The sequence below is a fragment of the Trifolium pratense genome, linkage group LG4 (assembly GCF_020283565.1).
Source record: "Trifolium pratense cultivar HEN17-A07 linkage group LG4, ARS_RC_1.1, whole genome shotgun sequence".
Lineage (NCBI taxonomy): Eukaryota > Viridiplantae > Streptophyta > Magnoliopsida > Fabales > Fabaceae > Trifolium > Trifolium pratense.
In genome coordinates this window covers 8,442,443-8,564,338 of record NC_060062.1, presented here as the reverse complement: position 1 = coordinate 8,564,338, position 121,896 = coordinate 8,442,443, and the positions used below count along the sequence as shown (strand labels likewise).

The following is a 121,896-nucleotide window of genomic DNA, read 5'->3' as shown; positions in this document are numbered from 1 at the left end:
TTGTCTAACCGTTGCTGATTTGTGTGTCGCAAGAGTACTTTGCAACGGTTTTGAAAACCGTCGTTACAACCGTCGCAGTTGTTCTTGCAACGGTTCCAAACCGTCCCTATATCTAACACTGGATTTAATATCAGAGGTTGCGACAGTTACAAAACCGTCGCAAACATTTTTTTTTTAAATATGAATTTAATATTTTTTTATTCCTTTAGATGGCTTATTAAATAAGATTCATATAATTAATTCAATGGTGACAAGTATATAAATAATTTAATCTCATTCATATAATTAATTTGATAGTGACAACATCCATACATAAAAAATTTAATTAAATAACTTGAAACTCTAAAAGGAGAAAAACTAATCCAGAGTATGTCATGTTGCTTCATGATCCTTATTCATCTCTTGATTCTTCTCATTCAATTACCTGAAAAAACATAAGTATATATATTAGGATACATAAAAAAAACGAACGGGATTGAACAAATTGACTTAGTCCATGGCATAATTCCACAAGATAATGGTTCCTAGCTTCAAACATAACATAATGGCGTCTCTTTTCTAAACACATCAAATAAATGAACTGATAAAAAGAATACCATAGTAATATGATATCTTATGCAAACAAAGGATAAACTCTCTAACTCACAAAAATAGAACTCGGTAAATTACAATGTTATAAATATCTTAATTTCAAACCAAATCATGGTCAACCCCAGGGATTTTCAAAGAGCAAATATGTTTTGTAAGAACAAGTAGTGTCTCATAACAGGGAGAACAAAAAAGTCAGCAATACCAAGCCTAAAAACTAGACAACAATACAATAGCAGTGCACTCATACATTATCTTCATTTAGCATATAAAACAACCAAAGCCATACCAAATTCATTAATGCATTTATTACTTGATTAAAATTTATCTACTAATCCCCAAACTAAAAGCAACAGAAAACAAAGAAAAGAGACAAAAGGAGGAAAAGACTTACAAAAACGTCAGCAGAGTTACAAAATCAGCAGCAGAGTTAAAAATTGGCAACAGACTTAAGAAATTGGCTGCGCAAAATGAGAAATGCTTCTATCTTCAGTTAATCCAATCACTATATGTGTGAGTAAAGTAAAGAATTGCATTAATGACCAAACCCCTCGAACAAGAGACAACAAAAAAAACTATTAAGAAACTTGGGGAAACTCAGTATTTCAGACTAACAAAAGGGAGGCACACTAAATCAGATTCTGCTCTAAGAAAGGGAAACTCGATGTTTTAGTCAAGTTTCTCATATTTTTGTTTTGCCTGCTTTTTGTTTAAGTGTATTAAAGTATTTTTTGTTTGGAATTCAATTTTTTTTTGTTTTGGCTTCTCACTAACAAAAGAAACTAAATCCACCACAAGCCAACAAACATTTAGTTACTAGTCGTCTTCACCTCATTCTACAAGGACTACAATTAACATAACATGATTAAGCTTGCACTACCCCTTCCACCCCAATGAAAACCTGGTTCAAAATGCAAGAAATTATAGACAAATATTGACAATGTTTACCATAACCTGATGAAGTGATGCAGGATGGATATTCCATATATACACACAATTATTACAATTGCATTCCTAAATCCAAGAAAAACCATTAACCAAATGATGAAACACTTCCTAACAAAGAAACCAAACAAAAAAAGTGAAAAGAACTATAATTTAATATAGCAAACAAACAACACAAGAATAGAAGCATTGAATGTTCATTTGTTTCAAATTGCATACCTGGAAAGATTCAACATTGAAATTTTACCACTAAGGCACTTTGTGAGTTCCAAGGTGAGTTGGATATTGCGAGAATTTTTCGGTCTCCTTCCTTTCTGAAGTGGTGACAAGAAACTTCCACAAGACATTGTTACAAGATCTGCCTCATTTTTCCTCCAAATTCTGAAGTTGTTAGCAACAATATTACTTGAGAAACAGATAACAATAGCATAAAGCATCTTAACTTGACCAACAAAGTGAAAGCCCCTGCAACCAATGAGCAAACTGCAATGTTAACAGACCAATCCAAAATACATTCCAAAGTTTGAATTCAATTCAAATATGTGCCTTAGCAAAACAACAATGACTATTCATGTTATTACAAGCCTGAACCATATCATAACAGCATAACAGCATAACATAGCACAATGGCAAAAACTCTTTCTCTGTAATCTATCTATGTATGTTATCATTATCACACACATAACAACAAAGACTCTATTACTCTAATAAAAACAATTTAACTAAGTGATGGCTATTCTAGAAAGATAATACCAATATCGTTTTTGTTTTACAAAGAAAGCCTCAACCACAAAGAAACCCATAATTTAGATCATGCAAAACATTAATGTATCAACTTCCCAATTTCAGATTCAATAAAGTATCCCTACTACCAAGTAAATATAAAAACTGTCACTTTGGAACCCTATTCATTAAAATCAGATTCAGAACCATATAACTACCAACCCTAATTTCTAATTTTTAATCAAACCCCAAATTTTCGAAACAAGCATAATAAAGAGAAAGAGCCTACCACGAATCTGACCTATGAAAGATATCCAGAGTTGAAACGGAGAAAGAGGGGAACAAAGTAACAGAACCAAAGACCTGTGAACCTAGTGCTACCACATATTCGGCCTCCGTCACATCACTTCATGACATCTCTTTTTCTCTTCACGATGAACGAGTTAGGGATTTGGATTTGGAGCGACTATAACGGATTTAGAACATGTTAGGGATTTGAAGCGACTAAAAGGATGAAGATTTGGAACGAGTCAGGAATTTGGAGGCGTTTGTGGTTGAAGGACTTGGAACTCCATAGCTTCGTCGTTTTTGATTCTCTGGTTGCGATTATGCGTTTGTGGTTGAAGGACTCGGTAAGATGAGGGTTTCTTCGTTTTTGCGTTTTGAAGGAACTGATTATGCGTTTTGAGTGGTTTAGTCATGAAAGGGGTATTTTTTATTTTTTATTTTTTAATACTTTTTGACCCCAATAATTTTTTTTTTTTGTAACAAAGGGAATCCAATTTCAATGTCCGCCAATACTGAATTTCATTCCCTCTTTTAGGAATCATACAGCGACGGTTTTCAAAACCGTTGTATACATTGTCACAAATATCTTAAAAATTATACTTTGCGACGGTTTTGTCCAAATGGTTGCAAGAGAAGTGTCGCAAAGTGACAATTTTCTTGTAGTGTCTCTTGTTAGTTGTTTTAGTTTAGTATAATTTGTTAGTAGTTTTATGCACATGTAAGCAAAATAAGGGAAGGTAAACCCTACAAAGTCCGCTAACAATAGAGATATAAAATTGAAAAAGAGAAAATATATAGGATTCCAATAATATTACATTGGCCCCGTTTGGAATAACTTACTTTTGAAGTTATGAAAAACAGCTTATGCAAATAAATAAGTTTTTATATTAATTTATAATTTTTTTAATCAATATTAATTTATAAGTTCCCACTAATGAAAACTGTATTTTTATATGAATGATCTATATTATATAAAGTTTCAATCCAACGGTGTATTTTATAAAATTTATTTTTGTTATCGAGATATTGACAAGTGGTGCACCATGCACCACTTGTCTCACTCTTTCATGTTAGAAGTGGCTTCTGAATGAATAATAGTGAAGAAGAAAGACTCTATTTATAGTTTTTTAGCTGAGTTTGAGTTTTTTCTGCGCGTCCATCGCACCCATCGTGGCCACGATGACATGTAATTTTGCCTCATCGTGAACACGATGGATCATATCGTGGTACGACGAAAGATCTTCTCCAGATTTTTTGCTTTCTTCAATCGTCTTTCATCGTGCCACGATGACAAGTCGTCGTGGTACGATGGTAAATATCTGTTGCAGATTTTCTTCAATTTAAACCGTCTTCTCATCGCGCCACGCTGGATCTCATCGTGGGTACAATGGTTTGCGCTGTTTATTACGTTTTTGTTTTTTTTTTTGTTTTTTCCACTTTTCTTGCTTTTGGGCCAAGTAACTTCACTTTCGCAGGTATTTACTTGTTTTTGGACTTCAATTACTATTAAAACTACCTTTAAATTACTACTAAAACATCGTATAATTGAGTGTCATCGACTATTCTATTTTATTCTAATCTATTTTAAAAATAATAAGGATAATAGATTAAAACCTATCATGTCACATCACCATCACCATCACCATCACCATCAACATTATGATGTGCTTCTCCATCTTCTTCTTCTTCTAAATCATTCAATCCTTTTTCATCTGTTATTGTTCCATTCTCTTTCTGCTGTTGAATTTTGCAGAGAATGGAAAATAACGAAGTCAAAGATGAACAACAGGAAATCTACGAATCCTTTATATGCTGCGTTTGCCTGTAAGTCTGTTTTGCTTCTTCGTGTTTAGATTATCTTATTACTTCATTTTGTTTTTATTTAGTTTAATTTGAGTTTATGTTAACAATTTCAAACTTATATAACTGAAATTTCAATTGAATATCAATTTGATCGATTGATTGTGACGATAGGATCCAATTTAGGTTGAGAATGAATGTAGGGCTTGATTTCTGTAAAGTAAAGTTTTTTTTTTTTATTTAAAAACGAAGATTTCGCTTGTATATTTTGTTGGGAATTGGGATTGACTCTTGTAAAATGAGTTTTATGAACCATAGATTAACAAATCAAAGGTGAATATTGCATGTGCATTGTTGAAATAACAACTATTGATTTTGTTAGTTTACACTTCACTTGCTTTCGAGGGGCCACATTCAGGGCTATGATAATTTGTAGTTAGTCCTGGAGGTAAGTAAAGTTCGTCCAAAGATTGTTCGAGCCAGTCATTTTAACGTGTATCTAGTATTGCTTGACAGTGCAATTGGATATTTAGCTGAGTTATTATACACATTTAAGACGGAATTATCTGGTCTTCATGACTTGGTTTTCCTTCCACGACAAAGATTGCACATTCATGAACTTCGTACGTCGGGTTTAAACATGCTTTTAGCTCTTATAAGATACTCACTAATCAAGTTTAGTATTTACAAAAATCTCCATCACTGTTTACTCCCCAATTTGGTGATTTCAGGGACCAAAAATCAATGAATTTGTAGGGACTAAACTTGACAGGAGGGTTTTTATAAGGGCTCAAAACATAATTAACCCTTGAAATAGAGCTTATTTTTATCTTTGTGTTTGTTTATGTTGGTCTGTAAATGATCCTATTAACTTTATCCAATCTTTCTTACTAAATTTGACTTAAATTTATAATGCAGGGATCTGTTATACAAGCCCATTGTGCTATGTAAGACACAACATCAATTTTTGAAAACACTTCAATTTTTTTTTGTAAATTATGATGAATTTTCATTATTTTTTTTCCTTTTGTTTGTAGCTTGTGGCCACGTATCATGTTTCTGGTGTGTCCATAAATCAATGAATAGTTCGTCGGAATCCCATTGTCCAACTTGTAGGCATACATACTCTCACTTTCCAACAATCTGTCAAATACTTCACTTTTTGCTTCTTAAGACATACCCTGCAGCTTATGAAAGAAGGGAAAATCAGACACTTGGTATGTTTCTCTTTCTAAGGGCTTATGCATGAGCATAATCAAATATAAATTTGCAGTATGCCTCACATAGTTGCCTTCTGTAAAAGCATTTCATCCTATTTCACTAGAATGTTTAGCGAATGGAAGAACCGGTAGCGGTTGTTATTTTCATGCAGTGTTGACAATCACATATTGTGGAGAATAGCAGTCCATTTAAATTCTATTACGCAGTGATATAGCGCCTCAATAGCCACCTTTTTACAACACTTTGTACTAAATAGCATATTGCAGAACAACATGAATGTGTTCAAATTATGCTGCTCTTCAGCACTCAATTTGACAATACTGTTTTTATGATAATGATTCTTTTAGAAAATTTACTGTCTATGGTTAGATATTGTTTAAGATTTGATAAATCTATTTTATTACATTTACTGTATTCTTTCCTAGCTTCCTAATTCTTATCCTTAAAGTTTAATATTTGATTTGTTCAACCTTATGTTATATATTGTACATATCATCCTAGTCCAAGCTCTAATACATAGAATATGCATTATTGAGTCTTAATATGGTCCAATAGTTTTCGTGTTCAGAAACTCTTGTTTTGGGTTCAGCCTTGGTCAAGGAGGTTGACCCTTTCATATTTGTTCAGAGGCTGTAATTGACTGTTCCCTTGAGCACTGCGGCACTGCCACCATAGTTTGCTGACGTTCACACACATCCATCCAAGTCCAACAAGTTTCTTGCTGTCATGTGGGGTGCAAGCTCCATCTTGTCGTCTCTTGGCCGCACTGCTATTCAAATTTTGTTTTCATTCCTAGTTTTGTTGAGACCGCTTTCAACTTCTGGGTCTCTTATTTGGGTTTGTTTGTTACATGTGTGTTTTTTTTTTTTTTTTGTGATGTCCTTTTTTTGTAGACTGGTTTCACAAATGTTTCTTCTAGTTGTCCCTAGTTGCACACCAGTTCTATATTTTGGTTTCTTTATCATGAAAGAAACTCCCAACGGTTGAATTTTCACTATTATTGCTTGTACCAGTAATTCTACGGTTTACCTATCTAACATAGCACCTGTTGGATCTTCGGTTTTGGATTCTGGTGCTTTTGATCCCTTGAATAGTGATCCATCTTTTTTCTCTGAATTATCTTCACCTAAAACTCCAGATCTTGTTACTCTTGCAGATTGATCTAAAATTCAAGTTGTTGGTTATGTTTCAACTCTTCCCCAGTTACCATTGAAATGGAAACATTTTACACTCGTTCCTCATTGTCCCTTTATCATAAAAGGCAATTAATCCCTTTGTCTACTTTGTTTGTGAAACATTTGATTTGACTACAATTGCCAATTTAACCCCATGTTTCAGAGGAAGAAGAGAAAGAGGATCGTTTCTCCCCTCAATTTATATGTGATCGTCCTGAGAATTCACCTACCAGTACCACCATAAATCAGACGTCTAACTCATGCGGCACAGAATCTTTTGAAAGTATGAAGCAATCAGGGTCTGCAAATCATAATGGCGATGAAGGCATCATTTCTGAATATAATTCTGAAAGGAAACAGCAAATTATAGGGACTCCATCAGTTGAAGGAAAAAGATTGCCTAAAAATGAGCACAATCAGCAACCAAAAATATTAGTTGCAGATTTAAAGTGTCCAATGTGCAAGCAAATGCTCATTCATCCTGTTGGTCTTAATTGTGGGCATGGTAGGTGTTCTACTTTTTTATCTTGTTTATAACATATTAAGCTATCAATATCAAATAACTTCATTAACATGTTTTTATATCATTTTGTGCTAATTCTCTACAGTATACTGTGAAACTTGTATCACCGACTTACCTCATGAGGTGCTTATATGTCAAGTTTGTCAAAGTCCACATCCCGGAGGATTTCCAAAAGTTTGTTTGGCTCTTGACCAATTTTTAGAGGAGCAATTTCCAGAAGAGTACAGACAGAGAAGAGATGCAATTCAACTTAGCCAAATCAAAGTCCAACCTTGTATGTATCTTTTCCAACTAATTTCTTAATATATATTTTGAATTTTGATATTGTGAAGCCAAATCAAGTCAAGTCAACTGACTATTAAGCATCCCTTGTATGCAATTCAACTTGGCCAAATCAAGTCATTTACACATGTTTATATATATGTAAACTGACTATTAAGCATCCCTTGTAAAAAACTGGCCACATCAATATTTCCCTCTAATTTCCCCACTCTCATGTTTTGTCCATTATACTATCACTACCTGTTGTTATGTCCTCAAAGCTAATATCAGTAAACTGACTTGATAACAAGTTTGTTGAAGCTGTGCCCTTTTAGATTAAAGGAGAGAAAATAATAAGTACTTTCAATATTATTGATAATAACGTAATACTAACTTCATAGTAGCTTGATACAAAAGACCAAATATTAATCCCTATTACACATACTCAATCCTAATTAAATTGGGAAATCAGGAAACAAATAATAATAATAATGATAATAGATATGGAAATTGATCCTAAAAGATAATCTAAGATATGCAAAGATTGAAAACCGATCCTAGTAGATAAACTAAGATATTCTATGATATGATGAGAGATTATTTTATTTTCTAACAAAGTGCATCCTTCTGAGCCATGATAGGAGGTGTACTAGACTGAAGTTCCTTAGGAAGTTCTTCCACATATAACAATGCCAATGCAAACACCGTAGGCGATCATGGTGATCGGACCCATATGCAAACAAAGAGATGATACTATGAGAGATTGTTTTCGTGAAGTACGAGGGATCCTGGTATAGCGTACACTTTTCAAAAAGTGTATATGATCTATATATTCCACCTTGAACCATAAAGTTAGAAACATTGTAAACAGGGTAGTCGTGGTTGTATATTTTATGTGCTTATGACATTGCTCATCTGTATTATACACATTCATTCGAGTGCTCTTTCATTTTCATCATTCTCAATAGTTTCTATCAATTTCCCATTTCTCTTCCCTAAGATGCTAATAGTTCTCATCACGATTTCTTAAGGATTTAGGTTTATAAATATTAATTTCATTTTTTGTCAATTATCATAGAAAGAAAATTGTTGAACAATTTGCCGGTGATATGTACTTGGGTGATTTTTGGAGATATTGTTTCATATTACTTTTCTTTCAGGTTCTTTGTCCAAGGACAACGGAGAAAAGATAGCTTTGGGGTCTAATCCTGGATTGTTACTTCACAGAGGAGCTGGTTGTGATTTTTGTGGGGTAAAACCTCTTTATCATAGCATTTATATTGTCTTTAATCGTTGATTTGTTTTGTTTTAACTTTTTGTCTAATTATGGCCTGTGAGAGTGGAAATCAGTGTATGGAATGTGAGTAGGAGGATTTATATTTGGTCTAATCTCTCTTTCATAATATGTAGCTACTTCTTTTTGTTTACTGTTACATACTTGACTTAGGAATAATATTTTCTCCCATAATCCATGTCAAGAAAGGGAGTTATACATAACCCTGTTCTAGCTCTTAAATTATAGTTTGCAACTACACCAGTAAATTACAATACCTATATTAAATTTAGTTTGAGATGATCACTGTCATATAAATAATTCTCTTAGAGATACTTATAATGAATTTCAATAATGCGAGGGCAAACTTTGGCACATTGGCGAGGTTGCTTCTCAAGAGTTGAAAACCTATAAACTATCTCTATGGTTAAGGTTGCAGACATACCCACCTCTGACTCCACTTGGTTGGAGCCTCGTGCATCTGGCCGCCCTTTTAGTTGTTTTTAAAAGTTTATCAATATTTGTCAAAAAATAAAAATAAAAATTTATCAATATTGTATCACTTGGATGTTGCATTATGCTAAAACAGTGATATGCATTATTCAGTGCTATATGATATGATATTACCTTGAATTCCATTTGTGCTTCCAGTTTTCCAATGTATTGATGTTTTAAACTGTTACCTACAGATGTACCCAATAATAGGGGACAGATATAGATGTGTTGATTGTAAAGAGATTATCGGCTTTGATCTTTGTGGTGATTGCTATAAGAACCGTGTAAAGCGTCCAGGCCGGTTCAACCAGAAGCACACCCCTGACCACAAGTTAGAGCTTGTACGATATCGAAAGATGCTAATTAGCCGTGGACAAGATTCTTCAGATTTAATGGTTATACAGGATGGCACTGATTCCTCTACCGATGAAGAATAAAACCCGAGTGACTCCGACGCCACCAACTGAAAAAATGAAATCACAAAATCCCATTATCTTTTGGGGGTAAAATATAGATAATGGTTAACTACATGCCACTCTGAGGACAAGATGCAATGCTTCATATTTCAATCCACTTAAGTTATGAATCCTCAAATCCACATGGTCATCTGGTTTTCCTAATTTGTCTATATTGGTATTTATTTTCTATCACAATGAATCTGTTTATTGGTTGTAGCAACTAGCAATATGTAACTCTTTGTATTAGTTAGATATAGGCAAATTGTGTTGACTTTGGCCTTGACAAATGACACTGAGCATATACCTCTATTGATAAGATAAGGTATATATTTGTAAGAGTTTTCCTAAATTTACAAAAAAAGTTAGTATATTATAAAAACATTTTGGTTATGATATTAATCAACTTATGCTTATGCATGAGAATGAAGTATGCTCTAACTCTTTCTAGTAAAGACAGTGTATTGCAAATATAGCCTTTGTATTTTTACAATTGAAAAAGTGCAGCTTTTGTTTCCCTAAAAATAGTGAGACATTCTTTTTTGAAAACACTCAATAATAGGAATCATTTCGTCCAAGAAGCTATGAGTAAAATACTCTTATTTATAAGGAGCATGCTCTCTTGCATATGACAACACAATATTCCAAAATGATCTTTCTGAGGGGACCATCCATTTTGTAAAAGTGAGATGGTATGGTATATTCCTTGTTCTCTGTGAAGTCTTACATTGGTTAATAATGGCTTAAGTAAAAAAGAAAATACTTATGGAGACATGTATTTAGTACTGTAAGGTTTTTGGTCAAGATTTGTTGTTAGGAATTCTATCCACGTATCTTTAAGTTTCTTTTATTGATAATATTTGTTCTTTTAAGTTGAGAAATTGGAATATTGTGTTGGCTTATGTTGTTACAACTTACAAGAGTTAAAAAATCATTAAAAATAATTTTCAAGCCACCGAATTTTTTTTGGGTTGGGTCGCGACGTTTCACGGCATTGTCCAAAATTATGCAAAGTAAACTATCAACCACGAAGTCCCAAGGATAAAATAGCTCAGTTTTATTGATACCGATAACTACTGCACTGTTGTTTTCAACTTAATCTCCCTCTCAATCAGTAGGGCTTTTTTTTGGAGGAAAGAGGATCCGGTATCAGACAAGAAATTTTTGTTTACAATGTGCAACAATACTTGAATCCTTTACCGTTAGACCAAACCTAGGCTCTGTTTGGTAAAGATAAGCTATAAGCTAGCTTATAGCTGAAAAACTAGGTTATAGCTGATGCTGATAGATGGTAACTTATACCTTAAAAACTAGTAGAATAAAATTAAATTGTTTGGCAATTTTAGCTGTTGTAAGTACAAAATGACATAAAAGTACATGGTTAGTGAGTAGTTTTTTTTGTAAGTGTTAGTGGGTAGTTATTACATAATTTTAAAAAAATAAATAAATAAAACTAATAAGGGTAAATATGGAATAAAATGAAAAAGCTATAAGCTATAAGCTCATACGCTACTTGAAATAGCATCTCGAAAAAAGCTATAAGCTAGTTAGAGAAGCTCGTTACCAAACATTTCACATTTTTATCAAACAAGCTTATAAGCTAATCCAATAAACTATAAGCTAGTTTGTTGAACTTACAAACAGTGCCCTAGTAGTTTGAAACAAAATATTTTTATTCTCGGTATATGCTATACATATTAATATGCTCTACTAGTTATGTGAGACTCAAGAATTTTACTTTCAATTCATACACTATAGTGCTATATGTTCCAACAGCTCATATATTTCATAAATGAAACTCTTGTGGAAATTACTTTGTAAAATTGGGTGCCTCGTTTTCTCGTGTGTTTAGGATCATTTCCATTATTGGTGGACCTTTCCTTGAATTGAACCGGTCAGGGAACTCTCCATTGAGTTGTTTAGGTTTTGAAATTTCATCTCTAGTTGGGGGTTTCAGTTCGAAGGTTATTAAATGTGGTGTGGGTTCATCTCTCTTGACCATTTCGGGTGAAAGGGAAGGGTGATCGATGGAACCCAGCTCTTAGATCTCTTTCTTCTCTATTCTATGGCGGGAGGTTTCTTTCGTATCAAGAGTGTGTTAGTGTTAGGGAGGTTTGGGAAAGACGGGTTAGGTCATATTCTCTATTAAACTATTTTTAGATAATATTTAAGAGAACTCAATTTGTGTTTTTTTCGTTGTCGTTTTTATTTTCCATTGAAAAACAAAAATACTATTTCTTTTCTAATTCTTGCTTGTACAAACAAATTATTAACAACACGTCTTTTCTTTATAATATTAACAGCACGTTTTTGTTTGTGTTTGAAACAATAAATTTTTATTTTTTTAATCATTTTATTTTTTAAAACTTGAACCACCACTTTAGATTTGGCCAAAAAAAAATTTAAGACTTTTTAGTTAATTATTTGAATCAAATTTTTTATTTTATTTTAAAAAGACCTATAACATATAAATTACTTTTAAGGTTTAAAAAATGGAGGTCTAGCACTGTAGGGCACCTTGTACTCCCTCAAAGTCGACCCTGCATATCTTATAGTACATATGCACAGGTACACGCTAATACATTTAAAAACATGAAGTAATACTTTCTTTTTTTTTTAAAGTGAAGTGATACTTTCTATCAGCTTAATATAAAAATTTATATGTATTTGGTCTTGACCAAATAAATATTATTTTTGTTATATTTAAATCTCGATGTTGCAATCTATAAATTTTAACTCAACTGGTAAAAAATGTTAAAATTGTTAGGTCGGATGCAGTGGCGGAGCCAAAAAACTATAAAGTTTAGGTAAAATTTTACATGTGACATAATATATAAATAGTCCAACAAAAAATTTTAGTTTACCCTAAACTAACCCTAAAAATCTCAATTTTGTTGTAAACCACCCCTAATAATACTAAAATTTTTGGTCAAAGTCCAGGCTTGTTAGATCTTGGTTTCGCTCATGATTGAACGCATGATCGGTGTTCGAACACCGACTAAATGTGAGATTATAACACCAAAAAAATCTAGATGGAGCAATATCAAGGACAACCAACCCAAGAGCCAAATAACATAAGCAAATATTTTAAGCCTCAAAATTCTATACTTTTTTAAAAACTTATATAAATACATAAATTATATATATATATATATATATTTATCTACCTCGGTTGGATAAGAGGCTTAATATATTCTTTGACCATTTATCAATTCCTAAACTTTGTAAAATTTATTTTTACAAATATTATTATATATTTTTAACATCTTAACTAACATCTTAAAAAGCGGAGCGAGCACAGGCGGGGTAGGCCGACCGCGAGTTAAATAAAATATAAGATTTGTTTTATGTTTTTTTAAGTAATGAATAAAAAAAATGACTCAAAGCCACTATGTTTGGTCTAGAGATAAAAATTTGAATAGTATGCTATAAGATCATGAGTTCGATTCGATCTCAATCCCAACTCATTATAAAAAAACTCAATCCAATAAAATATAAAACTAACTTATTTAAAGTAACTGTCGAAAAAAAAAAACTTACTTAAAATAAATTTAGTTTTTTTTTTGTTTTTTCTCTTCTATTCATTCATTCATTCAAGCTGTGTCAATTTTAGGATTATTACTTGTTGCTGTTGTCTTGATACATTGCTCGGTTTTGCTCCTTCTTGTCTCTTCATACTAGTGCTCCTTCTTCACCGAATTCCTAAAAATCATTCGATCATTTTTATCTGTCATTCTGTTGTTGAATTTTGCAGAGAATGGAAAACAACGAATTCAAAGATGAACAACAGGAAATCTACGAATCCTTTATCTGCTGCGTTTGTCTGTAAGTCTGTTTTGCTTCTTCGTGTTTCTGTTATCTTATTACTTCATTTTGTTTTTATTTTGTTTAATTTGAATTTATGTTAACAATTTCAAACTTATATAACTGAAATTTCAATTGAATATCAATTTGCTGGATTGATTGTGACGATAGGATTCAATTTAGGTTAAGAATGAATATAGGGCTTGCTTTTTGTAAAGTCAAAATAATTTTTTTAATTTAAAAACGAAGATTTCACTTGTATATTTTGTTGGGATTTGACTCCAGTAAAGTGAGTATTTTCAACCATTGATTAACAAATCAAAGGTGAATACTGCATGTGCATTGTAAACATCAAAACCACGCGGTTGTTGAAATAACAACTATTGATTTTAGTTTACACTTTACTCGCTTTCGAGTAGCCACATTCCTATTTTTGGTTGTTTTCTAGTGGAAAAGGGCTCTGATAATTTGTAGTTAGGCCGGGAGGTAAGTAAAGTTTGTCCAAAGAGTGTTGAAGTCCGTCATTTAACTTGTACTATCTTGTATTGCTTGATAGTGCAATTGGATATTTAGCTGTGTTTTTATACACATTTAAGACGGAATTTTCCGGTCTTCATGACTTGGTTTTCCTTCTACGACAAAGAGTGCACATTCACGAACTTTGTACTTCAGGTTTGTTAAGAATATAGATAGTTAGTTAATCAACTAGAGTTAGTTGATAGGTTACCAAGTTAGTTAGGAGGTTAGAAAGTTAGTTACTCCAAATAGTCCTATAAATAAGCTACTTCATTGTACATTTTACTCATTCTTTTATCAATCTATATTCATTCAATATGAATTTCTATGAGTATCTTCCTCATGAATACTCTTATGCACTCTATCTTGCCGACATCTATGATCTTTATCCCTTCGATTCCATGATTCATAACATGGTATCAGAGCGATACCCGAGGGATGAAGATGAAGATTGCGCTTCCGCTCACGGTTCTGAAAATTGTGAAGAATATCAAGTTCAAGAAGCTGGTTCAAGCTCTGCTGTTTCAATCCATATTCAAGATTCTTCAAGTGATTCAATTTCAGAGGCAGCAGGGGAGATTTCACAATCATCTACCTCTGTTCTTGAATCAATTACAGCAAATGATTCCTGCAATTTCAGTTTTGGTAATTTTCATTCTGAAAATGTTCAGATCAGATCGATTGAGATTGTGAAACCAGAGATCAAAGGCTGCACTGTCAAGATTGGACAAATTGAATGTTTCTTGAACAAATTCACACTAGCAGAACATCATGATTCTGTGATTTCACAATCCACCGTTCACGCGTTTTCTTCTCCGATCAAGGTCGAGCGTCAACACAAAGGCAAGGCAAGAACGAACCGAAAGACGTTTGGTACGAAATTTTCTTCTCCGATCAAGGTTGAGCTTCAACACGACGGCAACGTATTATTCTCACGAGATCAATATCAAAACAGCAAGAAAGGCATCACAGTTTATGATCCTGGAGGAACAAATCTGTTCCGATCCTCTTTGTTTACATCGACTGAATTTGCAACGCTTCTTTATCTCCTTTTCCATGCGATGATGATATCGCTAAGATCTCGTTATTTCAAATCATCGCACTTTGTTTTTGATCCTGGAGGAGATGTTCTCCATCATCGTTTATTTGCTGGAATCTGTCGTCAATCTATCCGGACTAAGTGTCATTGGTATTGTCTATTAAAAACTCTGCGACGCCATTGAAGAGTTCGCGAGAAAGAAGCAGTGAATCCTGTTTGCAGAAGCGCGTTTGGAGGTTAGAAAAGCTGGTTCTGCAAAAGCGTGTTTTGAATAAGCGATTTTGGTTCTGAAGCACGTTTTCCATATTTTTGGAGAAGCGAATCGTGTTTGTGATCAGGAAGAACGAACAACACCGTGTTTGCCTGCGTTTGTCTATTATGCTTCGTAACAAGGATCTAGCTTAATCAAATTGGGCTTGGGCTTATCAATTTTGTTGACCTGCAGTCTGGGCTTCCTATCATTTCCTATCAGTTTTATGTTTTGTTTTTGCTAGTTTACCCATTTCTACATTAGTTACTACAACATAGTTAATCTTTTGTATTTTCATTGTAATTCAAACTCAAATTGGTAATTTCCCAATGTTGAGTTTGAGGGAGGCTGTTAAGAATATAGATAGTTAGTTAATCAACTAGAGTTAGTTGATAGGTTACCAAGTTAGTTAGGAGGTTAGAAAGTTAGTTAGGGAGTTAGTTACTCCAAATAGTCCTATAAATAAGCTACTTCATTGTACATTTTACTCATTCTTTTATCAATCTATATTCATTCAATATGAATTTCTATGAGTATTTTCCTCATGAATACTCTTATGCACTCTATCTTGCCGACATCTATGATCTTTATCCCTTCGATTCCATGATTCATAACAATGTTAGAAGTCCCACATTGGCTAGAGATATGGTAAAGATAGCCTTTATAAGTGTAGTGCAAACCTCAACTCTCAAGCTAGCTTTTGTGGTTGAGTATAGGCCTCTAAAATTCTAATATGGTATCAGAGCCTATCCTAGATCCATTTGTTGTTTGTTGTGGAGACCTCCCATATTTGGGCCACCCGTTGTTGTTGATTTCACGTTCCAGCTTGTTCAGTTCTGGACGTGAGGGGGTGTGTTAGAAGTCCCACATTGGCTAGAGATATGGTAAAGATAGCCTTTATAAGTGTAGTGCAAACCTCAACTCTCAAGCTAGCTTTTGTGGTTGAGTATAGGCCTCTAAAATTCTAATAATGTTAAAACATGTTTCTAGCTCTTATAAGACACTCACTAATGAAATTTAGTATTTATTTACAAAAATCGATGAATTTGTAGGGACTAAACTTGACACGAGGGTATTTTATAAGGACTAAAAACATATTCAACCCTTACTTTTCATTATGTTGCCTATATAGGATGGAGCTGATTTTCATCATTGTGTTTTATTAAGTCTGTCTATAAGTTGCCCTATTAACTTTATCGAATCTTTCTTACTGAATTTAACTTAAATTTTATAATGCAGGGATCTGTTATACAAGCCCATTGTGCTAGGTAACACACAATGTCAATTTCTAAAAACAGTTAAATATTTTTAGTAAATTATGATGAATTTTCATTATTTTTTTCCTTATGTTTGTAGCTTGTGGCCATGTATCATGTTTCTGGTGTGTCCATAAATCAATGAATGATTCGTCCGAATCCCATTGTCCAACATGTAGGCATACATACTATCACTTTCCAACAATCTGTCAACTGCTTCACTTTTTGCTTCTTAAGACATATCCCGCAGCTTACAAAAGAAGGGAAAATCAGACACTTGGTATGTTTCTCTTTCCAAGGGCTTATGTGTGAGCATAATCATATATAAATTTGCAGCATGCCTCACATAGTTGCCTTCTGCAAAAGCATTTCATCGTATTTTACTAGAATGTTTTGCGAATGGAAGGACCTGTAGCGGTTGTTATTTTCATGCAGTGTTAACAATCGCAGATTGTGGACAATAGCAGTTTGTTCAAATTCTATTACGCTGCAGTGATATAGCGCCGCGATAGCCAGTTTCTTACAACACTTTGTACTAAATAGCATATTGTAGAACAACATGAAGGTGTTCAAATTATGCTACTCTTCAGCACTCAATTGACAATACTGTTTTTATGATAATAATTCTTTTAGAAAATTTACTTTGTCTATGGTTAGATATTGTTTAAATCTAAGATTTGATAAATCTATTTTATTATATTTACTGTATTCTTTCCTAGCTTCCTGATTTAGCTGATTCTATATCCTTTTAGATTTTATTTGTTCAACCTTATGTTATATATTGTACATATCATCCAAGCTCTAATACATAGAATATATGCATTATTGAGTCTTAATATGGTCCAATAGTTTTCTTGTTCAGAAACTCTTGTTTTGGGTTCAGCCTTGGTCAAGGAGGTTGACCCTTTCATTTTTTTTGAACTGCAAAATTTTATTAATAGGCACAAGATAGCACAAGTAGTACTAAAGTGGCCGAAAAAATTACAACAAAAAGCAAGCCAGGGAACAAAACACCCCTGATGCTGCCAAACATAAGACCATAAAAAAGGCCTATCTACCACCACCTTGTTTGGTTCGGAGGCTGTAATTGACTGTTCCCTTGAGCACTGCTAACATAGGAGTGTTTGCTGACGTTCATGCACATCCATCCAAGGCCAACAAGTTTCTTGCTGTCATGTGGGGTGCAACCGTGCAAGCTCCATCTTCTTGTCGTCTCTTGGCTGCACTGCTATTCAAATTTTGGTTTCATTCCTTGTTTTGTTGAGACCGCTTTCAACTTCTGGGCCTTTTTATGTTGTTGTGATGTCCCTTTTTTGTAAATTGGTTTCGCTACTGTTTCTTCTAGTTGTCCCCTGTTGTACACCAGTTCTATATTTTGGTTTCTTTAATTTAATCTCTATAAGAAAATTGATTAATAGCAGTGTTGTAACTTGCAGATATGATTAACTCTTGTTTCTGACTACTTTTCTGATTGCCTTTTGTAGTCATTATGGGATATAAAATACATGTATATTCCCTTGCAATCAGAACTTCAATATATAGCACGGCTTTTATTCCAGACCTACTTAGACAGAGAGGTGTTTAGAACCACTGATGTGGTATATATGTATGGATATATCTGGTTTTATGTTCTGAATAATTCCTCCCTATGTTTAATGTTTTTCTAATTCTTGGTATTTCTTGCACACTCATTGGCAGTTTTCTCCTCACCTCAATTATGTCACTCTCTAGTAAAATTGCAGTTATTATAAAAGACAATTAATCCCTTTGTCTACTTTGTTTGTGAAACATTTGACTACAATTGCCAATTTAACCTCATGTTTCAGAGGAAGAAGAGGAAGAGGATTGTTTCTCCCCTCAATTTATATGTGATCGTCCTGAGAATTCGCCTACCAGTACTACCATAAATCAGACGTCTAACTCATGCAGCACAGAATCTTTAGAAAGTATGGAGCAATCACGGTCTGCAAATCATAACGGCGATGAAGGCATCATTTCAGTTGAAGGAAAAAAATTGCCTCAAAATGAGCACAATCAGCAACCAAAAATATTAGTTGCAGATTTAACATGTCCAATGTGCAAGCAAATGCTCATTCATCCTGTTGGTCTTAATTGTGGACATGGTAGGTGTTCTACTTTTTTCTCTTGTTTATAACATATTAAACTATCAATATCAAATAACTTCATTAACATGTTTTTATATCATTTTGTGCTCATTCTCTGCAGTATACTGTGAGACTTGTATCACCGACTTACCTCATGAGGTGCTTATATGTCAAGTTTGTCAAAGTCCACATCCTGGAGGATTTCCAAAAGTTTGTTTGGCTCTTGACCAATTTTTAGAGGAGCAATTTCCAGAAGAGTACACACTGAGAAGAGATGCAATTCAACCTAGCCAAATCAAAGTCCAACCTGAGACCACATCTTCTTGTATGTATCTTTTCCTACTAATTTTTTAATATATGTTTTGATATTGTGAAGCCTACTGTTAGTCATCTACACACATATTTTGATATATATATTTTTATGTTTTCCTCTAAGCATATGAGAGGAACCCAATGTGAGAAACTGAAATGTTTATTCCTAATTGAAAACGCAAACTATTAGAAAACCCTGTAATCCCAGACAAAAGCTCCTCAACAAAAAACATAAAGACTCTTGTTCCCCATAGAAAAACCCCCAGGATCTGTTCCACTCTACTTCTATTAAGCATCCCTTGTAACAAATGGGCCACATCAATATTTCCCTCTAAGTTTCCTTGCTCATATTTTGTCCGTTACCCTGTCATCACTACCTGTTGTTATGTTTCAAAGTTAATATCAGTAAACTGACTTTATAAATATTAATTTCTTTTTTTGTCAATTATATGGAAACAAAAACGAAAGAAAATTGTAGAACAATTTACCGGTGATATATGTACTTGGGTGATTCTTTGAAATATTGATTGATATTGTTTTCTTTCAGGTTCGTTGTCCAAGGACAATGGAGAAATAATAGCTTTGGGGTCTAATCCTGAATTGTTAGTTCACGAAGGAGCTGGTTGTGATTTTTGCGGGGTAAAACCTCTTTATCATAGCATTTATATTGTCTTTAATCGTTGGTTTGTTTTGTTTTAGCTTTTTGTCTAATTTTTATGGTCTGTGAGAGTGGAAATCAGTGTATGGAATGTGAGCAGGAGGATTTATACCGAGTCTAATCTCTCTTTCATAATATGTGGCTACTTCTTTTTGTTGACTGTTACATACTTGACTTAGGAATAATATTTTCTCCCATAATCCATGTCAAGAAAGGGAGTTATACATAACCCTGTTCTAGCTCTTAAATTATAGTTTGCAACTACACCAGTAAATTACGATACCTATATTCAATTTAGTTTGAGATGATCACTGTCATATAAATAATTCTCTTAGAGATACTTATAATGAATTTCAATAATGCGAGGGCAAACTTTGGCACAATGGCGAGGTTGCTTCTCACGAGTTGAAAACCTATAAACTATCTCTAGGGTTAAGGTTGCAGACATACTCACCTTAGACTCCACTTGATGGGAGCCTCGTGCATCTGGCCATCCCTTTTACTTGTTTTTAGAAGTTTATCTATATATTGTATCACTTGGAAGTTGCTTTATGCTAAAACAGTGTTGCGTTATTCAGTGCTATATGATATGATATTACCTTGAATTCCATTTGTGCTTCCAGTTTTCCAATCTATTAATGTTTTTAACTGGTTCGGGCAGATGTACCCAATAATAGGGGACAGATATAAATGTGTTGACTGTAAAGAGATTATCGGCTTTGATCTTTGTGGTGATTGCTATAAGAACCGTGCAAAGCGTCCAGGCCGATTCAACCAGAAGCACACCCCTGACCACAAGTTAGAGCTTGTACTGGCTGATGACACTGATTTTTCAGATTTAGAGCTTGTACAGGATGAGGATGACACTGATTCTTCAGATTTAATAGTTATACAGTATGACACTGATTCCTCTACTGATGAAGAATAAAATCAGAGTGACTCCGACGCCACCAACCGAAAAATTGAAATCACAAAATCCCATTATCTTTTGGTGTTACTCATTAGGGATCCAATGCTTCATATTTCAATCCACTTAAGTTGTGAATCCTCAAATCCACATGGTCTATCTGGTTTTACTGATTTGTGCATATTGGTATATAGCAATTTGTGGCTGTTTTTGTATGAGCTAGATATAGGCAAATTGTGTTGACTTAGTCCTTGACAATAAGCATATACCTTTATTGATAAGGCAAAGGTACACATTTCTAAGAGTTTTCCTAAATTTACAAAAAATAAGTATACTATAAAAACATTTTGGTTATGATATTAATAAACTTATGCATGAGAATGAATTATGCTCGAACTCTTTCTTCTAGTAAAGGCAGTGTATTGCAAAGATAACTTTTGTATTTTTACGATTAAAAAGTTAATATATTTTTGGTCTAAAAATAGTGAGACATTCTTTTTTGAAAACACTCAATAATAGGAATCATTTCGTCCAAGAAGCTATGAGTAAATACTCTTATTTATAAGGAGCATGCTCTCTTGCATATGACAATAGAATGGGACCACCATCCTTTTTGTAAAAGTAAGATTGTATGGTATATTCCTTGTTCTCTATGAAGTCTTACATTGTTAATAATGGCTTAAGTAAAAAAAAAAAAACTAAGTACTTTATAAATAAAGTTGAAGTTATTTGGTGATTTATTTTTAGAAGTTTTTTTTTTCAAAAACATTTTTTTTAAAAGATCTTAAAATAAACTTTTAAGTGATATAAATTTTTAATTTTTGATAGATCGATCTTAATAATATACCAAATAAATTATAAATTTGTTAAAATTATATATTTATTATTTAAATGATATAATTCTTTTTGATAATATTATTTAAAATATAATAACTATATTTTAAAGAAGAAAAACACTATACACTACTACATTTTATTTTATTTTAATTGATAGCATGAAGTTTTTTTTTTGGTTACAAGGCTAATCAAAACAAAACAAAAAACAAAAAGAAATAAGAAAAGGGAACTATTCTCTAAGGTAGAAAGTTCCAGTCGCGTCGCTTTGAAGAATGTCAAAGAAACCTTCTGGGGGAGATGCATGAATCGTGAGATCAGAATCTGAAGAGGCTCCAAGCTTGGCTAAGAAATCCGCACAATTGTTTCCCTCTCTGAGAGTGTGGCAAAGGATAATGTTCCTTTGAGATATCAACTCTTTGATGTCTTGAATCAACACAGCATAAACATGATATTTGATATTAGGACCTTTAAGGAGGTTGATGCAGTGGAGAGAATCGGAGTAGCAAACTAACTCATCAATAGACATATTTTTCGCCAAAGTGAGGCCCTGATAGATGGCAAATAACTCTGCGAGTAAAATGTCTGAGGATCCCTGAATGAAACCCGAGAAGCCTGACAAATAGTAGCCTGAGTCGTTTCTTATAACTCCTCCATAGCCGGCTCTAACAGGTGATCCGAGGCAACTTCCGTCAACATTGAGGATGACACCGGAGTAGTTACTGTTGTTCCATTTAACATGGATCACTTCCGAAGTGGTTGTTGAGCGGGATGAGAAACAAGAGGTGAGGGTGGCAATCATACTATGAATATTAAAAGAGAGACGACTGATAGACCATGTCTCGTTTTGTAAACACATCAAATTTCGATGTCTCCAGGCCCACCAAACGCCAGCAGAGAAAGCGAAAACTTGAGAACCCGTGGAACCAAATTTGAGCCACTCGTGAGCATCCATAGTGATGAAAAAATCGGGGGTGATAAAACCAAGGTGGTGCCAAATGGGTCTAGAGAAATCACAATCCCGAAGTTTGAACCTTTATTGTTGTGGTGAAATTTTGTTTATTTTTTAAACAGTGGTGAAAATTAATAGAATAATAGTACATGTACATGAATTATTTGTCTTGACGCAGTAGCACATAAAACATATGCATACATAATAATATAATAATTTGGATTTTTATGGGAATCGAAGGCTGTGGCGAAAAGCTATAAATATTAACTTTGCCAAAAGTTCTTTATTCATGTATTTTACACATAAAAATTAAGTAACTTTATTTATTAAAAACTTCTTAAAAATACTGTTTGGCCCGATTTCTATTTTTATTGAGTAAAAAAGTCTGAAATAATCTGGGTCAAATGGTATCTTAATACTGTAAGGTTTTTGTCAAGATTTGGTGTTAGAACGAAATTCTACCCAATCATCCTTATGTTTAGAAATTGAAATATTGTGTTGGCTCATACCTTACGTAAACGAAACTCTTGTGAAAATTATTTCGCAAAATTGGGTGTTTCGTTTTCTCATGAGTTTAGATCATTTCAATTGTTCATATTCTCTATTAAACTATTGTTTAGATAATATTTAGAGAACTCAATTTGTTTTTTTATTCTCCTTATCGTTTTTATTTTCCATTGACAAAAAATACTATTTAATTTCTAATTTTTACTCTTACAAACAAATTATTAACAACACATATCTTGTACATATGCATGGGTACACACACTAATGCATTTAAAAATAATGAAATAATACTTTCTATGAGCTTAATATAAAAATGTATATGTATTTTATTAGATTTCAATCTTTGAAATGCACACATTTGTAAAGTTGCTCTACAACTGTTATTCATCGATGAATAGTAATCAAAATCCTAAGGGTTACAATGGTGAAAGAAGCTACTAGTGTAGCTTCTAACAGATTCCTAATCGTGTGTAAACGAAAGTTTAACTGCATAGTTAAAAGTAACGACATTTTAACAATTTTGCCAGCTAAGTCTAACTGACTTTGCCAGCATGGCACGGTGGTTGCCAGCTTGGTATAAGAGTCAGCCTAAAGTCTATTCTACTCTATTACACCCTCTCAAACTTAAGGAGGGTGTAAATCAAACACCTTAAGTTTGTCTCTGAGAGCAAGAAACTGAGATGAAGGAAGAGGCTTTGTCAAAGCATCAGTAATCTGGTCAGTACCAGGAACATGTTGAATAGAGAGATTTTTGGCAACAACCTTCTCACGGACAAAATGATCAATATCAAGTTTGAGATGCTTTGTGAGCGCGTGAAGAACATGATTGTGAGCAATGAGAACTGCGTTGACATTGTCACATAGAAGGACTGGAGTGTGGATAGGGATGTTGAGATCTCGAAGTAAAGATTGAATCCACATAAGGTCAGAGGTGGTGTGAGCAAGTGCACGGTACTCAGCCTCAGTGCTTGAACGAGCCACTAAAGTTTGTTTCTTAGCACTAAATTTGGTCTATATATATATAAATAAACTAAATACAGTAGTTTTTGACTGAATCTAAGAAATAAACTTTTGTTTATATATGAAATTGAAGGAAGTAATATATAAGAAGAATATTAAAAAAAAAAGTGTTTTGCTAATTCATTTAATCATATGAAAAATATCCATCAAGTTACAAATGCACATGTCCATGACTTTAGGGATCTTGCCACCATATACATATAGTCATGCCCATCACTATATGTAACACATGGCATTGCTCTTAAAGACTTTGACTTGGTTTGGACCCAACACTCATTTTTTGTTCCTATCTACATGAAAGGAATGGAATCAGTGGTGGAAGATATGATATAATGTCAGATCAATATACCATTATGTGAGATACAGGATCATGAGTTACCCTACTCATTAATTCCTATTGTGTCCTACATAGAAGGTGGTGTGCAATCATATATCATAATATATATCGAAAGTGGCCATACCTATCTATATCCATGTTTTCATTGTTCTTTCCTTTTTTCACCTTTATGTGTTTTCTTTCTTTCACGTGTAAAAGAAAGAGATATCATTTTTCTAAAAATACCATTAATTTAACATAGCTTTACTTTTATTCATTTGAATACATTACTCTGTACTCTCACACCATCTTTTTAGTTTTGTTTTCTACATGATTCTTTTACATGCGGCGATGTTTTGATAATTTAGAGTTCGATCACGGTTTTGTTTCCTATACTAATTAACATTATATGTGGACAATTTTTTGGTCAAAGATGTGAATCTTATTAATTTGCAACATTATATATAGAAGACAATTTTTCTTCTATTAAATTCAACTCCGATTGATATTTTTGTTCGATTTCATGACACAATCCGAAGATATATTTCGGCTTTGTTTCATTTACCTCAAAAAACATTTGAGCCTAATTTGGTCTTGGGACATATTTTGAGTATGAACAATATATTTGCCATGTCAAAACACATGCATGAATGGGTTAGATTCAAGTAGAATTTCTCTTTATTCATAATTGTCACTTTATTTTGTTTGTGATAAAGCTTTTAATGTTGAAGTTGAAAATCAAAAGAATCATGTTTGGATGTATAGTAAAAATAAAATACTAAAACAACAATCGTCCTTTCTATTATTAGCTAGTTATAGGTCCTCATCAATTGTAGTTTCTTTTCATGATAGATTTGAAGTAATAATACTGGTCCAAGTAGTAAGGGTCTTCGTCCCTTTAAGCATGTCGTCAGAGGTTCGATTCCTAGCTCATGCGCATGGAGAAAGTTCGGTTGGGAGGGGAGAATCCACCTTGTGTCCCCCACAGATTCCTCGATGGAGATTTGTCATCGCTAACGATGGTGAAAACTTCGTATCAATATCATGGTAACCCAAAAAGATTTGAAGTAATAACTTTTTAATTTATAAGATTATGAAAACACTTGCTCAAATTTTTTATTTTATTTATGAAAACAAAATAGTGTATGAGCTTAAGAAGAAAAAAGTTAGGTATACTTGTTTTAATAAATAAGTTTATTTTTACATTAATTTTAATAAATTAAAATCAAATTTTACTTACTTTTTCAAATTATATGACTAAGCTCAAACTTTTGGTTTGGCGTGTTCAAATGAGTATTAAATTAGAACCGTGAAAGAGAGCCAAAATATTAACATATATGTGTATATATTTAAATAAAATGTATATCGAAGTGTCATTTTTTTTTTCTTATAGTGTTCACCTTATTTTAATCATGTTAGAAATGAATTATTTAATTTTTTGATAAGACAAGAAATGAATTATGATATATTTCCTTTTAAATATTATTCCTATAGTATCATATTGTCAATATAAATAAGACAAAGTTGTATAATAGAAAAATCACCGTTATCAAAGGAGTCCACAAATTCAGCACAAAAGTAATTTGCATCTGTTTCTTGGTGACCAGACACTCCTTTATGTTTAAATTTTAAAAATGAAAAATCTCAAATAAAAATATTCATTCACATTCATATTATTGACAAAAAAGAAAGCACTATTTATTCATAAGAGAAAATGATTAAATTTGTTTGAGGTAAAAGGGGACATAAAGAGTAACATGACAAAATTGTCAAAACTTGTTTAACAACTTTTGTTCACGCTTTCATTATTTTTTCCTATGTAAAGTCACATTTTTGACTTTTTTCCTCACATTCTTCAACTTTTTTGCGCTTCTTCAGCCGTTGAAACGTTAATCAAATGCATAAGATACATTTAAATTAACCAAATAAAGCAATGTCATAGTGTCTCACTCACAAATTATCAGTGATGTTGACGTTAAACTTGATAAAGAGAAACCACGGTTCGATCTCCTGTAACTATAATTAGGAGGAGTTGGAATCACTTGATGTCAGAACTGACTTCCGAACCGAATATTAAACCGGTGGTAAAAGTAAAAAAAAAAACAAATTATCACGTCACACTTAAATTAGGTCGTAAGCAGATAAGAAAAAAATGATTAAACCAACGATCTAATTCAAACATTTTTTTTATTTGGTTTAAAAACCGAACCGAACTAATAGAGAAAAAAACCGAACCAATGGAGAAATTAATGGAGAAGAGTTTAGGTAGTATGCTAGAGTTTGTAGATTCGATCATCGGCAGAAAAAATCTTATTTACCTTTTAAAATTGAAATCAAATCAATGATTAGTTTTCCATGTCATGGTATATCCAATTTAATTAATTAAATTACGTTTTTATACTGAATGAAATTCACTTTTGAGCCTTTCCAAAAAAAAAAAAAATCACTTTTGAACAAATAATTAATATATAATCAAGGTAATGAAACCGAAATCCTAAATTGATTCATCCACTAACTTATTAGTCTTTTTGAAATTTAAACCATTTGTTCAATTCAAAGTGTACACACACTATAGAATACACATTAGACACTACATTATATTGCTTCGGTAAAATAATTATTGTTCGGTAACATAATTACATTCGAACTCAGGTCAGTGCATATAAAATCACATATGATATAATATAACATCCGAGGTTTTTATGATTTTTTTATTATTATGAATAGAAATCGAACTCAGTATCTGATAGTATTTACAACAATCATACACATTGCGCGTCTCCGCACATCAACCACTTGTCTTATATAGTTCATGTTATCTATCATAAGACATTAGTCTTTGATTTTCATTCAAAGAAACCATCTAGATTCAAAGACAAAATGATTATTATTTTTTCAAAAAAATTGCATAAAAATATATGATATAATCATATAACGTATAAAATAAGTATATGAGAAAGCAAGGTATGTCCCACAAGATAGGTCCATTACTTTGGACAATTGCAATCTATGCATTGAGCACCATCTGTTCAATGAAAATGGCCAAAGAACTACCACAACAGCAACATCTTCAACTTGGTTACTGTCTCTTTCATTACTTCACTGCTACTACCTTAAACTCACTAATATTACTATACTTTTAATCTTTTATTACCTTTCTCTTTACATTCTGTTTTTCTCTTTCACATCACAACACAACTTTGTGTGTTTTTTTCTCACTCTCTATTATGGACCGTACTACTGACAAACATCAGCTGCAACAACAGCAGTTGTCTTTGGCTAAGAATGGCAGGCAAAGATACAATGAATGGTTTGTTACATGCTTTTCTTAGTACCCTTTTGTTTTCTATCTCTTAGTTCCACTCTTAAAGGGTTGTTTGTTTCTTGTTTGCTTCACATGAAAATTGCTACTTGAAGGGTGTGTTTTTTTTGTATCTGTTATTGTATACATGTATTTTGTGTTAACCTTGGTCTTAAGTTAAGTGGTTAATGAACTTCGGTTAAGGTTGAATTTGATCAGGAGTACTCGAGTTCGAATCTTGACTGAAACAATCCTTAGGAAGACTTCACCTGCCTCTTGGCCGAACTCTGAATTACTAGGGTATCTTCTCTTGAGAACCGGAGGATTAAGACTTGTTGCATTCTAATTACTATCATGAGTAGTATTTTGAGTACTATTCCGGATAAAGTTCACTAGCATGTGGCCTTTGGTCAATTTTAGCCGGAACAAGTTCTTTGTTAAATCTATGGTCTTCCATGCATTTTAATATTTATGCTAATTAATTTTGCTTCTGTTGAATATTGTTATTACTTTCTTTTCTTAGGTTCTCTTCTGAATTTGTTGCTGTAATGGAATGATCAAAAGATCTGTTTCTAACTAATGCTGTTATGACTTATGAGATTATGTTATAATGTATCTTAATTGTGGATTTTCTATGATATCAGTGAATTCTTCTACCATCTGATTTTTGCTTTGGATGGCTTCTGAAATCAACTTTTTGAAACCATAAGTTGGTCTTTTGAATGATTTACAATTAACATTTTTCAGGATTTTTCGCGATGTGCCGAGTGATATAACTATAGAAGTGTGTGGAGTAACATTTTCATTACACAAGGTAAGTCCTTAGTTAATTTGAGTGCATATTTGGAATTACTTTGAGTTTGATTGGTGACACCGTGATTTTGTTGAAGCTCTAAAGTATAGTTTTTCTCAATATCATGGTGAAACGTCATGATTCTTTCAAAGTCACTGTCAATCCAAACATGCACTGAGTTTTCACTTTCTCTCTATGATTGTTCTAATTAATGTTATTTCGGTATGTAGTTTCCTCTTGTTTCTCGAAGTGGTAGAATTCGGCGGTTAGTTGCAGAACACAGAGATTCTGATATCTCAAGAGTTGAGCTTCTTAATCTACCAGGCGGCGCTGAATGCTTTGAGTTGGCTGCTAAATTCTGTTATGGTATTAACTTTGAGATTACATCCACGAATGTTGCACAACTATGTTGTGTTTCTGATTACCTTGAAATGACCGATGATTTCTCGAAAGACAATCTCGGTTCACGGGCCGAGGAATATCTCGATTGCATTGTCTGCAAGAATCTTGAAATGTGTGTTGAAGTCTTGCAACAATGTGAAAACCTAATTCCTCTAGCCGATGAGCTTAAAATAGTTACTCGTTGCATTGATGCAATAGCTTCGAAAACTTGTGCCGAACAAATAGCTTCAAGTTTCTCGAGATTAGAGTATAGCAGCTCAGGTAGGTTACACATGAGCAGGCAAGCCAAATGTGATGGTGATTGGTGGATAGAAGATATTTCAGTTTTAAGAATCGACATGTATCAACGAGTCATAACAGCCATGAAGTGTCGCGGTGTTCGGCCAGAGAGTATTGGTGCTTCCCTTGTGAACTATGCAGACAAAGAATTGACAAAGAAATCGAGTTTGTGGAATCAATCTAACCAGAATAAAGTTGATTCAAATTCAGCTTTGCATGAAAGGCTCGTGGTTGAGACTATTGTAAGCCTTTTGCCCGTTGAGAAGCTTGTTGTTCCTGTTAATTTCCTTTTCGGGCTGCTGCGAAGCGCGGTGATGCTTGATTGCGCAATTTCTTCTAGACTTGATTTGGAAAGAAGGATTGGATCACAGTTGGATCTATCTACACTTGATGATATTTTGATTCCATCTTTCAAGCATTCAGGTGATACCTTATTTGATGTTGACACAGTTCATAGACTTTTAGTAAACTTCTGTCAGCAGGAAGATAGTGATGATGATCTAGAAGACGGTTCTCTTTTCGAATCCGATAGCCCTCATTCTCCCTCGCAATCTTCATTAGTTAAGGTGTCAAAATTAGTGGACAATTACCTTGCTGAAATTGCCCCTGATGCAAACTTGAAGCTTTCAAAGTTTTTGGTCATTGCAGAAACATTGCCGGCACATGCACGCACCGTTCATGACGGCTTATATCGATCTATTGATATTTACTTAAAAGTATGTTTTTCATCTTTGCTTCAAGATTTTGTTTGCAATATTTTTCTCTATTTCTAATGAAAAAAATTTAGGATACATGTCTAAGAAAGTTTTGCAATTTAAACTAATTCTTTCTGTAAATGCATTTTCAGGCTCATCAAGGTTTGTCAGATATGGACAAGAAGAAACTATGCAAACTAATTGATTTTCAAAAGCTTACACAAGAAGCCGGAGCACATGCTGCGCAAAACGAGCGCCTTCCTCTACAATCAATAGTGCAAGTTCTATATTTTGAACAACTAAAGCTAAGGAACTCTTTGTCCACCCCCAACGGGGACGATGACATAAAGCCAATGCATGCGTCATGGCGCATAAGTAGCGGTGCACTAAGTGCTGCAATGTCTCCACGCGATAACTATGCATCATTAAGGCGCGAAAACCGTGAACTAAAGCTCGAGTTGGCTCGACTAAGAATGAGACTAAATGATCTAGAGAGGGAGCATGTTTGCATGAAGAGGGATATGGCGAAGTCCGGATCGCGTAAATTTATGAGTTCTTTTTCGAAAAAAATTAGTAAGCTTAGTCTCTTTGGACAACAGAGTTCCTCAAGAGGAACAAGTTCTCCATCTAGGAATTCTCATAGAACAGATTCAAAGGTTATTGAGAGAACTTGTGCTAGCACTGAATAGGTAATGTGTAGCTAGCTTAAATATTTTTCTCTTGTTTTTATCCTTTAAGTGTACTCACTTGGTAACTGTAAGTTATGATCATGGTCACATATTCACTTCATTTTTGCTTTTCTTTGTTCCTTTTAGAAACCTATGTGTTGTTATATGTTCCGACCTCAAGTCCGTTATGCCACGTTTTTGAGGTATTGTCCGTTTTGGGTCTTGTGTAAAAACTGTTTTGTATTTAGTACGTTTAAAGGTGTATTGGTCGGTAGAAGAGTGAACATGTTTATAAATTACTCTTAACCTCGATTTCCAAAAAATGTCAGACTTTTTTGGTGTAATGGAACAATGAGAGACAATATACACTACTAGGATGCTTCTGTATAAAATGTTGCATGAATGTGTAGTCTAATATGTTAAAATGTTGATAAGAATGTTAAAAGTATGTAATAAAGTGTGTGATATTCTTGTTGTGGAAAATTTCTTTGTTGTGCACTAATTGACTTTTGAGAGAAATATACAAATTTGTTCTTTTGTATTTATAACTTTATTCTTTCTGGTCCCAAAAGAAACTTTATTCTTTTATGTATTCTCAATTTTTATCATCATTAAATTGAACGACTCCCAACACAAAATGTAATTCTATTTGAGACATTGTCCAACATTAAATATAGACACTTCTCTCGATTAAAATTTGAACAATGGCTCACCGCATTATGAAAACATTAATCTATTTCGTTAAATCAGATCCTTGTTGGTTAGGTGAATTGTTTTGGGATTTAGGTTTCACACAAATACTCGTAGTAATAGTTGAGATCGAATATTGTGTTAAACCGGCGAATCAACACTGCATACATAAATCAGAATCGTTCGATCATAAGTCTAAAATCTGAAATCGTCTAATGTGCGTAACTGTGTGAAACAATTACTACATCAGAAGGGGTCCGCTGTTTTGAATATGCAAATATGAAATTCATTATTAATTTTGGGTGGAAAAAAGCCAACAATAGGAAGGAATGATGTTAACGTGATAGCAGAATTCTATGCGCATGTTACATTAAATAATGAAAGTGGTAACAAAGATTACACGCATGCAAACTCACACATCATTATTGTGTTCCAACCTTTTTATCTATTTTTGCTTCTAGTAAGTTAACTTTCTTCTTTTTACCTTTTCACATTAGAAATAGTACTATTCAATTTGTTGGTTTTGAGTAGTTAACGAATTCGCCGGAATTCAGGTAGTTAATGAATTTCAGTTAAAATCGAATCAATTAAAAAATCTAAGTTCAGTCATAACTCAATAACACATGTGAGTTCATATATTTATAAGATGTTTCCAACTTATTTTTCTGTAAGTTCTTTCAAATAGACTTATTATTTAAATCCCACTAGACCAAAAACTGTACACAATAGTACCTTAACTAGCTAACTTATCAGCACACACAATGAACCAAAACTTTATACCGTTAAAACTCCATAAAACTGTTCCGATTTCGGTAGCAAAAGAATGACAGAGAAAGACAGTATTAGATTTAACAGCAAATTACAAGTAAAAGGCAAACAATAACAAATATCACAGATTCACATTGTATACCCTAGCAAACCTCATAATTGGGGCACTTGAAAACAAAACAGGCTTGTCTTTCAACAGTCAAAAATAACATATTATTGCAAATGTGGCTAAAAATTTAAGTGTTTTTTGTTGTTTAAATGCTTATGTCGATTTGGTGTAGAAACGAATACCAACTGCCAAACCCAAGATAAGCACAGGAACTAGAAATTGGAGGATCCTGATGATGAACTCGGACGTCTTGTCTTGATTATAGTGAGGTTGTTTTGGAGGAGTGTAGTCAACCTTAGAAGGGATGGTTGATGAATCAATATCTCCAACGTAAAACTCGTCCATCATTGCTACCGCACTTGTGCTGTGACCGATATCGTCAAAATCATTGGACGCATCTTTCCCTGCAAACATATGAAATGGAATTTATATTTACATCTCAGTTCTCTGAGATTATGAGGTTTTAAACTTTTAATTGAATAATTAAGATATTTTTTAAAGACAATGTTGGATACCTGTCGAAGATATTAGGACTTCATCACCACCAGGGTGGTCCTCTAAGAACTTTGTCACATCATAAACCTGTTCCGAAAAAAGATATGGTAAGGTAAAGGAACAGAAACCACCAACACATAATAATTTCATATCACCTTAAAAGATAAAAAAAACTTAGCAGTGTGGTCAAACCATTCTCTGAATTTCATCCAAAAATGGCCAGTTTGGATAAACAATTTATTTAAGCACTTATAAGTTATATCATATAAAAGATTATGTATCAGCTATTTCTATAATAAAAGGTAAAATAAAGTCAAACTGTTTTCATATAATCTATATGTATTTGCATAAGCTGTCCTAGAGACCTTACAAAAATAAGCTGAAAACAGCTTATGAACATGTCATTACATAAGCTGTTTTCGTAAGTTCTCTCAAACAGTCTCACAAGTACTTATGCTTGTAGATAAATTCAAATAAGTCAATTCAAAAAGACCCTAAATCGAAAAGTTATAGCAAAGGCTCAAATCTACAAAATAGCAGAACGGTGTATTCTTCTTAAACGTCGAATGAACATGACTGACTCACTACTCCTTAGTATAAACTCACAAAATATGATTATGTCTGTGACAATGAAGAATGTTTCCCAACCATTCCTACTTTTGATTGTATTTAAGTTTAGAAAGACATAAAAAGGATAAAGAAAACAAGCCGAAAGACAAAGCCAAGGAAAAGTAAATCTAAGTAATATTCCAAACTCTTGTTTCCAATATAATAAAACAGCATGTCCTACTTGAAAGAAGTCAATTACAAAGAATTGGGGAAATTGTCGAGATTTTTCTTGTTTCCATATAGTATCAAGTATCAACACTTTAGATTGAAGGCGAATCCGATGTCCAACATGTGTCATCGGTGCCCGACACTGAAACATGAGTTTGCATTCAATGACTTTCATTTTTTCAAATTATTACCAGTGACAGTGTCATGTCTGGTGTCTGTGCTTTGTAGGTTACAAGTCAAATATAAAGAAGCACAAACTAAATGTTGAATAGTAATACGTTGTCCTAATTTTCAACATCTGCTTTTCTCTCCTTGTTTACAAACTTAAGATTTCAAGACAATGAGTAATATAATCCTACAATAAATTGTGTGTAACATAGAAGCCATATACAGCTTTAAAAATCTACTTTTCCCTAATGGAATCATGGTCAGCATTCCAGAATATGAAACTTAACATGTCTTATCATTTAATTCTAATCACAGAAAACAATCATAAAATCTAACCTTAATTTGCAAATGGCTACAAATTGAGATCAACAACTAAAAAATAGCACTTTGAAAAAGTAAAGAAATCAATCAGAAACTGAGACTTAGTATTTTGAGCAACTAATTAAAAAAAGATCAGTCCTTTAAAAGTAAATCATTATGCTTCAAAACAGCGTTGCCAATCGCAGATCACGGAAAATAACAGTTTGTCAAATGGCGCTTCACTATAGGGTTATAATGCTGCAATAACTGCTATTTGGCAACACTATACTAATTACTAAATAACTATGAAACACCGACAACGACACGTCGACACCAGTAAAAATTTGAAAAAACAAATTAATTGAATGTGATAACATTGAATGTGATAACATGTGTTGGTGTTGAACACCGGACACGTTTTCCATCAGAAGTGTCGGTGCTACAGAGCTAAATAGCACATCTAAGAACAATAACGATTTGTTCAAATTATGCTTTCGTAACCTCTATTAGATAACACTTACAACTAACACACAGCACCAAAACACCATAATAAAAGCACAGTATAATTTTCAGTAAATATTCATCATATAAAAAAAAAAAAAAATCCCTTTATACAAAATGGAACCTTTTTCAATCAAAATTCACAACAAACCCTATCCCTTACATAGATCTAACTATTCCATTCCTCTAACTAAGGTTCTTACAACAAAACATTTAAATACAATGTGAATTTCAACCATTCCACAATTCAATACACTTCAACAACAATAACAAAAAAAAAACTAGATTTTTAACAGAACCAATGAAATTACAAAAAAAACAGAAAGGAAAATGAAGAAGACAGCATTACCTTATTATGAATGACAAGCCAACAGTCTTTGGCAGTGTTGTGATGAGAAACATCAGCCAAAGTGAAGACCTTCTTGGTATTGTCTCCACCCATTGTTACTTGTTATTCAGTGCTCACAAAAAAATTGAGAGTATTTGAATAAAGAGCAACAAAAAAAAAGGTGGATAGTTGGTGAGAATGAATAGCAAAGAATTGTGGTTGGTATAGTATTATTGGTAATGGGTTGGTGAAGGTTGGAAATGTTTTGTCACCAACAATAACTATAAGTAATAACCTAGCCAACTTCTAGAAATTATTTATTTGCATATGCTAGTATTAACTTTGAATTATTTGCATATACTAGTATTAAACTTTGAATTATTTGCATATATTATGTATTAACTTTGAATTATTTGCATATGCTAGTATTAACTTTGAATTATTTGCACATACTAGTATTAATTTTGAGGAAAGTGCTAATATCGACTACTTAAATAGGAGGTCCAACAGTTCCCGTGAGCTTAGCTGAGTTGGTAGGGACATCGCACTATATGTGCAAGAGCTCGGGTTCGAACATGTGATGAAAGTACAAAAGCAAGTATTTTCGTTATATCGTATCCACAGAGACTAGTGTGATATCAAAGATTGATTTTAAATTTCCATGATTTTAAGTACGGGTTTTTGTAAGATTTGTTTTGAGAACATAAAAGTGCGATTAGATAAAAGGATTTAAACTTTCGGATAATAAAAAGTTGTCGGAACTAGATTCATTATCTTGTTAGCATGTATCAATCAACCTCACTATATATATTTCATTTACCAATCATTATTATCAAATATCACACATCGAACGTATCCGTGTCCGGATTACGCCGTGAAATCTATTATATCTATCAACGTTCGATGTCTCGAATCATTAATCGACATAATAGCATTAAGATCTGATATTTGACGTGATTACTAAACTCGACATCTATGTCTAAACATTTTAGTTTAATAAGTGATTATCTTTTACTCTTGATTCAAACAATATATGTCTATGTTGTTCAAATCTTTTAGAAATAGACAATTAAAACAAGATAACACTTTATAATGATTGATAAAGAAAACATATATATTAAGATTAAATTGACTACATGTTCACAAAATAACTACATCTAATCCCAACAACAAAGGAATTTAGCTAGACATGATAAAAGTAAACTTACAAGAAAAAGGGATGAAGAACATCTCTTGATTTCTCAAGTACAATGATGAATCCAACTTCAAGAACTCTTAAAACTAATGTTACTCGTATCTCTGAACTATTACAAAACTATATATCTAAGAAAATGGCTTCTGAGTTCTATTTATAGATTTTCAGGACAGAGGAGTTCGCTAAGCGAAATGATGTTCGCTGAGCGAACTAGTTACTTAAGCAAGGGGTTTCTTGACACGTAGCAAAAGGCTTGACTCATCACTTTGTTCGCCGATGCTCGCTATGTCTCGCTAACAGACCCTTCCTCCCGGGTTGTGCTCGCCATCTCTCGCTATCTTTCGCTGAGCGAACGTTGAGTTTGCTGTCCTGTTCGCTGAATCTCGCTGAAGCTCGCCATGGACCCTTAACCCACTGGTTTAGTTCGCTGTAGCTCGCTATGGCTTCGCTGAGCGAAGGCTTCAAAACCTGTTTTTCTAGCCATTCCTAACAAAAATGCCTTGGGATTAATTCCTCTTTGATTTAATGTTATATTTACACCAAAAGGGGTTTTAATCAAGATTTCTTTATAAAAGTATTGGTAAGTGCTCATAATTCATGATACAATATAACTAAAATTGGGCACTTATCAAATCTCCCCAACTTAGGACTTTGTTTGTCCTCAAACAAAAGGTAATATTTCAACAAGCTCAAAATTTTAAATCTCAGGAAAGGTTTGTAATCAATCAAAGTTTTTGAAATTTCTTTTCCTAAGCATGAGTAAAACAATGCCTACTCAAGACTATTCCTTAAAACTTTCAAAAGAACAAAGCATGATCATGAATTGATTGCTATGTCTAAGCAAAATTCTCCACATTTTTATTAAACAATCAAGACTCAAGTGTTATCAAAAATTTCTCACCAATATATCACTCAAAGGTAAGTGTTTCACTCAATCCAAACAAAGTGCATGCAACAATTCAATTCAAACATTTATCAGAGCAATGTCACAAAACATGTCGTCAATCGTGGATCACTAAGGACTTTATTAAGCTTGTAACGGGGCTGGGCTACAAAAAATCATTGTTTTTCTTTGGATTTCAAAAGGTCTTAAGGATAAGAGAGCAATAACAAAGCTTACAGAACTTCAAATTCATCTAAAATTTCGCATTCATTTACTCCCTTTCTTTCCTTTCTCCCCTATTTCATTGGTGATTCTTTTCTTTCTTTACAATGACACTTTTTTTTTCTTTCAAATTTTTCTTTTTCTTTCTTTTTGTGTCAATCTTTTATTTTCAACATTTTTCTCTTTTCAATCACCCAATCCACTACTTTTCCAAATCATTTTTATGACATTTGTAACCTACTTCTCCCCAACTTGAATCTTAACATGACCCTAATTGAAATACAAATGCTCTCCTATCCTAAGACAAGGGTAGAGTAGTTGTTTTTCCATTCTTTTGGTTTCAGGGTTTATAAAACAAATAATTTTCAAAATTTTAAGGCTCAACAGGGGACACAAAAGATCACTATCTCACAAAGTAGGTTAAGTTTGGCCAAGTAGTTATCACTCAAAAAAGAAACAGGGCCTTGATCATATCCACAATATCAAACACATTAGTGACAGCAAGATTAAGTTAAAATCAAATGAGCACACATCATTGCTGGCTCTCAAAAATTTATGTAAACAATGGAAAGTTCACACATTCTCACCCGGCTAGGTTGATAACACAAGCTTCAATCATGTTCAACAAAAATATTGAAAATCATCTTAGAACAATCAACACAATTCAAAACCATGTTAGGTTCCTAAGCCTATTTCAAGGACTAATCAAGAAGTTTTGACATGAAGTTTCACAAAACATTTTCAACATGCTTGATCATTGATTTACCACAAACCTAACTTCAGATTTTTCCTAATCATGTGAGCTTGTTTGCAAAAAAAGCTTTTCACAATATTCACACTACTTAAAAACTTATCACCAAATATTTAAACATTAAACTTAAAAACTTCCAAAAGACATTGTCTCAAACATTGTCAGGTACCACACCACATGTTCAGAATACAAAAGCTTAACAAAACCACATAAAACACAATTTAAATTTGTTCACAACAAAAACAACTAAATAAACCAACTAGTAAAAGAAATAAATGACTGAAAGCTTGTAAATTTTCACTCATTTTGGTGAGCTTTCAGTCATCATCTGAATCTGCTTCTTCTTCATCCTCCTCCTCCATGCTTGCATCACCCTCACCACCATCATCTTCTTCATCATCATCATCCATACCAGCTTCTTCACCAGCATCAGCATTTGGTGCCATCCCTCCCCCAATGAAAGTAGGCCTGTCCTCAGGCCATGCAACAAATGTTTGGAAATCTTGCGGTGTCATCACCGACTGCCCGGTGTGCTGATTATAGAAGGACTGCTGCATTGCACTCATGGCTCTATACCCTGCATCATTTTGATCATATAAATGAGTAAAGAAATTGTAAAAGTTTTGATCAGAGAATCCGGAGGTGGCTGGTTGAGTATGTGGCTGTGGTGGTGGTGGTGGTGGTTGTTGTCGTGCCCTTCTTCTCTTTGGCTTGCAGTAGCGGTCAACATAGTCATCATTGATGGTGGGAATTTCCTCATTCCCAATCTGAGGAAGATGCAGTCTGTTGGCCGAGCATAATCCCATAATGAGACATGGGAAACCTAAAGGACTCGTGCTCTTTACCTTGGATGACCTAAGTGCCTTATCCGGGTGACCACTTAGAACAATTTCTTTCATCCACCTAGAGATTATTCCCGCCACATCTATTTCCAAATCCTCATTTATGTAATGGATGAGGCCCAGGATGTTCATGGTGGCATCTGAAGGATGGGAATTAGGTTGGATGTTGTACAAGACCAGATTGAATAGCAGCACAGTGAAGGTTTTCATGTCCTCTCTCATTGCCCTCAAAGGTGTTTGGGTCGCATTGAAGACAAAATCGGTGTTTGGTCGAAGCAGCCTACTCCTCATGGACGGAGCATCCCAAGTTCCCCTATTCCGTTGTTTTTGGAATGCACACAGTGTTTCATTGCGTGGCAATGTGAAAGGGTTTCCAAGGTATGCATTGATGGCATCGCGGTCGAATTGGATGGTGCGACCACGAACCATGGTGGTGTAGGAGAAAGGTTCATCACCTTCTGGGAGAGCATTAGCATAAAATTCTCTCACTATGACCGGGTTGTAGGTGGTTGGTGGGTGGACAATTTTTTCCCAACCCCGGAGTTGCACAATTCTTGCAAACCTCTCATAATCTCCATGCTCATAGATGTCAAAGATCCTTTCACTCAAAATTTTTCTCTTTTCCAGAGCCCTAAACCGATCAAATTGCTCTTGCCCTTTGAAACGATTCATGTCCAAATCTCCAACGTAAAACTCGTCCATCATTGCTACCGCACTTGTGCTGTGACCGATATCGTCAAAATCATTGGACGCATCTTTCCCTGCAAACATATGAAATGGAATTTATATTTACATCTCAGTTCTCTGAGATTATGAGGTTTTAAACTTTTAATTGAATAATTAAGATATTTTTTAAAGACAATGTTGGATACCTGTCGAAGATATTAGGACTTCATCACCACCAGGGTGGTCCTCTAAGAACTTTGTCACATCATAAACCTGTTCCGAAAAAAGATATGGTAAGGTAAAGGAACAGAAACCACCAACACATAATAATTTCATATCACCTTAAAAGATAAAAAAAACTTAGCAGTGTGGTCAAACCATTCTCTGAATTTCATCCAAAAATGGCCAGTTTGGATAAACAATTTATTTAAGCACTTATAAGTTATATCATATAAAAGATTATGTATCAGCTATTTCTATAATAAAAGGTAAAATAAGCTGAAAACAGCTTATAAAAGATAAAATATAATCTATATGTTTTTGCATAAGCTGTCCTAGAGACCTTACAAAAATAAGCTGAAAACAGCTTATGAACATGTCATTACATAAGCTGTTTTCGTAAGTTCTCTCAAACAGTCTCACAAGTACTTATGCTTGTAGATAAATTCAAATAAGTCAATTCAAAAAGACCCTAAATCGAAAAGTTATAGCAAAGGCTCAAATCTACAAAATAGCAGAACGGTGTATTCTTCTTAAACGTCGAATGAACATGACTGACTCACTACTCCTTAGTATAAACTCACAAAATATGATTATGTCTGTGACAATGAAGAATGTTTCCCAACCATTCCTACTTTTGATTGTATTTAAGTTTAGAAAGACATAAAAAGGATAAAGAAAACAAGCCGAAAGACAAAGCCAAGGAAAAGTAAATCTAAGTAATATTCCAAACTCTTGTTTCCAATATAATAAAACAGCATGTCCTACTTGAAAGAAGTCAATTACAAAGAATTGGGGAAATTGTCGAGATTTTTCTTGTTTCCATATAGTATCAAGTATCAACACTTTAGATTGAAGGCGAATCCGATGTCCAACATTTGTCATCGGTGCCCGACACTGAAACATGAGTTTGCATTCAATAACTTTCATTTTTTCAAATTATTACCGGTGACAGTGTCATGTCTGGTGTCTGTGCTTTGTAGGTTACAAGTCAAATATAAAGAAGCACAAACTAAATGTTGAATAGTAATACGTTGTCCTAATTTTCAACATCTTCTTTTCTCTCCTTGTTTACAAACTTAAGATTTCAAGACAATGAATAATATAATCCTACAATAAATTGTTTGTAACATAGAAGCCATATACAGCTTTAAAAATCTACTTTTCCCTAATGGAATCATGGTCAGCATTCCAGAATATGAAACTTAACATGTCTTATCATTTAATTCTAATCACAGAAAACAATCATAAAATCTAACCTTAATTTGCAAATGGCTACAAATTGAGATCAACAACTAAAAAATAGCACTTTGAAAAAGTAAAGAAATCAATCAGAAACTGAGACTTAGTATTTTGAGCAACTAATTAAAAAAAGATCAGTCCTTTAAAAGTAAATCATTATGCTTCAAAACAGCGTTGCCAATCGCAGATCACGGAAAATAACAGTTTGTCAAATGCCGCTTCACTATAGGGTTATAATGCTGCAATAACTGCTATTTGGCAACACTATACTAATTACTAAATAACTATGAAACACCGACAACGACACGTCGACACCAGTAAAAATTTGAAAACACAAATTAATTGAATGCGATAACATGTGTTGGTGTTGAACACGGTCATGCTTTCCATCAGAAGTGTCAGTGCTACAGAGCTAAATAGCACATCTAAGAACAATAACGATTTGTTCAAATTATGCTTTCGTAGCCTCTATTAGATAACACTTACAACTAACACACAGCACAAAAACACCATAATAAAAGCACAGTATAATTTTCAGTAAATATTCATCATATAAAAAAAAAAAAAAAAAAAAAAAGTCCCTTTATACAAAATGGAACCTTTTTCAATCAAAATTCACAACAAACCCTATCCCTTACATAGATCTAACTATTCCATTCCTCTAACTAAGGTTCTTACAACAAAACATTTAAATACAATGTGAATTTCAACCATTCCACGATTCAATACACTTCAACAACAATAACAAACAAAAAAAAACTAGATTTTTAACAGAACCAATGAAATTACAAAAAACCCAGAAAGGAAAATGAAGAAGACATCATTACCTTATTATGAATGACAAGCCAACAGTCTTTGGCAGTGTTGTGATGAGAAACATCAGCCAAAGTGAAGACCTTCTTGGTATTGTCTCCACCCATTGTTACTTGTTATTCAGTGCTCACAAAAAAATTGAGAGTATTTGAATAAAGAGCAACAAAAAAAAAGGTGGGTAGTTGGTGAGAATGAATAGTAAAGAATTGTGGTTGGTATAGTATTATTGGTAATGGGTTGGTGAAGGTTGGAAATGTTTTGTCACCAATAAAAACTATAAGTAATAACCTAGCCAACTTCTAGAAATTATTTATTTGCATATGCTAGTATTAACTTTGAATTATTTGCATATATTATGTATTAACTTTGAATTATTTGCATATGCTAGTATTAATTTTGAGGCAAGTGCTAATATCGACTACTTAAATAGGAGGTCCACCAGTTTTCATGAGCTTAACTCAGTTGGTAGGGACATCGCATTATATGTGCAGGAGTTCGGGTTCGAACATGAGACACTCCACTTATTCACATTTAACATGGATTTTCTAGCCACTAGGCTACTTGACCAAAAATAATAATAATAGGAGGTCCACCATAATACGGTGTCAAAAAATTATCAATTTTTTTTTACAAGATTTAGGTCACAACTACATTATCGATCATACTAGTATAAAGATTTAGGTCACCTATTTAAGTCACAACCGCAAAATTTGGTTAAAAGCGGAGAACCCGCCGTCTCTTGTATCCCTGAGTTCTAAAAAAATTATTGATTGTTAAACGGTAATGGAAACTTCGTACTCTTACTTTATACTAACACAATAACAAAATAACAATAATGTTATTGTTGATAGTATCCCCTACCTCATTTATTCTCAGTCATCTCCGCAATATCTCATAATCAATTACTCCAAATTAATTACCACCAACAGTTGGCAGGTACGTTAATAAGAGAGCCTCTGAGTTCTTGATTCTTTTAGAGAGCATAAGGAAACAAAGATATTTTCCAAAATTAGTGTTATGGTGGAAATGCAAAAATGATTCAAACTTAGTCAGCTTTACCCTAAATATATGTTGTTAGAAGCCATAAATCTTGACTTTTGGATATTCACCTTAAGAGGCATGGCATGAAGAATGAAAGACCTCATTAATAAGGTGAGCTACGAAGGACTTAGCTTAAAGTGAATAAGAAACAATTATTTACAAAAAATAAGTGAGAAATAACACATCCCGTCGATAAGGAGATAAAGGATCACCATATCTTAAGCCTATGTGGGAAGAAAAGCTAGGTAGCATTACTGTTCCATTTCAAAGACAAAAAAATAAGCAGTTATAAGATTCAAAATTCTAACTTTGAAAAAATTTCAATCAATTCTATCATAAGCCTTTTTAAAATCGATCTTAAATAAAAATGACTCATTTCGCCCATTTTTTTATGCATGTAATGAACAATTTCTTAACCAATTATGGCCTTATATCATAAGTGCTCCTACTTGGAATAAAATTAATTTGAAAGGGACTTATAAGATTATACATGTAAGGCCTAATTTGTCTAACAATAATTTTGGAAATAAATTTTTAGGGACCAATTGCAAATACTTATTGGCATAAAGTCATTCAAAGTAGTAGGAACTGTAGGATCACCAATCTTATGAATGAGAACAAGAATTTCAGCTAATTTAAGAGCAATAATACATGTGTTAAAAGTAGTAAGGATTGGTAGAATCTCCTTGTGGAAAAAGATTTTTAAAATAGTAAGAGAGGACACAATTCTTAAAAACCTCCTCATCTGTGCACCAAACCTCGTCAATGTGCTAAATAAGAGAGGGCACAATACAAAGATTATTGTTTGAATATTCATACATCATTACAAAGAAAAGTAACTAACTTAGTTAAGTGTTAACTAAATTATCAAACTAACTTTTCAAATAGTGATATGTTTGTAATTACAGAGATTAATAATTCAAATTCAAATAAGATTACAAAGATGCAAACATATCACTCAATTTTTAATGTTGTTACCAATATTTTTAAAAATGAAACATAGATACATAGATGGAACCGGTGAAATATTTGGTTCTTTAGTTCAATTCTTGTTTGGTTACATGTTTTTTTTAGCTCAATTGATTGACGACTGTACTATGGTTGAATCGGCTTAACTGAACAGAGTTTAATCCAGTTCGATCCAATTTTATTTTATTTTTTTAGTATATAAACAAAATGACAAATACCACCGAAATTCGCATACATAAGTGTGAAATTTCATGTTTAAATCTAGGTAAAAACGTTTAGTCTAACAATATCAACATTTGTTGAGCTAAAACTTATAGATGGTTCAATCCAATATCAAGAAACTCGGAACAAAACTTAACATTTATGATTTCCCACAAATTTCCTCTATCGGAGATATTTGATATGCACTTAACAGAACTAGATGACTCCAGTAGTGAGGCTCAAAATGGTTACGGTGGAAGTAAACGCTTTTGGTACGGTAGATCACGATGGAGAAGGTATATGTAAAACACATTAGTACTCCAACGTTCAAGTCAGTATATGATCAAGGAGGAGCGAAAATGAAAAGTGGTTGAATTATATACCTTGGTGTTGGAGCTTGTCTTTATAAGGGTAGACGGTTATAATCGTTTGTAACAGCTGACAACAACTTACACTTGGGACGAAGAGAGTCGTTGAGATAAATATAACGGTCCCACGAGCATATGAGAGTCATATTAGCTATAGGGGGTGTACAAGAACTATTGTGTATGTTACCTTTGACTTGTGCGAGAGAAGATTTCGTAAAAGGAGTGAATTTAGACTGCATCTAAAATGTTTGGGCCGCATGTGTTGAACCTTAATTTAGTCCAGAACAATATTTAAGATAAGGAGTCTTGCTAACATGTGCCCTAAGGACACATGTTAAGGAACTCAAAAGTGGAAAGCTTACATTGAAGAAAGGTACTCCATCTAGTACTTTTTATAATGAACACTTTGGAAAAAATTACACAAACCAGTGAAGCACATTGTACATAGTTATTTTTAGGAAAACGTGCTCTTGAAGGAAAAATTATTTCAGGAAGTAATATTGGAGATCAGGTTTTCATACATAGATTTTCTTTGACATCATCTGACGTAAGAATTCCTTTTAAATTTCAACGGAGACAATTTCCTTTAATGATTTCTTTTGCGATGACTATTAATAAGAGCCAGAGACAATCTTTAAAGCATGTTGGGATATATCTTTCGTCGTCAGTGTTTTCACATAGTCAGCTGTATATTGCGATTTCATGAGTTACTTCTAGAAAAGGATTAAAAATATTGATTATCGACGATGACGGCGAAGATACGACTAAGACTTTAAATGTGGTCTATAAGGAAATCTTCCGTAATGAATAATGCTAGCAACACACTCTTTAACAAACACACTCTAACACACTCTCTTTTATTGGTTGAAATTCACATGGGTCCCATAAAAAAATGTGGACCCATATAACTTTTATGGGACCCATATAAATTTTAACCAATAAAAGAGAGTGTGTTAGAGTGTGTTTGTTATTGGAGTGTGTTGCTAGCACTCCTCCTTTCGTAATATACCTTCCTTTGTATGAATATTTATCCAAAATTATTGTTGAACTATCGTTTAATATTACTCAAAAATTTCCATATACCTTATATTATTGCAATTATCATATCGTAATTTATAATTACATATCTTACAGCTAATTAGACCTGTGCACCGCACGGGTCGATGTTCTAGTATAAACATACTTTTAATTACCCTTTCACTAAACACTAGGTGATTTTTCTTACATTCTCGATACTTTTAAAATTGAATTTCTAATAGTATTACACTCAATAAGTGCAGAAAACCTGGGGCAGTAGTGGTGCTTAGAATACTCAAAACTTAACACCCCACAATGATCAACATTCCTTTCCGCCGACACTCTCTTTGTGTGTGCACATCAAAATTTGTAATACATCAAAATTTTCGACCATCTTTGCACAAATACAGTACGTAATGTCTCTCAGATTGATGCCATAGGGAATTACTACAATCAAAACAATCTTTTTAAGTCCTGCAACACTCGAGAAATTACTCTCTGCGGCACATATAATAGTTGATTTATAAAAGAAAAGAAAAACTCTTAGTTTGGACCCAACAAAATGTTAATCTCACAATATCACATTCTGAACTTAGTAGTATGAATTATAATTTTTAGTTATAAATAGTAAATACATAATATATCAACCTATTTATTTTGTATTGATATGAAGTTTCCACCATTGTTAAACGATGATAAATTTCCATCAAAAAACTTATGAGATCAGTCTTCTTTACACTTTTTAGGCCTCTATAAATGTTGGGTCGGTCTAGTTTACACTTTTTAATGTAGGATTATTATTTTACTTCTACTCTCTAGTTAATGGAATGATCATTGCTTTCAAAAAATTACACTAGTAAAAAATAAAGTTAATTGATAAATTATCATTGTCATGTCTTATATATAAAAATGTTAAACAACACTCGATCATTCTAAAACGAATTGATTATTGTGTAAAAAATAAAATAAATACTTGACATATTTTAATTTTGTACTTCATCCTGTTCATACGTAGAAAACTTATAGTGGTACTTAGTTAGAAATGATTTGAACCTAAGTCTTAAAATGCGTGAATATGTAGAGTGTGAAGATCTTTTCGTAATACTAGGGTTTCCTAGATATCTCATGACATTATCCCACGACCAAGTCCTAGCTAGCCTATCCTCTAATACTAGCCGTTGGGGAAATGTTTCGGCCCAACCTCATGAGAATGTTGGATCCTTTCCTTCATTGGGCGAAATGGGCCCGTGTTCCCTGAATAGGCGCAACCCATATGACAATGATGACTTTGACCCAAATAGTGACTTTGAGAATCCGCCCAGTACACCGCCGATTTTATATAAGTAATTTTTTATATTTTAAATTCATTGTATAATTGATATATTTGATCTAAAAAACATCAGTTACATTGGTTGTTTAATCAGTCGAAAAAGTAAAAAACTATCCGGAGACGGTATCTACCGGAATTGGATCTGGTGCAGTCACTTTTCCATGCAGTCATTTTATAGTCGTCCGATTAGATCGGACAGCTTAAACAAATGCAGTCAATAAATAAGTTTTTAAATCATAACTGTCTGATCTTGATCAGACGGCTGTAGATGGCCTGAATGCATGACTGCACCAAAAAGGTGACTGCACGGAATCCGGGTCCACTAAGTCTGTATCTACCACACCAAAGTGTCCAAGTTGAACCTAGTTGACCTTTAATTTATCTGAACCGTTCATTATCATTCTTGAACTAATCTATGGCAAACCGATGTAGCCATCATTCACCAACTTCTTTATTTTTATTTTTTCCACATAACGCGTTTATAAAAAGCATTTAAAAATAAACTCTGTATGGGAAAATTGGCCAACAATAACACACTTCACGTGTTGAATCATGAACAAATTAATTGTAAAATACTAGTAACCAGTATTTGCAAAACAACATCTTATCAATTTTTTTATTATACTATTTTTAATTTTCTCTTATAGCCGTCAAGATGTTCATAATTCATACGAAGCTTCGGTCACACAAAATAATGTTCATACGAAGCTACGTACGTACAAAGTATTGACCCCATAAATTTAGGCATGGTATGGTCAGATCAATCACATATATAGTCTTCTTATACTCCTGTTTTTATCGACCCGGATCCTCTGCTGCCATCTTATCTGCTGCTATCCTGCTGCAGCATGTGAACCATTGGATTCTTCATTATTAACTAGTCATTTTCAATTGTGCGCATATTATTATTTACTATCTTTTCCTTATAATCACTTAATTAGGCTTTGGACAAAATATTCATTTTTTCTTTCCTGACACATGGATAATTTATATTCATAATATTATATAACTAAAATATTATTATATCATCACTTAATATTGACTTATTTAAATCAGTATATTTAAATAATTTTGTATAGAAATATTTTGGTCTCTTATCTTTATTTTAGATTTTAAGTTGATCCTTTATTTTTTAAAAGTTTTAAGTTGGTCCCTTATCTTTTCTTTAAGTTTCAAGTTGGTCCCTTTTTTTTTTTTAAGTTTCAAGTTAATTTCTTAAGTTTGGTCTCAGTAATGTTCCATGCCATTTTCTTTTAATTAAAAAAACAAAATTAAAACATAAGGGACCAACTTGAAATCTAACATAAACATAAGCGACCAACATGGAACCAAAAATAAACATAAGTGACCAACTTTTTTTTGAACAAGCATAAGAGACCAACTTAAAACCTAAAATAAAGATAATGGACCAAAAGTGTAATTAACCCTAATTCTATATAACTTAAACAAAATATGTATGAATTGTACGTACGAGAAGAGATTGTAAAACGTCCACAAATCCTAGCTTAATTGGCAAAAATATCGAAATTGCAAGTGTCGAACGTCAGGACCGGAATTTGAACTTCGGTAACTCCACTTTGTGTGTGAGAGTTTTCAATAATTTTGTCATTTCATTTATAAAAAAAATAAAAAGATATTGTAAAAACAACTTATTTGTTAGGGGTGTTTGTAACAAATAAAAATAGGTTCTCACAAAATGGTCTTTTAAAATGCTGGTAAGACATTTGGAACCCACCGAAACTTTATATGTACTGTATCATTGTATTATGAATATATATTGTCCATGTGTCAAGAAAGAAAAAATAATATATTGTCTAAAGCCTAATTAAGTGATTATAAGGAAAATATAGTAAATAATATAATATGCGTACAATTGAAAAATGAGTAGTAACAATGAGGAATCCAATGGTTGACATGCTGCAGCAGGATAGCAGCAGATAAAATGGCAGCCGAGGATCCGAATATTCTGTTTTTATTCACTTGACTCATGTTATAAAAAGTATATATTGATATTTGAGTTGAAAATCATTAAATACATATATTATCGACCAATATTCAAGTTGCCTATACAGAGACAACAAGCAACACAAGTTACAAAAATATTCCAAGTACCACTTTTTATGTGTACGGTGAAGGATCAAATAACAACGGTTTATAAATATTTAATATGTTTTTTTGACTCGTTAAAATTAAAGAATTAATCAATTTTATTAAATATTATTAATATTGATTAGAATCAATAATATATTAAATTATTTTAAATTTGTATAAAATTTTGCATGTATGATTTATATGATATTATTGTTGCGTATATTTTCCGTATGATTATAGCTAATTTTTTCTTTGGTAATGTAAGGTAATATGTAATTATTGTGTATATTTTACTTATATAATATTCTAAAAAAAATTATAATATTAATATTTAGAGGTATATTTGAAAAATAATAATAAACTTATTTAGTAATTTGAATTTTTTTTTGGTAATGCCGTCAATTGAATTTCATAAAACTTAAAAGATCAGTCTATGTAATCGTACGTAGATGCAAGATATTCGGATTACACCAATTTTTTTTGAAAGAGTCTTGTATATTTCACTTAAGGAGACTTTCTTTTTTCTAAACAACACTTATATATAAAAAATGGTGCGAGGGAGTATACATTTCAAATTATGGTACTAGAATTTTCATTTGCTTTTAAAAAAATGAAGAGTATATCATGTTTCAAATTAAATAACGTGTTTAATTATCACCAAACTCTTGTTCAAAGACAAGTAAACACAACTTTATGTAAAACTCAATTGTCAAGTATCTTATTATTAAATTTTTCATTCGACGTCACTACTATTTTGGTCAAAAATATCTTTCAAACATAGACATCAAAACATAAAACAAGTAGTATACTTTAAACCAAATGGCACGATTAAGTATACTTTAAGCCAATTGGTACGATTAAGATATGATGATTTGATCAATACTGTTTCAATTAAAACAATAGAAATATAAGCCAAATTTCAAAGTACTAAGTTTTATTTTTCTTGTCAAGACAAATACTACTTTAATCTTAAGAATTTTAAATAAATTTTCAAACAATAACATAATATGGATCTGTTTGGATAAACAATTTATTTGTAATTTATAGCACAAACACTTATAATTATAAGCGTTAACATATAAATTTACATAAATTATTTTTATTGTAAAAAACAAAATAAAGTTAAATTTACATAAATTATGTCATATATCAACTATTTTCATAAGCTATAATATTAAATAACTTATAAAAAAAGCTGAAAAAAAATTATAAAACATGTCATAAACCGTTTTCATAAACTCTAAGTGTAGTTTTTTTCAACTAAATAATAATTGCAAATTAAATGTTACCGAAAAATGAAGAGATATTTGATATGATGAATGCAAATGCTTTGTAACCGATTTTCATTAGTAAGTTTCATAAATCCAATTTAGAGTTTCATAATGGAAGTTATGCATCTGATGTGAAGGTTTATACAAGATTGAACGATCATTCTTTTTGAATTATTATTTCGAAGTGGACTATTAAACATGCTAAATGTTAAAACTCTTAGGAATTTTTTTTTTGTTCATTTAAATCTCACAAAACTTAAAAAATTAGTCTCTTCAGTTGAACGCTGATAATACTTATTTATGGAAAAAAAAAATGAAACTAACAAGTTCATTCATTATAAAATTGACCAGGCATGCTATGCCAAACATGGCAGTAGACCATAGGAGACATTTTTGGTCACCATGTTTTAAAGTTTAAACTCACTTTAACTATGAAAGATTAAGTTTAATTAATTTTATAAAACCAAGATATTTCAAAAGTTAAGACAAAAGAGATTTTAATTAGTGTGAACAAATTGACGTATAAGCATTTTTCATTTCACTTTTTGATTCCCAACAAGCAGTTCGGTCAGACTGCCCGAAATCGCGGTGGGCAGGTTCAAACTCCAAGGCAGGCAGGCAGCCATCTCCAAAATCCATCCAATACATAACTGCTTCTTTCCATACTTCCTTAAACAAACCAACTAACTCACCAAAACATTGTGGCTGATCACAGCCGTGTAAGGCGGCGCGTGAGGAATATCCCGGCCACGTCTCCTACACGTGCTGTTGATTGATCCTTTTTTGGGAGAGGAAATGGGTCAGAATCAATCAAGTTGTGTGATGCAGCATAATAAAAAGAAAGAGAATGGTGTTTTTGCTTCTGCTGTTGCTAATGGTGAGTTGGAGGTTGTTGAAGCTATGATTAAGGATGATGTTACTGTTTTGGATAGTACTGTTGGTCGTGCTAAGTTGTCTCCTCTTCATTTAGCAGCTGCCAATGGTCGGATCGAGGTACTTCTTGTTCTTTTCTACTTTTGATTCATTGAAGACGTGTCTGGTGTCCGACATGTATCAGTGTTGTCGTGTCAGACGCCAACACGGTGCTGACACATGTGATTACATTTAATAACTTTCTATTTTTTCAAATTATTACATTCAATTCAATAACTTTAGCTTTATTGAAGACAAGTCTGGTGTTTGACATGTATCACTGCTGCGCCAACATTTATGACACGTGATTACATTCAATAACTTCAAAAAACAAAAATTTAAAAATTATTAGTGATATTTATGTGTTGAAGTTCATGTTTGTGTTAGCAATTTGTAGAATTTTTTTATTTTTTAGTTTGATTTAGTGGTTTAAGTTTTTGTGGTAATTGGTTTGTAATTCAAACTTTTATGACTAAATTTGGATTAGTTTTTAGCTCAGGTGAATTTTTTTTTTTTTTTTATTTGAAATAAGTATTTTGTTTTTAATTTACAAAAAAAAAAAAATTATGGAATTTAAGAGTGTTTAAGAAGAAGTTAAATAGCTTGTGTAGAAATTGAGTTGACTAAAGTTAAGTTTTGTTATTATGGGAAGATATTTCAACTTTTGTGTTCACATGTTGGTTGGAAATTTTTCAAAGTGGTTGTAAGTGGTATAGAGTTAGATATTTTTTATGATAATTGATTCATGAGTTTATTTGAAGTGGCTCTAAATGCATGTTTAGATTGATTGTGAGTTTGGCAGAATCATGACATGTGTTACAATTTTGGCAAAAGTTACACTTTGAAGATTCAACAAAATTATGATGCCACCGTAATTTCGCCAAACTCACCTCTAATCCAAGTGTGTTCAGTTTCCCGTTGGGAACTACTCGAATTGTTGTGTGTCTTCCAAAATAGACCAAACATAAATAATTTCACTTAAAACTCAATTTTATAATCAATTCTATTCAAAATTGACTCAAACACACACTAGTTTTGAGTTTAACGGTTTAGGAATCTCTTTAATGTAAGAGTTTGAAAAGTTTAGTTGAGGTGTGTCAGCTAATTCCAACTTATTATTGGAGTTATTATTTAGAAGAGTCATGGTCATTGTTTGTCGAGAAGTTTACTCAAAGTGGCTTGTGGTTTAGAGTCAGAGCATTTTGTTATAAATGATTCATACATTATCATATGCCACCTCTTGCATCTCATGTTATTTTTTTTTTTGTATTGAAATCTTGGTTAGGTGCTTTCCTTGTTGTTGGACCGGAATGTCAAAGTTGATGTGTTGAATCGTCATAAACAGGTGTGTGTCTGTGTCGGAGTTTCTAGTTTTCCATATGGTTGATTTTCTAGTTGGAAAATTTCTCTACTTTCTTGTATTTAACAAACTTGGCTGTTCTATTCTGATTCTTGTTGCATTCTTTACTTTTCGGGTCTATAGACGCCATTAATGTTGGCTGTGATGCATGGAAAGACTGGTTGCATGGAAAAGCTTATTCAGGCTGGAGCTAATGTATGTTATACTTCCGTCTCTTACTATTAATGCCCAGATTCAGTGCATTTTAATGAGAAAAATCAATGACATATTGGATTGACTTATTTGAGTTTATCTACTGACATAATCACTTTTGAGCATATAGCTTATATGAAACAAATTGACTTTATTTTATCTTTTGTTATAGAAATAGCTTATACATAAGACACTTATATAATAAGCGTTTATGCTATGAATATTTGATTAAGCTGTTTATTCAAACAAGACCTTAGTTTGAGATGAAAGTAAAAAAGGAACTTACACGTTAAAAAAAAATAGTATTGGCGGTGTTTGTGTTTGATCATTGGTTACTATCAGGGGATTGAGACATGTTCTTATAATGTTTTAGATATTGATGTTTGATTCTATTCGTCGAAGAACCTGCTTGCACTATGCTGCTTATTATGGCCATGTAGATTGCTTAAAGACTATTCTTTCGTCTGCTCATTCCTCACCTGTTGCAGATTCTTGGTTAGTCACTCTTTCATGGTCTCCATCTATGGATGTGATTGTGAGCCCAAACAAATATGAATTGTGTAGAAAGTAACGTAAAATCACGGAGAATCAAAACAGATTTTTCCTGACTCTCTTAAAAATGGTTCTAATTCCAAATCGTTCATGTTGGCAGGGGATTTGCTAGATTTGTGAACATAAGAGATGGAAATGGTGCTACACCGCTGCACCTTGCTGCTCGTCATAGACGGCTTGAATGTCTTCATTCCCTTTTAGACAACGGAGCTCTTGTTTGTGCTTCAACCGGTGGATATGGGTAAAATAATTTTCTTATAAGTTATGTTAGTTGTATTAGATGAAAATTGGTTTTTTTTCCATTAAGACTGATAAAAGCACATTCTTCAGATTCACTGGAAGAACGCCGCTCCATATGGCTGCTCGTGGTGGTTCTGTTGACTGTGTCCGGATGTTGCTTGCTTGGGGAGCAGAACGGCTTCAATTAGATTCCTCAGGGTGAGTAAATCCATGTTTATCACTTCAAGAAACTACTTTAATGATGTAATTATAGATTCAAGGCCATACATGTAAATCACCATAAAAACCAAATCAATGGTATTTTATTTACTTTTCAAAATGATTCTTTGCAGGAGAATACCATTCACAGTTGCTCTTAAGCACAAGCACAGGGCATGTGCTGCCCTGCTTGATCCCTCATCAGCAGCACCGCTTGTTTGGCCATCTCCGCTAAAGTTCATCAGCGAGCTCAATCACGAAGCCAAGGCCTTACTGGAGAATGCCTTATTAGAAGCAAACAAGGAGAGAGAAAAGACCCTACTAAAGGATAATGACATATCTTCATCTCCACTACGTTCTGATAGCAAATACGATGATGATATTGTCTCGGATTCCGAGGTACAAAGTTTTCCTTTTTCTTCGATTTTTTGGATATTTGATTCATGACAATGTTAATGCTCGAGCATGTTTTTCTGTAAAATTTGAAGTTACTTATTTGCTGGTTATTTCTCCTCACACAGGAAAGCAATATGGAGTTATGCTGTATATGCTTTGACCAAGTGTGCACAATCGAAGTCAAACCTTGTGATCATCAAATGTGTGCTCATTGCACCCTAGCACTATGCTGTCTTAAGAAGCCGGACCCTGCAACCGGTTGCACCACTGGACCACTCTGTCCATTTTGCCGAGGTGCCATTCTTCAGTTAACTGTTGCCAAGATCAAGACTAGCAGTGATACAGAAGGGGAATCCAGTCCAATAACTAAACCAAGAAGGTCAAGAAAATCAAATTTCAGTGAAGGGAGCAGCAGCTTCAAGAGTTTGTCTGCCATCGGCTCATTTGGAAGGATCGCTGGTCGCAATTCAGGAAAGATTGATGCCGAAAAGCAATGAGGGATTTATCAAGTCTTGATGATTGCTGGTGGTTTCTTTGCTTCTAATGACATGAGTGGTGATTTTACACTTGCTGTGGAATTGGAATAGCTACCTATTGTAGCATTTTATTTGCATTCAATTTTTCCCATTGTCCAAACGATCGCTAAGATCATTCAAGACAAAAGAGGAACTATATTCTTATATGGTCTGTTTGAGTCTTTGTATTCCGTTTATCGGTTGAACTTTTGACAGACATTTTGTGTTTTCATTTTACGAAATATAAAATGTAAGTATATATGAGATGTCCAATTCTCTTGGATGTAGAACTCGGGTTTTGCCTTCATCCAACCAAGCTGTGAGCGTCTGATGACACGTGGCTTGGACTTAATTCAACTCAACGATTCCGGCATTTTGTCTGGACTCGTTCATTCTCAACCTATTTTTTCTGCCATGATTCATTTGCAACCCGGAACTTGTTAATTTATTCAACTGAAGTAATGGTATTTCAAAGTTAAGTGGTTAGTTTCTCTCATTCTCTGTATTCTCAATCTAGTTCATATATTCCACAGGTTAATCATAACTGTGGCTGAGTAATGATAAGTAAATATTGTAAAGCTTCAAACATATTGTTTGGAGCATTCATTTATTCATGTCTGTTGGAAAATATAGTGTTTCAGATTCACTAAAGATGTTTTATATTATATGTTTAAATATGTTTTTGGTTCCTGCAATATACCTACTTTTTGTTTATACTCTGATTTATATTTTTTGTTTCATTAATTGATTCATCAGAGGCAACTTGAAAAATAAAATTGTTATAGATTGTAGTGTAAAATAGAACATGTTAATAACCAATTATGAGAGAAAGTGAGATTATGAAGCGAGAAAAAGTGTTTGTTCTTGCAGTGGCATCGTGTGGTGAGAATAACCTCGAGTTTCTAGCTTCATAAAATTGTGTCAAAATGACATTAGGATGTGGGAGTCACAAATTGAACGTAGAACCAAAGAAGTGCTAAAATGAGCGACAAGGTTGTCACTTTTCGAATTATCCACACAAAGAAGAGAAGGCTCTTACTGTTCCGTATCCATTATTTCGCTGCAATGCTCTATTTGCCTCTCTTCGACCATCTTCACTCAATGAAGCTGGTGAACTAAGAGCAACTTGGCCACCAACGAATGGCGAGTTCGACTCTTGAACTGGGGAGCAAGCATTATGTCCATGAATGAAAGCGCGTTGATTCCTTAGGAAATTACTTCTAGCCCTTCTCTCTGCCACAAGGTACTGACCAAGAGAGGGAACATGAACATGATTCGCGGTCACTGCATCAGTAGTTAGCTTTGTACATAATGAGAACAACCATGGTTTCAGCTTGTGAATATTCTTTCTGTTTTCCTTTAAGGGTCCTATCTCTCTTCTCCTGCTTGATCTCCTTGACATTTCTAGGAGGCTAGAAATACCTAAGAGGCTTCCAAGTGTGATGCTCTTGTTATGAAAGAGTGATCCTGAGGACTAAAACCAAGGTATATATGAAGTTAGCAAAATGACACATTATAACTTATTTGAACATTCATAATCTAATCTAATGTATTGAAAGCATACATTAGATTAGATCTTTGCTTCTGTCAAAGCATGGTGTGGTGTTCTAGTCATGGTGTGGACCCTATATGGAATGGTAAAGAGAGAGAGACAGTAGGATAGATTTTTGCTTTATGAGCATGTTCATTACATGAAGTTTCCTTTTCCTAGAGTTAGAAAAGCTTCATCTTCATGAGACAAATGAGCACAAAGTACATACATAGTCAAAAGCTATGGTTAAAACCAAAAAGAAAGAGCAAAGTATCTCAAATTTAAAATAGGGATCTATGACTTTTTATGCCTTTTACAAAAAAACACATTCGGCGTAGGCAGTGGCGGAGCCAGAAAATTTATAAAGTATGGACAAAATTTCAGTTTTAAACAACAATCTCAGTTTTGCACTGAAAAATCTCAGTTTTGAACAAAAAAATCTCAGTTTTGCCCTAAACTAATCCAAAAATATCAAATTTTTTACCAGAGCCTGGACAAGCGCCCGGGCTGTAGATCCGCCATTGGGCGTAGGTTGATTCAGTTGGTAATGATTCAGTTCAAATTCTACAAAGACCTTAGTTCATATCCCATAAGTCTCTTTGAGTCTCGGGGTATTTTCTAATTCTGCTGAGCTTCTGAAACTCAACTCGCCTAAACTTTTACTTACTTAAAAAACAGTGTGGTGAAACATTCACATTTGTTTGAATCTTGTGTGTTGCAATCACATTACTAATTACTAACCTCTGTATCAAGATATGAGGAAGAATCAGTAGAATGGATGGAAGAACTAGTGAACATAGTTCTGAAAGAGATTGATCCAGAGAATGAGAACTCACTGTTTCTTACCAACCCAACTCTTCCATTCAATAATCCCAGTCCCAAAGGCCACCCTTCTTCCTGCATTATAACACCAAAACCATCCAAACTCTATTTCAAGACAGAACATGACAGACTAATTCAAGACAATCCACTTCATGAAACAACATACAAACAATGTTTTAAATCGCAGCCGCGTTGTCATTCTAGTTGAATAGGTTCAAATTGTGTTCGCAATGCGGCACATACATAAAGAATCGTAATGTTGCAGTCACGATTATAGTTGTAAACTATTTTTAATACCTTAATGCAAATTTATGAATCGCAGCCACATTTTTCTGCATGCATGCAGCTAAAATGGCTAACAATATTTGTGTGTATTGATTATTTGAGTTTATCTGCTATCACAACCATTTGAGAGACTGTTTGTAAGAGCTTATGGTAACAACTATTGACAGGTTCATAAGTTGTTTTCAACTTATTCCCAAAAGCTCTCTAAAGTAACTTATGAAAATAATTTAACTTTATGTTATCTTTTGTTATAGAATTAGATTAAACATAAGCAATTATCTAATAAACATGTATGCTATAAACACTTAACTAAGTTGTTTTTCCAAACATGACCTATGATTACAAACAAGGTGAGTATTTGTTTTTACTTTTTTTATGTAATATTATGAATCATGAAATAATCAAATTTTACACTGTAACTAAATTTTGAAAACCTTAGAAAGAAAAGAGAGATTAAGAAGTTAAAGATGATACCTGTTGAGCCATTACTGGAGTTGATGGAATGATATGTTTGAAAAGTAGAATGAATGAGAAAGGAAATGAAAGAATAGGAAGAGACCAGAGAAGTCACTTCAGAGAAGAACAAAACAAAAATGAATAATGTTATGCATGGAAGGATAGTATTGTACCTTATGACTAAGGGAACACCAAATTGAACAAACAAAAATGATTTGTTCACATCAAAAATTTAAATTTTTTTAATTTTTTTCACCATCAGTATCCGGCCTACAAGACCACCTAATCTGGTTCGGGGGTCAGTTTTAGCATCAAGTGGTTTTAGCCCCTCCCGATCGTAACTGCAGGGGATCAAAGTGTCCTCCCTACCAAGTGTAGCACCAATCACAACTAGACCAACTAACAATTGACCAAACGGTCTAAATTAAATATACAGTTAAAGAACCTTATCTATTGATTCAGATCTAATGGTTCACATTCACGCGTCACGCAGTTACGGCAGGAAATCCATTTCCGATATTGTGATGTTAAAATGACATAGTACTACTATTACATTGTCTAAAAAAAAATAGTACTACTATTACATATAAATGGAATGATCGAATACAATGCAGAAAGAAACAAATAAAGGAAGTTGTGGTACATACATAGCTGACAATGGATATGGACATGAGAGATAAAGAGAGGGGGGGCATAATGAGGTACAATCTGCCAAAGGGAATTTAAACTGTACTGTCTCTGAAAGTCAAAATGTGTGTGTGTGAGAGACAAAGAAGGTGTGACATGAGAGTGACTTGTTAGAAGCTTTTTCTGGGAGACACGGCAGGGCAGATGGTGGCAGCAATGTGCAAGTAAGTAGGAATAATTTTGGTATTCCCTCCCTCCATTCCTAATTAGATTATAGCAAATTATTCCAAACTGAGTTGTAGCTGTTTTTGCCAAATTTAGATTACATGTGTCTCTTGTTCTCATAAAAAAAAGAAAATTGGATTTAGTTTTACAAATGATTCATATTTAAACTCCAATAAATATTAAAAGATTACATTGATATTTTATACGCTGGAGTGCGACTTTGAACCTCTAATTCTACATGGGTTTTTCTATCTATCATGTGCAAATTTGCACATGTTAAGAAATTTAAAATAATAAATTTGTATTGGAACCTCTAAATTTGTATTGGAACTTTAATTTTTACATGCATAATGTACAACATTGCACATTATGCATGTGCAATGTTGTACATGTTAGACAAACTCATTCTATATTAGCATGTGAAATTCGTCATTAGTCTCTTTAAAATTTGGATGTTTGATAGTTTAGGTTGCATTTCGGCACATTGTTTTTTTGATGTCTCACGCCTTGCTTCTTCTCGCACGCCCTTCTCATTTTTATTTTTACACTTTTGCTATTTAAATAAAGGATGTAATAAAAATAAGAAAAAAACACCACATAACATGAAATTGAATACACGTATCCTACTTAAGTAGTTGACGTTATAAAATGAAAAATTTGAGAAAAAAAAGACACTCAGTATTTACAAAACTTTTTGAAAGTTTTATTTTACTCCTCCCACAATTTTCTTAAGAATCACACACCTTCGGATTCACCAATTTGGTCAGAAAAAATATTGTTATTTTCTTGCATTAGAATAAGTAAATAAGGATAAAAAATAATGTTTTTTTCCGTACAAATATATAAATTCGGCCGAAACAGTTTTCAAGAACCACGTGGGTTTTTTCGAGTCAAAATCTTCTTCGGCCGTTTTTTTATCCTCTCCATTTTTATCATTATTAATATTGTGGAAATATAAATGCAATAATATCACATTTGGAGATTCAACTATCTAATATTATTTTTTTGTGATCAACTTTGATATATTTGAAACTATAGTGATAGAGAAAGAAAATAGAGAAGATCTAGGAGTGCATGGGAGTCAAATTATTATTAAGATATAATATGTGTCCTTAGAACACTTGTTAGTGTCCTATAAATAAAAATATTATATTGGAAATTATGTAGTATTTTATATTTAAAAGTCCAAAATTATTTTATTTAAGGTATAATTACTATTTGAAGCATTTTTAACATGTAGTCTTAGGACACATGTTAACAAGACCCAAATAATATTACCAGCCATGGGAGCAATTAAAAGAATGTAAGTATTTTAAGAGAATTAGAAGAATGTAATGATTACATCCACAACAATTACTTGATCATCTTTTTCTACATTTTTTTTTTAATTTATGGATTCAAGAACAACTTACAAGCGTAAATTAGAAGGAAGAATCTAGCAAACGTATGAATTAAAAAAGAAGCTCAAGATCTAATACTACTTTAACTATATGTGATGAATCTCTTGATCTATCAGAATAAATTTCATTCCCTTATGAAACATGATTGACAAATACCTTAATTGGCAAAGAAGCCAATGAAAGCAGTAAATTAAAGCTAGAATTTATTTTTACTACATTAAAAAACATTAAAGCTACAATTATAACAATTATAATGACGTGAGTAGTCATAATGATCTTTAATTTTATGTGATTTTTGCCCATACTTAACATTGTGATCTTTTGAGAATCTTTACCTTTACACCTTAGAAAAAAGTGTTTTGAGAATAGAAAAACCAAAAAAAAAAAAGTGTTTTGAGAATATCTATTTTGATCTCAAGAGAAAACAAAAGTCCTCAACCACATCGTTCTCACCTCAATAAAGGTATATAGTTATGTTAGTTACGAAATGGATCATACACTTTTTTTTTTATTGATAGTAAATGGATCCTTGAATTTTATTTTTTTGGTACAAATCCTTGAAATAATTAATAATTTAAAATAAATAGTGCTTCAGAAGTTCAAGAATGAAATTAATTTATCCAAAATTCTCATAAAAAATAAAATCAATTTCCCCAAAATATATAATATATGAAATATGAAATATTCAAATAATCTATTGAAATTTATTTAATTTCAAGAATTAAATTATCCAGCATATATAATTGGAGGGCTAGATGAGTAATAAACTATTAATATTATGTCATTTTTTTAACAGCTTAATATTATGTCATATTGAATAATAGTTGAGATAATTTTTATTTTTTTTTGTTTACCATTGACACATAATTTTTACCTCAGTTAACGGTAATTAATTTTCGTTGAGAAACCTGCAAGATAGGTGAATTCTCCCATCACAATCAAATTTTCCCGTGCACAAAAATCGGAGATCGAACCACATGGTTACTTATTTAAAGGGCACAAATTCCTTACCATTGAACCAATTCATTACAACTTTTATACATTGAAAATGTAAATTTGATACACAAAACTAAAGTTAAACATTTAGAGTGTAATTTCTATACATCAATATTCATTTAATATAATATGATCAAGTTACATGAAATAATTTGACTATTTAAATATCCTTAATAATAATTAAGAGTCACTAACCCAACTTTTGCATTGGTCTATTCTCTTCGAAGCTTCTTGGAACTTTGTTTTGAACTTGAAATTGTTTTGTGTTTGATTTGGAACAATAATTCAACCTCACATGACACATCAAGTAATTGTTTAGATTGTGGTTTCCTTCTTTTGAAAGATGGTTTTGGTTTTCTTGGTGCAAATGGACATTGCTTTGCTATTGGGATTCTATGCTCAATATGAGTTGGAGTTTTGAATCCATCATTTTCTTCTTCATTTTCCATCTTGTCTTGTTTTCTTGATGATGTTTCTTCCTTAATATTCTCATCACCTTTGTTTTGAATATGTAACATCAACATTGGTTTCTTCAAAGCCTTCAAATTATTGTTGTTCAACTCTTCTTTGTCACCTTTGATATGAAACAACTCTGAATTTGACATGTTGGGGATATGAAAGAAGAAGAATTAATGAGAAAAACAAAGGAAGAAAGAAATATTAAAAAGGGAAATTAGTTGAGAGGTAGTTATAGAGATCCCAAGAATTGGTGGATTATTATAATCATAAAATACTGTACAAACTTTTTTTATTCTCTTTTTCTTTAATCATTTCAAGTTTTCAACTTGCTAGCTTTCTTGGATATACTTTTTGGGCATGTGATTTTTCTGTCCATGTTTGCATTTTTTACATATAGATAGAGTGTGTTTTGGTATTTGGAATTTTCATATTAATTATATATTATATTATGCTTGTAATTTTTCTTCCTCTATTTTTTCGCTCACAAAATTATTATTTTTTAATTATATATTTTGATTTTTTTTTACTGGTTCAATGGACCGTCTAATCTAATTCGGAGGTCAATTCTGTCATCAAGTGATTTTAGTCCCTCCCATCACAGTTGCGGATGATCGAACTGTATTTCTCTCTATCAAATTCAGCGTCATTCATCGAATATATTTTGATATATTTTGGCTGCAAAACATCCATATATTTTACAAAAAAGAGATTGAAGAGTTTAATTTGATTTTTATAAGATACATTGGATCTTACGCCCAAGAGAAGGAAGGTTATGAAAGCTAGACTCTACCTCGTTGTTATTAACTGTCATCTCTTACCTTTTTTTGTAACTTTATTTTCTTCCTAATTTTTTTTTTGAAATAATATTTTTTTTCTAACTACTTTGATGAGTTCGTTTAGGACTAACATTATTACATTAAGATAATTTTTTGGTGTGGAATGTGCTTCACTTTCGTGCAATATCTGCTAACTTTGATGCAACTATGCATGTGATTTGTTGTTATGGACCACATAGTCATGAAACTATACTCAACCCCTTTATTTTCTAACTCTTACATAGTTTTTTATTTATTTGATACAACCATCACGACTTCCATACTTTTGTGTCTATTGCAAGCAATATACTAGTAGTATATAACAAAACAATGAAGGTTCAAGAGAGTTTGACTTTACATTATAATTAATTATTTATATATATCATTATTTGGCATTTCATATATATAAATTTAAATGTGTTGATGTTGAAAGAAATTAGTTGAGGATTCAACTAATGTTTAACAAATATTGGATGATTTTCATTGAGGGCTCTATGACCCAATTGAAGCATCCATTATTTAGGTCTCTTGGACTTATGAGAATGACTCATTTATATTCTTCATAGCCTCAACTAATATATAGTACAATGTTGAAGTATATTATGTGTGAATAAAATCTCATATTGATCCAAGGAATTGTTGTTTAACAACAGAGAGAACTCATAAGCTCAATACCTTAAATTTTTTGGTGAAAATGTGATGTCAAAGTCGCTTATATCGTAACTCAAGACCCAATTAGTCAATCCAAACCAATGAAGCTCATACTCATGACCCAACTAATTCAAATGTAAGAAACTTAAAAACCAATTTAAAATATTTAAAACATAAGAAACTAACTTAAAACATAAGAGATCAAATATATAATTAAGTATAAAAATAAATAAAATATTTTGCTATAAAAAAAGACGGGCAAAATTAATAGACATCTTAATGGTTAAACAAACACCAAAGGATCCAATGATATATATATATATATATATATATATATATATATATATATATATATATATATATATATATATATATATATATATATATATATAACATATTGCATCACAAAATTTCAACAACTATATGTGACATTTAAGTTTAATCAAATCTATCTACTCAAAGATCTTGATCTACACACTTAAACAAACATTTAGTAGATAAATTATTCTCTAACTTTATTAATATCAACAACAAAGATTGATCTCCCATAATTGCGGAAAATTCAATGAAATTTGAGGATGATGCGTGAAATTTAGGATCTTGATACAATGCATGGTGCTTCATAATTTCCACTCCTGAGAAGATTGTTGAGTTTTGGTTGCACGATGCATATAGAAATGACTAGTTCATGAAAATTAATGATCAAAATCAAAAGAAGAACTCCACCATCTCGTTATTCAACCTTGTGAAAACTTAAATATTTTAATGGGGAAAAAAAGTGAAAACTTGTTTCTTTTGCTAATTGAATCCACCTTCATCAACAAAAGAAAAAATATTAAGCCATGGTAGTCTTGCCATTCTACACCTAGACATAAATAAGTTGTAAGAAAATACACAAATAAACAAATTAAAAATAAATAAATAAATAAATGTGCAATATTATCCTCTCTTTTGCATAACTCTGATGTTGCAAAACATCAAAGCAATTTTATTAACATATATGTTGTATTTTTACACTAATTATTTTACTTATAAATTGGCTTAAGATTGTAGATATTTAAAGCATGTGAATATAAGACCAAAACATATTGCACAAAATGTTTATCATCAAAATCATAAGTTTTGTACTATATATGACTTAATCTTCTTAACTTCATCAACCATTTTTTATTATAAGTTATAAATTTAAAAATGCCAAAATATTAACCCTTGTTATTGTGATACTTTCACTTGAGATTTGCTTCTGCTAACCCACCAGTTTCTCACTCTATGTTTTTCCCATTTTACCCTTTCACTACTTAAATAGCGGACGTTATAAAGGTAGCATGTTTTTGTGGGAGTGTCCTCTATCTAAGTAGCGGACAAATATATTTTGATATATTCGTAGGACGTAGGAGAAAATGGATAGGGTGACAAAAGAAAATCGTCTTTCACTTTAGCCGACAAAACATAAAACCCTATTGGAATTTCTCTCGTTCCAACAAATATAAATCTTCCACTAGCTAAATATTTTCCCACCAACACCAATATAAATTAAAAACACCAGCAATAATATAACAAAAATCCAATATTGTAAAAGCATCACCCACATTAGCAAAACAAAAAGTTATTGAACAAAAATTCTTAGGGCTAAAATGATAACAAGAACACATCAAAATAAATAAAAGTTCTACACCAAAAAATAACATCAACATCCCATCACAGTACAGTAATGCACAAAGCTCCATGATTCCTTTGTCCCAAGTAGGTTCCACTGTAGTGCACCATCATTTGGAACCCAAGCATTAATTTTCATCATTCTTCCACGATCTGGACCTCCAAGAAATACTAGCATATCTCTACATGCCCTAAAGCCTACTCCCCAACCATTCATTGAGCTAACTTGCTCGGGAAATCTTCCAATGGTAACCCACGAGTTGTTCTCTTTAACATACTTCTTTACTTCCTGTTGTGCATAATCAGCAACATACAATACATTTTTAACAACCGCAATCAATGGAGGTGACCCAAAAGATGGTAGAGTACTTCCTATCGGAAAAATGTTGGGCATTTCCCGCCATTCTCTTGTCTTAAGATCAAACTCTTCGCCACATGTAAGATGTGTTATGTTGTCATCTGACATCCCACCAATGACATAAAATTTTCCATCCATAAATACAGCTGAACACTTATGTCTTGCTTTCTTCATGCTCGGAAGAGTTTCCCATTTTCCAGTGTCTAAGTTATATAGCTCGGCAGAACTCAAGATGTTGCCACGTAAGTCAAGACCACCAGCTACTATGGCTATTTCTCCAAGGCTGGCAGAACCAAACAAGCATCTCGGAGTATTCAACATACTTCCGATTGACCATGTATTTGTCAAATGGCTATACTTATAAATGATACAAGCCATTGAATTGTCCGTTCCAAAAACAAGAAGCTCAGTACCAACAGCCAAAGAGTCATTATATGAAAGCATGAAGCTTGCATCACAAGTAATTCCAGGTAAGTTCATCCATCGACCACGATTTGGATCGAATGCCTCCCATTGAAAGGAATCACGAGAGAAGTAAATCCAATGTTCTACAATTCCCATTTTTTGCCTAAGTTGATATAATTGCCCTGTTCGAATTAGAGATTGAAACGTCTTGTTCAATACAGCAATTGACCCATAATCAGACCTTGACAAAAGAAGAAGACAATGAATTGCTATATCCTGGTCTAGTTGTCGAATCAGCAAACTCGAGTCAGGATTCACACCAACACGAAGTTTGCAATTCCTATTGTCTTTGGAATGGACATGAAAACTAATGGCATTCTTAGGATCTTCCTTATTCTTTTTCTCTTCTTCTTCCTTGAGATCACGTGCTTGTTTTCCTAATTGTTTAGACCTAGATTGTTTTTCTTCTAATTTTGGCTTCTTTCTTGAAAGATCCATCAAGTGATGAGTATTATCCAACTTGCTTTATGCCTTATACGAGTTTGGAATCAAGTATACGTCACTTGCCAAGAAATCTGAACAAACATTCATATAAATTTCAAATAGAAAAGTACAATAATTAAAACTATTGAACATTTTAATTTTTTTTTAAAAAAACTAATAGTATAATGACATCAAAAAGACTAGAGACATTTTAACTAGGTTGGCATCCCTTATTTTATATCGATTAATAAATATTAATACAAATGAGAAAGAAATATTGCACACAAATTAATTTTCGTCAATAATATCAAGTTTTCTTGTAGTGAAAATCACACTTATCAAGAACAATAATAAAAAATCAAGATTTTTTGCTACAACAAATAAACACAGAAATCACAAATATGGTAGTAAATATCCAATTATTGATGCCATCTTATGAAGAACAATAATTAAAAAGAATCAAGATTTGCTATCCTAAAAAATAATAAATTTTATTATCAGATACTTGCAGGCTATACTTTACAATATGAATTCAATAGTGATGAAATAATTAGAGTTAATATCCTAAAAATTAATAATTTCTAGGCTGAACCAGATAAATAAAATTTAATCAAAATGACGACAAGCGTATCCAAATTCAAGTTTCATCAATAAAATAGTTTGTGAAAGAAAAAAAAACACTTATAATTTGAATTAGTACAAATTTCATTCACCTTTCTATACACAAAATTTATATCCAGAAATTGAAAAGAAAATAACAAAAAGATAAACACGTAGAAACAAAAAGATCCAAATGAAAAAATCTGCTCAAAATAAAAATGAGAGAACAGGAAAAACTTACAAATTTGAAAAAATAACCGGAAATTAGTTCTCTGTATTCATCCTCCACTAGTAAAAAAAAGCTTATTAGGTCGGTTAGAATCGACTAAAACGGTTTCGAGCCTGAACTAAGAATTCCGGTCGTAAGAATTCTTTGCTCTTACATTAACAAAAAAAACCTTCTGTGTTCGTTTTTTTTTTTTTTTGAAGAAGCCAAATGAATTATAAGTTTATTTATAGACACGGAGAAAACCAGCTTTTTTACTTTTTTCATAAATTTGTAAATAAATTGGATATTTTCCTCTAATGACTTTTATTTCTAAAAAAAAAAGGTGATGGGAAATTAATAATATAATTGCTCATAGAATAACTTTACATTTCCTATTAGGATATAATTATTATATTTATATTTTAAAATTGATTTAATTATAAATAAATTAATTTTTCCTTTAATTTGACAAAAAAATGACCTACTTTAATGTAAATTTTTACAATATGAGTGACAGCATTACATTATTCATAAATTTCTAAATAAATTTGATATTTTCCTCTAATGACTTTTTTTAAAAAAATGGTGATGGGAAATTAATAATATAATTACTCATGGAATAACTTTACTTTTCCTATTAGGATATAATTATTATATTTATATTTTAAAAATAATTGAATTATTAATAAATTAATTTTTTCCCTTAATTAATTTGACAAAAAACAATGGCCTACTTTAATGTAAATTTTTACCATATGAGTGAAAACATTACATTTTTCATAAATTTCTAAATAAATTTGATATTTTCCTCTAATGACTTTTTTTTTTTTTAAATGGTGATGGGAAATTAATAATATAATTAATCATGGAATAACTTTATTACTTTTACTATTAGGATATGATTACTATATTTATATTTTAAAAATAATTTAATTATTAATAAATTAATTTTTCCTTTAATTTGGCAAAAAACAATGGCCTACTATGTAAATTTTTACCACATGAGTGACAGCATTAAATTAAAATATAAAATGATACAACGAAGGTGAAATTAATGCATATATAAAATGGTGACATTATGTGCTTAGTGTTTACTTAATTTTCAATATATTTTTATTCCCTAAAAAATTATCCTAAACTCAATTTTATTCCTTATTGTTAAGTTGACTTTTATTTTTGAATGGTACGGTTTTTCGTAGGTGTATTTAGAAAATCATAAAAAAAGTTTCACCGAAAAAAATGACTTCAAAATTTTATTTCTAGGTCATGATTTTTATTACTTTTATCTTTGAATTTAACCATTTAAAAAATTCATATTTAATTCATATCATGTTAAAATATTTTAAATTTTAGGAAATAAACTTTATATGATATTTTAAATATGCACGTAAAAAACCATTAAAAAATTTAAGAGTTTAATGATAATTCAACAAGTTTAGTTTTAGAACGGATTAAAACTATGTGCAAGAAATTTTTTATGGAAACTAAAAACATAATACTAAAAATTAAGTAAGAACTAAATTTAGAAGGTTCCATTTTATAGGAACCAAAAATATATTTAATCCTAAATTTTTTTTATAATTTAAAGGAGTATCGTTTATTTTTATTTTTTAAAATATGATATAAGAAATAAAATACATATACATATTAGAACTATCAGGTTTCACACCACAAAAATACCTTTCAAAATAAAATCATTTTCTTTTGATATGGAAAATTAACTTCAACAAAAATCTCAACATAAATAATGTTTTTGGTTCCTACAAAATTATCAAAGTTTTGGTTTTGGTTCCTATAATAAAAAAAGACATGTTTTCGTCCATATAAATTTTTTTATCAATTTATGTTGGATAAGATCAAGACATTTTTATATAGGTGGTTGAAAGCGACGAATAGTACTTTAGCTTTGAACTGCCCTAGTTGGTGGTCTAGTCATATGCTTTGTTTGAGTCTTGTATAGTTTCTTTTGGTTCTTGTATTTTGACGCTATTGTAACCTTATTTAGTCTTCTTGACACGTCTTGTGCTGGGAAAACTATTTGTTTATATATATATATATATATATATATATATATATATATATATATATATATATATATATATATATATATATATATATATATATATATATATATGTCTCATTTTGACTTGTTCAAAAAAAATAAATTTATCAATTTATGTGTATGCAGTTTTCGTCTCTGCTATTTTTATTAAAAAAAAAAAAAAACAATTATCCTAAAACTTTTAAAATTTTGAATACTTTATTATATTGTCTTCCATAAAAAAAGTTATGGCATAAATCATGTTACATTCATATGAGAAGTCTCTGAATAATCAGAAAGCTCTGATGTTGCGAAACATCAAGAGGTTTTATTAATAAATTGCATATTATTTCTTACACTAATTATTTTATTTGTCAATAAAATTCACAGGTTTTATACTACTATAACTTAACCTTCTTCTTAGGCGCCATTTTTTTTGTTCATATCAAACTCCTCTGCCACATTTAAGTAGCATTGTATCGTTAGCTGCAATTCCGCCAATGACATAAAATTTTCCATCCATAAACACGGCTGAACACATTTTTCTTGCTGTTTTCATATTTTGGAGAGTTTCCCATTCTCCAGTTTCAGAGTTATAGGACTTAGCAGATTTCAAAATTTTGCCACGTCGATCAAAACCTCCGGCTAACATGCCTCCCATGGCTGGTAGAGCATCTTGGAGTATTCATCATTTTTCCTACGGACCAAGTATTTGTCAAAAGGCTATATTTATATAAATGATGATAGGGGCCATTGATTCGTCATTTCCAAAAACTAGAAGCTCGATACCAACAGCCAACGACTCATTATCTTCTAACAAAAAGTTGTCACCACAATTCAGTACATGTAAGTCCATCCATCGACCACGATTTAGATCGAATGCCTCCCATTGAATGCTCTTGAATGTATCTTTACTCTTGAGTTTGAAACATATTAGTTTATATATGAATGCATAATTGAACCTCATATACGGTTAGTCCACATTTCTCATTTGAATGCTCCCATGATACTATACGGTTAGGCGTCCTAGTGCTTAGCCAAGGTAAATAGACTATATATACTTTTTTATGGTTACAATTACAACCATATATTTTGTATTCACAAACATATCATTATTTTTATTTTTTTTGTCTTTCACCGTCAGTTTAATCTGATTCAAGGGTCGGTTCTTGCATCAAGTGGTTCCAAACCGTGGTCCTCCCTACCAAGTTTAGCATCAATCACTACTGAACCAACTGATCGGTTCAAAGATCATTATTTTTACAATGACAAAATAATTATAAATACTTACAAGCCCTTGCCACTATATGACACTGCCTAGTAAAAAAAAAACAAATAAAAATAGAAGAAAGCAAAGCAAAGAGATAAGAAGGCGCCGAGAACATTGGTGTCAATATATGTTGTCTTTGACTTTGTATTTGGTAAAAGAACAGATCAACCATTATTTATCCATATTCACCTCCACTTTCTACTCCTCCACTTAAGAAATTTATCAAACAATGCAAGAACTAATCAAGAGCTTAATTTCAATTGGTGTCACCTTTTTCTTCAATATACATGGACAAATGCAAGGAATTAATATTCTCTTCCAAAAGGTGATTATTTAGTTACATACCCTTATGATTCATTCAACGTATTGTTTCTTTCAAATCCACATTGCTTTGTATATTCATTTGATAGCATGCAATGAACAATCTAAGCCATGATTTATTTGTATGGGATCTTTTGACTTTGAATGAAATCAGTGCAATTATGGCAACACATCAAAGCCATAATTTATTTGTATGATGCTTCCTAATCAATAAAATTCTTCATTAATTGGTTTTTGATATTTTGATTCATAAATTGTTGTAGGATTGACAAGAATCTAGCTAAGCATGTTTGATTAATAGGTGAATCTTGTCAAGCATGGGAAGGCAAAAGCATTCTGATTCAAGTTGTAATAACAACCATGATCCTAAGAATAAAAGCCTATTTCATATTATTAAGTATCATCCCTTATGTCATCATTTCATACAAAAAAGATATGCAAACATGATGGGTGGTGAGGAAACAAATGATGCAGGTAAGTGCATTTCCACAATTCATCTGTTTTTTTTTTTTGTTGATAGACGAAATGACAAAGTCATTGAAAACTCACACACAAAGTGGAGTGGGCGGGGTTCGAACCTCGGTCCTGACGTCCGACACTAACAATTTCGGCATTTCTACTAGTTGAGGTAGGATTTGTGGACATTTCCACAACTCATCTTTATGCCACTTTTTTTATTCCAAAAAAAAAACCTTGGTACAAAAGAAAACTAATACAAAAACGCAAACAAAGAACACATGAAATTTGATCACTGAGTTTGGCCAATTGTGCCTACGTCCCCTTCCTTACTATATGATATGTTATAAAGATGTCATTTCCTTCAAATCTTTGCAACCTTAGCACTTAATCTTATTCGCAGGAACTTTACTTGAACAAAGGAATGAGGCCTTTTCTTGTGACAATGGGAAGAACCTAAGCCTTGCTAAGTTAAGAAACTCAAATGTAAGTTATCATTATCTTGTTAATTTTTTTTCTCCCTTTTCTACCCCTTCATTCCCCCTCATTTATTTCCTAATTTTAAAGCTAATTTTGTTTTTAAGTTAAAAAAGTATATATGCAACAATCATATAAATAATATTTGATTTGACAAGCATATACCAAACAAAAAAAATTCTTATGTATTTTTTCATAGGATATCATAGCCTGAATTCAATTGGTTTCATCTTAATGCAGAATGAGTATAATAACTTACTGAAAAATAAATAACAATAGCATCTAATTTGAAGAATGCCAGGTTGAAGAAAAGGTGACACCACATTCTTCAGTTGGAAAAAGATGTGTACAATGTGTTGATGCTACATCTAGAAGTGATTACTGGGAATGTAACTTGTGTTGCAAGCATCACCGACCAACAAAAAATGACTTGCTTGCACGAAAAGTAATAGATAAAAAGAGTTATAAAGTGGAAAGTAATGCAAGAAAACACATATTTGGTGTTTATGCTCATTTATGCAGGCATTTTGTTGGTGGCTTGGAAACAACCAACAAGAACAAAGAAATATTATTAACATTTCTTCATGATCCTGTCTTTCCTACGGTCTATCACTTCCATAAACAACATGTGCAAAGACGAAAAATGAAATTAAATAGATCCGAATCATCTCCTCTTCCTTACTCATCATCGAAAACAAAATGGAAAGGAACATTATATTGTGACAATATAACACAAGAGTCAGTTCGGCTTGAGTCCTCAAAAACAGCTTATGAACAGGTCATGCCATCAGTAACAAAAGAGAAAGTAAATGGAAATTTCAAAATGAGTGAAGGAGTTATAATAGTAAGAAATGTTAAGGTTTCTTCGGTATGTGCAAAAGGTCAAAATAGTCTTAAACAAAAAATAGAGAATGTAAGTGGAGAAAGCGAAAAAGAAAAGATTCGTGTTGGGATGGATTCGGTCATTCATAAACTTCCACAAGGTCAAAGAATATCAGATAAATTGAAAGAAGAAATTTTGAAGAAATTGACAGAACCTATTATTACGAGAGAAGTTCGATACAAGAACTCGATAAGAAGAATCATGTCTCTTCAAGAACCACTATTAAGTTATTATCAACAAGAAGAGACGCGTTCCCCATTGAGAATGTTGATACCTTTCCAAAGAATTCTTTCATTACCTGATCTTCGATCTTTTTCATATGCTTCTGTGAATGGAGATATTTCTGATTTGAGTCAAGAAAATCTTCCCATTATAGATGAAAATGATTTGGTGATTAGTAATAATGTGAAATCAGGATCAGATTGTATCAATAAGATTAATGGAAAGGTGGATTTAAGAAATTGTGAAAATTTCAGTGACCAAGATATTGATGCAAATAAAGAATACAAGGCTGCAATAGCAGCATCAGCATCAGGTATGTTGACAACATACTCTCAAACATTGTCTATTATTGATTGATATTTATACGAGTCTCGTCACATATGAAATAACTCGCATGAATCTCAGTCAATAATAATGTTGAAAAGAGTTCTAGAGATTATGTTGCTAGTACTTTTCGTATAAATAATATAGTCTCAATATTGCAATTATTGACTTGTTTTATCTAATGATGATAGATTCAATATCTAAGCTAGCACCGATCGATAGACCGGATAATATGGCTCAAAAAATGGAGATTCTAAGCAAGAAGTTGAACCATGAGATTCCTCATATTCATGTGGATACCAAATACAAAGATGAATTTAACTATGTGAAATATGTACTTGAAATATCTGGACTCACCAGTAATGAGAGCATTTCAGCATGGTATTCTAAAGACACTCCAATTGATCCATCATTATATGAAGAAATGGAAAATGATCCTAATTTTTGTGCTAATAAAGGTGATCAATGTAATCACCATGTATTGTTTGATTTAATTAATGAGACAGTGTTGGAAATTTATGGAAGGTCACATTGTTACCCTCCTATAGGGTGTCACATTCTCCATAAAGTTTGGACTCATATGAGTAAGTCATTGTGTTTGAGATCTAAAGTTGGTCAAAAAATTGATGATCATATAAGTAAAGATTTATCAAAAAGTGATGGTTGCTTCAATGTTCAATTCTATGGTGAAGATGTTGGTTTAGAGGTGGAAGAAATGATTTTTCAGGATCTATTGGTGGAAATAATGTGGGACTTTGCATGTTTATGAGACTGATGTTGAAATAATAATGTGAATTTTCTCTTAATTATGCACATTTCATTTTTAACCCCATTATTTTTAATTTAGAGGTGTGAACGATAACTATTTTTTTTTAAATCAATTAATACGTAAGATGAATTATCTTTGGCTCTCATAACCAAGTTTTCTCCATTTACATAAACCAATAAAAATTGAACTCTAACAACTTGATTAAGGTATCTAATTCTCTTACCATTTGAGCTATCTATCACTCGATGTCCTATTATTATTTTATTATTATTTAGTATCATGTTTTTCCTAAACATTTACACAAGCTATATTTTATAAACTATTAGGAAGAGAAATTAAGTAGTTTCTTATTTTTTACCATATAAATGAAAGGTATGCAAATCTGAAAATAGGAGATACTATGATAATATTATTTAGAATATTGTCAAGGGTTAACAAGGATTAATAACATTAATTAAAAACCATAGATACCAAGCCCGTCTAGCTCAGTTGGTAGAGCGCAAGGCTCTTAACCTTGTGGTCGTGGGTTCGAGCCCCACGGTGGGCGATTTTTTTATATAATTTTTTTTTCAATTAACTTTGGTCTCACATTGAAGCGCAACATTAGTTTGTGTTTTGATGGCGACTGCTAGTGACTCATCATAATCAATTCATACAGATCAGAATTCAGATTTAAACACTTGAAGTTAGTTCTACTTCACTGTATCCAACAAAATTCAAGATTGATAATGAAGTCATAATTCAAATTACTTCTACAAAATTATTGTTAACAACCTCATTTCATTAAGAAACTCATTTAAAAACTCATGCTCCGAACTTGAACCAAACAAATATTAAATAATGAGCCTTGAACATCCTCTGCATATATAAAAAAATAAGGGCTCGTTTGGCCTAGCTTATTTTTCAGCTTATTTTTCAGCTTATTCAAATAGCTTATACAATTTTTATGTATTATTATAAGTTTGTCAAGGTAGTTTTAGTTTATGATAAAATAGCTTATAAAAATATAGTTTTGACTAGTGGGAGCTTATAAAATAGCATAAAACCTAATTTATATTGCATAAGCTGTTTGTATAAACTCAAAAATAAGCTAGGGCAAACGGGCTAAGAGTGCTAACAAAACATTCTCTAATACAATAATCCCAATAAAATTTCTCTTTTCGATTGAAATTCAAAAGGATCTCACATAAATTCGATGAAACTCAAATTTTAAACCAATAGATAATAATGTGTTGAAAACACATTCTCTCATTTTTGTGTGGCAAATCACTTATCTTGACACATTAGAAATTGATTCCATGCATAAGGTAAAATACAAGATTAGCTTTTCACACTTCATTTGTATCTTCCCTCTACAATACAAAAGAAAAGGTTATACAAACAATCATTTTTGTAGCAAACTAGCAATTAATCGAGGATCAACAACACCACCTTATCTTTGTCCCAAGTAGGTTGGTTGAACCTAGCTTCATTGAACACCACCCTGTAACCACTCTAAATATACCATTTGTTGTTTTTGAAAACTAAAAAAATAGTTGTTATCCTTAAAACATAAGAATAGTTCTGTGAGGTTCTTAATGTTTATGTGAAGTTCTTAATGTTCTAGTATTAGTCCCTATAAAAGGGCAAGTTTAGAATCAAAAGTTATTTATAAGGCAAGAAGATCAAATAATAGGACCTTTTCTATCTCACACAAAATAAACTTAATAATACAATCCATGGCGAGTTCTACTGTGCACTAGTCATTTAAGTCTTGCACCATGCAAGACTTCTTTTCCACCGTTGATCAAATTACACCACAAGATATTATCATGTATGGTTTGTACTATATAAATTAATAATTCTTTTTTTTTCTTCTTTCTCTAATTTAAAAATAATAAAAAATCAGTTCTCTCTCGTCTTTTCTTCTCCCTCTATTTTCACAATGGACGACAAGTCACCTCTACGCATACCACCGCTGCCGTTTGGCTGTGTTTCGCCTGAAATCATCAACATTTAATTTCTCTCATGCTCAGAGGATTTAAAAAATTCAGATTAGAGAGATTTTAAAAATTCCCACCGCCATTTTCACTCTTATTTTCCGGCCACCATGGGTCGTGTATGGATAAACCGGACTGATCATTTGCTTTCCCTTGATATTAGCAATAAAACCCCTAAACTTACTTTATGATTGGAGAACCATCGTCAACGACCGACCACCTTGTCAAAACTTGTCTCCGCCGTGCCGGAATTAGTATTTTCGACCACCTCATTTTTTGTTGCCCACCATCATCAATCTATATATCTGCCATCATTTTCTCCTTTCTTTTATTTTAAAGTTAAATTGTTTGCTTATGGTTATGGGTATCAATGAAAACAAAGATGAATGGTATTTAATTATGCATATGTGAAATTGTAAATAGAAACAAATTTAATAAATTTAGGATAGATTTGGGATAAAGATCAAGATGCACGATAGAGTACTGATCTGAGGAAGAAGGAAAAAGAAAGTGTTGGTGAAAGAGGGCGTCATCCATCGGCAACGAAAGCAACTGCTGCTTGGTTGAGATGAAATGATCCAGGAAGAAAACAACAATCAAGTGTTTGTTGACCCACAATAAGATTCGGTGTACCCTTAAATCTAATAGTTAGGAGAAGTTGTGCACCATGCAAGACTTATCTTGCTATTTCACATTAGACAAAGCCTACAATCCATATATAAAAGGAAGCTAGAAGATTGTTAATATCACACCTGAATTGTGTGTCTCTCCGGTGCTAATATCCATACTGAAATCCGTGCTACAATGCGGTAATTTGAAACTCCAGTTACAAAAAAGCTTTATTCTCTGCACAATATCTGGCTCATGGCATTATTATGCTCTGGCTCATCACTTTTCCTAAGATTACACTAAAGGATACCCATAAATAAAATCAAAGAACTACAATTTCTATATGGAAGACGTCGTGAACAGAGTTTTGGTCCACATTTCTAGGTCTATAAGATACAAAATGTATGAAGCACCGACATAGACACAAACACAATACTGATACTGACATGTTGACACCGGTAATAATTTCAAGTCATTCAATAACTTTCTGCAAGACTCATTTGCAATAGAATACATTTGAATTAAACTCCAGCAAGAGTATGTGATACCTTGAGCTTTCCATTTACAAGAATATCATAAGTAGTATCATCAGGCACAAGACCTTTATCAAGCATCTCATCATGCAGTCTAAAAGCCTCTTGCAGATTGCCCTCCCTAAAATTTCCAGCAATTAAAATGTTATAAACAAGAACTGAAGGAGTTATATTATTCCGATCCATCTCCTTTAGAATCTTGCTTGCATTTTCTAGTTGACCATGATCACAGAGTCCTTTTATTAGAGCTGTATACATGACAGTATCAGGCACGATACCCTTGGAAAGCATCTCTGAGTAAAGATCTAAAGCAAAACTCAATTTGCCTTCTTTCAAAAGCCCACTGATCAATGTGGTGTATATCTGCAAATCACATGGAATGTTATTCATTATCATTTTCTGGTGCAAGTTAAGTGCTGCTTCCATATTATTCAAATGTCGGAAGCCGCTAATCATGCTGTTATAAACAACTGCATTAGGAGTCAAACCAACATCCAAAAGTTCAGTGAAGAATTTGCTTGCACTTTCCATGTCTTGCATTTTACATAAACCATCAATGAGAACACCATATTCAATAACATCTAGTTCCATACCCTTGTGTTTCATATCATTATGCATTTCCAAAGCACGATCAATCTTATTACATTTGCAAAATCCATTAATCAAACTAGTATAAGTGATAATATTAGGAGAAATTCCCTTTTCGCACATCTCCCGGTAGGCAGCAAGTGCAGAATCAATTTCACCTTCCTTGACAAATCCATCTATGATGCTATTATAAGTAATGACGGTGGGAACAAAACCTTTCTTGATAAAATCGTTCAACTTGTCCTGTGTCTTAGACACCTGGCCGGTCTTACACAAAGCATTTATAACGGTGTTCACTGTGTGGTCTGGAGGCGCAATATTTGCAGCCATCATTTGCTCAAACACAGCAAAGCCTCTCTCTGAATCACCCATTTTGAAAAAACCATCTATTAAAAGAGTGTATGTGATAGCATTTGGTTTCAAACCCCTTTCAAGAATATTATTCAACACACTATAGGCATCGTCCATGCAACCCTTTTTGCAGTGACCAAGTATTAAGTGGTTGTAAGAAACTAATGAAGGTGTAATACCCTTACTCATCCTCTTGTCCAATAAATTACAAGCCTCATTAACCTTTCCCATTTCACAGAGCCACAATAAAAGAATGTTATTTGTGATACCAAGTTCAACTGCCTCATCAAGCAATCCGTATGCATTTTCGAGCAAATCAAGCAATCCATTTTCGACCAAATTCTGTTTCCAGAATCCTTTCAACAGAAAATTTACAATTGCGGCAGTAGGCTGGATTCCCGAGAGTTTCATTTGGGTGTAAAGTTCACATGCCTTCTCCATATTCCCAATCTTTGAGCAGTAATTGATCAAAAGTGAGAACATACCCTTATTAGGAACAACACCACCCTCAACAATCTCATCAAACAACTGCAGCGCAAGATTCACATCTCCTCGCACACAATGCCCTTTCATCAAGCTAGATGCAACAACTAAGTTAGTACGGCTCACCATCTCATCCTTAAGCCTCAATGCCTCCGCAACATTTCCCAGCTTAACACAAGCAAGACTAACAGCAGTATACGTACCCTCACACGGCACCCACCCCAACTCTCTCATCTCCTTCAACAACTCACACGCCAAATTCAAGTCCAGCCGATTACAAGCCACCTGAACAACAATGCTATATGAAGCTGCATTAAGCTTCAACCCTCTAACCTTAGCCTCCTCGTAAAACTTCTCAGCCTCCTCAAATTTCCCCTCATTCAAACACGCATGCATAAGTAAATGTAAAGTGTAAAAATCATTACCTATACCTCTCTCAACCATTTCATCATACAATTCGCGTGCATCACTAATCATGTTCCTCCTAACCATAGCAGTCAAAAGCGTCCTAACAATCGAAATCCGAGGATACACATCATGCTCTAACATAGTTCTAAAACACTCAACAGCATCTGTAATCTTATCAACTTCAACAAAATTTCTCAAAAAATGGTTAAAAACCCGCAAATCCGATTCAAAACCATACCTTCCTGAACACTCCAACAACTGTTCCACAATTACTTTTGCACAAGGAATAGCATTACCAGAAACATAGTTGTAAACCAACAATTGAACATAACCGTGAGTTTCTTGATTTGAAGATAGAATCTGAAGCAATAAACAGAAAACATCAACGGTTTTAACAAACCCTCGTCTTCTTTCAACATTTTGGAAGAATTTAAGAGCTGATTTGGGTTTGGACTTATAGCGTAAGAGGGTGTTCAAGCTTTTATTTTGAGAACTGGGTTTGGAGGATTGAGATTTAGTTGAAATAATTTTCTCGGGTAAATTAGGGGATGAAATAATTTTCTCGGGTAAATTAGGGGATGAAATAATTTTCTCGGGAAAATGCTGTGTTGGTGGGGTAGTGGTGGAGAGTTGTGAAAATGGTCGAAGATTCTTCGGAGGGATTAAGGTAAAAATTTTGTTGGGAAACTTCATTCGCATTTCGACAAAAAAAAAAGGTAACAATGGCTAAAAAAATTTGATGTTTTTCAGAAAAAATAATGATTCATTTTCATTGGTTGTTTGAATGCATGAACTTGAATCATTCACTGACACATTAGGGATGGTGAAGAGATGGTGGTGATGAGTTATTCATTTTTCAACACGGCGGTCAACGGCGGGGAGAGTGAAGTGTGGTGGAGATGGATTCTTCCTTGCGAATATTTTTGTCTTCAAATAATTTCATGGGGGTAAAAGAAAGATTTGATTTTAACTTTAATTCAAAATATTTCTATGAAGGGTGAGGGGACAACAAAAATTAGATTTTTATAAAGTTGACTAATTATAGTATAACTTGAGTTCGCAATTTAAATAACAAACTACGGAGTATATTTTTTTAGATGTTGTATTTTTACGCGCTCAATACTTTAACTTGTGAGAAAGTTAAAATTACAATGACCCATTCTAATTTTGTAAAATCTTTGTAAAACTAAAAACTACAAGGTGTAATTTTTGAAAATTACAATAATATCATCATAATACCAAAAATACCCAAAAACATCTTATGACAATTGACCAATAGAGTAATTAATTAAAATTAAAATTGAATAAAGAACACAAACTAATATGGGCCCACCAAACCATATCTCTTTTCATTTCACTTTGAAACATCAACAACAACAACTCAAACCACCACTTTCTATCTCACTTTGTTTCTCAACTTAACTATTTAATTTCTTCTTCCAACATTTTCCTTCTCACTCATGTTCTTCCCTCACTTGTAAACTCATGGCTATTGCCACTACACACAAGTGGCTCCCAAACATCCTTGTACCTCATGTTTCAAAGAGACAACAACAACAATATCATCAACAATCTATGTATTTTATCCACCGCAACCATGTATGTTATGTTATGTTATGCAAACTACTCTCACTTTTTGTTCTTTCATTTTTATTTATTTTTTTGTCATGACCTTCATTTTATCCTTTAGATGTGGTGTAACAATTCTAATGTACTGTACATAAGAGTTTTTCTTTTTAACTATTTTCTTGTTAAATTTAAGGTTTTTTTTTTTAATATATTCAAGATAATTACACATAAATAAAAAAAAAAAAAAAACCCTTTCTGCGTGTTATTTGGATAATCTTTCGAAAAATATGTTTTTGTTAATACTCACTCTGATACATTTTATAAGAAAATTTCAATTGTTTATTGCATAATTAATATTAATGTATCTGGACTAGAAAAATGAAATTTACTTATAAAATGTCACAAATGTCACAATTTTTTAGAGAAGAGTCGTGTTATTAACTCTCTCGGCACCACATTAGGTTGAGAAGTGTGACTTGTGGTATTAAGTTAGGCCTCGTTTGTTATCGGAAAATGTTCTCTAACAATTGAGTGGACTAATTACAAAAATGTGACATTGTATTTAATCTGTTTAACATGTTAACCTGTTACTAAATATAAGTCTCTCTAGGAAGTCTAAAAATATAAACCCATTTTTCAAATTACTAGATTTAGCTGTATGTTAAATTGACTTATTTGAGCTTATTACTATCATAAGTACTTGTGGGACTGTGATTAGGAGAGCTTATGACATGTCCGTAAGTTTTTTTTAGCTCATTTCCATAAGCTCTCTAAGATGGCTTGTGAAACAACTTATAATTTACATGAAAACAATTTGACTTTATTTTGTTGTAGAAATAACTTAAACATAAACACACATATTACAAATATTTTTGCCATAAGCTTCTAATTAAGCTGAATTTGCTTAATTAGAAAGTGGATTTAGATTACCAAGTACCAACTTTGAAAGTAAATTTGCTTACTCTAAAGTGCTAAATCTTGATTCTATATTTTGTTCCGTGTCTTAAAGTTTAATAGTCTATTCAATTTTTGTTTGTTCAGAGACCAATGTGTAAGGGATGCTACCTTTCAATGAATGGTAGCAAAGAAGGAGAAAATAAAAGAAAAGCAACAGAACCAGTTGGAACCATAGAAACGCGAACATTATCACCAGTAGCATCAACTGCAATGGCTATGTACAGTCTCAAAATGGCAATTTCAGAGATGAAAGAAGACTCTCCATTTTGTACATCATCTGGTATAGTGAGAGTCGAGGTTCCTATCGAGGAGCAAGTCGAAGCCATTGATTGGCTTCATTCACAAAGCCACCTTCTGCTTCCTAGATGCTACTTCTCTGGTAGGAAACAAAAACCTGTCCCTGGAAATTTGGTTAGCATTGCCGGTGTCGGTTCTGCTGTTTTCTTTTCTCAGCCACAGCCCTTTTCTCATTTGGATTGGATGTCTATACGGAGGTAATTCATCTTGGTTCCTTGAAAATTTTCAGCTTTAAAGTTTGCTTTTTCTTATAATTTGGGCTCAACCCTTAGAAACCGACTTGTAAGGTAAAGAATGTTGAAAAATGGATTGTTTTACTCTGTAGGTTTCTTTCTGAGAGATGCCCTTTAATTCGTGCATATGGAGCTATCCGATTCAATGCAAAATCTAGAGTTTCATCCGAGTGGCTCGCTTTTGGTTCTTTCTACTTCATGATTCCTCAGGTGCATACATTGTGTTATTTCCAAAAAAAAAAACTAATTTGCTATTCCGTGTATGTTACTGTGTTAGTATTTATAGCATTGACAGCCAGAGATACCTAGCCGAAAAAAATTGACAGGTTGAGTTTAATGAGCTTGAAGGAGGATCAATGCTTACCATTACTATTGCTTGGGATAATGCTCTTTCTTGGTCATGGGAAAATGCAATCAGTGCACTTCAAGAAACACTTTGCAAAGTGAGTGTAAATTGATTGTGTCTTATAGATTATTAGGAGGAAGATTTGTTGAAATAATTGAGATACTTTTTACCATGTCTCTATTGTAGTTTTACGTTGAGTACTTTTATTTTCAATGCATGATCAAACATTGTTAATAGATTTAGTTGAGGGGTTAACCATACATCTTTTTGCTGCAGGTTTCTTCTTCCATTGTGAAGTATCCTAAGCAAGCTCCTCCAACATTGATACTAAGCAGCCATAACATTCCTAGTAAAGTAGATTGGAATGTTGCTGTTGATAGAGCTTTGCAGATGATAGGGCGAAATGATTCTTCTCTGTCTAAGGTAAACTACATCTCAATCATGCTTCTTCTTTTTTGTCCAAATTTTTTCTCTCCTGCTTCTTTATTAGCTTTTGTATTGTTCCTTGTGTTACAAGAAACCATTTGAAAAGCTCAATTTCTTCTGTCATGTTGCACACTCAGGTTGTGCTAGCACGGAGTACTAGAGTAGTGCCTACTGCTAATATCGATCCTCTAACGTGGTTAGCTTGCTTAAAGGTATTGGACTCTTCTTTCTTCTTATGTTTCCATCAAATTGTTCGGTGTTATCTTAATAATAAGCAGCAGCAGGTTTGTGATGTCTTGTTCAAAACTATTGTAGGTTGAAGGTGGAAATGCTTACCAGTTTTTCCTTCAGCCGCCTAATGCACCAGCATTTATTGGAAACACAGTAAGTATAGCATGTATGTGACTAGGAAGATTTTCATATTTTTCTGTAAGGTATGACTCGTAGTTTACTGATAAGTAGGTAGAGTTCAGTGAGAAACGTAGGCACAATTGGCCGAACTCTGTGATCAAATCTTTTGTTTACTATTTCAAGATATGCTGAAATATCGAAAAAAATATATACATGAAATGTATTTCGTATGATACTTTAAGTTACTATATAATTATGTTTTATAAATTTTGGTCAAAATAGCATAATTTTGTTTATCTTAAAAGTAATCATCAGGTGGACAGCATTTCTTGAAACTGTATTCTGAATTAAATCAGCAATGATACATTTTTCTCCTATGTTTCCATTTTAATTTTTATGAACTTGATGAATAGCCAGAGCAACTATTTCACAGAAAATGGCTACATATCACTAGTGAGGCTTTGGCCGGAACCCGTGCTAGAGGAGTGTCACTAGAACTAGACCATCAAATTGAACTTGACCTACTTACCAGGTTTACCTTATTGCATAGGGCGTTGTTTTAAAAACTGTTGTTTAATGCTTGTTTTCACTGATGCTTGTGATTTTTTCTTATTGTTTTCTGTTTGATTTTGGTCATACAGTCCGAAGGACGACATCGAGTTTACTATAGTAAGAGAGACCATAAGAAGAAAATTAGAGGCAAGTTTATTTTATCAATATGCTGTTTCATTTTAGACCTTCCAAGCTTAATCTGAGGATGAACCCTTTATCTACGCGCGTGTTTTGGCAGGTAGTCTGCGAAAAAGTTACAATTGATCCAAAGAAAATGATTAGAAAACTACCGAGGATCCAACATTTATTTGCTCAATTAACTGGCAGGTTAAGAAGCGAAGAGGATGAGGTAACCATGATACAGTTTAAGTTAGAAAGAGGCTCAATCTTTACAAACGAAGTAACTTTATTAAATTCATACCGTATAACTAAGGTGTTAAAATTTGTCTTTTTTCTCTATCTTTTTTTTAGTTTGAAATTTTGTCATCACTTCATCCAAGTCCCGCAGTTTGTGGATTTCCAACAGAAGAGGCACAAAATTTAATTGCAGAAACAGGTACGTTCATTTTGGATACGTTGTTGTTTCTGATTCAAACAAGTAAACTGTTCTTACTTTGAAACATGGTGTTCTCAGAAGTGTTTGATCGAGGGATGTATGCTGGACCTGTTGGTTGGTTTGGAGGAGGAGAGAGCGAGTTTGCCGTTGGCATCAGGTCAGCATTGGTGGAAAAGGTTAGATATATAATATTTTTAATGTCACATTCAGTTTGCATAGTTGAAATTTTAAGAAAATTTTGATCCCGACACTCTTCGAATACTATTAACAAAGTTTGATCATTCAGGAACATTAATTTCTTTTCTAAATTACTTCCTTGTCATTATATTAGTAAATATCTCGGAGACTGTAAACCAAAAAAAATATCTCGGAGACTATGAAATATCCTATTTTGAAAATTTCCCCTCTTAGGTTAGTCGAACGGTTTGTACAAATGAATGAAAATTTTTCCTCTTCTGTTGAAATTGATAGTTTAGCTTATGACAAACCCCTTTAGTCCCTTTGGCAAAATTATCGCAGAAAATAACGGTTTGCTCAAATTCTGTTAGACAACTGTGCTATAGCTGAAATTTGTCATTTTGTACTAAACAGTGTATAACGGAAAAATAGTAATTTGTTCTAATTCGGCTACATTATAGTGCTATAGATGCTATTTAACAACACCGCATGATGAATCATAACATGAGCATGTTTTTTATATAGGAACTAGGTGCTTTGATATATGCCGGAACAGGAATAGTCGAAGGAAGCAATTCATACTTGGAGTGGGACGAGCTAGAACTCAAGACATCTCAGGTGCGTTTATCAGTGCATGCACCTACCATTCACCACAAACGATTGCTAGCAAGTTTGTAATTCTACTTTGTTTCCTACAATGTTGCCAAATAGCGGCAACAGCGTAGCAGACTTTGGAAAAATCGCTATAATTATGAGATACACAATTCAGTACAAAGTCTTATAAGTCACTTTTGTGGTGCTATAGCACTGCAGCATAGCGAAATTTGAACAAAGTACTATTTTCTGTGATATGCGATTGACAACACTGATTTCTGAGCATATTTTATATGATACTAAATGTATGTATGTATATTTGTTTTGTAGTTCACCAAGTTGCTTAAACTGGACTTACCTCTCAAACAAAAAGTAGACTGTAAATGAGTTCCATGAACCATAAGATCGGCAGTGTTAATGATTATTTATGCAGATAAACTTCTTTGATAGTCTTTTGATCTGTTCCATTTATATGATTTTATGTAATATATGTAGAGCTTAAAATATTAATTATATAGTTCATTTTGTACTCAAATATTTATGTAACATTCTAAAATAAATTAAATAAAATTTTGATGTCTAGCTTCAAAGGTAAGAAATGATAGGCCATGAACGGTGATTGATGGCTTTTCTTTTTCCTATATCATTCGTTTACCTTTTTCTTTTTGTTTCTTTTCTAATAAGCATTTATGACAGAATATAAGATACAAAATTGTTGATTATTCGAATCTAACCAAAGATTAATTATAGGTAGTTTATTTTCATAAAGTGAGAACATTATTTCAGTGCCTATTGTAAATCTTAGTCACAGCTTCCACGTGATCAATTAGGCGAAGCCACAAATTCATTTTTAGTTAAGGAACCTCGTATAATATTTGAATTTATATAATTTATCTTTTTAAAATATGAAATATATATTTTTTAATATAAGTTTTTTTTACTAGTGTTCCTAAAACACTAGTTAACATGACACTTTCTTTATAGATGAGTGGTTAAGTGGTCACGAGATACTTTGTATCTCAATCATATATATTATTTATTCTCACATTCCAAGATTCATTATAATACATGAAAAGTGAGAGAAATATGTATTTGGTGGGTATCGTGTATATAATTGTTGGAGTTCTTTGTGATTGAAATGCATGACTCTAGTCGTATTTTGTTTTTGGTAGAGACTCTAGTCATATTTAATTCATGAAAATAAAAAATAAAAAAAAATTGTGATTTATCTAATATTTAAGTTTTATTTTAATTTAAAATTAATAATATAAATATTTTTTATATATTTTCTTTAATTTTTTATGAGATATATTTTCTTTAATTAACATTCTTAACACTTAAATTTATAAATTAAAAGTGAAATTATCAATTTTAGATTAAGTTCAAAATTAAATTATCGATTTCAAATTTCACATCTACCAATGATAGTGAATGTCAGACAAATTAATTGGTTAACATTCATTAACCGTCTTGACAAGTGAGCACGCGCACGACAACCCCATAGTTGACATTAACAAATATCCGCACTTCGCTTTATCCGTTCCAACTAATTCTATCCGACGTCCACCTAATAGTGCACTGCTTCTCTAAAAGTATTTCCTTGTAATAGACTATTTCCCTCAAATAACTAGTTTTATTTTTATCATTAGTTTACATTGCCTTAATGTACTCTAGTTAGGTTCCATTCTTTTGGACCTTTGTTTTCATGTTTTGTAACAGTGCCCTACTGTAAATGGTTAATTTCCGTAAAAGCTTTAGGTTGAATTAATGAAATCTTCTTGTTTCTTAATGCATTAAGAATTACTTATTCCATTCTTCATAGTGTAATTGACTGATGGTTGAGTGATTATGCTTTATTATAGTGTCCATTAATTTTCTCCTATAGATTCTGAAATATGCATTGTTGTTCATGAGCCATGTCTAAAGTATTGGTAAATTAGAGTAGAGTTACAACTATTGGCTTTAGTTTAATAATTAATAACACTAATTCTATCTGTGATAAGAGATCTTGATTATGACTTTTAATAATTCAGTAGTACGTACCAACAGGTTATTGTATAACAAAGTTCATGCTTCCATATTTAGTTACATATTTGTTACATTGTTCATGTTCATATTTGTTAACATTAGATCTCTTTTTGCTGCAGGTTTCTTCTTCCATTGTGAAGTTTCCTAAGCAGCCATAATATTCCTAGTAAAGTAGATTGGAATCTTGCTGTTAATATAGCTTTGCAGATGATAGAGCAGAATGATTCTTTGCTTTCCAAGGTAAACTACATATCAATCATGCTGCTTATTTTGTCCAAATTTTTTCTATCTTGCTTCTACTTTATTAACTTTTGTATAATTCCTTGTGTTGCAAGAAACCATTTGAAAAGCTCAATTTCTTCTGTCATATTGGGAACTCGCAGTAGTGTCTACTAGCTCTCTTAAAGGTATTGGGCTTTGGCCTATTTACCAGGTTTACTTTGTTTCGCAAGACTTTAGTTGTAAAAACTGGTTGTTTTATAGTAAAAGAGATCATAATTAAGAAGAAAATTGGAGGTATGTTTATTTTTGTAATTTTGAGTTGTTAGCATGTACTGCTTCTGTTGAAGTGTATACTTTTCAGTTTGCATAGGTTGAATTTTTCATAATGTCTCCACAGTCTTGAAATTTGGGTTGAACCTAATTCATCCTCACAAAATAGACTTGTAAATTGAGGGATTTCCGCCACTTATAAGCACAACTTAGGCCATATCTCCTCACAATAAAGGTTGCAATGAAGGTGCCCAATTAAGGTGGCTATGAGCAGACTGTAATTAAGAATAGTGGCCACATTTGGAATTCACACTTCACAAATTATGAGTCTTATTTGCTTCTTCGATTTTTATTATCTATCATTATTTGTTGGTATTTCAGATGGGGTTGCTTTGGATCTTAGTATATGAATTCATCTTTAATTATGTCGAAAAAGTACTGTAGGCTCTAATGAACTTTTCGTTGTGAAGGTAAACCATGAATGGATGTAAGGCCCCTTTGTCAGAACTCAAACATTCATATATGCTGCTGATGTTAACTCTAATATAAACTTCACTACTATTTATGAACTTTGTGCAGCTTAGCACACAAGCATGTTGATCAAAATGGAAATCTTCTCAATCCTCTACTCAGCATCATCTAGCACTTGAAGTAATCAGCTTGGTTGGTATGGCATCAAATTGTTCATCTATCTCTAGAACTTAACTCAAATGTGATTGATATTGATTGCGAAGGCAGGTATGTCTTTATTCTATTAGACTAAGATGAGTTTTCTCACTTATTATAAGTCTGACATTTTAGGTTCAATGTGCTAGATATCTTAACCTGCCTGCATCTCTTATATTTGTGTAATTAGAACAAGTATTGCAATTGTGTTACTGATGTTTTTAACCATGATGGGGGCGTGCAGGTTCTTTGTGGATGATTATGTCCCCATAAGGGTGTTCAAGAAGCGAGGATGAGAAGTCAACGAGCCAACGACCACCACACCCTACTCAGAGGAAGATACTATGCTCAAAATCAAATACAAGTTTTCAGAGGAAGAATGAGAATGAATTGAAAGGAAATGATAATGTGATTGACCCTAAAAGCTACAAGGAAGAATGTGAGTTCACACATAGATAACTTGTGGAACAAGCAACAGTTGTAACTAACTTGCCTAGTCGGCAAATTTGTTCGAGTACTCACGCCAAATCCTAACTAAATGGTAGCTTGTAATCTCGTGCAACTGTGCTTAGCTTTCTTTTCTTGCATCCTTTCTCAACTATAAATTAATGTAATTGTATTGATCTATTTTCATCCATAAGATAGAATTCATATTGCTCTATTTTTTTCTCTTAAGAATTTTTCTTCTTCTCCATAATATCAATCAATTATAATGTATATACGAGAGTGCGATGCGCACATTCACATCGATCGCTGCCTTATGGCATCTTCAATTGTGATATTGTCGGTCAGTGAGTAGGATTTGATTTCATCACTGTGTATGCCACAATATTTTTCACTTCCATTTTGGTCAATTGTGATTTGCTTGGAATTGAAAATTTATTGAAAACAAAAACTGATTGGTTTGAAAAAGGAAGGATGACCTAAAAAGAAAATGGATTATGTGTGACGCGATTACTCACTTGAACCATTGAATTTAGAATTGATAGACATGATTTCTAATTCATTTAAATGACTTGTAAGTTGAACCGTCTGATTCTCAATCAACAACTGATATTAACTACGACAGGAAACTATATGCTTTTTTAAATACAAAAATCGAGATTCCTAAAAAAATGCATACAAATCATTCATATTTCATTTTAATCTTTTAAAATGATATGATTAAATCAAAATTCATTCTTTATTTTAGGTTTCCTATTAACTTACTATAAATAAGTAAACAACAAAAAAGAAACCCAAAAGGGGAAAAAGATAAAAATAAAATATAATAAAATAACATAACAGCCCTCCCTTTACATTGCTTCAATCAACAATTTCAATATTCAATTCAATAAAGTAAGTAAAACTAAAAAAACATTATAGTATCATGAATTTAATTAAATTAAATTTAATTCATTAATTTATTTGTTGAAACAAACACAACACAAGTAAGCAAAACACCAAACCAAACCAAACCAAACCAAACCAACAACCTTCTCTTTAATTCATTCTCACGAAAACGCCGTCGTTTTGATAACGCCGGCGAAATGGCCGAGAAAGCGAAGCCGCAACAACAACAGCGCTTCGCGTTCTCGCTTCCGGTAACCGTCGTCGTTTCATCAATCGTTTACATTTACATTTCCACCATCTTCGTTTTCATTGATCGATGGTTTGGTCTTTTCTCTTCACCTGGAATCGCAAACGCCGTCGTTTTCACCGCTATCGCTTCGATGTGTATCTTTTCTTACCGCACCGCTATTTCCACGGATCCGGGTCGGGTTCCGTCTACTTATACACCTGATATTGAAGATAATCAAACCCCTATGCATGAGATCAAACGCAAGGTAACAACAACAACACTTCAAAATTGTCATAAAAAATTAATATTTTCAATTATTTAATAGTTATCATTGATTGATTGAATTTGTAAGTAGATATATCAATTAAATCCATTTGTTTTTTAGTTTTAGATAAATTTCATTTTTTTTAAAATTTTTTTAACTTTTATTAATTATATTAATTAATAAAGTGACATTTTGAGAATTTAGCTGATTTTTTTGTTCTTTTCATAATGATAGGAAAAAAGTGACATTTTGTTTCTGTTGTTGAGGAAAAGTGACATTTTTTTTCTTCATAATGATAGGAAAAAACTGACATTTTGCTTCAGTAGGAATTTTAGACACAGTATGAGGAAAGGGCTGCATTTTTAATTTTGGGGGGGAATGCTTCTTCTTTGGCTGGATAGTTAAGCGATATTAATGTTGTCTTGATCGGGTTTTGGGGTCTTAGTAGCGTTGCACTCACTTCATAATTATAATTGTTAATATTGTAGAAAATAGATGTTGAATCCGACTTATGTGCACACACTTGCAGTTGCGTTGTGAAGATATTGAAAACCTTGATATTGTAGCCACATAATTGGCGCCGCCACATAATTGGCGCCAATCCCCTGAAATGCTGTTGTCGTATAGCGGGCAGGGGTATGGACACACGATTGAAGTTTAGGGACATTTAAAAAAATCTGAAGCTACTTTCTGTTTGTTTACTATCTAAAAAATCAATTTTTTTTTTTTTAAATGTGAAGCTCCTACATGGCTACACCTAAGTTCCTTGTTATTCAAGAGAAATAGATTTTATAAAAGCTATTAGGATTAGCTTTTCATTTCAAGGCTAAAAATGATTATTTTAACAAAATGATTTTCCAAAAAAGTGATTTTTTAAAAAGATAAAAGTGATTTTTTTTAAAAAAAAATAGAATTTTTCTTAAAAAAACCCTGTAACAAACACACCCAAAATCATCTTCATAACTAATTGTAAAAAACAAAGGCAACTATAAGTTGAGGGCATATTCGGGGTTTTGACATAAGCTTCACTATAGTGGCTACTAGCCGTTACTAAAAAACGCAACACAATGGGGTTTCACTTAGCACCTACAACCTTATGGTTGGGCAGAGAGAATCTTTTCTTCTCTGAGGAGCAATAACTCGGGTTAGAGGGGACTTTCCTTCTGTAATCCATCATGAAAAGATTCGCTCTGCCCAACCATAAGGTCGTAACTGAAAAAAGATCCAGAATCCTTCTTCACACTCCCGTTGTCTGTCTTATATAAAGACTGAATCACCAAGATTCCCCTCGCTACAAATGCGGTAACAATATTCTCGCTCACTAACTATCTCTCTTGACCTCAATCTATTTCTTATAGAATATACCTATGTGTCCTATCAGGTATGCCAAAAATCATCCAAAATAGATTAAGGTTATTACATGCTAATGTATATATGTATGAGTAAATTACCTATACAATTTGACGGGGTACCTAGTACACAATATTTATATTTATTAAAATATAATTATAATTTCAATTTTAAATTAAACAAATAAAATTATTCCAAACGTAATATTAATCTGTACTTAAAAATATATGAATTTTTTGTTCTGAAAGTTTATTGTAACATATACTCAATCTTCAAATGTAATATATGTGTTTTTTTTATTAATTTAATTTAGTTAAATAGTTGAGTTGCAGTTGTATTGATAATCAATGTTTCATTATATAATTAATTAAAGTGTTAGTAGGTAATGGGCATGACTACTCATACTAGTACAGGACAGATATTTAAATTGTTGCTCACACTAGTATAAGACAGACAGTATAAACCATATTTTTTGGTTTTCTCTGTTTCCTAGGCCAATATGATGTAAAAGAGAAGGTTTTGTGCCGATTTTCATCTTTTTGTGAAGAGACATTTTGTTTATTTGCAGTTACTTAGTACTTACAGATCATATGCATTTCGACACCTGTGTCTGAGTTTAATGCTTTTGGTTCCATCGTTTTTTTTAGCTTTAGTAGTTTAGGGGCCTCATCTCCTAGGTTATTCATCTTATACAATTATCCTGGTTATGCATGTGCTGCTTTAAGACCTGACCCTTTTTAAGATACCCTTTACTCTCTCTTTGCAACAACAACCAACACAATCAAACCTTTCTCACTAGTACAATAGATGGCACTATAAAGCCTTGTCTTGTAGTAAGTTTAAAAGATAGCCTATTTATCTTTAAATCTCTCTCAATGTTGTCAAATAGTGACTATAACGTGACAGAATTTGAACAAATCACTATGTTCCACGAAATGCTATTTAGTACAAAGTGTTATCAATTGCGTCATTTCTACCACTACTTTTTGCGACCTGCAATTGACAACACTGATCTCCGTTAAAAGTTTAACCTATAATTTTCCTTGGTTACTCTTTAATTCTAACTATTGTACTATCTTCCATCTAGTCCATCCTCCTTAGCAGTGTTTCTACCAGTTTCTGGAATTTAAGATTAAGTTGAGAGTTTTGTTACTATTCTATGCTGATCAAAAACATTTTTTTGTGTCCTTCATTCAATCATATTAGTAAGAGGTGGCTTATTTTATATAACATTCTTTTTCGTTGCCAATCACGTGGCTGAAAAGGAAAAATATATTTATGATCTTTCAATGATTCCCATAAATATGTGATTGTCTATTAATGTTGAACATCATGAAAATTAACTTTCATGTACTTTTTTTTGGAATTGTAAGCAGGGTGGAGATTTGCGATATTGCCAAAAATGTTCTCATTATAAGCCTCCCCGTGCACATCATTGCCGGGTTTGTAAAAGATGTGTTCTACGTATGGTATGCATGATCTAAATCATGAATCGAGGTTATCTTTGATTTTTTGGATAATGACAAAAAGTGTTTTCTATTGGTTGTAAGGATCACCATTGCATTTGGATAAATAACTGTGTCGGTCATGCAAACTACAAGATCTTCTTCATTTTTGTCATGTATGCTGTAGTTGCATGCATTTACTCCATGGTATGTTCGTTTATTTTATTATCTGCATAAGTTAGTTTTAATAATAGTTATCAATTTCCTACCAGGTTGTAGTTGCATGAATGAAATCTGTGGCCTGATTTAGTTTTCTATTCCTTTTGGTATTTTTCATGGTGTGATGCTAAGTTTGATAGTTCTTGTGTTGATAATCTTTTTCGTTCAATATTGCTTAAATTTGTAGGTCTTACTTGTTGGTAGTCTAACTTATGATGGTTTATCGGATGAAGAGAAAAACGGCGGCTCTTTCAGAACTGTATATGTATGTTCTACTAAAAACAATTATGTATTTGTTTCAGTGAAGTAAAAAAATAAAAATTTCTCATGAAGTTAACTTTTTTGCAGGTTGTTTCTGGGATCTTACTAGTCCCCTTATCTATAGCATTATGTGTTCTTATAGGATGGCATATTTATCTCATCCTACATAACAATACCACAATAGAGGTTATTAATTGCTTTTAATTCAAAAATGTTATTTTATTTGACCAGACTGATTTCGACTTTCTCAAATAGGCAGTTGTGTTGGCAGTATTATGAAGGAGTGAGGGCTTTGTGGCTTCAAGAGAAGGGTGGGAGTATCTATAAACATCCATATGACCTTGGCCCATATGAGAATTTGACATCGGTAAGAATTGAAGATTAGAATATGATTGAATTTAGCTATAAGGATATCGATACAATACAGCAACTAAGGTTGGCTAACTCTTGGAGTATATGAACGGCTATGTAAGGATATCGATATCATACATATTAACTAACTCTCGGAATATATATTCATGAACGGCTATGTAATTAACAATTGTAGAAAGTCTATGCCGGTTAAATGAAACTGATTATGTGAAACTATATGTTTAGACTTACTGAAACTATATGTTTGCATCTCTTTATCAGTGAATTTATCAATTATTAGAATTTGCAATTTTATCCCCCCCTTATTTTTCATTTTCTTTTATTTCAAAGCAAACTTAGAAGCTATATCTACAAAATGTGAGTCTGAGCTTCTGTTTTATTTTGTTGCAGGTTTTGGGACCGAATATCCTTAGCTGGCTGTGGCCAACGGCAAACCATATAGGTTCTGGACTTCGGTTCCGCACTGTCTATGATCTCTCAAAAGCTGCATCAACATCGAAATGAGTTTTCACATTCCTTTGCAGTGGTATATTAACATTTGTTGAGAAGAAAAATTATGTGATGACACTGCTGAATGACTGGTAAGGTGCTATCTGCTATCCCAAATTCGAAATATATAGATTAGCCTTTTCACAATTGCTGAAGTGTAGGTGTTGAAGAGCTGTATGCTGCATATACCTGAGGCAATTATGTAATGTATATGCTCATAAGGATATCGATAACATACAGTTTTTTCTTTCTCTGTTTTTTTTAACCGTTTGTTAGACATAGAATAGGCTTCTTTTCCTCCGCTCCCCATCTTCCGGTCTTGTTAGGTTTTGGATGATGTCGGGTTACAACTGTAGAGTTTTGTTGATAAAACTAATGTACAAAGAAACCAGCTCATCAAAGTGCTGTGCTGTCAAGGCATTGCTTAACCATTGTGAAAAGTTGTATTTTAGAACTGTATTTTATGTATCTTAAAATTGATGAAATAATAACATAGTTATATTACATCTTTGTTGTTGATAGTAGTGCTATTGTTCTTTTGTCATTTTTATAAGCTAGTTTGTATAAGCCTATAAGGTGGTTGGTGTTACCATGTTTGTATTCAAACCAACATAAAAATGAAATTATTGCTGATGCTGGTTTTATGATAACTATTTTGATTTTGAAATTCCATCCAATCTTCAATCCTCAGCAATATGCTACAAAGGCATTTTTATCCTTCTGCATGAGGGTGGTTGTGTTTTTCTTTAAAAAATTTGTTGGTGATACTTTGTTATGCAGTCCACATTTTCTATTGGGTCTCTTCATTTCAATTTAGGCCCACTGTTATGATGTATGCTTGGATGGTTTCTCTCCCGACCCCCCTCATTTCTTTTCTACCCCCTGAATTTCCATTTTTGCCCTTGGGGGTACTTCGGTTTATACGAACTGAATTTTTTTGTCATGCTAAAAAATTTCGGTTTATATAAACCGAAATATTGTGTCCCAAATTTTTTTCCAGCTTTCCTGCATAAATTCTGCATGAGACCCTCAACTTCCACAATTTATTTGAAATACTAAACGATGTCCGATTTGAGTAAACGACCACTCGTTGGAAAGCTTAGGGTGTCAAGAATACAAATATAATTTTTGTTTTGAGGGTTAACTATCCAATTGGTTCAGTTTTACTAAATAATGGGTACTGGTACAGAAACATAGCATAAATTTTTCTCAAACTTGTAGGTAGATTTTCGCATACTATACTTAATGAAATTTAACAATTCAGGTGTCAATCTTGTATTAAATTTTGTCTTCTTTACACTGGATTAAAAATCATTAGCATGCGACTTATATTCAGAGAGTTATGATAAATTTACCACAGGTATCTCTACAACATTTTGCAGAAACTTTTCTCAAACTTGTAGGTAGCTTTTCTCATACTATACTTAATGAAATTTAACAATTTCGGTGTCAATCTTGTATTATATTTTGTCTTCTTTACACTGGATTAAAAATCATTAGCATACGACTTATATTCAAAGAGCTATGATAAATTTATCACAGGTATCTCTACAACATTTTATAGAAACTTTTCTCAAACTTGTAGGTAGATTTTCTCATACTATACTTAATGAAATTTAATAATTCCGGTGTCAATCTTGTAGTAAATTTTGTCTTCTTTACACTGGATTAAAAATCATTAGCATACGACCTATATTCAGAGAGATATGCTAAATTTACCACAGGTAGCTCTACACGAATTTTCACATAAATTTTCCTTCTTTTTGGGGGGTATATGTTATTTCGGTTTATATAAACCGAATTTTTTTTCCATGTTTAAAAACTTCGGTTTATATAAACCGAAGTTTGTTGGCAAAAAATTTTCATACTGCAAGGGGCAAAATGGGATTTTTGGGGGGTAGAAAAGAAATGAGGGGGGTCGGGAGAGAAAAGTTCGTATGCTTGTGCTAATTGTATTGTATTTTCTGGAGAACTTTCTCACTCCCAGATAATCGGATTGGATTACAAGCAGGCAGCAGTTCAGAACCGTAAGATTAGATGGTTCATATTTTAAGCCAGTTTTTTTATTTAATATAAAACTCTCAGATGACATCTGAATTGTCTATTAGTGACTCCATGACCGTACCGATTTTGGACTGCATAGAATCCAAATCTTTAGCTGATGAGATTGTTAGAACTTAGAAGTCTGGAACACAATTATATTTGGAATTTAAAATTTGAATTTACTTAAACAAGTTTTTTTTATTCCGACAAAATCTAAAATAGAAGTTGTTCTTTGTAAAAAATTTAAAACTTTTAGCCATGCTCAAACATATTTTCACTAGAGAATATTTGTTCCTATTACTCTCTCCGCAGACTTGGTCCTTTTATAGTTTTGCATGTGGGCTAAGAAATAATAAAGATTCATAAGTAAGATATTTTTACCATTATTTATTTTATTTACAACGGAGCAGATGATCGAACTCATGATCTCATACATATTACTCAAGTTCCTCACCACTAAATTAAAACTAGTGGATTATTTTTACCATTACGGAAAAAAAAATTAATGATTATTTTAGTTTTTGAAGCTGTTTGTTATAGCTTATTTTAGAAAAAAAGATCATTTTTTTAATAAAAATAATCACTTTTAATTGTTTTGCGTTCGTTTGTTACAAATTTTTAAAATAATCAGAATCTAAAAATGATAAGCTACTAAGAGTAGCTTATAAAATAATAGATTTTTTTTAGATGAGAGAGAAAAGAAATGTATACAAACAAACTAAAGATTATTTTATAAGTTATTTTTAATTAAAAAAAATCACTTTTATAAGTTGTATCCAAACAAACTAAATATTATTTTATTTTAAAAAAAAAGTGATTTTTATTATATTAAACAAACACAAAGTACATTCAACTTTTCTAAAAATCTCTAAAAACTAATCTCTAAATTATTTTACATCAAAATCACAATTTTTTACGGACCCTTTATAAGGATACAAATGATAAAACATCATTAATTATATTGGTTTTAGCAATACTCATCGGAGTAGATATTTTGCATTCTTCTGAATTTCCTAAAATCATTGGTTTTGTATTAAACAATCCATAATTCTTTAGTATACAAGCATAGACTATAAAATTATTGTATGCTTAGATCTTAATCAATTTGTTGCCTGATCCGATGTGTAATCTTTTTCATGTAGTGATCATTTTATTTGACAATTCGTAAACATTTGTGATTAAAAATTCAACTATTGATTTTTATTAAAAGTAACACTTTTTTTGGTTAGATTATTTGACAAAAAAAAAAAATCCTTTTCAAAGTAAGTCCTACCTAACATATTGAACACTAAACTAAAAATAATAAGTCTCACAAACATACAACAAAAAGTGTTTAAATAGTGAAAATTAATTGCTTTATTTTATACTAGTTCTTTGTAGAAAATTGTCATAGGACACACAACTCTTCTACCAAAGAAAATCATCACCCAATTATATATATGATATGAATTTATATTCGAGAACATTATTTAAATAACAACTTAGTAATGAAGTAGAACTAATAATTTCTAGTCGTAAAAAACATGTGTCACTATCAATATATATGTTTATATTTATTTACAACATGTCACTTTTAGGTTGGCTTGGCAAGGAATGAGCACGGTTGAAAGTGCTTTCTGCGTCAAATGATTATTATTCTATGTATACTATTACTGTTGAAAGCTACTATTAATTTACTAATTGGAGATGTAGAAATTAAAAAATAAAACAAATGCTTTATAGTTTATTTATAGCTTTAGTAATTTTTTTTGTGTGTCCTTATCATTGGTATTTGTGGTATCAATTTCCTAATATATCACCTAATGGAGTTTAATCTAGCCACATCTATTGGTACTATACGGAAAATGAAAACGTTAAACCACTTTTAGTACTTGAAACGTGATTTTGGATTAAGTTCATTTTTTTATGTGATTGATTTTATTAAAAGTGAATGTGCATGAAGTACAAACTTTAACTAAAATTTATAAACAACTTAATCGATTCACATAATGTAAACTTTATGATGTCTAAAAAAAGTGCGAGACCTACAACGATTTTACTCAATAAAATAGTGAGTATTATGGTGCGTTTGATCTGCTAAAAAATATGAGACTGAACATGACAATTTCTGCTGTACTGTGTTTGATTTTAAAACTGTTCCTGGTACTGGACAAACTGGAGGCCAAGGGACAGGACAAAACTTGAAATTTTTGTCCCTCACAGAATCACAGGACAACTTTTTGTCCTCAGCACAAGTTGTCTAAAATACCAATATAACATTTTATCCACCAAACATCGTACAACATAAAGTTTGTTCAATACCTTAAACGTTTGTCATGTGTTGTTCTGTCTTGTACTGTCATGTACTGTTCTGTCCAGTATTTATATCTTGCAGATCAAACATACCCTTAAAGAGTGTGTTTTTAACACTTCTCATAATCGATCATTTTTCTAATTGTATATTAATCAATTTGGTGATGAGTTGGTTTGGTTTATGTTTCCCCTATTATTTTATACTCTTTATTTTTCTATTAATATATTTAAGGTGTTACATAGGAATTCCATTCTATATATACCCCTTTGCTTAAAAAAATATATTTGATGATGAGTATGAACTCTACACAATAAAGCTAGAAACAAAATCCTTTCCGTCAAAAAAAAAGTTAGAAACAAAATCAACAGAATCCTATGCTTGATGTGTAATCTATCAAATCTAAGAACTTCCCATGCCCAAAGCCAAAGGGAAACATAAAATATTGTTGGGTTATGGCTTTCTCTATTATGTGTCTATAGTTTATTTCTTTCCACATCATATGTTATACCTTTCTTAGTCAACAAACTTTACTTAAGGATCCCAAAACTCCCTTTTCCTTTTCTTATTGTTTCATACCACCAATCACCTTAATGGAAGATGAAAAGCTCCAATTATATGCACATATAACTATATTCAAGTGGAAAATGGATTGAGACTAAAGGCTAATAATGGAGTTGGCAAAGAGTTTCATATTTTTTGTGCATAAAAAAAGTGAAAAATGAATTTTTAACCTTCAACATTTCTAGCTATCGCAATCTCAACTATTATCGAACAGTTAGAATTTAATTAAATAGATTAGCTCTCAATTTATAGAAGTTATAATATAAGTCGTCATATCTTTGTCAAAATATTGATATCTACTGATTGCAAGAAATACGTCACTTTACAACGCTACGAAATATCTAACTCTACTAACGTGAAACAAATTATAGAATCTAATGGTCTTAATAGCATGATATATATGTCACCATTTTCTATAACTTATATGTCACCATTTTTGTACTAATATATGCAACATTTCAAGTTGTTATTGAATTTATGTTTTAAAAAAAAAAGTGACATCAATAGTATGTAATTATTTTATTAAGCTCACTAAAAAAAAGTAGGCTGCTACAAAAATGCAACCAATGAATATGTTGCACACACAAACAAACATAGCAAAATTAATAATCTTAATTTAATTAACAATAATGAACATTATTAAAAATGAAATATCACAATCAAAGCCAGCCCAGGTGGTTGGAATTATTGGGGGTATGGAAAGATTGAAATGTAGCTTTCAAAGACACACAACAAAGAAGTATACACCTCAAACTCAAATGCTAAGGTTTTGACAAATAAGTAACCATCCTTACTTTATTTTAAGCATTTAGTGACACAGAAAGAATCAATAACACCCTATTTCTCACTTTCCAGCTTTTTTCATCTACTTGGGTTGTACTTTTCCATAGCATGTAATTTTTTGTTCCAAGTATTTGATGCCAATGAATTAAATAATGGAAGCATAAGCACACAAGATCTACATGGTCATTTTCACCCATTATTAACGGCACAGTCTTAGTTTATTTATTTTATTACATGCATATAGCTGTCAAGGGTCCAAGTTTTCAACTACTCAACTAAAGAAAATTACAACTTTAATTCTCGAAAGTTGGTCAAGTTAATAAGAAGTTGACTTATGTCTTTTAAGAAAGTGAATTAAATTTTTATTGTCCGTTTGAAAAATTTATTAGTAGATGATTTATAAGTATCTGCATTGGCATTTTTTGAAATTAAAGGTCAACTCTGACCTTGTGTGAATCCCCTTAAATTTTCTTTATAGAAACATTATTTGATTTTATAATAACAAAGTTTAAAATAAATTGTTAAATTTAAATTGTTACTTTAGTCTTTTTAGTTGGTCAATTTTGTGCAAAGAGGTTAGATTCTTTGTTTTTGGTGTGAACTATTCTACATGTTCTACTATAATGGATTGCATTTGGCCATTTTACACTAATTAAGAAGAGATAGTAAATTAAAGAGAGAAATAATAGTGATTTTACTAATTTATTCTTATTAATTATTGATATAGAGAGAAAAATAGATAATAATAATAATAATAATAGTAATAATAATAATTAATAATCTAAGTTTGGTGTATATATATATAAATTAGATGGTATACAATTGGAAGAAAACAATTAACATTAACATAACATTTAAATTAAAAGTGGTACTCTTTTTGTGACAATATAAGAGCACTTTCACTTATGCAATCCACTATGGATGACTTAAGTTGGTTCCAACTGCCATGTCACTTTAAAGCAATTCAATACTTTTTTTTTCTTTCAATAGTCAAATTCTTAAAAATTTATAATACGTTTCACAACTTTACAAGTTAATATTTCTATTTTTTGCTTTATTTCATTAGTGAAAAAAAAAAGAAGCGAAGGATCGGTCAATCGATCAAATCACGATTGAACTCGATGACTAATAAAATAGTATAAATAAATAGTATAAATGTGAAACGTACTAAAAAAAATTATATTATTGTTTTTTTTTTTTAATAAAGACTAAGATTGAAACGGTCGAACCCGATTCAACCTGATCTGGTTTGGTTCAATCTAATTAATTTAATGTGATTGAGAAAGAACAATAGTTATTGATTGACAAATTGAGCGAGTTCAATGATTGACAAATTGAGCGAGTTCAATCAGTTAAACTGACCAATCCGATTACGACAACACTATCAAAAAAGTCCAAAGATATTTCCTTCACCAAACAACTTTAAATTTTGAAGAGTGCTACGTGGAGGACTTGAGGACTCAAATAATAATACTATAGTTGAAGGACTCCTTTTGTTGCGTTAATTAAGTACCTTAGAAAAAACTCCAAGTCTAACTCAAACTAAATCAGAGAATTCACAATATATTATGTGGAGGATATATATGTATTTGTTGGATCATATATATTCAATTGGTTGAAGTAATACGGCATATCTTGATTTAGAAAGTTAGGATAACTATATTCTAATGGTCAATATATATGCTAGAGGTGTTTCAAATGTAAAAGATCTCTCAATTATTGATTGAAAACTCCATTATATATGTTCATATCTATATTTCACAATCCTTCAATCATAGATTAGAGGGACTGCTTAATCTAAATTATGAGGATAATTATGCAATCAAAGATTGCTGATGACATCCTGTTAAAATTGCTTGGAGGAATTATATTGGATAGTTACAACAATTTTTTTATTATTTTGGATTTTATATAAGTCTACATTGTGGGGCTTGTTACCCAAATAATGGTTTTATTCAAATTATATATATGGTAGTAGATGACCCTAATCTTTGGAGTTTGGATGTTTTATGAAATACTATCACTAAAAAGATAGTTGGAAATTCATAATTTGATATGATCCAACTAACTCTCATTTCCCTACTACTACTGATAATAATAATAATAATAATAATAATAATAATAATAATAATAATAATAATAATAATAATAATAATAATAATAATAATAATAATAATAATAATAATAATAATAATAATAATAATAATATGATTTAATTGTAATTTTGGTCTCACATTTCCATTTACTCACAAAATTGGTCCCATTTTTTAAAATTACTCATTTTTGTCCCGTCCTCGGATTCTTTTAGCTTATAAGTGGTGATGTGACATGTTTAATTGATGTTGCATACGACTTGATAATAGAATTGTCAAAATGGGTTAGTTTGTATTGGTTGGTGCCCCAAACCCGAATTAATGTAGAGTTTGAGCATTAAATATTACACCAATTTTTTTAGGCTTTTTAGCCAGACCTGTAAAAGTCTGAATTTAAATATAGTCTTTTTATTCCGGGCTAATATAACCTGAAACTCATCTGAATCGGTCCGTTTAGGATCGAATAACCCGTTTTGACAGTTCTACCAGATAATGTTGAAACTAAAACTTTTAAGAATTTTCTTGTAATTTCGTGGATGTTGATCATTATAATTCATCAAGTCATATGAGTATGACACATAATTTTTGCGTTAGAAAACTTAGAGGAGGAACAAAACTGAGACATTTTAAAATAAAGGATCAATTTTGTGAGTGATTAAATTGAATTGTAACCATATATATCATTTTTTTGGGTGACCACGATAATAATACAAAGTTTTCACTGCGATTAACGATGATTAATCTTCGTCAGAGAATTTATTTACTCACAAATTTGTTTAGGAGAACCTGTGAAACACACAAGGTGGATTCTCATTTCTTTTATGCTATTTCTTTAATCATTGTTTTGGACACTGATTAATTCGATTTGTTTTTTAATTAGTTTTTTCTTATTTATGAGGCAGAGAGTAATGTTGAAGAATATTAGAAGAACAGCAGCCACCCAATGCCAATGACTAGATATGTTTCTACTAAGAAGGATCAGGAGACTGTTTGAAAACAGAAATCATATTATATATGTATATATGGCACATGAATCTTGATCTTACCATAGGGCTCTAAAAATTACCTGCCCTATATTTTATAATCCATAGTCACGAAAGGTGTACCAAGATTAAAAAAAACATTAAGGCATGTGGTTGATTTGTGCTTAATATAGTACAATTTTTTGTACTACAGAAAATACAAAAGACAATCACTTCACTAGTAAGTAACTTTTGTCCTTTACGATATAAAAAGTGGAGCTAATATTAGCTGTCACCTGTTTGTCAATAGTCCTCTTAGATGAACCAACCATACAAGGAAGGAGGGACTCTCTCATTGATTGTAGTCATATAAAACCATGTCTTTACCACCAACCCAATGGTGTTCAATTTAAAAGAATGCTAGCTTTTATTAATTAAATTATTAATTTTATTTTAATTCGTTTAACATTACTGACGGCTGCAGGCCGTCACAATTTTCACACGGTCATGCATTACTGACGGCTGCAGGCCGTCGTAAATGAGTAAGTTTTTGAATTGACCGTTGGGCATTATTGACGGCTCCAGGCCGTCAATAACGTTATTGACGGTCCTGGGCCGTCAGTAAACATTACTGGCGAGCTAATTGCAGAGGGCCCAAGGCCGTCAGTAATGCATGCATTTTAGACGAAATTTGTGCATTACTGAGGGCTTTTGGCCGCCAGTAAATACTTGTTTTCTTGTAGTGAATTATGGCACACGCAAGATTCGAACAGGAAACCTATTCTTGTTAATTCACAACACTTACCAGCTTGGCCGTAAATTATTCTTATAAAATTTGCTTTTCCAAAAAAAGAAAACTTGACGAAGAGCTTGAAAGATTTTTTATAATATTAATATGAAATAATGTTTATGATTCACTCTTGTTCACAACAGGTTCAAAGACTAAATCAAAAGATACATTATTTCAAATTAATCATTACATCCTTTCAAATATATTTTAAAAATTCTACGACATATTTAATATTAGACGCAAACTCAAATAGGATTATTTTTCGATGAAGGGATTTGATATGATAAAGAGAATCTATATGGGAAAAAATACTTTAAGTTTATTATTAAATATTAAGTAAGTTTGAATGATTAGATGGAAAATAGAACTTTATATATTGAACTCATAAATTAAACTTTTCTTTAAAAAAAATTACTGAAAAATTACACCACGTTCTTTTAAAGTTATTTTATCATATCATATTAGTTTTTCAAGTTACTTTAATTTTAAAATGTATTATTTAGCTATCATAATGTCAAATTCCGTCCAAAAAAAACTCTCATAATGTGAACATTGTTGACCTTAGTTTTGTGTTTTTGTTTAACCGCGTTAAAAAAACTTATGTGGCCTCATTGTTTAGGCGCTGAGTCATTAATTTTTATTTTTTTAATATAATCCCTAATTATTGTTAAACAGTATTTTTCCATGTAAAAAAAATTACTTTTGGGTTTCTTAAGATAGGTTCTTGGGGCATATATTTGCAAGACCCTTATGACTTAATTAGGTTTAAGAAAGTCATTTTTTGATGTAAGTGATCAGTGAAGTTTATGATAGGTTTGCTTGCAAGAAAATCTTTCTTCTTTTTTAAGAAAAAAAAATTATGATCAATAATATTAAATAAAAAATTGAGACATAAAAACTTACATTATAGTGACTTAATTAGGTTTTGGACCAGCATGCATATATATAAAAAAAGAGTGTCCTTAACGAATATCATGATTCATGCATGGAACCAGTACAATTATTTTCTTTATATCAAAATATCCCAAAATATCATTGGCATTGTAACCATTTTGAGGAAAAATCCAATAATAAATGAGTGTACTTTTGAACTAATTCATTCATTGCCTCAAATTTGAAATTTGGTGTTCAATTCATTTTATGTTATATTGAGCTGTATACGACTTAGTTTTTGTTTTGTCATAGCATCCTTTATTTATTCATGGGTACAACACATTTTTTTTGGCATTGTAGGAGTTGTACACGCAAAAGGGTAAAGTATATTCCATATGAATTATTTAAAAGATTGTTATTTTGGTGTAAGATTGTTTTTCCACCTTGTCATCAACATACATATGTGTGGCTTCCAGTTGTGTTTGAAAGAGAAAGTTACTTCATTGTTCTATTTATAGGATTAGGGAGAGTGTTACAATTAATTAATACTATTATTGTTTTTAGTCTATGTCAAGTATATGTATATCTATTATCAAAAAAAAAAAAAAAAAAAAGTATATGTATATCTACTTATGAAGATTCATTTCATGAACTAGCTAGTTAGATATCATTAAGTACAATAATTAACTTAACCGACAAATATTGATATTATTAGGATAGATTCATTTATCGGAGTTTACATTTTAGATCTTTGTAGCTATATGTGAGTTTTAGTAATATTTATTATAAACAAAAGAAATGCATTTAAATAATTATAATTTTATTTTTATTTACCCACGTAATTTAGGATCTTTGAACTCCATTGTAGCTCCAATGTACCCCTACGTTTAGGTCTTTTAGAACCATAAGTTGGCAACAACACTTTCGATTTTTTTTATCAGGGTTAAACTAGCTCTCAAATGTGATATTAAAAAATAATAAAATTGATCAAAAAGTTTTATGTTGTTGCATTTTCATAGCTTAGATTCAAATTCATTATTATTTATTAAATTAAAAATAGATAATGAAACACTTTTTCCATTGGCTTTTATGTTGACAACATTACTCTTCAAAAAAAAAAATCCTAGTTTAATTGTTGGAATTGTTAGGTAGTTCAATTTCTTTAAGTCGTGAAGATATTTTGAAGATATTTTAAGATGCATAATTTTTTAGATAGACGAAATGATAAGTTATTGAAAACTCTGTTGGATTTATCTCCTTTTATTTACTTATTACTCCCTCCGGTCCTTTTTATAAGGAACACTTAGGGCAAAAAATTTGGTCCTTTTTATAAGAAACTTTGACCAATTTTCAAATGTTTTAAATGTTCAATTTCACTTATGCCCTTATTTATTATGAGAGAGAATTTAAAAATAAGTAAGTTAGTTGAATAAAGAGTAATTAAATAAGGGTATACATGGAATAAATTAAAATTTATAAGAGTATTAAATGAAAATAACTATGTTAAATGTGTTTCATTGGTCTGTGTGATTTTTTCAAAGTGTTCCTTATAATAAGGACCGGAGGGAGTAATTTAAATAAGGGATAATTACTATTAAGTGCACATTGTGGTAATTATTCATTAAGTCTAAATTGTGGTCTTTATTCTTTCCCTCAAATATAGTAACCGCCTATAAAGATAGTGTGACAGTTATGATTGCACTTAAAATATTTTTGTGATGGACAAAAATTATAAATAGAGTGCAACCCTAGTTTTGGTTCCCTAAGCCTCATATCCCTATTCAGTGACTTACACCATCTAAGGGAGATTGTAGAAGGTTTAGAAGAGCTTCAACAACTTCATGCAAGCAAGATCAATCCTCAAAACGAACAAGCTTAAGCAATAGCAATGACTGGAGTTATTTCGGCTATTTAAATTCAATTTCGTTTTCGCTGTTTAAGGTTGAATTTCGTTTATGAAATGTAGAAATTCTAACGAAACTCAACATCAAACTAGGATTTATGGACTTTAAGAGGCTTATTATGAACAATTATCATATTACTGTGGGATAAAAAAAAATTGTTTTTAACTTGTAATCAATGTGAAAAGTATCGTCAAATTTATAAAATTAAACCTACATCACTTGTGGAAGAAATTGATATAAAAAGATTGTCGTGGTAAAATCTCATTTTCCCACTAGTATACTGTATACCACAATATATATATATATATTGAAGCATTCAAGAGGTTGAATATTGACCATATGCTATGTATGTTGTGATGGTAATGTACTACGAAATTATGTGGACATTATATATGTAACATGTAATTGCATTCTCTTTTCCTTACTTTATTGCGTGCACTTGCTTAAGAAGACTTATGACCCACACAATAATTAAAAATATATATATGGCACCTTCTCCACATAAGCATTTCTATAATCTGCCGTTTTCTTTTTCCTTTTGAACTACACAACTATCATAATGTTCTAAATTACTATCCGGACCATTAAACCGTCTAATTTAATTTAAAAGTTAATTATAATATTATGTGATTATAATCCTCTCTTGATTACAATTGTAGGAGAACAAACAATAATCATTCTACTAGGTTCAGTGTCAATTACAACGGGATCAACTAATTATTGATTCATATATCATGTTCTAAATTTAAATATAAAATAAAAATACTCAGTCTAAATATTTATCAATTGTGTTAGATATCTTATAGACACTTTCTAAAAATATATTTACTCTTTATTTTTCTGAAATAAAATTAATCAAACCTATTAAGATTCTCTGAAAACAAGTTAAAATATTTTCTGAAACCTCTTAGGTATAACATTTAGGTATGACAATGACAACTCCTACATTTTTTTTCATCCATGTTTACTCGTTCACAATTTTTGTCACTAACATTTTTAAATTCAAAAATACTTTTTTTCAATTTAAGAATTTTAATTAATTTCTTTCATCATCAAATTTTTAGCTTTTCTTTTTTGTTTACAATAAGCTGAGAATCGAACTCATGACTTATAACGTACTATCCAAATTCCTCGCCACTAGATCAAACTTAATGGCTTAAATTTTTTGTTTATTTTTGTTGGTGTATCTTACCGAATAATGGGATGACAATTTTTATTTTTTTGGTATATGGGATGACAAGTTATTGGATAACATGACAATGTAATTTTTTATAATTTAAGTCACTATTTATAAGATCATTTGACACACTTTTCAAGGATATTAAAGAAAATTGTAGCATAGTTAATGTATATAGTTTGTGTATATCTGTCACTAAATTCTTCTTTGTATATAAATATTTTCAACGTTAATTTTTAATATTTCAATATAAATTAATAAGAAAAAAAGAAGTATATATATATATATATATATATATATATTTATGAAATAATTATAAATATATTTATAAATTTACAAATAATTTTATATTTAGGAACAAATAATAACAATCCTACAATAGTCTTATAATTAGATACAAATCGAGTAAGATTTAATCTCCTATCCATTGTCAAATCATTATTAAAACTTGATGTATTAGCAAAAATAAGCTTCAAATTTAGTGGTTGGAAAAATTCATAAAATTGTCAAAAATGAAAGACTATTTTTTAGATGTAGAAATTAAAGGCTAAAATTGTAAATTAGTAAATATACATAGAGAAGTAAAGTGCATCATAAGTCCAACTTTAACCAACAAATTTTAGATTCTCAATAAATGTTAAATTTTGCAAGGATGAGTGGGAAAGCTTAATTTTAAGTAAAATAGGAAAGGAAAATTGAAAGAGATATATAGATTGATCATGCATGAACAATGGTGAGGTGGCACATTTCTTGAGGGCAATCGAAGATAAAATGCCAGGTGTCATAATATGGAATTCCAACAAATTTATGTGTTGGTAAATGGAAGCATGAAGGAGTCGTGAACATTTTGTCTTACAATTAATACATTATTTTCACTTATGAAGTCTTTAGTAAAAAATAGTAAAGATTGAAGATGTAATGTAAGTGAGGAAATTTTTAAAGATTCGCATGTTTAGTTGGGAATGGAAATGTGAAAATTAAATTTGAGGGTTTTTGCATGTTTAGCTTATAGTTTATTTTTGGTCTTAAGCTACGAAGCAACTTGATGAAACTAGCTATAAGACTAAGGTGAGTTTTGGGCGGTGTAAGCAAGCACAAAGAAGGTAAATTTGAACTCCTAATTAACATATGAATTAGGTTTAAATCCATTTATCATGCATATTTTTCCCGATTTACAAGTTTAATCACCTCATTTTTAAATTTGAAAATATAGTTCACTAGTTCAAATTAAAATGTTAGATGACCACTACTAATTAAATTTGATGCTTACTTTTGAAGTTGAATAATTAGAGGATAAGCCACTTGAAGGTGGTGTGTAACATTGCACATATTCTTAATAACTAATATATATAAAGTACCCCTCAATAATATATAGATCAGAATCATTAAAATTAACGGTATTCAATAAAAATACAGAAACGTTGATAAATGTAATTATAATATTTACAATGTCATTAACCTATTGTTTCAGAAAATAAAATATATATTGTAAAAAAATAAAAGATATAATAGTGGCAATAGGAGTCTAATAAGTATGTGAACAAAAAAGAAATAGTTGGTTTAAGTTGAATTTTTTTTTTTGAACAAAATGGTTTAAGTTTAAATTATTTAAGGTTGTTCTGTTTAGGGTGCTAAATTAAGGACTTATGTTTTGGAATAAAAATGAAGGACTTAAAATTGACTAATATATATACTTAGTATTATTTTGAGAACAATAATGACAACCAAATTCGAACTTATAACATAAATTATTTAAAATTCATTAACAAATACATTTAATCAGTGGCTCTATCATAGTCACAGTGGCTTAAAATTCATTTAATCAGACACTAGGCATTAAAAATACTAGCGGTGCAAGAGCAACTTGATGAGTCTTCAAATGTCAGATATTTAATTTTCACCAATAAGCAAATATACTTTTTTTTGAACCGAAATATTTCTATTAACTGGGTTAAATTTATTGAGTCCACCATTTCAACAAATTATGTAATTTCCTTAAGTTAAAAAAAAGAAGAAAAAATTATGTAAAATCCTGCCACACCACATTTTGTGCTATGATTGATTTAATGTATGTATATATTCCCACTTGGGCTGGTGCATTGGTATTGTCTTGGGACCTGAGAGTGTGCTCCTCTTGAGGTCTGAGGTTCGATTCTCTCTGGTGCCAATTTGAGTGGGCTAATTTAGCTTCTTCAAAAAAAATGTATGTATATATTGTTTTTTATATTTAAAAAGAATATTTTTTTTGTCAAGTAGTCTTGTGGTTAGAAATTTAATTTTAAAGATGAATAAATGAAGTGTTCTGAGTACGAACATCAACTCCTGCATATATAATATGATGTCTCTTTTAACTGAGTTAAACTTACGAAAACACCAATAGCTATTTTCCAATCGAATTCAAAAAAAAAAAAAAAACTTCTGCATAATAATGCGATCTCCCTAATAACTAAATTAAACTTACTAAAAAATAATTAAATTCTTTTGAAATATTGTCGAATATTAAATGTGTGCACTTTTTAAAACTAATTTCTTCTGTTAAACTCAATCAGTTTATACTTTTTCCTTATCTAAGATGATTATGCAAAAACTCAATTATTAAGATTAAATGTTCTTCCTTATCTTGTATTGTATGAAAGTGTACACACTCTTTGAATCTAAAATCTTATGAATCTCTTGTACAACTAAGATTAAATGAGATGCTTACAGATGGAAGATATTTAAGATTTTTCAATCAGTTGATTACTAAGCTTAATCATGTTTAAAATATGCACATGGTTAGGATTAGGAGGATCTATAAATCTGATTTTTCTAACCCAAAATATGGGAAACAATAGTGTTGGTTTTTTGTGTACGGTGGCAACTGGCATGCAAAAGCCCTCCACCTCTATTTTTGTGCTTGATGCAGCTGGCATATTCTTTTTTGTACTTTTATTTCCTCCTATAGAATTAAAAAATATAAATAATTAGATTTTGATATGATTCATGAATTCATAGTCACAAAAAAAAACCAAAATTTAGAGTCACAAAATAAAAGAGCTTAACCACAGTCCACATACATATGGTTGGATTATCCACTCATGGTGTTTAGAGGTTTTCATAGGATGAGATAAGTTATAAATATGAATTTATAAATTGTCTGGTGGTGACGAGTTTGGGTAGTATATTATAGGTTTTGGGTTCAATCTCCAGTTCATTGTAAATAAAATAAAAAAATTAAGACGGTTTTTATCTTACAAACAACTTCTGTAAGAATTGAGTTTGATTTAATTTAAATTTTAAGATGCAATTGATTCTATATAAAGATCTATTAAATTATCTGTTATCAGATCACTACTATTGATCTACTCGATTTACACTTTTTTATTACTATAAAGAGACCCTCGCACTCTTACTTGATTTATGTTTTGTATATTAAATCGTGAATGTAAAATAAATGTAAAAAGAAATTGAAAATAAATTTAACAGGAGGAAATATTTTTCACCTTGCAAAGTTATTTGTAAGAACCTAACAACTCAAATTTTAAGACATAATTATGGTAAATTTCATTATAAATTATCAATGTAGTTCTCATTGATAGGAAGAGGTTAACCAATCATATATTAGGTGACATTTTCTTTGGTGTGCTAATAATAATTATATTAATCATTGTAATCAAATGGTCATTGTATTTCAAACTCAAAACGTAACTAATCAAATTAATTAAAGTAATATTATATTCATAAGACCCTACCACACAAGCAACCCTTTGTCTATATAAACACACATTTGCCTCTCATATTTCCTCCCCCTCTTCTTCCTCTTGCTTCTTTCAATTACCTTAGCATATTGCTATTCATAGCTTTGCATTGCTCTTGAAACTTTGTTTCTTCACACCCTTAAACAATTATTCATTTTTCTCATTTTTGGTAAGCTAATAGCATTTTTTTTATATATATTTAAATTTTTAACCATTATTGTCCTCAATCCTTCACCTTTTGATTTTCAATCAACCATCCATGGCTTCATAATCACTTAAAAAACATAATTGACATGTAGTACCATGAAGATGGTTTTGAGAATTGGCTTTATACTTTTCAAACAAATGTTTCGAATTAAGAATCATATGATACCACGATAACACTTTTTTTACCTAGATTTTACTTACCTATGTGTTAAAAAAGAAAAATTTTACTTACCTCTTAGTTGAAATCAGATGAGAGTCCATTTTCCTCCGATAATTGAAGGATTAAGACAAGAAAACAACTATTTAAATTCTAGATACAAGTGTCCATTTTCCTCCGATAATTGAAGGGTTAAGACAAAAAAAGAACTATTTAAAATTACACAAAGATAATTTGTGATTAATTCTAGAGATTTCTAGCATGCTAAAAAATCTGCATTGCTTTGAAGTGTTATTTTCATCTTTGTATAATAAACTTTGAGCTTATTCTCCAAAGTTTGTTATATGATCCATTCAACTTTGGAAAGTTGGTTTATTTTTTAAAGTGTTTTGCTGTGTCACATGAACTCTGTTTCAAATATTATATTATTGCTTTTTCCTTAGACTCATCCATTTCTTGTGGCTTCTAATTTTTATAATTGAAAGCAACTTTGAATCTTACACAAAAGTTCATTTATGTTCTGTCCACTCACAAACTTCACAAAGCATTATCCTAAATGATTTGGATTAGTCCCTTTTGCAACTTTTGATGCTAATCTGAGTCAACTATGGCATCTTTTATATGTTCAAAAATAAAAGCCATGTTGATGTGTAGATTCAGAATCATAATGAATTTCTATATAGAAAAATTTAACGGCGCAGCTTGTTGCCCGTCTATCTTCTTTTGTAATTATTTTTTATATATATAAAAATGGTCTAGACATTGTTTTAACTTTGTTTCCTGTTGAATTTTTAAGGATTTTTGAATCGAAATGGCGTACGAGGATCGATTCGGACAACAGTCTCAGAGATCAAAATATGATTGCCTTCTTTTTGGTAAGGCTTGTAGTAATAAGAACAAATTTCAAGTACCAAGTTGAATTTTCATTAAAAAAATTATGTTTTGTTACAAATTATAACTATGAGAATTAATGTTATGCAGATTTAGATGATACTTTGTATCCTCTTAGAGCTGGCCTTGCAAAATCTGTTCTCCAAAACATTAAAGGTAATTACAACAATATTTATACTTGTTCATAGTTTTATCATTAATCAATGTCTATACATAAAACATAAAATAATTAAATATGACAACATGTGTCTGTGTCATGCCTATGTGTCACATACCCTAAATATACTTTTAATATGAAGTGTCGGTGTTACATGTTATTTCTTGATGTGTTGAATATTGAACTGAGAGGTTGTATTATTGATCTTAGATTACATGGTTGAGAAGCTTGGAATAGATTCAAGCAAAATTGATGACTTGTCAAACCTCCTTTACAAGAACTATGGAACAACTATGTCTGGTCTAAGGGTATGATTTTGATTTTTTTTCTTTCTCCTGATCACTAATCATTTTATGTAAAATATGTTTTCATTATTGTTAAATTATGAAAAGTACTGATTATAAATATATTGGTTTTTATTTCATTTTTAATTCAGGCAATTGGTTATGACTTTGACTATGATGAATATCACAGGTACTTTTGCATTTTACTATATATTACCACATCACTTTCAAATTTTTATTTGTTTATTATGAAAATGGTGAAATTAATATATGTTTTTTTTTATTATTATTTTTTCAGTTTTGTTCATGGAAGATTACCTTATGAGAACTTGAAACCAGATCCAATTTTGAGGAACTTGTTGCTGAGCCTTCCCTATAGGAAACTTGTAAGTTTTCTTATAACTTTGATTTTTTCATTATGGTATATGGACACAAAATAACTTATACATTATTTAAAAATGTCTAAAAATAATCTCTAAATTATTAGACGTCGATTTTTTTTTTTAACCTGTAACAAACGGACATAGTAATTAATATAATATCTTGTTTATGACTTTCTCTTGTTTTTGTTATATAGATCTTCACAAATGCAGACAAAGTCCATGCTGTTAAGGCACTAAGCAGACTTGGATTAGAAGATTGTTTTGAAGGAATTATATGCTTTGAGACCCTTAATCCAATCCATAAGAGTACTGTCTCAGATGATGAAGATGACATTGAATTTGTAGGTTCAACAAGCACTAGCAATAATAATGCAAACAACTCACAAATCTTTGACATCATAGATCATTTTGCTAAGCCAAATCCAAATGTATTAGTCTTACCAAAGACACCAATTATCTGCAAACCATCAGAATTTGCCATTGAATTGGCTCTCAAGATTGCCAACATTAACCCTCAAAGAACTGTAAGTAAAATCACGGAAATCAATTGATAGTTCAAATGTCAAACAGTCATTGCTGTCAGTTAGTCGATCAGAACTATTGGATAAAGATTATACAACTAATATTCAAAATTGTTTAAAAAATACAATTCACCGAACTTAAAATATGTGTCGTTTATTCTTTATTCAACGGTTCTGAGTTACTGACCGTAACAAATGTGTGACATATGACTATAGTCTAATTTTTGTAGATTTTTATTTTAATTGTTTGGTAATTAACATTTTATATGTGATTTTCAGTTGTTCTTTGAGGACAGTGTCAGAAACATACAAGCTGGAAAACGTGTGGGACTTGACACAGTGTTGGTAAGTACTTAGAAATATAATTTGTTTTGTAGTACAAAAACAAACTTGACTCTAGCAACTATTATTGGATACCTTTTTAATGTGTCACAACTCATTTATTGATTGCAACATATATAGGTTGGTACATCACAAAGAGTTAAAGGTGCAGATTATGCATTGGAAAGTATTCACAATCTAAGGGAAGCAGTGCCTGAATTATGGGAAAATGACATAAAATCAGAAGTGGCTTACCCTGGAAAGTTAACATCAGTCACAGCTTGAGAGAAAGAGATTATGAAGAAATTATTACCCTTTTAAAATTTGTTCATTAATAAATTCAAAATTAAATCATAAGAGCAAAAAAAAAAAAATGAACGAAAGAAGTGAAGAGCATAGGGATAAATTCCCCAAATTCAAATGTAGTTGATGTAGATGCTTTTGTAAGGTTATTATAATAAATTAGTATATGAAATAAATTCTCCTTTTTGGCATTATTTATATAAAAAAATGTCTACACTTCCTTCATGAAAATTCCTTGGAAATTTCATTGACTAATATAAAAATCAAGATACCACAATACCATTGAATAATTAATCTCTAAAATGGACAATAATTGGAAGTAGAGAGTAATATATTACTCTTACACCAACAAATAGTTTCATAGATTCAAAAGGTTTAAGTTGTGGGAACATTTTGAGGGTTAGTAATATATAACTATAAATAGAGTCACTTTAAAGGCATAAAGGATATTCAAAAATTATGTTTCGATGAGTCAAAATTCTACCTAAAATATTTCTAAATTATTTTTCATTTCTCTAACTAGTACACGAGACTAATTGAAAAAACTTTATTATGTATACAATCATTGATCGATATGTTTGATATTAGTGCAATTTTTATCAAGATTTTCGAAGTATCTTAAAGATGGTCCGTTAATAGTTCATCTATAACCGGTTGCCACATAAGCTAGTGGGGGAGAACCAAACTTAAAACTTAGTGCATCCACTCAAACTCAAACTTTGAAATTTATGTATGGTCACTATCATTATTATCATCATCATCATCTTCGTGTTCAAATATTTGTAGCATTTCTTCAAAATAAAATCTCTCAATTCGCAGATCTACATTTTTACTATTTATTTTAGTGATGTCAAATTTTTATTATTTAAAAGAAAAAACAAAGCTTCGAAAGCATTCCATTAACACATGAAACATGTTCTTGTTTGGACGGTTTGATGGTGTCCTATCGTGTCTCTAACACAACTGTTCATAACAATCATAATTGGAAGCAGAAATTGTCAATTCAACATTTTTAATGTTGTAATAAGCTAATTATATTATATTATACCTATGCTTCTAAGCAAAGTAAGTTTGACGGATTAAAAAACATAACATATGCCAAGCATGATATATATTCAATACAACAAAATTTGAACTACGCGTACGTAATTGTTTCAATTAATTAATGTTATATTCATAAACTATAGTTCCATGCTTTCATCGATGATAACTAATTAATTATTCCCATCATCAAGGATAATAGTTGACTCTACATAAAGCATAAGCTAAGCTACACCAGACGAATTAATGGTCCATTTGAATCGACTTATTTTTAAACTTATGTGAAACAATTTATGCAAATAAATAAGTCTTTGTTTTTTTACTATAAGCTTTTAAAGTAGTTTATGAAAAAAAAGTTTATAAAAATATAATTTTTGTTAATAAAAATTTATGAATTAAGATAAAAGTTTAGTTATTACATAAACTCTTTTCATAAGCTAAAAAATGAGTTAAATCCAAACGGATAATCTGAATGATGAAAAACTGGGTATTATTGGTACTTATATTATGCCAGGGTTGTCATCATTTCCCAAAGTATAAAAATTAAGCTTAACAAACATGATGTATAAGTAGAGCCATCAATTTATACATGTTGGCTTCTCATTAGGCCGAATGTTTCTTTTTCACCTCTCTAGCGCGCAAAAAAATCAGTTTTTAGAAATCAAAGTTTTTTTAGTGTAAATTTTACATCAGAAAAAACTTCAATTTCTATAAACTGAATTTTTTTGCAAACTAGGGAGATGAAAAAGAAACATGGAGGCGGGAAGAGAAGCTATCGTTATATATGCCTTCTAAACTTTGTCCAAGTCCACATGTTTGGGTGAGCCAAAAATCTCATTCGCCCCCCACATTGTTCACACTAATAAATATTATCCAAATATATCTTCCAATAAAATTTGTAATCCTGAAATATAGAAGTTATTTCAAGTAAAATATTTACACTATCGTAAGATATTTTTTTGATGTATGGAGCGATATGGAAGCGAAGAGTAACCATGAGTTACAGAGCCAAAAAATCCGCAAAGTCTTGTGGACTAAAGCTCGTCCATGGAACTAACCGATACATTGAATTCGAGTGGTTAATGAGTCCCCTTAAGACGGATCGTTCGATAAAACCCGTGTTTGATTCTTAGTTGAAACATTTTTTGGCCAAGCTTTTCTAACTTCGCGACCGAACTCTGAATTATTGAGGTACCCTTCCTCTAAGAATCAGAAGGTTAATGCAAAAACAAAATGGTCCATATAACTTATTTATTTTCTTCTAAAAAAAATAAAAAGTATTTTCAAATAAAAATTAAGTTCGTTAACTAAATGAGTCCAACTTGAACTGACTAAATTAATTTCATATAAAAATTGCAATATTTTTTTCATGACATAAAAAAGTTAAATACTTAAACCACACACATATTTTTATTGAAGTAAAAAAAAATTAATCTATTTTTTTTTATACATAAAAAAAAAAAGGTGATTTTTTGTTTATGTCCAAGTGTACACGTGTTTCAATGTTCCCAAACTACCAACTTGTAACAACATAACAAAGAACAGCAAAACAAAACCAGAAACCAGAAACTTTTGTTTGTCATCAATCATCATTCATCAGTGTGTAACAATCTGAGTAGTATTGTTTTTGTTTACTTTCTATCAATCAATGGCCGCTTCATCTCAGAACACTGTTCTTGTTACCGGAGCTGGTGGTCGCACAGGTACTCTCTTTTCATACCCTTCTTTTTCATTTTACTACTTTATTATCACTCTAGTATAGTATTTCAATTGCTTGAGGTTTATTATTATGCCTTTATTTCAATGTCATAATAATAATAAAGTTTTCAATTTTATTTGATTTTCATGTTGGTTGTTAATGATGACTGTAGAAAGTTTTCAATTTTGTTTGAATTGGGGTTTATTGTGCCTTTAGGGTATTTTTTTTCTTTTTCAGCACCCTAAAAAAAATTAGAATTTGTTTTAACAAAGCTTGCTTCACAAACAGAACACTATCTATGTTCATATAGTTTAATTTAGTACCCCTACAAATTTGATGACATGTGCTTCTGTCATGGAGAGCCGTAGAAATCGTCTATTCGAATAATCCAAGGTTTTAAATTACGGTCACGGTAGTGATACAATCTTGATGTGTTGGAAAATTACAGTCAGAATTGGCTGATGCTGCTACAATTATAATGATGAAACAGTCCTAGTTGTGCGAAATTCAGTGTATAGTGTACCTTTCAAATGGTGTTGCAAATGTGTGAAAGATCTTATTTTACACTGGTTTTATTTTCAACATGGAAAATGGTTACAAAGATTTAGATTTCATATTGATGTAGGGTACCATTTTGATATATTTAAGGTTGGCCGACAAATGTGTAAGTAAATCTATCGTTATGTGTATTTTATGTTTACAAAACATATATCCTTTTCATAGTTTCAACTAGTTAATGTTATTTCTTATTAGTAGAGAGTATAAGCTCTAATATGAATATATAGAGATAGACTAATCCTAATAAATTATATTCAAGAAATAAGGTTACTTGTACAAGACTACAGTTTCTTTTATCTCTGTTCTCATACAATAGATGGAACACGAGTCACGTTTTCATGTTTATCACGTAGCGAGAATTCTCAATGTGATTTGTTGGTTAACTTGTCAGGACAAATTGTGTTTAAAAAATTAAAAGAGAAGCGAGACCAATATATTGCCAGAGGTCTGGTTAGATCCGAAGAAAGCAAACAGAAAATTGGTGGTGCAGATGATGTTTTCATTGGGGATATCAAAAATGCCGAAAGTATTGTTCCTGCTGTTCAAGGTGTAGACGCTCTCGTAATTCTCACTAGCGCTGTCCCACAAATGAAACCCGATTTTGATCCAACCAAAGGTGGAAGGCCTGAGTTTTATTTTGATGAGGGTGCTTATCCTGAACAGGTGCTAATGCTATTATTACATTTATTCTATGTATGCTAAGGATTTTTTTTAAGTATATTGTCTCTTTTGACTTAAATTTTGACCTACTTTTTCATATGATAGGTTGATTGGATTGGGCAGAAAAATCAAATAGATGCTGGTAAGAATCCATGTTTTCTATTCACTAATCATAGGCGTCGTTTGGTATGCAGAGTCTTTTTCATATTTTGGGAGTCATGTTTGTTGGACGTAATGATTCTTCCTCTTAGTCATGCTCTGACCACACAATCATAATTAATGCACACGAGACTTAGGTTCATGTCTTCTTACAAATTAGGGACACCGATGTATGAGCCTATAGAATAGATCATGTTCAAGTGAGGTTGTACAGTTGTGTCCTTGATTTCTAAGGAGACTAGAACCTAAGTCTAGTAGATGAATTGAGTGTGTGATTAGCGGCTAGGATAATGCTCTAAAAAGTCTCCTTACAAATTTCTTAATATTCGTTCATGCTTATGCCATTAAAATTGTTTTATCTCTATGAACAGCTAAGGCTGCAGGAGTGAAGCATATCGTGTTGGTTGGGTCTATGGGTGGAACAAACCCTAACCATCCTTTGAACAGTTTAGGAAACGGAAATATATTGGTGAGTCCGAGTTTCTCCGATACTTCCTAAATTACTTCATCTCATAGCATTTTTGCCTTGCTTTTATGTTTGAAGTTTGAACATATATTTTATCTCAGCAGAATAGACAGCATCTTTTTTCATTCCCCGTATCCTTTCATTTATATTGTTTGATAGAAAGTACATAGTTTGTATTAATTGCAGGTTTGGAAAAGAAAAGCTGAAGAATATCTGGCCAATTCTGGCGTTCCATACACAATCATAAGGTACACTAGTTCCTGTAACCTGGATGGATCGCCTGTACATTGCATCGGTCGAAAACTTAGTTACCTTAGCTGAACCAGGAAACTATTTTTAATATAATCCACAGTATTATCTTTATATTTGGTAATATGAATTGAAAAACTTTCAGAATACTTGGTGTCATTTTCTGGTTAGAGAAGAAAACATCAGCTGTTTTTTGTAATTGTATAAAGAAACATTTTTATCTCGTATGTAGCAATGTTTGCAAATAGTGGCTATAGCGTAGCAGAATTTGAACAGCTCACTATTGTTCTGCAAGACATTATTTAGTACAAAATGTTGTCAATAAGTGGCTGCAGCGGTGCTATAGCACTGTAGCATTGAGAAACTTGAACCAACTGCTATTTTTTGTGATCTGCGATTGACAACAATAGGGTACCACAAATCGATATTTGATAGAACTTGTTGCAATTGATAAACGTACTAATATAATTGCATGAGTTTCTTCAATGTACTTCATTATATTTTTGTATAGACTATTTGAAGCACTCTTGTTATCAAATTTCAATGTTCTTTGTTGCTCGTGTGGTGTTCTTATAATTGCGCTGAAAGATTGTGTTTGTTTTCTTTATTATATTTTCTCACCTTCATTGTTGATTCAGACCTGGCGGCTTGCTTGATAAAGATGGAGGTCTTCGGGAACTCATTGTAGGGAAGGATGATGAACTTCTCGGGACCGAAACCAAAACTATACCAAGAGCTGATGTTGCAGAGGTCTGTGTTCAGGCACTAAATTACGAGGAGACTAAATTCAAGGCATTTGACTTGGCATCAAAACCTGAGGGTGCAGGCGAACCAACAAAGGACTTCAAGGCTTTGTTTTCCCAGATCACATCTCGATTTTGATCTTGAATGTGGTTGTCGCGGTGTATGTGATTATTTTTTAACAAAACATAAAGTCATTGGTGTTTGCTGCGAAAGCAAATTACTTTTCATCGACAAATAAGTTGGATATAGAGTAGTCATAGACTTCAATAAGTGATTTCAGGAATTGTATCCGAGAATAAAAGTTCGTTGAAATAAAATGTATAAACTGATAGTTATAAATTTATCTTCTAAAGTTAAAAGCACATGTCAATGTTACAAAATTATCATAAACTTTACTTTAGTGTTTTAATTCTCATTGAAGATGTTTCCCCTTATCTAAATTCTTATCCCTAATTTTTGCAGTTTAAATATGAGAGTCTTCCTAACTTTGCATAAAGATGCACCTCCCTTAATCTATAAGAACATTTGGGAAGCAAAAATGTCACAATATTTAATAAAATTTAGCAACATGTTTGTTTTTGCTAAAAAGATATAATATTTAACAGATGTTTATTTAATATTTTTTTTTGGTACAAAAGAGGGCCAAGCCCAAGAAAAGGAAAAAAACTGCATAGTTAAATGAACATTCTGAGGCATACCAGCGCTAAAAATGTCATAAAAAATGAGTTTTTTTAAAACTTTGAGAGCGTATGACATGACATGTTCTAAAGAGGAAGGGTGGAATATGATGACTAAACTGGATTCCATGGTGGCCGAACTCTTCAAGGCTAAGCATTTTCCTCGTTCTTCGATTTTTTATGTTAGTCTCAGTAATAATCCTAATTATGCTTGGCAAAGTATATGGAAATCTCGCCAGGTGGATGATAGGAGTTGATAGCAATATTAAAGTGACAGCAAAGTTTATTTACTAAAATTATGAATTTTTTAAACGGAAAAATTTCAAGATCAAATTTTGAGCTCATTTTTTCATAAGAAACTTTTTACAATGTTCTTATCATATCTGCAAAAAAAAAAAAAATACAAAAATACATGTTAACTTAACAATAAGGATCAAAATTGAGTGTATGATAATTTCTTAAAGACTAGAAATTTAATAAAAATTAAGTAAGAACTGAAATTAGAAAGTCACCTTTTTAGGGAAAAAAAACATATAAATGAAATTATTAAACTAAAAATCATGTATATGTTAGTGGATAATAAAGTAAATTGATTTTTGGTCTGAAGTCCCTCCCTCCGTGGCCATGGCCAGTGTTGTTGTTGTGAAGTCCATTCCAGTTCCAGCTACTCCTCCAACCCAAATCACCTTCCTCCAATTCCAACCTAATAGTAATAGTAGAACAAGAAGAAGAAACTCCAATTTCACTTGTCTCAAATTCAACACTCCTTCCAAATCCTCTTTCCTTCGCACATCTTCATCATCATCAGACCAACAAGATTCTAACAACTCTCAAACAACACTGCAAGAATATGGTGATGTTGACTACAATATAGGAGTTAAAGCTGCTCTTTCCATCTTGAGATTCTACAAAAGTAACTTACCCTTTTTTCTTCATTTTTTCTACTAAATTTACCAACTTCTAATTAAGCATTTATTGCATAAACACTTTTCATATAAGTGCTTATTTATGTATAAGCTATTTCTATAGTAAAAGATAAAATAAAGTCTAATTATTTTCATAATTTCTCCAGGCGAGAGCTTATGGAAATAAAGGACATTTCATAAGTTGTTGCAAAAACTTCTCCCAAATAGTCTCACAACTAGTTAAACTAGTAGATAAACTCAAATAGAGATCAATCCAAACAACCCCTTAGTAGCATTTGGTAGATGACCAGAAACAATGGCATCAATATTTAAGAAGTAAGAACCTGTTTGTTTCAGATTTGAATGAACAAAACAGTGCCAAACTTTGGCTTTTTAAGCCAATTTTTCTTTCTAAAAGTTCATGTTTTGTTGCTTTGGCTGGAATTGATTTTGATGTTCACAAATCTTATATAAATAGAGGGTGTAAGTTAGTAAAATGAGAGAGGTGAGTGTGAGGTTATCTGAAATGGATGTGTACTTGAATGAATGAATGGTGAACCAACTTTTATACAGGATTGTGTTTTTGTGTAACCGAGTAACCGGTTCTGTCAGCCTTTCTTGGGATAGCTAACAACCTCTCGGTCTCTATCCGCCTAACTGTCTTTCAGTTGGTAGTTAACGATTTTGGCTTGACATATACATTTCGTTATGATTATTAGGTCTGAGATTGAGATTGGCATCTGGTATTGTTGGGCCAAGATGATCTGAAAAAAAAGTGAAACGATAAAAAAGACAGTTGTTTTGCTACTTAACTATTGTGAGCACTTAGGAATTTTTGTCATTGTATTATTGTTATGTCTTGATGTTGTTCATGTATGTGCAGGGGAAATTTCTCCAATCTTGCCTAGGAGCTGTCGTTACGTTCCAACTTGCAGTGAGTATTCCATGGAGGCTTATAAGAGATATGGTTTTTTCAAGGGTACAACTTTGACTGCGTACCGTCTCTGTCGTTGCAATCCTCTTGGTGGGTCTGGATATGATCCCCCAAGATGGTTTGGTGAGATTAGACCACCACCAGAGGAAGAACAACTTGACGACGACAATTCATAAATCTCTGGTAAGCACTGCCAATTGAGAATTTTTATATATTTAAGTCCATTTCATGTGCTAATACTAGGGGCTCATTCGTAGCGTAATAGTTTATAAAGAGTGACATTCCATAACTTACAAGTTAGTTTTGTAAGGATAAACTAGGCCTAATTCAAAATCTAATATTGTATCCTGGTCTATCCATTCGGGTCACGTACCAAATCCAATAGTGCTAGCGTGAAGGGCGAATCAGAAAAAACATAACTCGTACACTGAAAAGTGATAACCTGAAAAGTGTATATAAAGAGTGGAATCCTGCACCTTACAAA

General features: G+C 31.8%; 15 protein-coding genes, 2 long non-coding RNA genes and 1 other non-coding gene across 29 annotated transcripts in view; 12 read left to right on the top strand and 6 right to left on the bottom strand.

Moving 5' to 3' along the window:
- Window positions 1-259: 259 nt before the first annotated feature.
- Window positions 260-3,139, bottom strand: LOC123920337. 4 transcript variants are annotated; one of them, XR_006813605.1, is made up of 4 exons: window positions 2,558-3,135; window positions 1,753-1,998; window positions 983-1,644; window positions 260-424 (listed from the first exon to the last, which is right to left on the bottom strand). It is a non-coding gene; the product is annotated as an uncharacterized LOC123920337 (long non-coding RNA). The 4 variants fall into 4 exon arrangements; XR_006813606.1 differs by having other exon boundaries at window positions 983-1,602; window positions 2,558-3,134; XR_006813603.1 differs by having other exon boundaries at window positions 983-1,998; window positions 2,546-3,139.
- Window positions 3,140-4,235: 1,096 nt separating this feature from the next.
- LOC123920334 (E3 ubiquitin-protein ligase PRT1-like) lies at window positions 4,236-10,177 on the top strand. The gene is made up of 7 exons (XM_045972601.1): window positions 4,236-4,368; window positions 5,263-5,291; window positions 5,382-5,561; window positions 6,904-7,245; window positions 7,349-7,537; window positions 8,685-8,776; window positions 9,487-10,177. The coding sequence occupies exons 1-7, from the start codon at window positions 4,301-4,303 to the stop codon at window positions 9,727-9,729; spliced, it is 1,143 nt and encodes a 380-aa protein (XP_045828557.1). The 5' UTR covers window positions 4,236-4,300; the 3' UTR covers window positions 9,730-10,177.
- On the top strand, window positions 4,247-20,875 carry LOC123920335 (E3 ubiquitin-protein ligase PRT1-like). 3 transcript variants are annotated; one of them, XM_045972602.1, is made up of 8 exons: window positions 4,247-4,271; window positions 13,476-13,572; window positions 16,596-16,624; window positions 16,713-16,892; window positions 18,439-18,735; window positions 18,839-19,042; window positions 19,577-19,668; window positions 20,349-20,875. In XM_045972602.1, the coding sequence occupies exons 2-8, from the start codon at window positions 13,505-13,507 to the stop codon at window positions 20,613-20,615; spliced, it is 1,137 nt and encodes a 378-aa protein (XP_045828558.1). In that variant the 5' UTR covers window positions 4,247-4,271; window positions 13,476-13,504; the 3' UTR covers window positions 20,616-20,875. The 3 variants fall into 3 exon arrangements, with proteins under 3 accessions (XP_045828558.1, XP_045828561.1, XP_045828559.1); XM_045972605.1 differs by lacking the exon at window positions 4,247-4,271 and adding an exon at window positions 13,340-13,398 and having other exon boundaries at window positions 13,502-13,572; XM_045972603.1 differs by lacking the exon at window positions 4,247-4,271 and adding an exon at window positions 13,351-13,427 and having other exon boundaries at window positions 13,502-13,572.
- Window positions 20,876-21,660: 785 nt separating this feature from the next.
- On the bottom strand, window positions 21,661-22,383 carry LOC123922061. The gene has a single exon (XM_045974805.1). It carries the CDS (start codon window positions 22,381-22,383, stop codon window positions 21,661-21,663), a length of 723 nt encoding a protein of 240 aa, XP_045830761.1.
- Window positions 22,384-26,845: 4,462 nt separating this feature from the next.
- Window positions 26,846-30,482, top strand: LOC123922447 (BTB/POZ domain-containing protein At5g48800). The gene is made up of 4 exons (XM_045975160.1): window positions 26,846-27,533; window positions 28,272-28,338; window positions 28,548-29,714; window positions 29,846-30,482. Exons 1-4 carry the CDS (start codon window positions 27,451-27,453, stop codon window positions 30,380-30,382), a joined length of 1,854 nt encoding a protein of 617 aa, XP_045831116.1. The 5' UTR covers window positions 26,846-27,450; the 3' UTR covers window positions 30,383-30,482.
- A 1,393-nt stretch (window positions 30,483-31,875) lies between these two features.
- LOC123921245 (cytochrome b5-like) lies at window positions 31,876-41,608 on the bottom strand. 2 transcript variants are annotated; one of them, XM_045973703.1, is made up of 4 exons: window positions 41,345-41,608; window positions 39,263-39,329; window positions 39,071-39,151; window positions 31,876-32,251 (listed from the first exon to the last, which is right to left on the bottom strand). In XM_045973703.1, exons 1-4 carry the CDS (start codon window positions 41,435-41,437, stop codon window positions 32,082-32,084), a joined length of 411 nt encoding a protein of 136 aa, XP_045829659.1. In that variant the 5' UTR covers window positions 41,438-41,608; the 3' UTR covers window positions 31,876-32,081. The 2 variants fall into 2 exon arrangements, with proteins under 2 accessions (XP_045829659.1, XP_045829658.1); XM_045973702.1 differs by lacking the exons at window positions 39,071-39,151; window positions 39,263-39,329; window positions 41,345-41,608 and adding exons at window positions 32,444-32,510; window positions 34,519-34,761 and having other exon boundaries at window positions 31,876-32,332.
- Window positions 41,609-50,074: 8,466 nt separating this feature from the next.
- Window positions 50,075-54,382, top strand: LOC123921098 (putative E3 ubiquitin-protein ligase XBAT31). The gene is made up of 8 exons (XM_045973496.1): window positions 50,075-50,611; window positions 51,816-51,875; window positions 52,014-52,085; window positions 52,456-52,577; window positions 52,735-52,875; window positions 52,965-53,072; window positions 53,207-53,471; window positions 53,594-54,382. The coding sequence occupies exons 1-8, from the start codon at window positions 50,414-50,416 to the stop codon at window positions 53,963-53,965; spliced, it is 1,338 nt and encodes a 445-aa protein (XP_045829452.1). The 5' UTR covers window positions 50,075-50,413; the 3' UTR covers window positions 53,966-54,382.
- A 433-nt stretch (window positions 54,383-54,815) lies between these two features.
- Window positions 54,816-57,227, bottom strand: LOC123921099 (uncharacterized protein At3g17950-like). Its single transcript, XM_045973497.1, has 3 exons — window positions 57,096-57,227; window positions 56,256-56,411; window positions 54,816-55,457 (listed from the first exon to the last, which is right to left on the bottom strand). The coding sequence occupies exons 1-3, from the start codon at window positions 57,105-57,107 to the stop codon at window positions 54,993-54,995; spliced, it is 633 nt and encodes a 210-aa protein (XP_045829453.1). The 5' UTR covers window positions 57,108-57,227; the 3' UTR covers window positions 54,816-54,992.
- A 6,710-nt stretch (window positions 57,228-63,937) lies between these two features.
- Window positions 63,938-65,167, bottom strand: LOC123922060 (F-box/kelch-repeat protein SKIP11-like). Its single transcript, XM_045974804.1, has one exon. The coding sequence runs from the start codon at window positions 65,165-65,167 to the stop codon at window positions 63,938-63,940; it is 1,230 nt and encodes a 409-aa protein (XP_045830760.1).
- Window positions 65,168-69,511: 4,344 nt separating this feature from the next.
- Window positions 69,512-72,793, top strand: LOC123923777. Of its 2 annotated transcripts, none has more exons than XM_045976512.1 (5): window positions 69,512-69,596; window positions 69,856-70,066; window positions 70,452-70,534; window positions 70,827-71,943; window positions 72,146-72,793. In XM_045976512.1, exons 2-5 carry the CDS (start codon window positions 69,910-69,912, stop codon window positions 72,721-72,723), a joined length of 1,935 nt encoding a protein of 644 aa, XP_045832468.1. In that variant the 5' UTR covers window positions 69,512-69,596; window positions 69,856-69,909; the 3' UTR covers window positions 72,724-72,793. The 2 variants fall into 2 exon arrangements, with proteins under 2 accessions (XP_045832468.1, XP_045832467.1); XM_045976511.1 differs by having other exon boundaries at window positions 69,516-69,596; window positions 69,894-70,066; window positions 72,146-72,757.
- A 404-nt stretch (window positions 72,794-73,197) lies between these two features.
- On the top strand, window positions 73,198-73,270 carry TRNAK-CUU. The gene has a single exon. It is a non-coding gene; the product is annotated as a tRNA-Lys (tRNA).
- A 2,385-nt stretch (window positions 73,271-75,655) lies between these two features.
- On the bottom strand, window positions 75,656-78,614 carry LOC123924725 (pentatricopeptide repeat-containing protein At3g54980, mitochondrial-like). Its single transcript, XM_045977690.1, has 2 exons — window positions 78,263-78,614; window positions 75,656-78,232 (listed from the first exon to the last, which is right to left on the bottom strand). Exons 1-2 carry the CDS (start codon window positions 78,371-78,373, stop codon window positions 75,833-75,835), a joined length of 2,511 nt encoding a protein of 836 aa, XP_045833646.1. The 5' UTR covers window positions 78,374-78,614; the 3' UTR covers window positions 75,656-75,832.
- A 423-nt stretch (window positions 78,615-79,037) lies between these two features.
- On the top strand, window positions 79,038-84,314 carry LOC123921228 (isochorismate synthase, chloroplastic-like). 2 transcript variants are annotated; one of them, XM_045973679.1, is made up of 14 exons: window positions 79,038-79,273; window positions 80,285-80,694; window positions 80,823-80,940; window positions 81,057-81,173; window positions 81,353-81,499; window positions 81,640-81,714; window positions 81,818-81,886; window positions 82,267-82,385; window positions 82,495-82,552; window positions 82,644-82,754; window positions 82,877-82,961; window positions 83,040-83,137; window positions 83,664-83,756; window positions 84,063-84,314. In XM_045973679.1, the coding sequence occupies exons 1-14, from the start codon at window positions 79,160-79,162 to the stop codon at window positions 84,117-84,119; spliced, it is 1,671 nt and encodes a 556-aa protein (XP_045829635.1). In that variant the 5' UTR covers window positions 79,038-79,159; the 3' UTR covers window positions 84,120-84,314. The 2 variants fall into 2 exon arrangements, with proteins under 2 accessions (XP_045829635.1, XP_045829634.1); XM_045973678.1 differs by having other exon boundaries at window positions 83,664-84,098.
- A 1,917-nt stretch (window positions 84,315-86,231) lies between these two features.
- On the top strand, window positions 86,232-87,545 carry LOC123921227. Its single transcript, XR_006814002.1, has 4 exons — window positions 86,232-86,276; window positions 86,634-86,739; window positions 86,832-86,990; window positions 87,163-87,545. It is a non-coding gene; the product is annotated as an uncharacterized LOC123921227 (long non-coding RNA).
- Window positions 87,546-88,220: 675 nt separating this feature from the next.
- LOC123921226 (probable protein S-acyltransferase 16) lies at window positions 88,221-93,384 on the top strand. Its single transcript, XM_045973676.1, has 7 exons — window positions 88,221-88,744; window positions 91,471-91,563; window positions 91,645-91,746; window positions 91,946-92,023; window positions 92,107-92,205; window positions 92,291-92,386; window positions 92,782-93,384. Exons 1-7 carry the CDS (start codon window positions 88,448-88,450, stop codon window positions 92,893-92,895), a joined length of 879 nt encoding a protein of 292 aa, XP_045829632.1. The 5' UTR covers window positions 88,221-88,447; the 3' UTR covers window positions 92,896-93,384.
- Window positions 93,385-110,129: 16,745 nt separating this feature from the next.
- LOC123924626 lies at window positions 110,130-113,395 on the top strand. Its single transcript, XM_045977572.1, has 9 exons — window positions 110,130-110,263; window positions 111,256-111,335; window positions 111,442-111,507; window positions 111,719-111,816; window positions 111,945-111,982; window positions 112,091-112,178; window positions 112,370-112,699; window positions 112,976-113,041; window positions 113,159-113,395. The coding sequence occupies exons 2-9, from the start codon at window positions 111,272-111,274 to the stop codon at window positions 113,300-113,302; spliced, it is 894 nt and encodes a 297-aa protein (XP_045833528.1). The 5' UTR covers window positions 110,130-110,263; window positions 111,256-111,271; the 3' UTR covers window positions 113,303-113,395.
- Window positions 113,396-115,867: 2,472 nt separating this feature from the next.
- LOC123924346 (uncharacterized protein At2g37660, chloroplastic-like) lies at window positions 115,868-119,258 on the top strand. The gene is made up of 6 exons (XM_045977207.1): window positions 115,868-116,064; window positions 117,010-117,281; window positions 117,384-117,420; window positions 117,809-117,906; window positions 118,090-118,151; window positions 118,791-119,258. The coding sequence occupies exons 1-6, from the start codon at window positions 116,010-116,012 to the stop codon at window positions 119,032-119,034; spliced, it is 768 nt and encodes a 255-aa protein (XP_045833163.1). The 5' UTR covers window positions 115,868-116,009; the 3' UTR covers window positions 119,035-119,258.
- A 578-nt stretch (window positions 119,259-119,836) lies between these two features.
- Window positions 119,837-121,896, top strand: part of LOC123924347 (UPF0161 protein At3g09310) — a 4,059-nt gene continuing 1,999 nt past the window's right edge. The window contains exons 1-2 of one of the 4 annotated variants that reach the window (XR_006814671.1): window positions 119,837-120,486; window positions 121,362-121,595. Coding sequence is in view for 2 of the 4 variants with exons in the window: in XM_045977209.1 (XP_045833165.1) it covers window positions 120,198-120,486; window positions 121,362-121,588 (516 nt within the window). In the remaining 2 variants the exon portion in view is untranslated. The remainder of the gene's footprint in view (window positions 120,487-121,361; window positions 121,596-121,896) is intronic. The other 3 variants (XM_045977209.1, XM_045977208.1, XR_006814672.1) reach the window with 3 other exon arrangements.

What these genes read in the sequence shown, in the direction of transcription:
- LOC123920334 (XM_045972601.1), top strand. Translation starts at nt 4,301, where the DNA reads ATGGAAAATAACGAAGTCAAAGATGAACAACAGGAAATCTACGAATCC. An exon ending in TTTATATGCTGCGTTTGCCT is followed by an intron (nt 4,369 to 5,262) that starts GTAAGTCTGTTT and finishes TTTATAATGCAG; the next exon opens with GGATCTGTTATACAAGCCCA. An exon ending in TGGTCTTAATTGTGGGCATG is followed by an intron (nt 7,246 to 7,348) that starts GTAGGTGTTCTA and finishes AATTCTCTACAG; the next exon opens with TATACTGTGAAACTTGTATC.
- LOC123920335 (XM_045972602.1), top strand. Translation starts at nt 13,505, where the DNA reads ATGGAAAACAACGAATTCAAAGATGAACAACAGGAAATCTACGAATCC. An exon ending in AAGGGAAAATCAGACACTTG is followed by an intron (nt 16,893 to 18,438) that starts GTATGTTTCTCT and finishes CTCATGTTTCAG; the next exon opens with AGGAAGAAGAGGAAGAGGAT. An exon ending in TGGTCTTAATTGTGGACATG is followed by an intron (nt 18,736 to 18,838) that starts GTAGGTGTTCTA and finishes CATTCTCTGCAG; the next exon opens with TATACTGTGAGACTTGTATC.
- LOC123922061 (XM_045974805.1), bottom strand. Translation starts at nt 22,383, where the DNA reads ATGGATGCTCACGAGTGGCTCAAATTTGGTTCCACGGGTTCTCAAGTT.
- LOC123922447 (XM_045975160.1), top strand. Translation starts at nt 27,451, where the DNA reads ATGGACCGTACTACTGACAAACATCAGCTGCAACAACAGCAGTTGTCT. An exon ending in AGGCAAAGATACAATGAATG is followed by an intron (nt 27,534 to 28,271) that starts GTTTGTTACATG and finishes AACATTTTTCAG; the next exon opens with GATTTTTCGCGATGTGCCGA. An exon ending in CTATTGATATTTACTTAAAA is followed by an intron (nt 29,715 to 29,845) that starts GTATGTTTTTCA and finishes ATGCATTTTCAG; the next exon opens with GCTCATCAAGGTTTGTCAGA.
- LOC123921245 (XM_045973703.1), bottom strand. Translation starts at nt 41,437, where the DNA reads ATGGGTGGAGACAATACCAAGAAGGTCTTCACTTTGGCTGATGTTTCT. An exon ending in GGCTTGTCATTCATAATAAG is followed by an intron (nt 39,330 to 41,344) that starts GTAATGATGTCT and finishes TTTTCGGAACAG; the next exon opens with GTTTATGATGTGACAAAGTT. An exon ending in GGACGAGTTTTACGTTGGAG is followed by an intron (nt 32,252 to 39,070) that starts ATTTGGACATGA and finishes TTTACGTTGGAG; the next exon opens with ATATTGATTCATCAACCATC.
- LOC123921098 (XM_045973496.1), top strand. Translation starts at nt 50,414, where the DNA reads ATGGGTCAGAATCAATCAAGTTGTGTGATGCAGCATAATAAAAAGAAA. An exon ending in CTGCCAATGGTCGGATCGAG is followed by an intron (nt 50,612 to 51,815) that starts GTACTTCTTGTT and finishes AATCTTGGTTAG; the next exon opens with GTGCTTTCCTTGTTGTTGGA. An exon ending in CTTCAATTAGATTCCTCAGG is followed by an intron (nt 53,073 to 53,206) that starts GTGAGTAAATCC and finishes GATTCTTTGCAG; the next exon opens with GAGAATACCATTCACAGTTG.
- LOC123921099 (XM_045973497.1), bottom strand. An exon ending in CCTCATATCTTGATACAGAG is followed by an intron (nt 55,458 to 56,255) that starts GTTAGTAATTAG and finishes CCTTGGTTTTAG; the next exon opens with TCCTCAGGATCACTCTTTCA.
- LOC123922060 (XM_045974804.1), bottom strand. Translation starts at nt 65,167, where the DNA reads ATGGATCTTTCAAGAAAGAAGCCAAAATTAGAAGAAAAACAATCTAGG.
- LOC123923777 (XM_045976512.1), top strand. Translation starts at nt 69,910, where the DNA reads ATGGGAAGGCAAAAGCATTCTGATTCAAGTTGTAATAACAACCATGAT. An exon ending in CTAAGTTAAGAAACTCAAAT is followed by an intron (nt 70,535 to 70,826) that starts GTAAGTTATCAT and finishes GAAGAATGCCAG; the next exon opens with GTTGAAGAAAAGGTGACACC. An exon ending in AATAGCAGCATCAGCATCAG is followed by an intron (nt 71,944 to 72,145) that starts GTATGTTGACAA and finishes TAATGATGATAG; the next exon opens with ATTCAATATCTAAGCTAGCA.
- LOC123924725 (XM_045977690.1), bottom strand. Translation starts at nt 78,373, where the DNA reads ATGCGAATGAAGTTTCCCAACAAAATTTTTACCTTAATCCCTCCGAAG. An exon ending in CACAGCATTTTCCCGAGAAA is followed by an intron (nt 78,233 to 78,262) that starts ATTATTTCATCC and finishes TTACCCGAGAAA; the next exon opens with ATTATTTCATCCCCTAATTT.
- LOC123921228 (XM_045973678.1), top strand. Translation starts at nt 79,160, where the DNA reads ATGGCTATTGCCACTACACACAAGTGGCTCCCAAACATCCTTGTACCT. An exon ending in CAGCATTTATTGGAAACACA is followed by an intron (nt 81,887 to 82,266) that starts GTAAGTATAGCA and finishes CTTGATGAATAG; the next exon opens with CCAGAGCAACTATTTCACAG. An exon ending in AAATTTAATTGCAGAAACAG is followed by an intron (nt 82,962 to 83,039) that starts GTACGTTCATTT and finishes TGGTGTTCTCAG; the next exon opens with AAGTGTTTGATCGAGGGATG.
- LOC123921226 (XM_045973676.1), top strand. Translation starts at nt 88,448, where the DNA reads ATGGCCGAGAAAGCGAAGCCGCAACAACAACAGCGCTTCGCGTTCTCG. An exon ending in TGCATGAGATCAAACGCAAG is followed by an intron (nt 88,745 to 91,470) that starts GTAACAACAACA and finishes AATTGTAAGCAG; the next exon opens with GGTGGAGATTTGCGATATTG. An exon ending in TTGCATGCATTTACTCCATG is followed by an intron (nt 91,747 to 91,945) that starts GTATGTTCGTTT and finishes TTAAATTTGTAG; the next exon opens with GTCTTACTTGTTGGTAGTCT.
- LOC123924626 (XM_045977572.1), top strand. Translation starts at nt 111,272, where the DNA reads ATGGCGTACGAGGATCGATTCGGACAACAGTCTCAGAGATCAAAATAT. An exon ending in CAACTATGTCTGGTCTAAGG is followed by an intron (nt 111,817 to 111,944) that starts GTATGATTTTGA and finishes TTTTTAATTCAG; the next exon opens with GCAATTGGTTATGACTTTGA. An exon ending in TGGGACTTGACACAGTGTTG is followed by an intron (nt 113,042 to 113,158) that starts GTAAGTACTTAG and finishes CAACATATATAG; the next exon opens with GTTGGTACATCACAAAGAGT.
- LOC123924346 (XM_045977207.1), top strand. Translation starts at nt 116,010, where the DNA reads ATGGCCGCTTCATCTCAGAACACTGTTCTTGTTACCGGAGCTGGTGGT. An exon ending in CGGAGCTGGTGGTCGCACAG is followed by an intron (nt 116,065 to 117,009) that starts GTACTCTCTTTT and finishes TTAACTTGTCAG; the next exon opens with GACAAATTGTGTTTAAAAAA. An exon ending in GAAAAATCAAATAGATGCTG is followed by an intron (nt 117,421 to 117,808) that starts GTAAGAATCCAT and finishes CTCTATGAACAG; the next exon opens with CTAAGGCTGCAGGAGTGAAG.